The sequence below is a fragment of the Simochromis diagramma genome, unplaced genomic scaffold (assembly GCF_900408965.1).
Source record: "Simochromis diagramma unplaced genomic scaffold, fSimDia1.1 OVJJ01000501.1, whole genome shotgun sequence".
NCBI classification, from domain to species: Eukaryota; Metazoa; Chordata; class Actinopteri; order Cichliformes; family Cichlidae; genus Simochromis; species Simochromis diagramma.
In genome coordinates, this window is record NW_024387320.1 from 5,139,557 (window position 1) to 5,254,029 (window position 114,473).

Consider the following 114,473-nt stretch of genomic DNA (forward strand, 5'->3'; position numbering starts at 1 on the left):
CAGAAGAGCGCCAAGAAAAATCTAAAAAGGGAATCTAAGAATTTGAGATGTGCGCCTCCGGGGGCTGTTTGTGCTTCACCTCAAGAAGACAGAGCCAATTTATGCTCAGTCCAGCTTATTTCCATACAGTATATTGCTTGAATTGGGCTTATTTCCATTTGGTCGCGGGCGGGGTGTAGGGTGGGTGAGGACAATTTCTTCCCCTGCAGATTAAATACATTTGGAAGCTGCTCCTTGTATGAATATTCCTTGTATATTTATGCAGTAGAGACAAAATGACAGAATACATTGAGAAAATAGACAATCAAAGTATAATCAAATGTAATGCATGCACTGAATAAAATATGCATGACAAATTGGCTTTGGAGAACACAGAGCAGGCAGGTCCTCTGAACCTTAGCACAAAAGCTCATTGAAATTCCTTTCATTATGACCGTGGAGCTACAGCGAAACAGAAAATGAGAGGGACAGACAGAGAAAGATGAGTATAATGATTTCTGATTATAGAGGCAGAAGAGTCCTTGCATCCCACTGTACCCAGAAATATCATTACACAGTATTATGCAATTTAACAGATGGAGAACAAAAAACCCCCCCCAAAAAAACCCGACGTAACACGTGGGGAGCATTTAGTTATTTTTATTTACATTGTTATGTTTGCCTAATCAGTGTGACGTATATTCTTTACATAGAAACCTGCTTATGTGTGCAATACTCCATCACTGAAAACTTGAGACAAATGCAAATGACATTTTGCAGTATTTTAGTAATCTTAATTACAAATAAAAAGGCACATAGACATGATACCAATACCTTGGCTGATACAGATTTTTATAACACAATAGTTGGTGGGAAAAGAAGCGTGAAAATGAGGAGGATGATCCTGCAGGATTTTCTCTCAGTATCTAAGCAAAGTTTAGAAACAAAAAGGACTTTCATCTGGAATCTGGTAGACAGTTAATAGCTCGACTAGTTTTGCGGCTAAAACGTTTAAAAACTCCGGCGCATGCAGAACCCTTACACTCTGTACAATTGTGCTGCTTAATAGGATATAAACACAAAAGCTGATAACTACTTTGCAAGCGTCCCTCCCTCCCTTAATCACACACTGTAAAAACAAATATGATTCTCATCAAGGTATCGCCTGGGGTTTTAACAGAATCATAAACAGCGATACGTCCCAACCAAGTGTCCCGGTTAATTGCAATGGCTTCAATGTTCACTTTAAAATTCAAGGGTTGTTGTCGGAAGTAGTCTCTTCATCAATCTGCTGGAGTACAGTCACGTCACATAGATGTTGGTTGACCAGCTAAAAGAAGAGGAAAAAAAAGCGACCGATTATGGGAGGAAGGCGAGAACAACACCACCCACTGATGATCAGCTCGAGAAAGTACTCACTTTTGACTCGCATGTAGCAGGAGTTACAGTAGAGCTGCTTGTTTCGTATTCTGACTTCAGCCCCGGCTTCTGATCCTCCAAGGTCAGACTTACAGTCGATGCACTGAGGAAGTTTGGGAAGGAGAAGAATTGAGGAATGAATCAGTAAACATGACCAAAGGAGGAGTGATGAGGACAGACAAATCTAGGCCGTGATTCAAAGGAGAAGGATGAGAATCAAGAGATGAAGGCTGACACAGTGGATTAACTTTCAGATAAAGGTCACCGCAGCTCCCAGAAGAAACAACAACAACTAGATTAGGCTGCTGATAAAAAAAAAAAGCAAAGGGAATAGTTGATCTTGCAGGATTTAGTTTCTTTTTCTCAATAAAGGGATCAGGGGATTGACATTCACCAGGATTCACCAGGTTAGTAAAACAAACTAAAGAGCCTGAGGCGATCAAGTTAGTTTTTGAGGATCGGCGGCCGATGTGCTCCGCGGCTGACCGGAGTCCAGCTCTCACCTTAAAGCAACCCAAATGATAACAGAGCCCAAGGGACTCGATGATCATGGCTGCTCCCTTTCCCAGCGGGGTTTCACAGAACGTACAGATTTTCTTTCCACTCACTGACCTGAATTACAGAACGCACAGCTGTCATTTCAGAGCCAAGCACACATACATGACACATGTATGAATGCACACATATATGCACATACACACATACAAAACACACGCCAACACTGGTTCAAACCAGGGTTAGACAGACGGACACTTTGGCAAGCTGGCAAATGTTAACCTGTTGAAACAGCACTGCTGAAATGACAAAGGCTCATTAAAACAGTGTCATTTAGTGTCACACGCAAAATACTGTTTATGGCAACAAAAATGACACGAGGGAAACACTTATGAATTTTTATAAAGGTTGGGAAACTCGGGTGTTAGGAAGTGAACAAGCTTCTTTAAGATAACCTTCAGGCAACCTTTGGACTTTCTTTGTCTCTCAGGTGTTTGGACATGATCGCTGACAAACTTTCGTGTAATCCACAAAAACATGGCTAAACTTAAACTAGCATTTGCTGTATTCCACACATAAGTTAAAGTGAATTATGCTACTGTGTGATCTATAAAAAAGCACATCAAAAGAAACATTACATCATAAAAGGAGTGACATAAAGGAAAAAGAGAAATACCCTTTGCCACCACTTTTGCACGGCTGAGTAGCAACGCCTTAAATACCGCAACCCAGATGTACCAGTGAGTTGTTAGAGGCGGCATTAAGCAAAGCTTCATTTCTGGTTTTACCTGCTGTGCTGCTGAGGAGCGTCTGCCTCAGCCGTGGGTTCTGGAGAGTTGATGGGTGAAGGAGAAGAGGGTGAAGGTGAAGGGGAAGGCGACTGCCTGGACCAAGGGACCAAATGGGATCCTGCCCCACTTCGGAGTGAGCCCATGGAATAGGAAGAAGGCAGAGTGGAAGCGGAACCATACCGCTGAGCCCGCGGCCCCCCACCATAAAAGGATGTGCTGCCAGAAAGGGAAGAGTGAGGCCGAAAGTAGTTTTGGGCAAAAGAACCGCTTCGGGGTTTCGATGACGAACGCCAGGAGTTGTATGAGGTGTCCAAGTTGTCAAGAGAATCGCCTCTGCAAAGCCAACCCAAGCCACACCCTATGTTAGCCAGTTAGAAAAAGCAGTCGAACCTTCTGACTGACAACTTAACTTTTACACCCAACTCAAAAAAACAGGACATTGGTAACAGAAAAGAGCCAACCACCACCATCGCACCAAAGTTAATGAGGTATTACTGTACCTGCGCATAGGTGGCAGGTCCCTCTCCTTGTTGGTGGAAGTGTCGGGAGAACGCTGGCGGATCCAGCTGTTGTCCGTCAGCAATGACGTCTTCTTTTTCATCTCATTGAGGATCTGCTGCCGCTCCAGCTCAGCCTGAGATGCAGGCTGCTGGTCCTTCTTCTCAGCGGCTCCGCTTGAGGTCACTGCCAGGTGGGAGGACAGACAGATGAAACATTATGGATGGAAAAAAAAAATCATAACTGGTGATCGGCGGAGGAACAAAATTAATAGTCGTGGGGCAGACAGAATTAGATGAGGATGATATAAGTATCTGTTTTCCACAGTCTGGCTTGATGAGACAAGATATGACTAAATTACGGATGAAAAAGTCCTTGATCTGAAAGAAAACATGCTGTAATCAATAAGTTAAATTGCTTTTGCTGCATGTCATTTTCTGGCCACGTGGCTGATTGGTTCGTCATTTGTCTGGTCAGCTGCAAATCAAACATCTGTAGGTTTAGAGTTAGAGTTAACGAAATGTCTCGATTGACTGATCGGCTGATCGTAACGGGAGTTTCACATTAAAACGACGAGAAACGGCGCTTTAGGGGGCTAAAATCCACCTCTCTCCGGCTCTCTGTATCTCATGGCATGGAGGATGTTCCTGCGCTCCAGCTCCAGCTCAGATGCAGCCTTCTGACTTTGGTAAACTCTGTCATGTGCCTTCTTCAGCTGCTCTTCCAGCAGCCGCTGAGCCATGCCCCCCGGGGGTACATGCACACCTACAGCAGGGTACAACCCACACAGGTATACATCTGTGCAACAAAATGTGTACGTGGAGTCATTTAAAACACCCTCTCCCACCTCCACAACCACCACAACACACACACACACACACACACACACACACACACACACACACACACACACACACACAAAGCCCCTAATGAATGAAGAAGGCTGACCTTTTCTCTGAGGTCTGTCCTCTTCGTCGAGCTGAGGGGATGATTTGGATTTTGTCCTGTCGAACAAAATTCAAAACATACATGAACAACACTACTTTTCAGTTCTAGCAGATGTTTCACTTTTGTGTACAAGTGTGAGGGAATTCATGTCTTTTTCTATGGATCATAGTTATATGTCAGATGGTATAATATAGAAGGCGATAAGTGTCACAGCATGTCAGCTGGTAATGTAGCATTCATCTTAAAACTTTGTGTATTTTTCCTTTTTCCCTCCGACTCCTGCACTCTCTGCCTCCCCTCTACCTTGTATCCCTTTTGACCTTCTTTCCCGCTTCCCACGAATCCTATAATAATAAATACAGTATAAATAATTAAATGGTTCCATTTGTGTGGGCGTTCAGGAATTCAGGATTACAGTTCTCGCTTTGTGAGAAGCAGAACAGACACATTGCAAATGATTTAACAAATGAGTTCACAGATTACAGATTATATAGATTCTTTCTTTAGTTGCTAGATGTTTGATTTTGTTGCATGCACTGCTTGACTTCAAATCCCCCACGAGGTCAAATCTGTGCTTGTTTTTATTCCTGGTCCTTAATGTCTAGTTTATTCCATCCTTGGTAAAAATCCTGGTGGATTTGCAATTGTTCTTAGGATCACTATCCTGTTTGAATGTCCCCACTCAGGTTCAGCTTCAGTTTTAGGGACATATGCCCTCACATTATCTTCAACCACTCTAATATGACTGTGGCTACACAACTCTGCCTTTGATTTGTCTCTGCAGTGCAACATTTAGCTGTTCACTGGGAAACTGTGAATTTTGTACCAATTTCCTTTCTGCACAGCAAAGTTTTTTTCCTCTCATATCTCTGATACAAGTTTAATACGAGCACCAGTTGTAAATATTTTCTTTAAAATATTTTAACTGTTTGGTTAATTTGAAGATAAACTCTCAAAGGCACCCATTTTCTTTTTTAAAATAAAGGCCTCAGAAGGATCACACAACACTAGCCACTAAAAGTCTGTCAATCATTTAAAAGGACTGAACCTCTTCTGATTTTATGGATTTAATTTTGTTATAAATGTAGCGGTTTGATTACTTTCTCCATATCATCTTTCCGTACTGTTTCGGAAAGGACAAAATGTTTGCTGGTCTAACAATGTAAAAATCTAGAGCTGAAAATGATTTGGGGCTAATCACCCAATAATGACAACTGTAAATAATCTACTTTGTAAAGGTTTCTAATCAAACTATATTGTTGTTGTAAGAAGAAGCATTTGTTTTGTGCATATAAAACTGCATAAATATGTACATACTTTATTGTATGTTTATTCTATTTGTATATTTATAGGCATGTTTCATTATAATTTGGTATAGCTTATATTTCTACTGGATCTCATAAATAGACTTTTTTTTTTAAATAACTGTTTTATTGGCATCTGTTGTGGACAGCAAAGAAAGATTTTGATTGTACAGGCAAACCTGGACTTGTTGTAGCTGCAGTTTTTGTTTGGAAAAGTTACTGCCCCTATAAAGAGATATTTTTAAATTCTATATATATATTGTTGGTGATATAGCCACCTACGCTCATGAGTTCCACAGACTGTTGATAAATCCAATCCAATATAATCTGTCTTAATTAATTATGTGTGTATGCATCTCATGCATGCTAAATAAGGATAGTCAACTAAGTATTCAACACATTAAACTGCAGTTATTGTAGAGCAATGATGTCAAAAGCATGTTGCAGAGAAAGCATGGTTAACAGGTTATAAACAGGGAGAGGTCCAGCTGCTCTCGCTCTCTCGTACTAACCTGTCTGCATAGGTGAGTGAAGGCTGGGCATAAGGAAAGCCGTGGGAGCTAGTGGCCCTTTGGTGAAAGGCATTGTGTGCAGAGAGGTGGGATGATGAGTACCACACAAAGGAGGGATAAAGCACATGCAAACACATTAGTTGCACATGTTAATGCACAGACAGTAAAGCTGGTTAAATGTGTTATTATCAGCATGATGGTGAGTCAAGGAATACAAAAGACATGTGAGTTTGAGTATTCAGGGCAGCACAGGATTAGGAGTGGCTCTACTGACCACTGCTGCTGCTGCTCAAAGGCTCTCTCCTTCTCTCTGCGCTGCAGCTCTTCTGCCTCCAGCAACCTCCTCTCGTCCTCCCTTCTCTTCCTTTCCTCCTGCTCCTGCCTTTCCTTCCTCATCCTCTGCTCCTGGAGACGCAGCAGTTCTCGCTCCTCCTCTTCCCTCTTCCTCTTCTCCTCTGCCTGCCTTTGGCGCTCCTGCTCCTCCTTCCTCTTTCGCTCTTCTTCTTCCCACAGTAGAGATGTGGGCTGGTTGACGGGAGATAGTGGTGAGTGTGGGCCGGTGCTGCTGTTGCTGTGGTTGTTCACCTCCAGGCTCCCAAGCTACCAGAGACAAGAGACGAAAAGGGACGAGAAGAGGAAGCTTTTTGAGCACCAAGTAATTTAATCTTAATTAGCATCCAGGAGGAACTGCGACAACGATGGAGAAACTCCTCACATCCCCCGAGGTGGCGAGGTTTTAGAAATTATATTGTAGAGGGGAGTTTTTGTTGCAAACCTATTAGTTGGAAAGATTTCAGCCACTGCAGTAAATATATGTACTGTGTGAGCATTCACATGACTAGACACTGCTCTACTCTCCCTTTCCATTTCTAAAAGGTCACATACAAGAGAGCGTGCCCACATACTCCATGCATAATTATAGCAATTTTAGATCAAAGCTCTTTGGATACATTTAGATAAATTAGTGCCATGAGTCACAACTTACTGCCACCATTAAATACTCTCCAGCTGATTTATCAGCTCATAATTAATACAAAACAAAACACTTTTGTTACCTGTTTGGGGACCGTGCTTGTAGAAATTGCCTGCTGAGCCTTGAGCCACTCTTCCTGCAGCTTTTCCTGATCACGCTTATATTTCTCCTAAAAAAAAAAAAATGAAGGTGAGGTCAAAGGTCATCTCATTTAATCCAGCCAGACATACAAAGCTCTTTCTAAAACAACACATGAAACTTCTATTCATAACAGATTCCTTATGTAATTTTAAAAAAGAATAATTAGGTATTGTGGCTGTTATATTGTTCAGATGATTTCTCAGCTCACTTACGTGTTATCTAACTATTCTACACATTCTAGGGAAACCTGCCCAGAGCAGGAAGTCCTGCTGGAAGATCATGAAATCAGGCTGCTTAACCAACAGGGAACAAGCCTGCCAGCATTAAAAATCCTTCCCGGCTGCAACGGCACTCTGCATAACCACCTTTGATCTCCATCCAGAAATAGGCCCCCAGAAAAATGTTTTGACATGATTCTCCTACACTAAAGTTGGATACTCGGCGCACACTTAGAAGCTCGAGTGCTGTCTCCTTCTGTTCTGAGCCTGTTAAGAGCAGATGTAATTGAGGATTTCCTAGCATGTCAGTAACTTCTAATTGTCAGATGGGGCGTTTAAAGACAGTCAGTTCACATTAAATGGGTCAAGATTTGGCTTCATTCTGGTTTGTTTTTTTAAATTAAGGTTTCTTCCCCCCCCCACTAACCCTCAACTGGATAAGTGGATATCCCCACCCCATCTGTAATTACAGTGAGTGTAGTTCAACTCATAATGTGTTGTGGACACATGATAGTTTGTCACTTGGGTTGTAACCTCTGACGGGGGGGTTTTACCTTATGGAAGCCAGTTTTAAACATCTGGGGACAGTTTTGTACCTTCATGTAATGATGCAGGTGTTTATTGGCTTACTTTTTGATTATTTTTTTTTACCTTTTTGATGCCACTCCATTTCTTAGTCTGAATAAATATTTAAAACATATAAAAGGTACATATCAGTGCCTGTGAGGTCCTGAAATTAGCCCTTAGTCATTAGGGGGTGCATTTGTGTAGACTGTAAGAAAAAACACTTTCACTGCAGTGCTGTTTCTCACAGTGCAAGATAAGAAAGATATGAAATCATCATCTTCTTTCAGTTGCTCCCTTTAGAGTTTGCTACAGCAGCTCATGCTCCTCCATCCTCCTCTGTCACACCAACCTGCATGTCCTCCTTCACTGCATCCATAAAACTTCTGTGTCCTTCCTCTTCTTTTTTTCCCTTTCCTGCCTAGCAGCTCTATATTCAACATCTTTTGCCCAATATATCCACTATCCCTCCTCTGCACATGTCCAAATCATCTCAGCCTTGCCTCTCTAATTTTGTCACCAAACCGCTCAGCCTCAGCTGTCCCTCTCACTTCTAATCCTGTCCCTCCTGGTCACTCTCAATGAGAATCTTATCATCAACTCCTCCTCCACCTCCTGCTGCACCTCATGCAGTAATCCATGCTTTACTGCTCCGTGTGAGGGAAATTTTCTTATTCGTTTCTCTTTTACACCTTTGGACGCCTACTAGGAGTAACCCTGCTTTCTCTTTTACGAAATTAGTGATTTCTTTGATATTTCAGGCTGGCTTCCAGACCAAAATGACTGGCTGTGAATCAGAAGTTAATGACAGTGATTTCTGCCTGTACATACTAGTCTTTTTTGATACATACTGAGGTGCAAAAACTCATCAATAAGGGTAAAGGGGAGGTTTTCAAATGTCATCTTTATGGGGGATCTAGACTGTTGTAGTCTGAAGAAATAAACTGACAGTGTTGTGTGCTTGAACTCAACATTACTAAATATACAAGAGTACACCTTCACATACCTGTAGGAGGCGCTCTTGTTCCTTCTGCCACTTCTCTTGTCTTTTCCGCTCCTCTTCTGGGTCAAAAGACCAGCGACTGGAGGGAGTGATTACGGGAACGGGTATCTGAAGGCAAAAAAGGAAACCACACATAGCAAATTTACCTCGCAGTTGTACAAAACTATCGCTGAACTTTGTTGCTTTGAAGTCCGCCTGCTTGTGCCATATAGATGTGATGATACTTAAATAATAATCTCTTAAACACCCAGTACTTATCTGCTCTTGTTTCACAACATTTCTACATGCTCCTGAAGGTGAGATGAAACTGCAAATATGCACTTGCACTGCACCGTCTGTACTTTATTTATTCTATTTTCTTATCTGGTTTCAAAGCTACACAAAAAAAGGTTCCCTATAATCACTGTTGAGTCACTAAAATGCTAAAAGACTGAAAAAGATGTGTGAACCTGGCTCTAAAGTGAACTACAAATGCAGTCAATGTGAGAGGCTTAACAGCAGCTCTGGGCTTTGTAATTACTGCAGTATCTGCTTTCAAAGATGTTGTCATACTAGAAGAGCAAACATAAGAGACAAAAACCGGCCTTTATGCACTGACACTACTCACATCTGGCACTGCGGGCTCTGATCCTCCTCCTAGAACAAGAAAGACAATCATTCAGTCGATATCTCCAGGCAGGCACAGGCAGAGCAGTGAAACATAATGTAAAAATACACAAGCGAGCCCTCAAGACATGTAACACAACAGCGCCAAGTTGACGGGCTTATTTAAGTTTCAACTTGATCTTTTAGTCAGGTAGCAGTCAATCAATGCAAATGACAATTGATGTTTTCAGAAAAAGCCCCCCAGCAGCAACGGTCAAATTTCACCCACTAAGGCTTATTGATTCTCTCAATTCAAGCTCACCCACTTGTTAACATTTGGATTGGATGCAGGCCCAATAGTTCTGAATGGGAAAATCAATAAACTGATTGTGATGACAAAAAAGATCAAACCAGAAAAAAGAAACACAAAGAAACCAGCAGCATGCACACAAGCAGAGAGGGGTCTGTCTCAAAGGCCAACAGATGCTTCGAAATATGCATGCCAAGAGTGCTTTTAACTTGCAGCAAAGTGAAAAGTGTAACCATGTGTTAAGCCTGGACACCATCCCAAAATACCACAAAGCACAGCAGGATTCAAAGGTTTGTGTTTGTGGTTGGTATGCTGGAACCGTGTCTGAAATGCTGTCAAACTTAAGGGGAAATGCGTCATGTCACAGATTATTTTTATTTTATCTGCAGGAGGTCTTTGAGTAGAACCTCCTTAAAAATAACATCAATCTTTCTGGGTTTGAGCAGCATGTCAGGGTCCCTGGGCTGTACCAAGTGAATGTGAGGAGGTCAATGCACACACAGCCCTGTTTACCACAGAGGTAGACCAGCGCACTGACACTGGACCCTGAGCCACCTGAAGGAGGGAGGGGGCACAGCATAAAGGTTAAGCTCTGGCACCAGACGAGAGAACATGAGACAACAGAGCCATCGAAAAATCAAAGTCACGAGGCTGCCATTGATACGAAAACATGCAAAAAGTCCTCGAATAATCTGAGAAATCCAGAGAGACAAAAGCATAGAGAATCCAGCCACCAGGTTACATAGAAAGCACAATAAATACGAAGAACTGTCCTACATCTCTTCGCTCAGCCTTCCTTGTTTTTTTGTTTTTTTTACCTTGTTCAAAAAACTCTGACCTCCGCTTTAAGTTTTTCAAAGATATGGGTTCTGACTCTACATGAGAGATGGAAAACAGAATGCAACAAAAACATTAGAAATAAGTTAAACCTGACCTAACAGCACATACTGATCATGTCATTCTGATAAAGTCTATTACAACCAAAAAAGTTGGGACACTATGTAAAATGTAAATAAAGACAGAATGCATTCATAACAGAGCATGGAAAACATATCAAATGTTTAAACTAAGAAAATTGACACTTTTAAAAAAGGCTCATTTTGAGTATGATGGAAGCAACACATCTTAAAAAGTCAGGACATGGCCATATAAATATTTGGGAACTGAGGAGACAGGTTGTTGGACTTCTCTAGCTGCTCAACAGTCCTGAGTCTTTTTGTTGTTGATGTGTTTTTCATTTTCATGATGCTCCAAATGTCTTCAGTGGTGAAAGGTCTGAACTGCAGGCCAGCTGAGGGCCGGACTCTTCTACTATAAAACCACACTGTTGTAATAGCTGCAAATATGTGGGTTAGCATCTTTTTGTAGAAATATGCAAGGCTTTCCCTGAAAAATCCATTGTCTGACTCTTAAGCTGTTGCTCTAAAACCTGGATATACTTTTTGGCAGATGTACAAGCTACCAGTTCCATAAGCAATAATCCACTCCCACACCATCAGAACTGAGCGCTGATACCAAGCCACGTGGTCCTTCTTCTCTTTAAACTCAAGGACACAGCATCCATGTTTTCCAACAGGAATTTCAAAGTTCGATTTGCCTGACCGGGGGAAAGTTTTCCACTTTGCATCAGTCCATTTTAAACAAACTTACATGAAATCGTTCCACAATTTGTAGACAGTTTTTCATCTTTACTGCCAAGAAGCTCTGCCTCTCTAAGATCCTCTTTCCATACCCTGTCAGGTCACTAATCTGTTGCTGTAAAATCTGGTTAGCTGAAATTTTTGTTGTGTGTTGATGTGTTGTTATCATCAAATTTAAGATCTACTATCTTTTTTCTTAAAATGGGACATTTTCTCAGTTAAAACATTTGATATACTTACTGTGTTGTACTGTGAATAAAATACGGTTTTATGAGACTAGCAACTCATTCCAGTGTGTTTTTTCACATTTTACACAGCATCTCAACTCTTTTGGAGCTGTACAAACTAATGTGAAAAACAAGACAAAGTCAAACCAGCAACTCCTACTGATGTATTTTTGTATTCAGTCCAGAAATAATCAAGATCAATTTCATAACCTTTCTGACTGTGCGCTCTGCTCTTTACCTTTTTTCCTCATGGTCACCGGCTCCTCTCGGAAACCTCCATTAACTCCGTTTGAAGCCACTTCCTGCAGGGAGACATCGTGGGGTGCACACTCATTAAAAAGCCACTAGGCTGGGGAACAATACAGAAATAAAGGCTGATCAAGTCTGAGTCAGTCAAGGTGATTCTGAGTCACTTACGCTAACGGGATGAGCCGGGGTCTCTTTGAACGTCAGCGTTTCTGCTGGAGTGTTTGAAGTGAAATCCAGGCTGGAGCTGATTGTGCTTTTTTCTTGGGAACCTACAAGCATTGGATGATCCGTACTGGTCAGATTGATGGTCTTATGGCTTTTAAATGGCAGGGAAGGTTGAACTCTGTCCCAGTCTGCGCGCAGACAATGTAACAGCATAAAAATATGATGTGTTTGCACATAAACCATGGGTTTTGTGCAGGTTTTTTTGTTTTTTTTCTTGTTGCCAGGCTTCTATATATGTGAACATATACAACGTCTGCATAAAGAAAGCTATAAAGCAAGGGGATAAGCGCGCTGTTATGCTGTTATTATAGAGTGCAGCAGGGGGAGACAGAGTAACCCCCTTCCCCAGCCATGCAGCCCATTAAAGCCCCCATTAACACAAACACCGTTTCTAATAGGCTCACAACCACTGGACACCACTAATTAACTAATATTGTGAGTTAGTTAAAGTTAGCAATACTGTGTGAACTAATGTGACACTGATAGTCCAGAATAACGTAAACCTGTAACAGTAACACTGAAAACACCACACACTTATAGGCCTGTAGATCTGAGCTGGGTTAGTTCTCTAGAAGGAAAAACACTGGGGTGGAATAGCGAGCAGAAAGAAGAAATAACTACATAAGGGGGGAAGAGGGAAGCAATTAAACAAAAAAAATCCCACAGAAATCAAAACAATAACAGTCTTTCTTCACCAGATGAGCAAAGATAACTCACAAGTCCTTCATCATTTAGCCTGTCATGAGCTCATTTATGGATGAATTCACAACAGGCTACAGACCAATTTAGAGTGTCAAAACTGTTTAGCAACCCAAGCAGCATAAGCAGTGCTCCCAGTCCAGGAATGCAGCCCTCAAAAACTTTTCACTTTCCTTCTCTGGCTGTCACGCAAGCAAAAACAGGCAGGGTTCAGACTACTCACTGTTCTGCCCATGACGCCTTATATCCATGACTAGACTGCCCTCCTGCAGAGCCTCATCCATGTGGGACTTCCACTCTGTGTAGCTCATGTCTGCCACCTTGTGCCCGTTCACCGTCAGCACCTTGTCTCCAGTCTGAAGCTGGCACATCTCAGCCGGGCTGCCTACAGTGGGCACAGGTCAGAGTCATAAGCTGAAATTTTACTTGATTCCACACTTGTTTTGACCATCATAATTCCCACTTGTGTTTCTTATATAAAACTGCGAATGTAATGTCACTAAAACTGACTTTTGGAAGACAAGATTTCATCCCACCTGTTTTATCCCCCTACAAAAAAAGCTCACAGTTAAACAATTCAATGTTATATGAGCAATATTCTTCCCAGTTAACATGTAACATGTAAATGTAGGTACACACTATCTATTTTGTCTGACAGATAAAAGCTACAGAGTCATACTTACTCTTCACTCCATATAAAACATGCCTGTATTTTCAGTAGAAGTCCTGGAGACACATTCCAGCTTCATGAAGATCATAATGTCAAATTTTAGTTAAAAGTGTTTTATGGACTGCTTGAACTGCATTTTTTTAATAAACATCTTACTTTATCTACGCTTTTTTACTTTATGTCCTTTCTCTTTTTTATTTCATGTCCTTGCTCTGCATCAAAACAGTGGATGTGGTCGTTGCCATGGAAACCATAAACCTTTTCTTTGATTACTTTTTGTATAGTTTTTGTATTATCTGTTCTTTTGATCATCAATGGGTTGATTGCTGATTTTGTATTTGTTTCTTAAAAACTTTACCATAGGACTGGAGAGAAAAATGCGTCAACATGCTAACACTGACACATTTACAAGTGTAAGCGGTAATAAGAATAAAATGAAAGATCAAGCGCTACGCCATACAGAGTCTGCAGATACAGTGAAATAAGCTGTAAGCAGGTATGACAAGGCTACATTCGTGTATTGCTTTGGGCTGTTTGTATTACTTTACTAATTTATTTGGCATGCTGTGATGTGCAGGTGGGGAATCTCAGTAGAAGGAGAGGCTCAGACCCAGCAGATCTGACCCAGATAGAAGCTGCCCTACATACAGTGAGTCAGGCATCGCCACTGCAATGGACTCAAAAACCTGCTGACAACTAACCGACCGTGGCTGACAGATAACTGTAACAGAGCCGGAGCGCTGGTTGTCAATATTACCACTGTACTGTATCTGTGAACAGATCAGTCAGTTCTAGTGAGAGTGAGAAACTTGCATTGTGTGTCTGATCTATTTTCTTCGGGGCCTATTTACTGCGAATGCTGTCAGTTTGGCTGACTTTCACACATTATGTTGGATGGTGGAAAAAAAACATATTACTTATGTAATACAAATCCTTAAAAAAAAAAGTATTCCTGTGAAGCGCTACCTGGCTGGATAGATGTGACACAAGCTCCTGTTGAGTCCCAGGCTGCCTGGAAACCGAAATCTCTGCTGCTGTTGGGCTTCTGGTTCAGGCTGATCCGCATCTCACAGTAGTTCTCCTAGAAACCAGACAACACAGGTGAGTAGAGGTGAACTTTAAGAGTACAAATGTGGGCTGACTTCCATTTGCTCTGGAGATGCTTGTCAGGGTTGGCCTGCTTTGGCAGGGAAGCCTTTCATTAGTCATTTATGGCTGTTGAATAAATGCCAACCTGTTACTATACTTTAGCTACTACACTACTCCTAATGAGCTCATGCATTAAGTTTTACTGACTACTTACCACAAAGCTAAAGATACACTAATAACACTGTGAAAATTAAAAAAATTCACTAAAAGAAATGTGTTCAGTTTTTTTCATTGTAACCAACAGAAAACAAAAAAAGCTTTACTGCTTTGTCAGCAGGAGGAGATTCGAGTACCTGGCTGGTTTCTTTGGCTGGAGCAGGAGGTTCACTCTTGACCTGTGGAGGTACAGGTGTGACGCTCTGAGCAGAGTTGACGCTATTCCCTGTAGTCGCCTCTTCCTCCTCCTCTTCACTGCTGTGTGCTGAGCTAGACTGAGCTTCGTCCTCAGAGGTCATGAACTGATGGTACCGGCTCGGCACTGATGACTTCTTAGAAACATCGACGTTGCCATTGACACGCTTGTGTGAGTCGTCTGTCTGTGCGGGCTGCATGTAGAGTGGCAAAGAACACAGCCGTTAAGGCTCAATTACAACAAAGTGTAAAATGAACTTTAACAGCAAAGGGCTTCTGATTACAAAATGATAGAATTTACTCTAAAAAAGCTGGTAATTATGTTACCAGCTATTTTTTAAAACATGTGTTAAACAGTTTCCTGACGAGTAACTAGTAATGAATGTGGAATAGTCTGAAAATAGCAGCTCTGGTAGTGGAGTTAGCATAATAAAACCACCAGCTTCATCCATTATTCACACTGTAATCAGATATGACTCCTGGGCAATACTGATGTAGTGAAAACAAATTACCTGCCAAACATTTCTTACTTCCAAACAAACACATCCTGCCCTCTTGATGTTCTTGTGCTGTGCTGGTAGTTTACTTGTAAAACTATCTAGTACTCACGGTAAAGCCTCGGGGAAGAGATGTGATGCGTGAGGGCTGGCTTCCAAAGGGCCTTGGTGTGACAACTGAAGTTAGACGTGCGCTATCCGATCTCTGGTAGGTCTTGGGCAGGGAGGAAGAAACCCGAGACACCGCGGGAGGCTTGGGTTCCATTGAGCTGGGCTGTGCTTGTGTGTGCAAAGGACCAGAAGAGGGGGGCTTCACCTCAGTCTGTGTGCCAGACAATGCGGGGCTTGGCTCAGGCACCTTTGGTAGGGAGCTAGAAGAGGAGACAACAGTTGGGGCCTCCTGCTTCTTGGCTGTGCTGGCGCGCTCTGAGTCTGTACTCCTCTGCAAAGGTACAGCTGCTGGAGACGGGGAGCGGTTGAATGAGCTGTAGTTGTTCGGAGTGATGGTGTTCGTGATGGAGCTGCTTAGTGCGGGACTGTCCACGACTTCAAGTGAAGTGGGAGGGGAAGCAGCCCTGCCGGTAGCTGGGGAAGCGATGGGAGGTTCTTTGTCATTCACAGAGGGCTTGGGGGGTTCATAGGAAAATTGGGAAGTGTCAATTGTGTAGCTTCGGCTAGGAAGAGCTCGGGTACGTGGGGCAATGACGGGTTTTTCAAATACGTTGTCGTCGTCGTCGTCTAAAAAAGAGAGAGATCCAAGACGGCTGCCAACGCTGCTCTTTCTTTTACCTTCTCTGTGGAGCGAACAGACGAAGAGAAGGGAGGACATGAGAGGCAAATAGGTACAAATTGGACTAGATGAATGAAATTAACGATGAATGTGGGGGCATGGAGTGTTAACGAGGACAGCAGAAAGCGGAGCACGGGCAGAAAATAAGAGGGCAAGAACGATGTGCACTTAAATAAAATGACCGGCACGTTCTAAGCCATGATTGAATAACACTTTCACAGTGAATCAGTGCACAATTACGGTCTCCTCATTCACTCTTGCCCAAATAATCATATAGTCTCTCTTAATTACAGACACTTTTTCATGTGGTTACCTTAGCAAATGGTTCCCCTCTGATGGTGAAAGGGTATAAAAGAGGAATAAATGTAGTGAGTGTTCCTTTTTTAGGAAAACCAGAATCACCAGAAATTAAAAGTAGAAAAACAAATACAGCAGTAAGTCTGTTGGACCTGTGTGTTTTTCCTCACCTCTCCTCTTGCATCTCCTTGAAGGTCTTAGACCTTTTCTCACCGCCGTAAGTAATCTGCTCTATCTTCTCCCTTTCCTCCTTCTTCTTTACTATATCAGAGTTGACACTGCGACGTCGGCTCTTCCAGTCGCTCAGGGCCTGCAGTGCAAAGAAGAAGCCCTCATCACCTCATGCAACATATCTCAAAAAGTCAATTTATAAGTACTGCAGATAAAGCAGACTGATTGTGTGCGCAGAGCTAAGTGTACAACTGAGGACAGTGAAATTGAGAAGGAGGGAGAAAAAGATGTGAAAAAAGAGAAAGGGCTCCATTTGAAGGTGTTCTATTTGTGTGCTTTAGGCTCCTCCCGGCTCACTTCCCCTGTGTATTGGGGGCTGTGTGACCCAAATGCTGCTTTAAGACTCCATTATTTTGCTATGACACCACACTAGCCCAGTCCTGTAGTGTATATGTGTATAACTTTTTATTACTATTAACTTTTTATTGCTAAGAATGAACATGCACAATGGATCAGCAGTGTTTAAATTTACTGCAGCACTGCCATTTGGAGCTTACTTTCCATTTTCACTGTAACTTGAGAGTTAATTTCAGAGTTAATCGACTAAGTCTTCCTTACATCATTCCTTCATTTCACATTATTTCTACTTTTTTCGTGCATGTAGTGATTCTTGCAACAATTTTTAATGATGCAGGTCCATAGCCAGAGGGCAGTGCTGCTCTAGTTAACATCTGAACACCTACAATTTCAATCCAAACTGTTCTTTTTTCCACCCTGCAGCTATCCAACACACCAAAGCACCTGCTCCCCTGTTCGCCTAGTAGCACACATGGATCTCACAGATCTGTGTGACTCATCTTTCGCCTCATCTGCGCTGCAACCAAACTTCTTTCTGCCCAAGCAGGCATGTCTTGAATCATATAACAATCCTCAAATATCAGTGCACATTGTACTCACATCCTGCCACTTATCCTCGCTCTGTTTAACCTTCTCACGATACTTCTGCAGCTCTTCGTAGCGAACCTGCCGGATGACCGCGGGGTCGACGTGCACATCACTTGTTGATTTACTCCTGCGGGGGGGAAAAGCAGATCAAGCAGACTTTTTTTTTTTTTCAAAGATCAAAAGGCATCAGAAGTTTAGCTGACAGGTGGAAATCCACTCCGCATATGCATGCACAGTCCTGTGTATTTCCATCCTGTTAAATAAGCTGTAGATACAAACACATAACGAAGACACTGCAGTTCCACTGGGTACCTGCCATTAATATTTTTGGTATCTGCAGTAACTTGTTAGTATTCAAACACAGCACACCAGCTGACCACCAAACCTTGAGGGTGATATAAGCTCAGGTTAGTAACAGTCTTTCCCATCATGCAAAAGAAAAAAGTCTTTAAAGCCCCACCTTATGGAGGAATAACTTAAATAACTTCACCTACCTGTAAAGTTTTACATACAGTGTGTCATAACTCTCACTGGGACACACTGCAGTTTAGGCATGGACCCACTACTATTATATGTAAGCTGTGTCAAAAGAGCTTTGTGGAGCAAAGCCCACCTCCCCCCACCTCACCCTGAACTTGGCTCTGAGCCGTGAAACAGTCAATGTTGTGTGTCAGCGTTTAGCAGCTAGAGAGTGAGAACAGCAGCACAAAAAGCAGGAGGCAGCAGCGTGCGACCATAAGAGGGCAGAGCAAATGCAAACGTGCCACTTTTTTTGTTTTGTTTTTAGAAACTCACCCGTCTGTACCCTCTTGGCGCTCTCTAGGAAACCAGAAAAAAAGCCACAGACAACAAAGTCACATTTCTACCGACTGCAGTTTGACAGTGAGTCAGTGAGCGCTTTGGTCAAGAGCTTGAGACCAATTAGAAGCTATTACACACCAGCTCGTTCACAGCTAAGAGGGCTTCAAATGTATAGAGGGCCAACTGGGACATGACTCTGCTTGTTTTTGTTGTTAATATCAAGAGGATTAGAGTTACACTAGGCTGAGGAAGCGTGTAGACGTGTACCTTTCCCTAAACAAGGCTGCTTTCTGCAGACCCCAAATCCATCCATCCAAATGGGCTTAATTCAGGTTAAACGGTTGCTGTGTGTGTGCTTTTGTGTGTCCGCTCATGTGCAAACAGTACAGTGAAGATTTGTGTTCAAGTTACTATGGGCATGAGTCACATCGTCTTTCAGAGCTGTGAGGAATTTCTATAGTGCTTCTTGTTGGCACAACAGACACGACTATATTTAATTTGTTGGACTGATGCAGTCAGAGTGTTGGGGATGTTATGTTTGGATACTTCTCAGCATTCAACCTTTCCACCCTTTCTGCTGCTCTCTGAGTTTCACGGACCTGTATAAAGTTCCTTGTGCTGAGTAAAAGCAACACTATGCTCAGGTCAGGTTGGACTTTAAATTCCCATATTGCACTTTTCTACTCTGCTTGAGCACTCGCGGGTTTAAAAAAAGAATCAGCGCAGTTACTCACAAGTTGCTTTTTCCTTTTATTAAGCATGAATGTTTTAATTCCCATATGTAGGTAAACTGTCAGATAAGAAAAGATGAAAGGCAGATTTCTTTTCAGGGCTGTTTCGCAAATGATACACTAAATCATTATGGTTTTAAAAAAAATCAATGCATCACAACTCAAAATACACAATCTTGGTTGGTTTATTGTGCAGGTAATGTCTCAGTCATTACACGCCATGAGTTTGAGAAGTAAAATTGACCACATCAAGCACTCAACTCTGAGGGAACAACAAACATTTAGAACAAGTTCTAAGCTGCTGTTGTGGTTAATTTCACCACATTTTCTTCACTCTTACTTTGAAATACCCATGTCTGATCAAGAAACAAGCATTTAACTGTGTAAAACTCGCCTCGCTGACTGTGAAGGACTTTAAATCAAATCTCAGCCAGAACAGAACAATTCAGTATCAAACAAAAATTACTGAAAGTCTGAAATGGCACAGAAACAACAAGACAAACATGCAGGAAAAAAAGTCTACAGCCACTCTTACGTCAATCTTTTTTTTCCTTTACAGCTTCAGAGCAGCTAGCCTTTCCACCAAAAGCCTTTTCTTATGTCTTAACTGACTAGCTTCCCTGATTGCCTGCCACTTCTGCAGGTCCTCTTTGCTACAGGAAGCAGGCACTGAAGGGGTTTTCTGACTGGCTGATGAAGCAGAGCTCTGGCTCTGATCAGAACAGATTCTGAACTTTCGAATTAGCATGTCATCCGTTTCAGGACGGGCCTCCTTATCAACTTCATTCAGGTTCGGTATTGCTGCTTTATGAGTCAGGGGACATGGGGGGCAGAGGAGTCTGGACTTGAGGTCAGGAGGCAGTGCCCAAGGCTCTGGGATGGGCATCGGGGCATAGTTGTCAGGTGCTCCTGAGAGTGGTCGCTGTTGCTGTGCCTGCTGGGTTTTCTCCCTACGAAACACCACATCGTCCTGCTCAATGTCTGGGAACTCAGTTTCCTCGGCGCCTCCACGAACGGGTTTCTGGGTGACAATGTTGAGCTGCGGCTCAGAGGTGCAGCGGCGATGTCTGCAAGTCAGCAGAGTCTTCAGTTTAGCCAAGTTTGTGTTGGACTGGAAGGCAAGGGTTCGCCTGGCAAACATGTCATCATTCTCCAAGTCCGGGCAAATACTTTCATAATCAATGGGGTCCGGGGGCTCCCGGGGGTCTTGGCGCCCCAGGAGCATCCACTTCTCCCCTTTCACCAGTCTGGGACCTGAGGTGGGGTCCACAGGGGCAAACACCAGTGGGGGGGTCTCTAAGAGAGGGGACTTGGGATGCTGTGGAGGAGTGTGTGGTTGAACATGAGGACTGCAGAGTAGGCAGAAGGAGAGAAAAGGACAGAGAGGTGGTGAGTGCATGCGTGTGAACCGGATCAAAGAGCAAGAAAAGGAGGAAAAGATACAACAAGCAGCCACAGTGGTGACATTTGATTCAAACAGAAGTTGATCAAATGTGGATTTTACAATCACACTGTTAGGAAATCAAACTGCAATGCTGCTTTCTACAAAAAACAAAAAGGAAAAAGGAAAAAGGAAAAAGTCTAGGCTTGAATAGGCTGTAATATAAATAGATTAATATTGACACAGCCTATTTCCACTAAGGTCAAAGGAAGCAAACTACATTATAAAGCATGTTAGGGCTGCTCCCGTCGCCTGAGGATACATTTTATCATTAGTATTATTTTCCAGGAGCTCGTCAGAAACAGAGCCCCAACAGGAGTCAGTTATATTTTCTTATAAAAATCTGGATGCTTTAAAATATTCCAGCATCATCACAATCATGCAGCTGTATCGACCTTTTCCCCACAACAAGGGTGGTGTGAGCTGAAGCCTCGTGTGTGCGGGTATGAGAGGGAGATGGGCCAGAGGGAGAGGGGGCGGAGGAGAGCCAGGGGCTGATGTCACAGTCTGAGTCATCTGACGAAGAGCCTGACTTCTTATGGCTACAGCCGACGAAAGAAGAAAGGACAGAGGAAGACAAAAGGTGGATGAAATTAGAGAAGAAACAACGGTAGGAAAAGTTAAAGGAAATATAGGCTGGAATCTGGAAAACAGTGAACCACAGAATCACAGATTTCTAATCTGAAAGGTTAGATTGGCATGCAGTTATTTAAGGTCAGCAAAATCAAGCTATAGATAGGAAGAAAGAAAGGATTGTGTATATATGAGTATAAATGTATGCCCTCACACACCTGAAGCCTTGTATCTTCTTGTACCAGGGTCTCCTCTGAGAGCCCAGTTTGATCTTCTGAATGTGAATGTCTTCTTCTGGTGTCCAGAATTTGGGTAAGAACTTGTCATAAGATACACTACTTGTAGGCAGAGGTTTGATACCCATCTTACGGGCATAGAGATCATCTTGGACAGGGTCAGCATAGCCCACCTCATCATCCTCATCCTCAGAGTTGTCATATATCTCCCTGAACAGGCTGTCAGTGGACACGCCTCGGCGGTGGTCCACCCTCACTGAACCGTGCCGGGGGGGTTGCATTTCCCCTCTGCTGATGCCGCTGCTGCTCAAGAGAGACAGCCAACCACAAGTGTCAAAACCTTATTTTTTGGCACACAGGTCACACCAAAAAAAAAAAAAGGAGTATATTTGTCCATCACAACAACCGCAAATGAAATGACGCAAGGAATATCAAACCAATGCAAGCTCAACGTCAAGCTGGGAGGTAAAAATTGATTTGTGGAGTTGTCCTGCCAACTCAAATCACTCCTCCAAGCTGAAAAGAAGCAAATGAGGGCATGCTAAATCTTTAAAAACGCAAAGCTCCTTGAACAAAAGCACCAAACTGAAGACTGCAAAATTGTTAGAGGCAGCACACTATGACAAAAAGCCACTGCTCATGGTTACAACTAACCATGCAAACTGAGGGTAAGAAAAGCATTCTTGTTTGCTTTTATCAAGCAGGCACATCAAAGTCACGCCATTGCTTCATGTTCTCTGACCTGAGGCAGGCCACGTTTTGTTGAGGGACAACAGTGGGAGTTATAGTGACCTTGGGCAAGGTGTCCCCCCTGCTTCCAGCCACCCGTCCCCCAACCTGAGGACTGATGGGTACGGCGAAGTTGGTGGGAGGAGCAGGGGAGGGGCTGTGGAAGCGCCTACTGGCCAGGTCATCCAGAACGAGATCGGGGTCCGGTCGGTCTGTGTCTGAGTCACTGCCACTTTCATACTCGCGGGCCCACTGGAGATGCACGTCAGAGAAGGCACTCTGGGATACTTGACTGTCTCCGTAGCAGCCAGGGGACACCCTTATTTCACCAAGGCAGTCATTCCACAACAAAAATGAGAGACAACACCGTCGGCCATTCATAGACAACACAGCGATGAGAAAGGAGAAACAAAGAGCTACCGAGTAAACTTCAAGCCTTTGAAGCACGAACATGGAGTCAAGATATCTTTTGTTATAATAACCAAAAAGTAAGAAGAATAAAAAACAGCTCACATGAGAAAAAGCACCTTCAAACAGAACAATGTGCATGGATTGTTGTGCTACCTGGTGAGAGAGCTTTCATCCTCTGCGAAACTGCTGCTGGCCCAGCTGCGCCGGTTGTCCTCATTACGTTCGGCCCGTTTCTTCCTTAGTGGAGCAGGCACGTAGCCAGAAGCTTTGTCTTTAGTGGGCAGGAACTGGTTAAACTGCGTGGTGGTTTTCGGTGCGACGACTGCCGACCGGCGGTAGCTGAGATTGTCCTTGTTCTCGGTCATCTTGAAGACAGAGTCTGCCTCGGTATCGCTACAACAACCTGGACCATGAAAGAGGAAAAACAGGTGTAAGGACTGGGGAAGAAAGTGGGAGAACAGAGAAAAGAGCGAGAGGAGTATATTGTGTGTTTTGGCGTGACTTTGGATGAGTAACAGAGGGGTGCAGGGTGTGGGGACAGAGGCCTCCTCATTTACAGGCCGGTGTGGACGGCTGTGGAATGTCTCACTGACCTCCACTGTGCATGGAGGAACTGCTCTGAGATCATCAGCCAGCAGTTTCCCCTTCTTTAAGTCAATATCATCACATGTTGGTATTCACTTTCAAAAGCATACCACTAGGTGGCAATAGGCATTTGTTTTCACAAATGGGTGTCAACTCTGTGGTTCTGAGGCAGTGTGTCTTCCCTGTTCACAAATATTTGAGTTTCTACACAGATGAGCTGGATTATAAATATTCAAGCAGAGAGACAATTTGAGAACAAACAAGCGAAAAGCGTGAGAACCACTCTCTAATGTCACGCTGTGTCCTGACAAATAATCAGCTTTAGGAAGATAAAAAGAAAGACGAAATTTGTCACCAAGATGTGGATGGAAATGAAATGATGTCTCCTACCCTCGCTGCTGCCTTTAAGAGTGGTGTCAGATGAGATGCTGTGGGGTCGGGAACCCAACGAATCCAAGCTGTCCAGGGAGTCGTCCCTCCTGTGTCTACCACCACCACCTCCTCCTCCTCCTCTCAGATGGGAGAGCTCCTCTCGCTCAGAGTACCAATTGTCTCCAAAACCGCTGTCTCGGACGTTGCTGCTTTTCTGACTGGAAGAATCCTGCAGAGCCTTTCACACACACACAAAAACATTCAGATAATAGGGTGCCAATTACAATATTTATCTCCACTGTGTGTGTGGTGAGATCTCCCAGGTAGAGAGTGAGTGGTCTGTTTTGTCTGGCCTCTCATTCTCGCAGACAAAGTTACTATAAGCATACGCTTCCATACCATATATAAAGGAGTGCCATTTAAATGGGATAACTTCACTGTTTTCTCTTCTCTCCCATCTTTGTCAAAATAAACAGTGTCACGATTCGCACGCCCTCGACGGCTGTGTTTACTGCGTGAAAAGAATGTCATCGCACATAAACGCATAAGCAAGCCCCAGACGAGCAAAAACTTGTCAACCACTTTAAAGAGAAAATGATTTTCACATCTGTAATCTTCCAAATCCTACCAGACAATGCGAGTCCGCAAAGCAAACTCAGCCTAACCCTGCGCTACTGAACTTGGATTATCGTGGCTAAACGTACAAAATACGCTGCATCCCACTGCTATTACTGAAAATCGGTGGAGTTGGTTGAATCACAGAGGTCTTGCACACCAACCTATAAATCTATGTGAAAGCAAAGCGCCAAATTCAACACTGGCACAGGCACGGGGTGGAAACGAGGCTTCTTCAAGAAAAGACGTGGCTATTTTCACTTGCAAAACTATGCGAACAGCATGTTGTAAACAACATTAAAATAGTTGAGTCAAGGGATCGGGTCTTTTATGACTCTACGTAGCTTTGGTTTTCGTGGCTAGCACACTGCGTCCCCCTCGGCCTATTGCTGTCATTCTTCTGCCTCATAGTCTTCATACCAGGGAGGATACAGTAACAAGACAGCGGCTATAGAAGAGGATTTCTAGTCCTGCCATTTATGCTGTCCACAAGGAAATTCAGCTCGTGTTTCATGAATGAGATAGAGAGAACACACTTCTGGGAATTTACCTTGTATAGTGCTGTGCCCAATAAACCCTCAAATGCCTTGAAGTTCAAGTAAGGTCCATCATAGAAGCAGTCACACTGAGCTCTTCTACCTAACCAGTAAATGGTGATCAATACCTGGAAAGAGAAAACAAAAGAGATTATACCTTCATTATTTTTATGAGAAACCTATATCTATACATCAGGTTATCACTACAGCTTTACCTGTACAAATGTCAGAGATCAATGTGCTGTGCAGTGCTAAAGCAGTCGATTGTTATGATAGTTGCAGCCCTGCTTTGATGAGGGTCAGATCACCTAGAGCCATGCTCTAATTTCCAGGCTCATCCAGAATACTCTGTTGTTGTTTGTCTGTGCATTTATATGCTGGACAGGAGACTGGTGCGCTAAGGCAAACAGTAAACCAACAAAGCTATACCCCATTACACATGATACTGTTTAAAGTGGCGTGTCAGCGCTTTGGTTTTTTATGTCAGAAAGTTATCACGGTTGGTGTTGACTTTTTTTTTTTTACATAAAAAGGGGCAAACATCCTCTAGTGAACATGTATACATTCTTAATGAATTTAAAATTTTAAAGTTATGAGGTGATCATTTGTCATTTTTTTCCTCAGTTTATTCTGTAGATGCAAATAAATTGCAGTAGCTATAAAAAAAATAAAATAAGGTGCAGGAGAGGTTTATCTATCTCCTTGCATGACCCTCATTAAAGGAGGTTAAGTGTAGGAGGTTATGGCATTCTTGTGATCTGTGGAGTTAAGACTTTAAATGTCTAATCAATACATTCAAATTGTGAATCTGTGAAGCATTATCACGCGAGTCTCTCAGTTTCTTCCTCCTTTGTCTAACCTTCCAAAAATATGAGCAATAAAGCTCTATGTGGCATTATCTTTGCATTGGAATAAATATTTATAATGACAAACTATTATGGGATTCTATAAGCCAGTTGTAAAATATCTGAAAATGAATAAAATATATAAAATAATAAAAAAATAAAAAAAACACTCACATTTTTCAGCCTCCTGCTGGTCTCTTGATCCCTGGGAGAAAAACAGAAGCAGAACTTAGAGGTTCATGTGTACGAGAGAAGATGAAAGTAAAAAAAAACAAAAAAAAAAACACAGAGCATCGTTGTTGAGTTTATGTGTCGGGTAGTGAAAGAGCTGGAAACTGAGAGCACAATCCAGACTATTGCCAGCCTCGCTCTCACACAAAAGGCGGTGAGAAAAACAAACACATATTTGTGGGGGGAAAAGCCATGAAGAAAAATGTTGAGGCTTAACAATCCGTGTCACATCTGAGCACCTAATTTCAAGCTAATCGCAACATCTGAGCAATTGCGCTATCATTTAGTTAAACTTTAGGGACATAAATGGGTTCTTGGTCACGATGTGGAATAAAGATAAGCCCAGCAGCTGCTAATTTATCACCAAACAAGGCTCTGTTTAATATTTCACTCATATTTCTGGGGATTCAGAGTCAAACTGTGTCAGTAAGCCAACTTTCCCAGGAAACTGGAAGCTCCTGTGAAACCAAACAAAACTCACAGTCTCAAACTGCAGCCTATTACCCTTGGTAGTCTGTGTACTTGTCACCTATCATGACCTTAATGTCTGTCTTGAGATGTTGGCAAACAGAAATGCATCATAAACAGTAACCATAATGATTTCACGAGAAGATTTACAGTCTGCTTTACATCTCCTGTTCACGTTGCACATTTCTGCATCTTTGTAATACCACAGGCAAACACACCTCTGTCTAACAATGAGAACTTGGATTACAGCGAGACTTTTTCCATGCATGCCATGCATGCAATGTAACCAATAAACCTGCCAAGACAATGATGATGCTGTACATCAGTACCTAAAACCAGAAATGTTTAGGCTTCTATGGGTTTGCTGGGTTCAGATAAAGGAAACAAAGCAAGGACGGATATTTGAATCCATATTTTTCAGGCCAAAGGACAGAAAGGAACAACTGAATTGCTCAGTAGAGAAATAAGAGCTAAAAATAAACATGTAAATGCTGTTCTGAAGTACACTGCAGAGTACAGAGATACTGAGAGAAAATACTGTACTTTTTATTATTGTACTCTGAATGTATTTAATATATTTGGTTATTCTTAAGATTTTACATTGAAAACATTTTTTACAACAAAAGCACCGTGTAGGACTTAAACAGGTAGTTTCCAAACAAGCCAATGTCAGATGTTGCATATTTATCTGAGTGACCTCCCCCTTTTCATGGAATCAGATATACTGAATGAACTGTTCAAGAGTAAATACCCAGTAACTTATGAAATTACTAAAAAAAAAAAAACCACTTTCTGTCAAGTTCATCATCATAAACTTTCAATTTCTTCCTCTGAAAGAGACCCATGAACTATAGTACCACACTGCATGTGGAAGAAGTAGCTCCGCTTGTGCTCTACAAACACCTTTTTATTTAACGGCTATTTAATTCCATTCAATTCAGTTTTACTTATATAGCACCAATTCTCATCAATAGTCGCCTTTATATTGTAAGGTAAAGACTATAATATTCGAATATTAGACTCTATAATATTAGAAAGAAACTCTCACAATTACACGATGCCTATGAGCAAGCATTTGGCAACAGTGGAAAGGAAAAAAAAAATCCCCTTTATGCACTTTGTCTAACATTCATGCACCCACTCACACTCCAGTTTATGGATCGGGATCAGTTCAGTGTTCCCACGTGTCAGCAATTAAACCACTGATGATCTGATTAGTAGATGACGTGCTTTACCTTCTTGAGTTGTAGCTTGTGGCTAGTGCAGTAGTTAACCCACTTGCCTTACATGCATATGAGCAAGACTAGGAGGAGAAAGTTTCCTGAAGTCACAAGCTGGTATACTCCTCACACTCCCTAGTTTATGTCAGGAATGGCATATGGTGTAAAACTCTGTATTTATTATGATAAACAGTATGTTGCTGACAATGCTTCTGTACTTCTGCTCGAGTATTTTTCCACTGCCGCCGGTACTTTTACCTATCTAAAGGTTCTAACACTTCTTTCACCACAGACAGCTGGATGGGAAGCTGATCAACTTTCCCACTAGCATGCGTCATCTCACACCAGGGGTTTCCAAAATGCTGATTTGCCAACACTGCAAACTGAAATGGACATTTACCAGTTTGGAACACTGAGAAATATTTATGGCCCCAGTAAAAGAGATGGATAAAAAAATGCCCTTGTGTGGCTTGGAACATGGGCACAAAGTCTAAGATTATAGCAGCGGCAGCCAGGTCCAAAAAAGTGGGCGTTGTATACCAAAACTACCAGCATTTCTCGTAATGCCCATTTATACATGAGCAGAGAAGATAAAATGGGGCTATTTCTAGTTCTCTGGAGCCTCGGGATTTTGCTGTAGCTTGTTAGAATCAGCTGAGTACTCATATGATTGAGCACGGACACTGCTGGAGTCTGATGCACACCAGTTCTACACAGAAAGTACAAGCTAGGAAAAAGATACTCTAAAGTAGTATAATCAGTTTATTGTGATTTATTAGGTTTCAAGGGGGGAAAAAAACAAACATTTGTGTTTTATGCTTCTTTTTTATATGTATCGTGGCTGCTAAAATATATGCAAGTGTCTTCTTGTGTGTCAAAAGAGGTAAAAAGAGGTTATTCAGGAAGTCATATAGGATTGGTTTATGGTCCTATGAAAAACTATACATGCTATACAGTGCGCAAACAAAGCTCTGACAGGAAACCATCAAGCTTGACAAAATTATAAGACAGTCTTATCATTCACAAGTGTTATTTGCTACATGTTTACACAGACTTTTGCACCACCACACTTTTGGGCAAGGCAAAGAACACGTAACGACCAATCCCTCATCACTTCAGACGGCGTTCTTTAAACTTGCGCCGCACACAAGTACCCAAGACAACACGTAAGCAAGTCAGCAACGTCTACTACACAGCCATTGGAAAGATAAACACAAGCCTCTACCACTACCTCCAAATCAAAATTAGTTTTTCCCCAACAAGACGTTTTTATTTACATGGCACAGTTTCAGCTATTACTATCAGCTACTTTAATTTGACCTAAAGGAGTCGAATAGTAAGTGCTGCCAAAATTGAGAAAAAGGAGACAAAAGGGCAGAAAGAAGTCAGATAAACTGAAGAAACACAAACGAATATTCAAATGTTACACAAATAACTTCCTAAGAGAGAGCAAAGGAAATTATCTAATTCAATCACTTCCCTGTGTTGTCACAGAGGCAGAACGATAGACTAAGTAGATAATAATAAAATCTACAGATAAATGTATTCCAACCTGTATCTGTCTCTAGTATCAGTCTGTTTACAGCCAATAACGACATCAAACCAGCTCGACCTCTCAAACCAAACACCAAAGCTAAATTAGTGGGTGTGAAAGCGCAATCAGAGAGCATACCTCTGCAATGAAGATTACTTGCTCAGCCGCAATCCATAAATCCACATGTAACAGCATTCATCTATGTTCTTTGAGATTTAAATACAGACCCAGACAATCCCCAGCAGTACCCCCCCAAAAAAGAAAAAAAGACAGACACAAGGAGAGTTAAAATAGAGGAATCAGCTGTGGGTGAAACAGTGTCAGACATCATTGTGTCGTACTTATCAGGCACACTGCAGCCTTTGTGAGCGAGGAAACAGGGTGAGGCTGGTATTTCTCTCTCCAAGTTAACTACAGGGCACAAATATAACCCTTGTGTTGCCCTTTTACAGCCAGGGCTGTGTCAGTGATGTAGAAACTTTATTGGCCTCTCAGCATCATCGCTCGTTTGGTTTCCCAATCTGCCCACGGTTCACGCAACGCTGTGACAAACAGTGATGGCATTGCCATATATTATACTATGGAACCAGAAGGTGCAGTTCCAGCTCGCTGAACCACACCCGAAACAACAACACACAGGGCACTGCGTCTGACTCCTTTGCCCCGAGTTCCAAACATTCAGATTTTCACAGTGAGCTTCAAAGTACTACCACAGTACACACAGAATGGGGTACAATACACACTGGTGGTGAAGAAATTCTGATAACAAGCTATGTAATCTGTACACATTTCTCTGGGAAACAACACTTTCCTTCAAATATGTGGTTTCTTATGCCATTGCATAAGAAAATACACACAGAGGTCACAATGCTTATTGATTATTTAGAAGAAGCTATTAACATTCCTCAGAGGACAATGCACCTGTCAATCTTGTGCAGTTGTTTTCTCTCTTTTTTTGGGTTGCAGAGCAGTCAATAATTTGCTTAATCAAACAGTGGAAAACAAATGAGACTTTGGACCCCTCTCTGTGGGGGACTTGTTCTGTCAGTTACTGGAAGTCACAGAGCAAAGCGATCACAACAGCGAGAGCAATTTGCAAATTCCACTATAAACGTTGTGCATTCAGAAAGCACTTAAATACATGTAGGCTAGCAAAGGCATCATCATAAAACTATGGTTTATGGACAGGCTGAAACTCATTGAACAATCTCTAAATCCTTAGGGCCTTATAAAACGGATTTAAATAAATTTTCATTTTAAGTTCAATTTAAACAAAAATCAACAAACAACTTTTTTCTTATTTTAAAAAATCCTAACTTTTGAGTGAAAAAACCCCTCTAAGCCAAGCTTATATATTTGAAGCAAGTTATTTTCTGCTGGTTATGTTTGGGACATGTACACAACCGCGTCGTAGCAATGCTGCTGAATTTCTATATCGGATCTAATAGTCCACAGGATGTAGCTAATTTTGAATAGTGCGCTTTTGGAGGGAATGATTAATCCTCAGCCTCATCCTGTGGACAGTTGATAGCTGGTCATAAATAGATGTGAATCACAGTTTGCGATCATGAATCAGATTCAGTCTGGTACTACGTGCTTAAGAAACAGTAACTTGGCTTCGGTTTAACATGTGGACGATTCGAGGCAGGACACTGTCCCCTCTTATCTTTCAGTATCTGTATCACAACAGTTTGTGATGCCTATTAACATTTTTTGACATTGTGTTTGTGACTGATAAAAGTCATTGTCATAAAAAAGGTTTCATAACACAATGCAATACAGCACTGAACGTGCTAGAACCAGTACTACAATTGCAAAGCTCAAAGGTCAGGCCAAACATCCAATACGCTTTTATGGTGATCGTAATGCGGGCGGGCACGAATTAAATAAAGCCTTCCTTGTGTGCGGCGTCATGCAAACTGTCACTGTGCCTTGTTAATAACTGTATTTTAAGCACCTTACATCTATTTGTCAAACTGGATGCAGAGGACATTTCAGCCTAGACGACTGATCAGCAAAAACACGTTGCAGAGAATTTCTTGGTCTGCTAACAAATAGAAAACTCGATTTGTCATTTCAGTTTCGTTTTATATATCAGTCAGTTCATTCTGCTTCATCTTTCTGCTGCAAAACATTTCAGGTAACTAATGCAAAATGTGAAAGTTTAAATCTAAATGGCAAAAAAATTTAAAAATAAACGTCCGGTTTATCTGCAAGTGAAAGCAACACAGAGCAACCAAGAGACAGAATAACAACCTAATTGCTGCTGAACAGCAAAAAACAGTGAAGCTGAGCGAAGCACCTGTCAGACTGGGTTTAAGGGAGTGGAGGTTGGACAAACACCAGGGGTAAAGACAGCTGATAGAGACAACTTTCTCTCCCTCTGTGTGTGTGTGTGTGTGTGTGTGAGCTCTCAGTGCCTCATTTGCTTAGCCTCTGATAAGCACCAGCACCATAAAGCCATTGGCTGCTTGTATGCAGCCTTGTTTGGGAAGATATCCTCATGTTACTCCCGGTGCGCGCTCTCTCTCTTTGTAAGTCAGAAATGCTGCAAGCGAAATTTTTACCCAGCAGGCCAAATTTTATTCCTTCTTGCATAAAAAGAATTCTGGGCATAATTAAAACCTGCTGAATTTAAGAGCAGGAATGACTCGTGCACTCAAGAATGTGTAACTGAATATATACAAACACAAACACACGCAGGTGTACTATGAAGACCACAAGCAGGGGGAGGCTGCAAACTATAAAAAGCTCCTTTACTGGTGTCCTGATACCATTCCAATCAGTCCTGCTTCTCAAAGTGACCCCAGATGCTAAAAATAGGATAGCGAGAACAGTCTTACAAAACCCCAGCACGCAGATGGACAAGGCGGCAAAGAGCTGAGCTCAAGTATACTCTAAGAAGTATACTTTTTTTTATATGTCTGCGTGACAGAGTCAGCTGCTAATATGCTAGAGTGACTTTTAGTCAGCTATCACAGCATGAGTATCGTTTCTCCAGCTTGTTACTGTCGCACGAAATTTACCACCAGCATCATGGGAAAAGTTATGTAATGAAGGAAGTGACTGAGAGCATGGCGTAAGACGTATCACAGAATTATCTTTATGAGAGTGACAGGCAAAGATATCTTAAGGCAGCTTGTTCTCTGGTGTAGAGGTGAGGGTGTGTCTTCATAAAAGGTAGGCAGATTTGTTTGTTTAAAGCCCATATATCACTTTACAGTACACCTGTCTGCATGTATGCCTTTTTGATTTACGTGGTTTCGACAATAGCTGTCAGCGGTGGCGAAAAACCGCTTAGGTGAATTATGGGAAAAATGCAACATCTCGAAGGAACACCCCAAATTAAGGGCTACTTTGTCTTTACATTAAGTGAAACACAAAGAGGTGAAGCCCCTCTGAATATACATGCTGCATTTTTACACCTTCACCATGGATTATTTTGTCACCCAAAGTGATGTATTTGCTAATAAGGGCTTATCTGCGTCAAGCTTAACGACCTGCAGGTATTGCTGTTAAAGCACTTTTTTAAATGCTTGCGCAGCACAGAGAGGGTGCCACAGGGGATGGACAGTACGCCGAGCCCTGCCTCGCTTCCCCCTGAAGGCACACCTGTGCGAAAGATGAACAGGTTGTTCAACATACCGCGCGCTTCTCTGGCGGGGCATTCAACTGACACAAAAGCAACTGTGTGAAAAAACTAATAAACACAGCAGCAGGGTACTGATAATGCGCGAGGCTTCTCTTTAATTAACAATCGCAACGATGAGTCTTTAAAATCTATACCCTGCACCAGTAAGTGCTCAGTTACTGTCACGACTAGGATTTTGCAACCGGAATCATGACATTTGTATTGAATGGAAATTAATTTGACCTGATACTTTACAATCAGATTACACATTCTTACTACTGTGTTGTTGTTTTTTTTTATCAACAGTTGGATCTCCCACACTTTAAAGAAACTCATGTACCTCGGCAGGTGTATAACAGCAGGAGAAAATATGTACTGAAAATAGAGTTGACCTTTTTTTAACAGCAGCTTGAATCGTGGCTCACATGAGAACCCATGTCCCTTACAGTATCTGTGAAAGCTACAATTAATCATTCAGCCTCTCTGTGGGAGATTAAGTTGATTCAATCAAGGAACACGAGTGGGTCTCGGCTTTTGTCTCTTGCATGATTGCATCACAGGTCTGTGAATGATGAGTACAGGCATCAAAGTGTTTGTGCCAATGCTCTGAAAGCTTAAAACTTACTTGACTGTGACTCTTGAGGACAAGTCTTGAAGATCTCCCGGGTGAAAGAGCTGCGCTTCCTTTAGTCCAAGCTTCCCACAGGCCTTGAGGAAGACGTTAAGGTTGTCCTGGGTAAAGAACAAAGCAGGGATGAGGTCTGTCCACCTTTAGAGGCAAAGAATAATCACTCAGGAATTCAGTGGCAGGGACACAACCTACAAGTGATTGCTTCCAAAGTTCATGTCACAGAGCAGAAGTGGATTGGGAGGAGCATGTGCGTAGCAAATAAGAAGTGACCCATGGCAGGACACAAACACACATGCAGTGGGTGGGGGGAGGAGGCAGCCTGACAAGAGCTGAGTGACAGCAGCAGAGCCACCTGTGGGTTGCGTTAGGGTAGGGAAAACAGCCAAACCAGGAAGAATGACATCAGAGGTTTGCACAAGTCCCACCCAGCCAGGAGCTGGAGAGCAAAAGTGACGCACGCGGCAGCACGCTGCCTGTTGCACTCTTTTCTCACACCCTGAAACTGTCCCCTCCCCTCTGTGCCAAGCCCTTTATTCGAGAATACCTGTGGAATCTGTGGGGTGGTGGTGTATTTTTGAGACATTAGGTTGCTATGAAACCTTAAGTCGGGTGACAGAAACGGATAAATATTTCCCTGAAGCGATTCTTCAGAGGACATGGGAGTGGAAGGACTGCTTTGTTTTTTGTTTTCCCCCGTACATTGTGTCAATCACTTTACGGTTTGCGTGTACGTACACAATTTGGACAGGTGTGTGGGCATGATGCAGGAAAGCAAAAATACATTTTGCTCCAAACATATACACACACAACTCAGACATTTCAAGCAAATCAACCACACAAGCACCATTCTTTTCCGGTCTCATGACTTTTCCAGTTGTAATCCCAACTGTCCTGTTTGTAAGGCTGCACTTCCCATTGGGACAGCACTGCTTATGAGAGCTTTCATGTAATCATACATGGTTTATACATGGGCTGAAATAATTAAGGGGTAGCTAGTTCTATATTTAAATGGCAAACATGCTTATTAGCAAATGGAGGAAGAGAGTTCGCCTCCCAGTGGATGTGAGCTAACAGTTTTGCCTGTCCCTCTGCAGTACTTTGATGGGCTTTATAGGCTACAACCATTACAAGTCATACATCAGCACTTCACCTACTGTATGCAAGAGGTACAGAATAGCACAATCTCCCAGACTGAGATATCGTGACGAATACGACTGAGTAACTCAGGAGATAACACTGATTCTGGCTGCTTAAAGGGACAGATAGGGCCTTTGGTGCTTTTTATCTTCCATCTACATTGATTAAGTGTGAGTTGATCACTACTTGAGATTTAAGCTATTGTGATGTCGTCTTTCTGTTGAATATAATGCAATCAGATGGCGCTTGCCTTGGACCACTCATAGGGCCAAAAACTATTTTTTGAAAACTCTGCAGCAATGTCTGTTTTCAAGAAGAAAAAAAAATGCACAGGCCTTGTTGAATGTCATGTCATTTTGTGTTACTAATTGGTACAACATGTACCTTTCAGAAAAAACAAAGCATACTTTTAGCTGCTTTAATTTGCCTCACTAGGGTGAGGCAAACAACAAGACAGCTTTCAAGTACAGGCACTCTGAATGTTAGATTGGAATTTTAGACTTGCATTACAAATTATGTTTAAAGACGAGACAATAAATATGGTTTAAAGGAAGTGTAACACAGCCCAGATCATGTTTTCAACAGTGAAGTGAGGAATTGTTAATATTTTATTTGTTTCCCTGGAAAATGTCTAATTCGGTTAAAGTTTGAGAAGTATCATGGTGTTTTTTCAAATGCAGCAAATATCTGCAGTGGCATGAATTATGAAACACAGCTTTATTCATCATACAACCTGGTAACCCATCAGCCCATCCAAAGCCTCCTAAAAAGTGACTGGACAATAAAACTAAGCCTACGAACAGACTACAGATGGAAACCAGAATGTTTATGCAAACAACAATTTTGTTGCATATATGAACATATTCATATGTAAAATCTCTTTAGAGAAATTATTCAGCGATAACTGAGTCTGTTAGCATGATCCCTTTACTTAGCCTTAATTAACTAAAGTGGCATCCAAAACTAACTATAGAAGGAACTGAGTTTGTAATCTGTGTGCATTATCTAAATAGTGACTATATTTGTTATAATAAGTTAACTGGTAATGTTATTCAGTACTTTATATGCTAAACTGTTAACGTGCAGATCTCATAACATATATCCCACTCAATCCCAGAAAATGGGATTAAGGCAAATAAAATTCTAGTTCTATATCTTTTGGTATGTTAATTAACTACAAAGAGCATTATGAACAAACTAAAAGCCCCCGCTCCCCCAATAGATCAGTCCCAGAACATGCAGAGATAATGATGTTGAAGGAATTTTATGCTGACTTGTGCCTGCATATAATCCTGCTAAATATGCTGTACCCATCCAGCAGCCTCTAATCCTCTCATGCAAACTCAAGGATCCTGATTTAAGCACTTCGCTCCAAGAAACGGAAAGCTTCTTCATCCCTTCTGGTCACATTATGGCCACGCCATTTCTTTCACTGCTCTCTTTGTCTACAATAATTCCCCTCAACTGACCCCTTCCAGTGCTTTAAAGAACAAGGAAAGTTATGATTAAAATATCAGGCTACACAGTTTCAAAACCTGTGACAATAAACCAAGAGGAGATTGAATACTTGAAATACCGTCTCTCCTCAAACGGGCTCAATAAAGGGCCCACACGTCTCAAAAGTCGGATCCAGTCATAACATGCACGCATACAACGCAAACACAGTAACAAAACATGGTCAAATACCGTTCATTGCACAGACAATTACACATTTAGATGAGTAAAGACACCCTAAAGGCCACTGAAACTGTTTATCCTCTCCATCCTCCCCCAACTACCTCAACTCACCAAGGAGTTGGTGTGTGCTGGAGCAGCCACTGACATGCCAATTACGGTGTATTTATGGTCTGCACTTTAGTGGGCAGATGGAGTCATCCTTAACTCCCTCCCTCTGGCTTTGCCCCAGTGGGCCTCAGATCCAGGCCCACATTCGTGCAGTTCGCTGCCCAACCACACAACTGCCGCCTTCCTGCTAAGCACTGGTAAAAGCAGAACCAGGCCTGAACTGGGCTTCCATGGCCCAAACCCACATCTCACTCAGCAACAGTCAGAGGAGTTTGCTGACATGAGAAACATTCCCCTGGACACAAGTGAAAGCAAAGAATAGGCCAGAGACTGGAGCCAATGTTGCTAAATATTCTGCAAAACTGGAGATTTACTGTTTTTTTTCTCTCTCCTTCGTTCCTTCTTTGGTCTTTTTTGCTCTGCCCAAACTTGAGGCTGGTATTGATTTAGAGTACTGACAATCCCACAGATAGCAAATCTCAAACCCCACTTATAAGTCTAAAAGTTGAAAATACTCATATTTGAGTGGTAATGAGGCACGTTTGCAAGGAACAAAATGATTCAAATCATGCTGTATCTACTCTGCAAAATGAAAAAAGAAACAAAAGAAAAACAGTGTTACTCTTGCTCTTTGTCCACTGCTTCTGGCTTTTCTTCCAGATCTATATTTCTAAGTTGTGTAACAGAAGACGAATGGGCAAACACAGAAATGTTCAGAAAATAGCAAACTTCCAACTAAAAAACAACCCCCCTCCACCACCACCACCACCACCAACAACACCACCAAAGACCACACTTATTACTATTAAAAGAGACGCGAGATAGGGGGAAAAAGTGAGAGTACTTGGAGAGGAAATATATTCTCGCATCAGTGAGACTGAGTAATGTTCGTCTGGAGAACTTTCCACTTTTCTCCATGTGGTTGGCAGTCACTGATAGCCTCGAGCCAACCAGAAGCCTTCACGTTTGCGAGAGAATTTATGATCAGGTGGTTTCAGGTTTATGTCCAGGTCTCGGAAATACCACACAAATGCTTCAGATGGAGGAGAAACTTATTACCTCAGCAGGTGCCCGGCCAGCTCTGTCAGTAGTAGTCCAAAAAAAACTGGCAGGAAATTTGATTTACGTCAAAATGCCTATATGATGGCGCATGTTTGTTGTTTACAGACTGCTTATTTCACTGCTAACTTGTCACCGTCTTGTCAGCAGAGCCCATAGACACACATGAACTCACTCTGCTCCAGCTAGGGTTGGGATTCTCTATAATTCCACTAGACAGCTGGTCCCAATTACTCCCACAACAGAGAGATGCTGAGGGATGGGTTTAAGGTAGGTTTTTAAACCTACCCTAGAAGTTGTTTGCAGACACTCCCAAAACATCCATGTTAGCTAAACCAGCCAGGCCCAAAAGATCTCAGCTGAAATGTGACAACAGTACCAGGCCGACTGATTCAAAAACAGGTATTTAGCACAGACTGTACCAAAGATTGGTATAACCAAAGACACAAGCCACTGGCTTACTATTTTTGTCTTTGAAAATGGACCTGGGCCCTGTACTACAAAGCAAGTTAAACAAACCCAGGATATCTTTCCATGATCTGGCTTCACTTACCGTAACATCAGCAATGAAGCTAAGTGATCACACTTCTTTCCGAGCTTTCTTCCAGGAATGGTGATGTCATTTTGGTCAGTAGGTGGAGATTTTATACCTGCTGATCTCTGATCTCGAACATAACCTGCTGCAGAGCAGGTAAGGCCCGAAGGATAACTTGCGATGTTGGTGCACCCCGGTAAGAGGTCAGTCATCTTCATTCTACTAACAATCTATTTTGAACCTTGAAATTACCTGGATAAGCCCAAATCCTACTTTATAGTGCAGGTATATCTGGACAAAACGCCAATATTTAATGCTAATGTCAATTTGGTTTTTAAGGGACGTCCATATTTCTCCTTAATACTAAATTTGATGCAAAGATTGAATTTACATCTTAATGCAACTGAAACAGATGAGTTTTCTAAAAATGTATCCTCTGTCGTGTCGTCACGAGGGACGAAATTAGCCATAGAGACAACAGATGTTTTTGTACCACTCTAAAGACATGTTTATTTCTGTTGCAACTTTAAACTTGAGGGTTTGTGGGGATTGACTGACTCTTGGAGCCAGCGTCACATGGCCGTTAAAGGAACTACAGCTTCTTGAACTTCAGCGTTCAGTTTTTCTGCTCTGCAGGTTGCCGCTTGGTTTTAAACCCCAAATCTGGCCCCGTCTAACATTCTATCACTCAATCAAAACTGTAATCATCATGCCAACACAAAGACCTTTTGTCTGTAATGGTTTTGATTGAACACAGCCTTCAGCACGGCCGTCCCCGTATTTAGGATGCAACCAAATGAACCGGCGGCATTTCAACCAGCTTCACGTTCATTGAACTTAATAGCATGGAAGGATACGTGGAGCGACAAGTCACTGAGCAAACACTCTGCTGCTGCCTGCTACACCTCACACTGCTCCACCCCATCTAAGACACCCACTACTATCTCTACAATAGAAATTATCCCCCCCAAAAAAATGCAATAACGAGAGACAAAACTATGATCAAAATAAAGATGAGCTCTTATTGTATTTAAAGGATATGTCTGAGTACAGCTTTTAAATACAATAAGATTGAGACTAAACAATAAGGAGAAAAAACTTACCAGTCCAGCAATAGGAGTAGGCAGTCTGTTAACCCTCTTGACAACACCAGGCTTGATCTTGTTAATCAGTCTGTGAGCAAAAGAGAGGGAGAGGACGAGGGGAAGGGAGACGGTGAGTGAAAGGAGTTGGTTATTGGCTAGCCTGCTTTAACTGCGAGGGAACGAATAAAATGTGTTGCAAAGTCTTAGTGTTGTGTGTTTACGACTTTGTTTAATGGTAGCCACCTGGCTTCAGTTTAGCAAATCGCCACTGCTGCAACCGTGATGTAAACACACCAGGCACACTGCTCCTAAAATATACCCTCCAACACTGAAACAACCCCAAACAAACCTTGAATCAGCCTCAGAAAACAGTAAGTAAGATAGTTGGTGGATTTCTGGTGTTAACCAAACACCCAAGGCAGAAAAAAAACAAACAGCTTGACCAACTGGACTAAAGGCTTCATAAGATGACCATAGTTTATTGTGCCTCAGAGATCTGGTCGGAAAAAAAAAGAACTACCACACAGTAAAAATATTCTGTTAGAGGTATTTACAAGTCATGCTTCCCGTTTAAAAAGTCTTCCTTTCGCGGTTTAAATTATAGAATATTTTGCAATCAAATATACTCAAAGTACAAGGACTGCAGACTGCAACTAAATCCTATATTCATTACTACTTAATATAAAGATCATATGCTTTATATACCAGGGAGCTACATTAACATGACTGACAGGTCAACTCAGGAATACTGAGCATCTATCTTAAATTCAGTTTTCAGCTAGAAAACCTTGGGATTTATATGGATGCTACTTTGACAGGTGCACTCCCCAAAGGCAGTGGTCTCCCCCAGCTCTGTTATAACCATGCTGCACAAACTGCTGAGAACCTCTACCAAGAGCAAAGGGTGTTTACCAGATCTCCAAACTTCCAAGCTGACTGTTCATTCGAATTATTAGCAAACATCCCAGTGCCAGAGAGTAAGAGACACCCACAGATGATCCATGTGGGGGTAAGCATGAAACTATGCAATACTGTGCAGTTGGTTTTTATTATTCTGCATGACTGATTAATAAAAATCCCTATAAAACGTAATCCAAAGCAATAAAAAGGTGTGACTACAACCCCCACTGCTTGATTAAAGAAAAACAACATATTAAAAGCTCAACATGAGGCAAAATAATTTGTTTACTCTGCGGGCTGGGAGCGGATGGACTGGTATAAGGCTTAGCATGGGCTCACAATAGATGTAAAGAAAGAATGCAAAGGGCCATTTGGGTTCACATTACTCATTTAGCATGAAACAATGGAACGTTACGAGATAACACACACTTTAAGTGAAGTAGGATATAAACATGTCTGCGATCCACGCAAAACATTCTTTTCCAAGCGAGAAACTCCGATAACCAAAACACAATGGGAAGGGAGGCAGCGTTGCTAGGTGAAAGCGATTTTAATCTGTCTTCCTCTTCCTTGTGTTGAGAAAACACAGACAGCCCGTGAGTGAGAGTGTCCGTGTAGTTCTCTGACCTCAGGCAAACAGACGAGTCAGGATCAAATCAGCAGAATGAACGGCTTCTTCTCTGAACCAATGCCAATAGAGTGTGGAAGATTCTGCATGGCCTGCTGGTAATTACGGCTTCCTGCTGATCCGAGCAAATCACATCAGTGATGTGCCCATTTAGCAGTGCTGCCCACAAGCAGACACATGAAGGGACATGAGGCTAGCCCTCACACACAGAGCCCTAATCTGAGAAAAAGCCACAAACCCACAACTCTAAGAAGAGCAGTTAGCGAATGAACACACAAGACAGTCCCGGACAGATAAATTTGTTCCTCCAACTCATCAAAAATGTATGTACCCGTCAATGTACCCATGCTAATGAGAAAGCGGGGTGCCCTGATTCTCCAGTGCGGTTTCAGCTGGAGCTCTTTCCATTCACTACACAGCTTCTCACACAGCTCTCATTAAAGTAACGATGGCGCTCTGCCCGATCCACAGATCTGTAACATCTGTCAAACACACAACACAGCTCCTATTGAAATAGATCACATTTCATATTCTCAAACAAGACCACAGGGGAAAGAGCTGACAAAGAAAACATCAAATAACTACATAATAGAGTCACTATTGTGCTGTCTCAAAACACAGGCTCACTTCATGTGACTAACAAACAAACAGTGACCCAGCAGGGGGTCTGCCTGGGAAACATCAGTAACACTTACGTCGGTGCGCAGACCTGAAGGAGAGCGGAGGGATTCCTTATGAATGAGTGGCTTACGAGAGGTGCCTGGGAAAAGCAGAGTACTTACTCACACAGAAGAACGCCATTCTCCAGCGCAGATCGGAAGTCCTTGCTCCCAAATTTTTTCTTCGTTACTGCCTGGGGAAAAAAAAGAGGAAAAAAAGTGATACAAAAAAAAAAAAAAAAAACACAACATAACAGAGCAATCAGGGTTGGATGAGGAGAGGAGGCGGGAGGTGAGGGGGGGGGGGGTGTTATATGTGTGAAATAGGGTGGAGAGCCTGGAGAAGAAAGGTAGGATGTTGAGAACAGTAGCAGAGGAAGTCAGAGGTATTTCCTCTCGAGTTCCTACGCTGTCTCTGCGGGGAGAGAGCCGTGCACAGTTCTTCAGGTATTCCTCAGGAGCTCACAAGTACCTCATGTCTTCTCACTTTAATGCCAAAAGCTGCTGGTAAACCGGAGAGCTGTGCTAAAACTGTGCTGGAGTCAGACTGCCTGAACCACAAAGCTATGGCAGCATCTGGAGTACGGGAGGAACACAGCACTTTGTTATAGCCTCATGCCTTTCCCATGATCTAAAACCACCGCTGCAGGAACACCAAGAGCCATTACGCAGACAAACACACCGCACGCATGTCGTGCAGCCTTATGCATTTAAACTCATGCACATTTGCATCCTTGATTTTAAACATAACACTAATTATATTTTGTATCTGCTTGTTGTAGCTTTTCATTAATGCATTCTGAACTTCCAATAATAGCTTTTTTATGTTACTAACCAGTCTAAGTTTGTCAGACTAACACACCAGTCAGTACCTGTGATTGTATCCGGCTCCTGTATCCAGTTATCTTTGAAAGCAGAGCAGCTCTGCACAATCCTTTACAGTCAATATGTTATAACCCCAATTCTACATGGTTCATTTGCTGTGTAAAATGTAAATAAAAACAGAATGCAATGAATGCCATTTTAATAAAATCACATTTTATTCACAACAACATATCAAATATTTTTAACGGAGATGTACCATTTTAAGAGAAATACTAACTCATTTTAAATTGAATGGCAGCAACATGTCTTAAAAAAAGTTGGGACAGGGCCACGTTTACCACTATGTAGCATCCGCTTTTCTTTTATCAACAGTCTGTAAACATCTGGGAACCGAGGAAACCAGATGCTGAACTTTTAGGAGAGGAATGTTGTCCCATTATTGTCTGACACAGGATTCTAGCCGTTCAAGAGCCCTGGATCTTCCTGGATCTGGTGCTCTAAATGTTTTCAGTTGGTGAAACGTCTGCACTGCAGGCAGGCCAGTGCAGCACCTGGACTCTTCTACTATGAAGCCATACTGCTGTAATAGATGTAGTATGCAGTTTACCATTGTCTTGTTGAAATATGCAAGGTTTCTATGTTTCTATTTACTTTTTGCACAGCATCCCAACCTTTCTGGTATCAGGATTGTGGAATTTTCTTTTTTTTTTTTTTTTTTTTTAATTTGCATGTACATCAAAACACATTAGACAATTATACATGTATTCATAGAACTTTTGCAATGTGGTAAGTGCACTGCAGGACAAGTAAAAACAACTGGACAAAAATATCCTCCTCTATTTTCCAAAGCAGAAAGGACTTTTTAAATTAAGTGTTTCTTTGCCAGTGGCCTAACGTTCCTCATAGTATTTTTTTTTTTTTACTGTGGGAGCATGCACACTGTAAAACACTTTTTTTTAAAGAGGTCTTGAGCAATAGTTTCCAGGCTTTCTAAAATAACCTGAGAAACACATCTGACCCTTCAGATGATCCATCTACTTTTCACTGAATCCTCATCAGAACTGGTTTCAATGGAAGGCCAAAGTTCAAGAAGCCAAATTGTAAAATAGAATTAAACCAAGTCTGTTTTTGCCTTATATACGGTATTTCCATGTAAGTTTGGACGTGCTTTGATAAATTGCTACAGCTATTTACATTTTTCCAGCAAAATATAAAGAAACGGAGGCTGATTCAAGACCTTTGCACATTACTGTAACTTAAATCACCAAGAGGGAGGGTGAGCTGACACATTGAACTACAAGAATAATACTGGTGGGTGCAGCTGGCATGAGCCAAAACATAAATGCACGCACTCTCACAGAAAGCAAAAACACGTTGGACGAGTCTCGCTGACTGATTGATCAGATGTTCCTTGTTCCAAGTCTTTTGTCTGACTTCCTTTGTCCCACAGAAAGGAACAAAAGCTGGGACAATTACTACCATAGTTAAGTACAGGCAAACATTTTTAGGATGACAGGAGAAACAGAAACAATTATAGAGACTGGCTGGATGCCACTATTATTCCTTGCCAACAGATTGTGCTACACCCCAAAACACACCCTAGGTAAGCTGAGATGCCCAAAGCCTCAAATACCCATCATTCCAAAAGTATTAGACCATGGTGTAATAGATGAATAAAGATTAAGGTTCTCACACTAGTAGGAGGAAGCCATTCTGCATATGTGATTGTGCTGCTGTTTGGGAAATACATGTTTTGTTTACATAATACACTGAGATCTTGGCCTGCTCCTCTTTCATTGACCAAAATACAATCAGAACCAGACACTGAGAACACGAAACCAGAACGCAGATATGCAAAGCTACAGACATGTAGACACAAACACAAAATCACACGGAGAGCAAACAACCCCTACAGCAGACAGAGAGCAGTCAGCCAGCTGCTGCAGTTGGCATATGAAATCCTGACCCCTACTGTTCTATACACACAGCTGGGATTTGCATGCATGCAAACAAACACTACATGTGGGAACATTATCGGAAGTATGATTCCATCTAATTCGGGTCTTTCCTAAAAGTGTCCCTTTATTTATTTTTCTTTAAACGTTCTTTTCAGAGTTCTATCGGCTAATCAACCAACAAAATGATTCCAATAATAACTTCAAGTCTAAAAATGGGAGCCGACCTGGAATTAACACAAAGCTGGAAGCATTGGCATAATTCTATCCTCTACAGTCATCATTAGAGGTATTAACTGCACTTAGATCCAGTCCTGCTGTGCCCTCCCTCTCCTGTTCAACCTGCCATGTGGGATAAAAACTCTAATCTGCACCAACATACTGCCGCTCTGATTTAACAGGGAGGTTTAAGCCGGAGCAGGCATTTCAAAAACAGCTTGCCTTCATGCGCACCCACCTTCACCTTCCAGCTTCCACCAAAATGTGACCAAAGTTTACTCTGGGCTGTGGAAGGGTCCTGTGAAATTCATTATTATTAATGGAGTCAACCATTATCTGTGGTAGAGGCCAAATATTCAGAGACTCTGCATCCATGACCGCAGTTATTGTTTATTCATGCAGGGCAGTGAGGCAACTCTGTATTCAAGGTTTGTGCGGATGCAGCCCCTCTCGCCACTAATTGTTCCTGAAATTCTTTGTTTCTTCTGCAGCACATTGAGGTATGGGTCATCAGAGGGAAACTGGGACCATATCCAAATATTTCAAGGTTTGGACTCAAGGGAAAGACACTACTGTGGAAGCACTTAGTAATAACACCATCAGCATCCTGGAATAATAGGAGTACATCAACATGTAACTGCAAGGGAATGTTGTCTTGCTTGAGGGCTGGTCTCACATGAGTACGTCTGAAAGCATGCGGCCTCGTTTCTAATTGGTTTCTGTCAAAACAGTCAAAACCCCGAGTGAGGCTACAGCGAAGTGACTAATCATCAATTGCACAACACAGCTTTTGGTATGAAAAACAACACAGCAGCATAGGTCACGGGGAGGGGGGATTCATTCAAACTTGGCAACATTGAAAAAAAAAAATTTGTAGAAAAGGTAATGACCCTACATAACACTTATATAAGGAAAAGTTTGCACACAAAAAGTCAAGGAAAATCTGTCGTAGCATGTTGTGTGGAATAGCTGGCATCAGATAGCATTTCATAACCTTCTTATTTTACTTATTTTATGTGGATGGCTGCAAAATGTCTCAAACCCCACATGGAATAAAAGCATATCTAATAATATTCCTTTCTGGATTTGTTAATTGTGAAATTCTTTCCAAATCAGTCTTTGTATGAAATAATTGAGGAAAGCATTTGAATAGATACTTCTTTTCCAAAAATGTGTCCTTTTTTATCCATTGCATTTATAATTGTAACATTTTGCAATATTATATTTAGCTGGCTAACAAAACCCACACCCCAATGACCTCAACTTGGAAAACTTGCTCTACTATAAGAGAGATTTTTCAAACTTTTGCTGCACTTAACAAAAACATTTACAGAAAATAAACAGGTGATTAAAAGGTAAATAACAATCAAACCCCTCCTACACTCACCAGACGCTGCTAGGTACACTTTGCTAATTCTTGGTTGAACCTCTTTGGCTTCAGAACTGCTGCAATGTGGTTGCAGGCCACAGTTGGTACTAAAGGCCCAAGGTGTGACAAGAAAATAATGATGGATTGCATTTATATATATTTATATAGCGCTTTTCGAGACCCTCAATGCGCTTTACAATTCCACTATTCATTCACTCTCGCATTCACACACTGGTGGAGGCAAGCTACAGCTGTAGCCACAGCTGCCCTGGGGCAGACTGACAGAAGCGAGGCTGCCATATCGCGCCATCAGCCCCTCTGACCATCACCAGTAGGCGGTAGGGGAAGTGTCTTGCCCAAGGACACAATGACTGAGACAGAGAGAGCTTTGGATCGAACCGGCAACCTTCCGGTTACAAGATGAGCTTCCCAGTATACTAACACCATCACCAGCTTGAACTGTTGATATGAGGCAGGGTTATGTTTTCATATTGTTTACAACAAATTCTGATCCTCCAAACTAAATGTTGCTGAGGAAGTTGAGAATCATCAGACCAGGCAACGGTTTTCCAGTCTTCACTTGTCTTCCAATTTTGGTGAGTCTGTGTAAACTGTAGCTTCAGCTTTCTGTTCTTAAATGAGAGAAGTGGCACCTGGTGTGATCTGCTGCTGTTGCAGCTCGTGTGTTTAAAGGCTCTATGTGTCGTGCACTTCTGCGTCGCCTGGTTGTAACAACTGGCTATTTGAGTTCCTGTTGGCTTCCTATCAGCTTGAAGCGGTATTGCCATATCCTCCTGCCTCTTCCTGGATCCTTTCTTTCTTTTGGACCATTCTCTGTAACCCTAGAGATAGTTGTGCAGGAAGATCCCAGTTTATTATCATTTTCTAAAATATTCCAGCCCTTCTGGCACCAGCAACCATGCCACACTCAAAGTCACTTAAATCACCTTCCTCCCCCATTCTGATGCTTATCATATCTGCAAGAAAAACAATGCACTAAGTTGCTGCCATGTGGCTGATTAGAGGTTTGAACTAACAAGCAGTTGAACAGGTGTACCTAACAAAGTGGCCAGTGAGTGCATGTGGAAAATCTCCAGAAAAGTAGAATTAAGTTACATTGCTTACACAAGTTACTATGGTAGATGGGACAAGAAACTATAAAGGGCTTAGTTTTGGTTCAGTATTACACAACTGTAACCAGATAAGTAACAAAACTTCACAATATCTGCAGTATTATGTTACCTTTGACCTTTTGCTTTGTTCCACTTTGTTTTTTTGAGAAACACAATGCAGCATTTTTTATACTAACCACACACACACAAACACACAAACACATAGCATTGAGAGTTGGAATGTTATACAGAATAAAGACTGGGATGTTAACATGAGCTTCACATGGACCAATAACTACTGGGAAACCCCACCTAGAACTGTTCTGAGAGCAGGCTCTTTGAAAAATTCAGTCTTATTAATGACAACGTAAACAAAAGAGGTGGCGGAAAAGATGCTGCCATGTGTCGGACATCTTTGCTTGCTTCGGCACCGTTAGTGAAACACAGATCTAAGACTTAATGATTTTATTATATTACTAATTGCCAAGTTATTATTCATAGCGGATTGTTTATTGTCGGACCAGCCATATACATGATCTTCTGACCTGTAAATATAAACACAGCCACTTCTTCTCAATTGTCCCACCAATCACACTTGAAGCCTTTCTATTTAATTAACAAGGACCTCCATTATTCCACTGGGCCCTGTGGTTGTAGGACGCATCGCCCTGCGCTGACAGCCTGCCAGCTTCGAGGGGGCTATGTTCACAGCCATGGAAGCTAATGCAGGAATGTGTCCATGTGACAGGCTCCAGACCATTTAGTCTAGTTTTTAACAACACCACCAACCTCGCCACGCACACATGCCTCTGTTTAAAGTGCTGTGAAGCCAAGCAGCTTGTTAATCATTCAGTGGCTGAATCCAAGAAGTGAGGGGGGATCTCTTTGAAGAGAAACCTTTCCTCTCTGATGGTACTAAGTAGCTGATTGTTCTTGTATTGCAGAAAAGTTCTTAGTCTTATTCTTTCAAAAATATTACCCCCATTGCCTTCACCCATTTGTTCAGCTTTCTGCTCACCCTCCCTAAAGTCCCTCCCTGCAGACCATCATGCCCCCACCTCACTCCACGAGCAAAGCCACTACAATGGGCCAGTGTGCAAGTGTGAGAGACACTGATGTCACATTGAAAGCATTCAGATTCACCCTCATGAAATAAGAACAATATTTGTTTAGTTAGGGCCATGCAGCAGTTTCATGCAGCCCTGCTGGGAAGAGAATTTGCAAGATGAGGACACATAATTTCACCCGCTTGTTATGAGAATAGGGAAAAAAAGCGCCAGTCTGGCGCGAGTTGGAGTGGAAACTTTAGAGAATATGACATTTTAGGAATGAAATGGAACAGCTGGAGTTTTTTTTCTATTGGCAGCTATTTTAAAATTTGAAGGCTACCACAAGAGAGGGGGAAATTACTGTAAAACACTTTTTCAGCTTCAGAAAGGAACCCTCTTGTCAAAACCTCTATTGTATATTGCTCACTTTCAGAATTGGTCATAATCATAATATGCAGCACGAAATATGAATGCTTGGATTCATTGCTAACATGTAATTTTGTATAAGCACCATAAACCCAAAATCTCAGTCATTTGTTATGAATCGGAGTTAATCCACAGTTACATAATAGCTTGGATCAGTCATAGAAGATTTTCCTAATTGCTCTTTTGGGTTTTTCTCTCTACCTGCAGCAACTGGAGCCTCGAAGGCAAAGGTAAATGAAAAAAAAAAAACAGGTCTAGGCAAGATCTGACATCAGAAGCATCAGCCAGCAACAGTGATGACTGGGGTCAGACCCACCTACCTGTTCTGTGAAGAGAAAAGAGATAAGTGCTAAGAATTGTGTGATTCATCTTTCAAAAGAGAAGATTGATGGCCGGGTAACTTGAGACGTGAGGTCAAAAGGTGACACATGCCTGTATGGATCTTTCAGTCAGGGCTATTATCATTTGGAACTTGGGTGCTGGCGGTTAAAGCAGTTCACAGTCATAAAGCATTTCTCAAGCATGTATGTATTGGAAGGTCAAACTCCGCCAAAAACATAACTATAAAATTAAAAAGATATACAAATAACAGATCTTTTTCACTAGCAACTGACAGTCCTTAACTTTTACTTATAGACTGCCTTACCTGTTAATTCTGCTGAGGACAGCAAAGAAAAGAAAAGAAGTAAAGAAAGTTCTGAAATATATATATATATATATATATATATATATATATATATATATATATATATATATATATAAACATGTTTTTACTCACCTCAATCCATCTCTGCGCCTCCGAGTAGGCTTCCTCGCAGCTGACTGAAGACTGCTCACGCCACTCCATCATAAGAACTTATTATCCGAGCTTCACCGGCGGGTAAAGTCCTAGCAGCCCGCATATAAAAGGTCCACATAAATGTGAGCCAACTCAAGCAAGAAAACTCGATCAACCTACATAAAAGTGCACACAGGTGAACTCTCAGTCATTCATCAAATATGCCTCCTATTGTTCTTTCCCACCTGCTCATCCGTAAATGAATGCAAGGTGTAACAGTGTGCATCATCTTGCGACTGCTTACCTTTTCTTTCATCCGACACACCTGTGCTTTGTGTCCTTTTGGCAGCGGGTTTACACACTCCACCTTTTTTACGCAGCGATTGAGTGTTTGAAGACGCGCTGAGCGCACCTCTTGCAGCACTCACACGAAAGACAGTTTTTCACCTCAAGTTTTAGAGCTGCATGAGTTAGAGTCTGCAGCGGGAGTGTCTCCAAACCCGGGTCCGGGGACCACCCACAGGTCCTTGAGCGGATTCCAGTTGAAACACACGGTTGAATTCGCTGTTAGCCCCCCAAGAAAGGTATTTGGACTCCTGGTTTGGGCCAGATGCACGTTAGTGTAAGTGTATACTGAGGTAAGCCACTAAATTCTGTCGGACTACAAATATCCTGAAAGAAAATGTGAGGTCGGTTGACGTCTGGTCTCCAAACACAAAAATGTTGCGGAAAAAAAACTTTGAGTCTATGGATAAAACTTATGTAATTGCAGGCGTTCGGCGCTACCTTTAAAATAACGTTCTTTTCCTGCACCACCGCCAAGCGGTGATCAAGGGGTATTCCAAGACCTGAGCACATGCTTTACTCGAGGGTTTCAAACTTCATTGCGAAACAACAGCATGCCGATCCATTAAAATGAGTGGGATTTGGTTTGCAACTTTTAGAACAACTTACTGATTACATTTCAATCAACTGGGCTTTTTTTGTTTTTGGAACTTGTAGGGAAGAGGCTATGTGCTACAACATTATCTGCAGTTCTGTGAAAAATGAAGCATGAGTCAGTAGCTTGTAGAACCACCTTTAGTAGCAATAATTTGATGTGATCAGTTTCTGTATAATTCATTGGAGTTCTCCCCACTCTCCTTTACAACCATGTAGAATATTTGGTATAAAAGAAATTTCATGGTCAATTCAATGACTTGGAAAATACCAGGTCCTATAGCAAAACAAGTCCTCCATCACCGTGCTGACAGTTTGTATGAGGCATCTGCTGATGTGCTGTTTGGTTTTCAAGAAATATCGGGTTATTTTGGTCTCATATGTCCAAAAAACACTGTTCCAAGTCTTGTGTTTTGTTCAGGTGTAAATCATTCTGCCATGCTCATTTTAGAGATATGAGACATCTTTATCTCCTGGAAACCCTTTCAAGCAACCAATATTTGTTCAGTCTTTTTTTAATCATACTGTCACAGTTAAACATATAGGTAGTGGGTTTATTGCATTTTCTCTAAGCATTGCACAGCCTAACCTTGAGGTGAATTTACTGGAATGTCCACTTCTGGGAAGATTGTGGTATTGTGTTAACACATACCTAAATTCTCCAGACCAGGAAACTGCCAAAACTTCTGCATTTATAAAGACACTCATTCATTTATTATTATAAATGAATAAGTGCATTTGATTAGCAGCACCTGGCTGCTATGTACCCTTTTGACCCCTATGGAAGTTTTAAGTGGTTACTTTGCTTTTCAATGGACTTTATGGAGTCCTGTAAAAACTCCTTTTTTCAGGATGAAGGTAAAAAGCTAATGGTTTTGCAACAGGAAAAAGTATCCACAAAAGAAGAGCTTAATAAATTTTTCATTTATTTGACATTTCTTATTACAAAAATCTAGGCATCTTCCACACAGATTTACAGCTGTATAGTCTGCGTGTTTAGTGAGCCTCACTTCAACATCATTACTGCATCCAACAACATTGGGCCTATTTTTCCCCCTCAAAGCTATGAATGAAATAGCTTGCAAATGTGTTTCTTCAGCTTGTGTTGAGCATGTGATTAGACATCTCATTTAAAACAAATCACTACATACAGTATGTGTCATTGAAGTCTGAGTAAAAAAGTTAACTTTCTTCAGTGATGTAGAAATTTTTAACATTTCCTTCTTCACTAAAAGGCCAAAAATTAAGTAAACAAACCGTAGTGCAATGTCGAGACCATACAGCTAATACCTGTATGACATTTAGAGATGTCAGCAGAGGCGAGCTGGAAAATTCAGATCTCAGTGAGAAACGCCTTTATTGACAAGCAGCACTCTGTTTGCTTTAGAATTAATTTAACAACTATGTAGAACACAAGGGGAAATTACTTTACAAGGATATCCCTGACATTTTATTTTCTTCACACATCGACTTGCTATAGCATTTTGAAAGAAAAATTAAATAAAGTCAGCACTTCAGAATGTTTGGCAGTAATGTTGTCTTTGTTTTCTAGAGTCAGAGAAAAACAGTAGTTTCCTCAGTATGAATCTTTGGAGAGGGCAATGATGGTGAAACGAACCTCCTGAGGGTCGCGAGCCATAAAGACTTTGCAAACCTCTATAGCATCCTAGAAAAAGGAAGACAATGATTGAATGTAGGCAAGCTTATGGCAGTATTATTAAGACCATCTCAGTTTTATTTGGTTGTCTCACCTCAAGGAAAGTATCCTCTGAGGTTTTTCCATGGGCAATAGGGAAAGGCTTACGGCCATCTAGGTATTGGAAGAAAAAGTTAATCATGTAGGTTTAACAAAAATGTGCTTCCAGTCTTCTAGTACTAAATGTTGTAATGACCATCAACAATGTGACAAATTCTACCAAATATTTTCTATAAGCACACTTTTGCTTTGTGGCTAACTCACCCAGTTCATATAAGTGCCCTCCAACATTCACAAAAGCTATAAAATGCAGATTCACTTTCTCGTCTAAACTTGGGGCCTACAACAGACAAGAAGCAAATGTTAAAGTGCATTAAGTTCAACACAAAGCATGCAAAAAAAAAAAAAAAAAAAAAACTTGAGACAACACAGAGTTAAAAATCAAAAAGACACCTCAGTCTGTCCTTCCTGCGCACTGGATTCATGTGTAACACGTATACTCTGGAAGAGAAAACAGGAAAACAGGCTGAATGTTTCCTGTTGTATATTTCAGGGTCATTTGAATGGTGCACATTTTTGCATTGATCTTGTTACAGTTTCCTTTTTCCTGGTTGGTGAAAGAATTTTTTATGACTTTGTACTATTACATTGCAAAAGCAGTAGCAAGCACAAGTATGACAATGCCCTCTTGTGACAAGTTGGTTACACAATTCTTAGTACTGTCCTTCACATGTAATGAAAACTTTGTCACCCTGTTCTTAATAAAGATACTTTTCCAACCTCGTCTTTTTCCAGGAAGGTTGCCCTTTCCTCCGGGGTCATTTTAGATGTTTGTTCAAGAAATTTCTTAAGAGGAGAATCAGGTTCTGAAAGAAAGAAAAACACTTAATAGAACCTAAAAAAACTGACTTAAAGCAAACACAAAATTAGATTTATACTCAGTGACGTCTTTATTAGGTACACCTGTATAATGGAGTGAAATGAGATAATGAGAGAAGTCAACTTCAACATGCCCATAAACTCAACAACCACTCTGATACGCACGGCTGTTCAATTGCTCATTAACACAAATATTTAAGCAGCAACTCAGTGCATTTAACCATGCAGACATGGTCAGGACAACCTGCTGAAGTTCAAACAACGCATCAGAACAAATGTGACATGGCTGCTGTTGAGGTTTTCACAGACTGCTGATCTATTAGGATTTTCAAAGAAAACCATCTCTAGGGTTTACAGAGATCACATGGTAAGGTCAGAATTTGTTGTAAACAACATAAGAGAATGGATCCATCCAAGCTGGTGATGTAATGGTGTGGGTGATATAACCTTGGCACTCTTTGTACCAACTATGTATCATTTAAACACCACAGCTACCTGATTATTGTTGCTAACCATGCCCATCCCTTAATGACTACAATGTGCCCATCTTCTGATTGCTGCTTTCAGCAGGATAACAGACCATGTCACGAGGCTCAAATCATCAAACATGTCAATGAATTAACTGTACTCAAATGACATCAATGACAATGACATCAGTCACCAGGTCTCAATCCGATAGTGAACATTTAGAACGGGAGACTGGTTTAATGGATATACCACTGACAAATGTGCAACAACTGTTTGATGCCATCATGTCAACATGGATCAAAATAGCTGAGGAATGTTTCCAGCAACTTTTTGAATCTGTGCTATAAAGAATTAAGTCATTTCCAAAGGCAAAATGGATCCAATCTGGCACTAGCAAGATACCTAATAAAGTAGCTGCTGAATGGATTTTGACACTGACATACAGGTGTATAAGTTGTTATAGGTTTTGTACCAAGGTCATTTGGTTTATTATTTGGGCACGCTGCATAGTGTTGATGGTGTTTCTAATATTCTGCCGCTCTTATGCATGTAACAGGCACCTAGCAACACCAACTTCACTGATATACACGCATAGGGTCTTGCACATTAGTTCATCAAAAACCAAACAAGATAGATGGCTATAGAAAAAAAAAAAAAACTGTTTAAATAAAGCTAAATGATCATTAAAGTAACCTCAATAAAAAATATAATGAAAACTCACCAAATTCCAGATGTGCCTGGTTGTTTGCCACAGCGTGAATTAATCCTATTGTTCCACAAGCGTTTCCAATAGTTTGCTTAATGAAGTAGACGTCTGGAGAAACCTGAGGCTGATCTTTGAGCTTCTCCTCCTCTTCTTGTTTAAATGCCTCATACTAGACAGACATGACAGATGAGAGAAAATCTGTTTAACAGTGTTTCCTAACCAGATGTAAAGTTGACATATGGATAATGAAAATACGTGACTTATAAATAACAGGTACCTTCTCTGTCACTGGAAAGAGGAGTAGCACCGCACACACTGGTCTTGGTACCATGCTGAGAAGCTCCGGATCCAATCCATACACATCCCCAAACTGCCAGGTTGGCTTCATACCCAGACAGCTAACAAACTACACACAAGCGGAGTGCAAATTCATGCAGATCAAAATAAACTTAGACATTTTAAATCTAAAATAAATACAATAGCTGGCTCCTAATTACCATCTGAAAATTAGATTTCTACCTAAAAGGTGAGGATATGTTTCTGTAACATTCGACTTTTGACAATTCAATGTAATTTAACTGGTATAGAATTAAATATTATGCCACTGTATGTCAGGAATTTAAACTTGAAAACTAAAACTGTTAATAGAATAGCAAAATAATAAGAAGCACTTTTTACAGTAACACCGTTTTCAGGAAAGTATGTTTTGACACTTTGTGGAGAAAATACAAATTTCCTTCATTATTTATTTCAACCAAACACTCAATTGCTAAATGACGCCTTCTGCAGCTAAAACAGTCACTCAATCAGTCTACCAGCAAAAAACTAAAATAAAAAGTGATAAATAAAAAAAGAGCTGCCTTCATGAAGTGTATAATGTTTAATATTTGGTGAAAAATTATTTAGAAGGATGATGATTCGTGCTTGGAGGATGCAGTTGCGATTATGTTTGATGTTTGTATTAAACAAGTGTTAAAAACAATTTAAAAATAGTTTTTTGGTTAACCCCTCACCTCCCCCAAACAAACAAACAAACTACAGTATCCTACAATATCAGAGTTCACTCAAAATCTCGACTACAAACCGGTAATCCATTACTATATCATCTGCGTCTATGCGCCCAAAATTTGATTTATTTTCAAATTCACGCCCACTTTTGAGTAGTTACACACTTGAACGACATTAATTAATCTGTATCAATAAAACACTATTTAATTTATGCTACATAATACTCTTAGCTGTAGGAACCTGTGCAATAAAGTGTAACGTAATCATCTAGTGTGCGTCCTGCGAATGACATCAAACACACCGCACTATCTGCAGACTGAAACAGCTGGAAAGTTGGATGAAAAGTATGAGGAAAATGACTGAACGTCTTAAAATTAGAAGCAGGGCAAGTTGACAAAACTTTAAATTTTATCAGATTTCTTCACTCTTGTTTCCTGTCAGTCTGTTTACATGACATTATTACATCATATTATGCCTTGAACCTTTTAACAATAACATTAGGTGCAACACCGCTGCTGAGCAGGCCTTGCATCTCTCCGAACCGGTTTGGTTATTTGCTTTGACTACTCTATCGTGTTTTACGGAAAATATAAAAAGAAAACACTTACTTTAGTCATGACCTGAAATGAGAAGACACAAATGGAAAACGTTAATGAAAATGTTGTTGGGTTAGCAAAGCGGCGACAACGGCTTTAGCTTTTGTTCTCTCTGATAGCTTCAAGTTAGCTGCCTCTCACATGTTTGAGAATGAATAACTTCGATAAAACAACATGTTCTGAAGGAAACCAGGAAAACATACTTCTGGGTTTGACTCAAGAGGCAGCCAACGTGGGGAATCCATTTTGAAGCACAGCTAAGTGATGTTTTCCCGTTAGAGTAGCGCTGAGTCCGATTTACAATCAAATCTGTTTGACAGCTGCGATTCGCTTCCGCGTCTGGAGGGCGCACGTTGACATGTATGTGATCCGCGGGGGTGACTTGACTTTATCAATAAACCATAACTACCCAAAGAAAATGCCCAAAAGACTTGATAAGGCATGCGACATATATGGATGCATTAACATGTTTATTATAAATCGTTTAAATATGATTCTGTATACACAAAATGAACATTAAATTATGGTAATCCCACCATCTTCAGCCTCGGTGGTCTATTCCAGGGCTATGGGCGGAGCTTAGATAAAGGCATTTTTGCACTCATGGATGGACGATGTTTAAGTATATTCCCCGATATACCATCTAACTGACATAATATGACTCTGGTCATTGTTTTTCTTAATGATCTAACCACCATAATAATATTAATAAAAATAATGAACAACAAGAACCACACTCAATTAAATTATTTCATTTTTAAATTATTAATCTAAGTGTTATTTTTACCAGTAGGGGGCGTTGTTGGCCATAAATTCAATCGCTAAAGAAAACTACAACAAAACCGGATAAATAACAGAAAGAACAAAAATATTTTTCTTTGTGTGGTTATAGTTAGTCAACAAGGTTTCATAACATACCTTTCAATATTGATTCATAACACTTTGGTGGTATACCTTCATCGTCTTATTTTTTGTGAATTATGCCAAAACTGAAACCATCATGTGAGGAAAACAATTGTTTGTTGGATGTATTTCTAGATTTTGTTAAGTAGGTAGTAAGTTTTTATTAATGTATATTATTGTTGTATTATTGTTTTTATTAGTAGTATTTTATTCAGTAATCTTTTGCTAAAGAGTTTAACTGACTGTAATTACATGGTAATGACTGTGTGTTATAAGCTTAGTGGTCTGATGATGTATTTTTGTTTCTCTCTGACCCTATACTTTCTCCTAGTCCCCCATCTGAACTATTTGGCAGGGATTCAAAACAGCTGTTCATTGACCTCGAGAGTGCTGAAGAGGCTTATTGAACTTAAGGGGATCAATAAATCAGAGACCTAGGCAGCAAATCATCAAGACATCATGATTAAACTGGTGAGTGTGTAAGAATTCGGTCTGTTGAAGCTTTCAACCCTTTAGTTTGATTTATTGATATTGTACTAAGAAATACAATACTCTGCAAAAAAGCCTTGAGCCACCACTTACTTTTTCATATTTTGCTTCCAATGAGCCAGACTTTGGTGTATTTTTTAAGTGCTTTTGAGCCATAGTTCTCCAAGCTTTTTTTTGGACATGGGCTGCTTTATGAATTATTTTCAGTCCAGTCCTTGTACACTGACCATTTTCAGAGGAGTGATGGTTTGTTAAGCCACTTAAACAGATTCATTTTTTGTTGTTGTACATATACAATGACAATAAAGCACTATTCTATCCACCACCAGATGAACAGTATCTGAAAGTCATGTCCTTAATAAATAGGAAAAAAATCCAGAGAAGACTTGACATAGGACCTGGGAGATGCATTTAGCCCTTCAGTTGATCCATCTACTGTTTGCAGATCCCTCATGAGAAATGATCTCAGAGAAAGAGTGGCTGTCAAAAACAATTTATAAGAAAGAGAATCAGAGAGAAAAGACAGAGGGATACCAAACTACACAAGAATGGCACAGAGTGGCAACAGGTCTTATAAGGTGATGAATCCTAATTTGAACTGCTGTGTTCAAATCTTTGTCGTTATGTATGGATGAGGTCAAGAGAGAGGCATCAATACCCACACTGTGAGGTTAAAACATTATAGTTTGGGTCTGCCTTTCATCAACTGGTGATGGGAATATTGTCAAAATCGATGAAATTATGAACACAGAAAAGTACCATCAGATTTTACATTACACTCTGGAAAGCATCTGACTGCCACCAGCTTAATTGTTTTGCATGACCATGATCCTGAATACACTGCCACTGCAGTAAAAGTGTACCTGGATAGAAAAACATACAAATGACCACTATCAGTCATAGACTAGCCCCTGTAGCGCCCAGACCTCAACATTATTGAAGCAGTGTAGGTACACCTTGGCAACATGCAAAGCCTAAAGAACTATTCCTACAGACTACTTTAAGAAATGACAAGAAAATGCATGTAACAGAAGTGATTATACCAAATATTGAATTTCAGATGTGGTAGAATTGTGCATAGCTGTTCAAAACTTCAAAGACTTTTCTCATGAGTTCATTGAAATAAGTTCATTTTAACTTTTGTACTCAAATGAATTAATTAATTCTTAATGGATAAACTTCAGTAGAATAGTACTGAAGACAACTGGATATTTATTAGGGTGTTCAGTTAAAAAAAATGAGCAAACATGTTTTTAATAGGCTATTTTGCAGGGGGGGAGAGGAGGACAGAAATCTGTCGCAGATATACAATTATATTGACGATAAATCAGAGATTTAACCTAGCAGAGCTTTAAATTAGACCAGCCACTTTGACAGATTTTTTTTTTTTTTTACCACTTATCTAGTTCTCTTGAAATCAGTGATTGAGGACTAGAAATAATATTGATTGGTCATTTCCCCAAATAAAATCCTGACCATTTAGAGTCAATGAGCCACCTCTCCGGCTGACTCTGCAAAAGACTAGAACAATAAATATCTGCTACAGCAGATGGCGCTATGCACCGTTTAAAGTGATTTTCTATAAGCTAATAAAACCAAAGAAGAAGACTTTTTTTTTTTTTTTTTTTTTAAGGAAGGAGCATTAGTGAACAGAATTGACGTAGAATAGCTGGTTAGTTGATCTAAGAAGCCGATTTATTCATAACTACTATTTTTTGTAAATAATACAATAATTACGTTAAACGTTTTCTGAAATTTCCAAGGCAATCTGTTCGGTGGTCAAATTTAGCGAGAAAGTCGCTAATTTGGCTGCGCTAATACTGTGGTCAAACCCAGAGCCTGAGAGAGGATGCCAGCAGCAGAGGAGTCATATGGTGGGTTCGCATTACTCCACTTCAGTAGAATGTTGTTTAAATGGCAATTAAGAAGAATAGATTAGGCTTTCACCCAGGAAATATGTGCTAATTTAGCCACTGCATAGCATTAACTTAACACCGTTGTAACCACAGAGACTTCCTGTCGCTGTCTTTCCCCCACTTATATTTGACTCCAGCATCTGACTCCTAATGCTTAAAAGCCCTTAACCCCTTTTTAATGAATGCTACTTTAACATACATGCAGAAATACACAAATGTTTACAGCTCAATAATAAAGCCAAAATAAGATGTTTTAAAAGCTAAATGAACCTTGCCCTCTTGTATTAGTTATTACATGTATTATTATTATTTTTTTTATCCTTGTTTACCCACTGTTATTTGACAAATCACTATGCAAGGTTCTTCAGGTAAGGCCTATACTATATACTATCTTATTTACTATATTTATTTCCGGGTTACATAATTTAATTCATCATGCTATTGCAGTTGTGATTGCCTGCTCTTGGGAAAAGAAAGAAAACAAAAAGTATTAAGAAGACACAAGTACTATCATTAGACTCCCATGATGCCTGTGACTGCATTAAAAAGAAGTATGGAAAACCTTGTGATAAATAAATTGTTTCACTTCTGTATTCAAGGCGTCAACAAAGTTGTGGACAACATATGCAGGATTTCTCCAGATCTGTTAGCAGATGTGGTGAGTGTATCTGTCCTTGGTTGTGTATGTTACTATACGGGTGGAAAAAAGTGGCAGCTAGGAAAACAGAGTAGACTTAAATAGTATTTACAGTGACAGCTGCAGACAACCCTCCTTCTGCAACTCTCCCCATTTCCGTTCTGGGTCTTTCCCATTACTTGAGCATCACGTACAGCTACTTGTAAATATAAGTCTTTTATTTAAATTGTTTTGGGGCTGTTTCATTAGTTTCACTGCCACAGGCTCAGACTGGATTATGAAACTCCGATAACTTAAACAGTTGTGCAACTTCAAAACACTGCCTTTATAACTCGCTACTGGAGGATGTTATTGTTAACCAAAATAGCGCTCATTTCAGGGCTATTAGCAACCACTGTGCACAAGTACCATAGGATGTGGTGTAGCTGTGGAGGCTATGCTGCAGTTCTGATAGCTAATCTTCAATAATCTCCACAGTGTCAGCACGTACTGACTTATCTTCAAGGGCAGAAGAGAGGAGTAGATTCAGCTGAAATTTCTGATGTGAGTCACCCTTTCTTTAGAATACATTTGACTTATAATAACCTATCCTCCCAAATTCCTCTTTTGAGACCTTTTCTGGGGTTTTTTTTGTTTGTTTTTTTTGTGGGCAGAGATTTCAGAGAGCCGAAGTGAGACTTGATCATGAAGCTCTGCAGGACATGATCAGATTTCTCTTGCTAACATTCCGGTATTTTCCCCACATTTCTTTTAGATTTTTTATAAAGTATGTAGTTTCTGAATTTGATAACTGTGCCTTCCATGTTCCATACATTTGTTTCTTACATAGCACACGTAAAAAGGCCAAATTATACATAAAGTAGGATGTTGTCCTACTATAGGCTGTGATAGTAGTGGGGTTTTTTGCTAGGTCAGCTGGAAAGAGCAACATCTCTGGGGATGAACTTGTGTCAAAGCTGGAAGAAGGCTCTACCAAGTGGACCAAAGCTTCCCTTCAGGTCTTGCATAAGTTGTGGAGTGAACATGGTGTGTCAGTCCACACTCAACAAGAGGCCCAGGCCATGCTCAGCATCGGTCAGGTTTGTCCAAGTTTAATGAAATAAAGTATATATATTCTGCCCCCCCTGAACATATAACTTCTCGTTTTCTCCTCTTCTCTTTCAAAACTGATGGAACTTTGTTTTGCCTTAGTTGGTGGACATGCAGTGGAAGCTTGGCATGGCAGTGAGCTCAGACACCTGTCGATCTCTCAACTCCCCATTTGTGTGTCTGCTGCTGAAGATTGTTGAGCCTTCAGGACAAATCTGTCAGAGGTCTTTTGAGATGACCATCCCACAGTTCCAGGTTTTGTATTTTTTTTTTTCATGTGAGTGTAGTGTTGTTGGTGTTATTTATTCATGATATTTTATCCCTCTCCTACTTCTTCTTTCTGCAGAACTTCTACAAACAGTTCAAGGAGATGGCAGCTGTTATGGAGACTGTATGATTGTTAGCACACCTAAGTGCTTGTTACAGTTATACCAGGTTTATGTGCAACTAACGGAAGAAACTTTGACATAAGTGTTTATTTGCTGGTTGTCTCGAAACACCAACTCTCAGTTTTGTGCTTGTATTTTTCCACAGATTGCGTAACCTCCAACTTGATAATACTTTTAGGATGTCTAGCCTTGGGTTAGCTTAGAGTTATGCATTATATATTTAAAATGCTAAGCCAGCAAAATCTGACTAATATATGTGTTGCCAAATGTGTGTGATGTGATTCAGTCTGTAATAAATTTCAGTTTGCCTGTGAGTGTGTATGTTTACACCAAAAATACCCCCCACCCCAGAAATGAAAACAATACAGTGACCTAATCTGTTATATTTTTGTCAGGGGTAGGAGACTGTAGTAGCGCACCATACAGCAAATTACATACTAATATATATTCAAATAATATTACATGTAATATTGATTTGTCTTTTTGTAGAGCATGTGATGTAAAATGGTCCAACTTTTTAATTGTTGCGGTTGTCTTAGAAGTCCGTAACACATTTTTGCCACTACTTTACTTTGACTCTACAGCTCAAAGGGAAATAATGTCTGTAACTAAGGCTTTTAAAAATAGATTCAGTGGTTAATTTTCTCACTAATATTTTACCTGTTTTTGGAAGCCTGCAAAATACAACAATTTAATACATTTTACAAAAGTAAATTTATGCAAACCATAGCAAATCAAGATCAAATAGATGCTCTTAAAATGAACACATCATTACTGGTTATTAGTTACACCTTTTTAGTACTGGTTAGACCACTGGTTAGACCACCTTTTCCCTTAGGAATGTTGAATCCATTCCTCATGGCATGGATTCAACAAGGTGCTGGAAATATTCCCTAGTGATTTCGGTCCATGTTAGCATCACACAGTTGCTGCAGATTTGCCAGCTGTGTATCCATGAGGCCAACTTCCTGTCCACCACATTCCAAGGGTGCTTTATTAGATTGTGATCTGGTGACTTGTGGAGGCCATTTGAGTGCAGTGAACCCACTGACATGTTCAAGAAACCAGTTTGAGATGGTTTGAACTTAATGACATGTCACGTTGTCTTGCTGGAATCAGCCATCAGAAGAGGCATACACTGTTGTCATAAAGGGATGGACATGGTTACAGTACAATACTCGGGTTGGTTAAGGTGCTTAAATGATATTCAGTTGGTACTAAAGGGCCTCAAGTATACAAAAAAATATTACCCACATCATTGCAACACCAACACCAACTTGAATCCGTGATACAAAGCAGGATGAATCCATACCTTCATGTTGTTTATCCCAAATTCTGACCCCACCATCTCAATGTAAAAGCAGAAATCCATGTGAATTGTAGGCTCAGTTTCCTGATCTTAGCTGACAAGCGTGGCACCTGGTGTGGTCTTCTGCTCAGAGTTTTTCTTCTACATACCTGGGTTGTAATGAGTTGTTATTTAAGTAACTGTTGCCTTCCTATCAAGCTTGATTAGATATTTGTATTAACAAGCAGATGAACAGGTGTACCTTGAAAATTGTAAACGTGCACAGCAGCTTCATCTTCCATCCCTCCTAATAATCTCATGACCCATGAGATTCTTCAGGTGACCAGCTATTTGTGGACCGATGGGTGGGCATAAACAATCGAACAGCTTCTGATAACGTTTGTAGAGAGTGAGAACTTTTACATTTTTAAAAAAACTATTTTGAATAATTAAGCATTTTAGACTGCTGCTTCAGTCAGTATGAACACCCACCATTGCAGTGGTGCAGTAAGTAATAATTGGAGTTAAGAATTAATTGTTATTTGAATGAATATTTCAACTTTTACAAGTGAGCCATTACACACTTCTTATTAGTAGACAATGAAATCCTACAAACTGGTTCAAGAACTCACAAAAAAGAAATAAAACTTACATTTTGGTATGCTTTTATGGTAAAGTAGTAGTTTTAGAAGTAACGTTTGATCCCTGGGCCTTCAAAGATACTATAAAATGATTATGCAGTCCTTAGATTTCAAGATATTTCAAGATAATTTAACTCTGACGCACTGCAGTCTATGGATTCTGAATGTTATTTGCAATCGAATCCAATTAAAGTACAACTTTAACTTTATACCAACTGACAATGGTATTCAGTGAGGATCCGGGATCAGCTGTGTATCTATTCTGCACGCATCTACATTTAAAGTAGGTACACACCATCAGCGCGGGGGTTGTTTGGTTGTAGAGCTCCTGGCTACCGCTTCATTGGTGAGTTTATATATGGCTAAGGTACTATTTTGGGGATAGGCGGACTGCTTGGATATTATAGCGTTAAGTTGAGGGGAAGTCTTCCTGTGCATAAAGCACCACATATGATTATGAGTGTCGAGTAGTGGTGGGACTGAGATTAACCTACTTGTGAACAGCCGGGACTCACTTTGCTTAGCAAGAAAAAAAATTGCACATGTTATCGAAACATAATATTTTGCAAAGGGCTTGTTTTTACAACCCCTGGTTCAACCTGATGGAGGCGGTTGGCAGGTAGAATTACAACCAACGGGAGCTGGAACCAAGGGCACTTGTGCCACGGGGGGCTGAAAACACATCTCACGGTGCCACGAAGAAAGAACATTTCCAGGTAAAACTTAATGTACTGTGGAGAAAGGCGGAGCCTCGTCCTGTCACGTTTCGCACAGCGGCTCTGCGCTGCCCACTCCTCCAGCACATGGGATGGATGGGCGGTTCGTCACAGGCGCGCAGCCGCTCCGCCTCCGAGGCGTTGTGGAAGGAAGGATCACTGACGGGAGACTGCGCCGCAAGACGATAAACAAGCATCAGTGTCTGTATTTTATTGTTCATCTGCAGAGAGAAATCGCAACGGTGGCAAAGAAGCGTTTGTGCACTAGGATTTCAGGACCGGGACGTTGGAAATGCGCCGCCCTGCGTGCGCATTCGGAGACAACGTCCAACGCGTCAAAGAAATCAGATTTCTCTGGGTGACTTGTGTTTACACGGGAGTCAACTAAAGCCACGTTTTTGGCAAGCTATCTTGGTTGGGACAGTATAGTACAGGGGTGTTTAACGCTTGGTTCTCCGCCTAAGCAAACGGTGGAGCGGAGCAGGGAGTAAAACAGCGAATAGACAGCACTCGAAGTTCTTTTTTTTTTTAATCCTTGAGGGAAAAACTGAACATCATGGAGAGTTGCAGCTGATCGAAAGGGCGAGCACATGTTGGAGGTTTGTTTGAGCGCTGCGTAAACTTTGTGTATGGATGTGGACATGGAAAGTGTTGCAAACTAAACACAACTACAGCTAGCCTCGGTGGCAAGAGGGAAAGATATATTGATAGTGTTTTATTTTTGTTTTGGGGTTGTTGTTTTTTTGGAAGTAGGATTTGCTCTGTGTTGTTGTCATCGAGTTTCGGGCGAAAAGTCTGCTGGGTCAACATGGAGAGTCACGACGAGAAGGAGAAGTCGGACAAGAGGTTCGCCCTCACTTACATCGGCTGGTCCCTGCTGGACAGGCGGACCACCCTACCCATGCTGCCGTGGCTGGTGGCCGAGATCCGCAGGCGGTGCGAGAAAGGCGACTGCGGCCCTGTGATGCAGCCCAGGGAAGTTCATCTGGTCCTCTGCCCCCCCTTCATCCGATGTGTCCCCACCACCAGCAACAACTCCTCAGTGTTCATATTCGAGCACAAAGCACAGCTCATATCTCGCTTCATTCACAACAGCAATGACCTCACCTATTTTGCCTATCTCCTGCGGGGCCAGCCCGACAACCCCGAGTCCGAGATGTCCTGTCACGTCTTTAAGGCCTGCGACCCCAACCAGGTAGGCCTGCTCCTCTCTGCACAGCACAGTTTTCAATACCATGAGCATGAATGGACCAAAACTCAGGCCAAAAAAAGTAACGTGGTGATCCATTAGGAACACACAAACACACTTATAAAAAAGCTTTAAATAATTTTTTTTTTTTACACCTAAGAAGACCTGAAGCAAGTATCCAAATCAAACGTCCTGAGTATATGTGACTAAATTAAATATGATGTCATGGTGAGGCAAACTATTTTTTTAAGGGTGGACTGATCCTGTCATTAGCTGTAAACTCAAAAACAATGGGATGTCCAACTAAGCCTGAAGTGAAATGTCTCCAAGGTGAAAGCTGTATAATTTAATCTCAGCCTCGCACAATATTTGATCAGTCGTTGGTCAAAATGTGTTTGTTTTGGGATTAAGTATTTAGGCCACTAGATGGTGGGCATGACAAACCCAGTACTGTGTTTTGTTTTGTTTTTTGGTTTTTTTTTTTGGTTTTTTTTTTGGTCAAAGTTAATCCATCCCTGGCCTTTCCCTGAGCTTAAGTACAGTGGCCCTGAAGCTCAGTGCAACGGAGCTTAAGAAATGACATATGGTTTCACCAATTTTGCACCACGAAGGGAAAATGATAGCTGAAAGCTCCCATTATAGAGTGGCATTTTCTGTCTTTGTGTCGGTTTATCCCTTTTGCAGCGTCATGTGTCAGACTGGAGAAGATGGGACTGTGTTTCCTGAAGTTGCAGTGCTCGGCGCTCGCGGGGCCGCTGTAGATCTGACATGTGTCTGGTGTCTGTGGTGTGACAACAACTGAATACAATATTGAGTCAGCACATTCACTTGCCGATCAGCATGCCACTCTTGAGTAATAACTGAAATAAACAGCCAGAAATCAGGAACGTGGGAGTCTGTGATTAAATATATATTTGTAGTAATCCTTTCTGCTCTTTTCTGAAAAGCAGTTCATAGCATATTTTTTTAGGAAGTTGCTGCACTCAATAGCCTACCCTAGTGTTTATCTGAGTTATCTTTTCTCTGATTTGGTGGTAGAGAATGTTATTTATACAAGATTCTTAAACAAACGCAGTTTAATCTTGGTGCCACCTCAATTCCTAATTCCATGCAACCCATTCTGAAGTCTAACATCCCTACTCATGCTAATCCTGTTTTCCCACTGACTCAGGAAATGTGCACCAGTAATGTTCACAAACACATATCTAGTTATGCTCACATTTTGCATTGATCTCAAGTGTGCCCGTGCCGTATCGTGTTTCCTGTGCAGGGGGCTGAGCACAATGTTTGTGTGTTAGTGAAAACTGAGGAGCAGAAGCGCCAGCAAGCTTAAGGCGTGCACACTTTCGAGGTCTCTGGCCTCTCTGCTAATGCCCGAATGTGTGTGCAGCAGTGAGAAAAGTATCTTGGAAGTACCTCATTCATCACTATTACGCAACGAGAACTGGTTTGGCAACCAGCAAGCCCAAGCAACGTGTGCAAGGTGGACCATGTGGAATGCATGGCTAATTCTACCAGTACTCTGTTGCCATGTACAACACCCTGTTGCGGCAACTGCTAGCAGTCTGTTTGTTCCATTTTCCATACATAAACAGCATTTATTGCGAGCATTCTTACTACCACGTTGTGCGTTTTCTCTTTTTTTCCAAACTGACTTTGAAGACACAAAAAATATTGCTTTATTTTTGGTTGGCAGGAATGGTTTCACATCTATTTTTAGTTGTAGAAATGACAGGCCTTCCTTGTGTAAGGAGATTTGGCATCTATCAAAATGATGAGAAAGGTTATAATGAAAAGACGCTCTTGATGTCTTCAAGAGCACTGCAACTTATTAGATCCTTTTGGATTTAAGAAATAAAACGGTAAAGGAATAGCCCTGAATATGCAGTTTGCCTACAAACGTGACATCTCTCATGTATGTGTTTCAAATGTCATCGTGCTAAAAATCAGGTTTGACCTCCTGGACTTGAAATGCAGCCTCGGTCCTCACGCGTTCACTGTTAGGGTTAACAAGACTCACATTAACATGCCATGGATAATATTTTGCTAAAGCATCAAAGGGAAGATTTGGACACAAGTTAAACTTTTTTTTCAGTTGAAGTGGGAGATGTTTACTTGACTTGTCTGTGAGACTGATAGGCACACATTCAGCACAGTCTCCAGTCAACACCACTGTGCTATTATCAAGCCAGCAACACACACTCAAGGCCTGCACAGCATAAACCACAGACCCCTGCATCATTTTTTTTAACCTCTGCTCTGACTTGGAACAGTACCACTGTGGAATCACTCACTGGGTAACCTGTTGTCTCTGCTGTGGGTGATGTTCATTTTCAGTCACAGTGGCACACACTGTTAAACTAAAATAGGAAAAGCCATTGTCTACCATTCAGCTTTACAAACCGTGCAGAGCTTGTTTTTTCATCTATTATATCAAGTGACTTTCCCTTTTGTGCCAAAGACAGGAATTGAAAAGCTTTTTTTCTTATATTACGTGCACCTGTTGCCCAGAGAAGGAAAAGTGGCCCAGTGTCTGTCTGTTAATGTGACCAGATTTCTGAGGCCACATATTTGTAACCGGTTATCATGATATTCTGTGCACAGTTAACAATGAAAGGGAAACTGTCTGCAGTCACTGATATGTTGTTACATGTCAGATAAGCATAACAAGCAGCTTTGAATACTTGAGTTCTTGGATTAACTTTATAAAAATGTATATTATTAGCAAGCTGCTTGTCTGGTAATTTGGTGTGACAGATAAGTCACCGGATCAAATACAGTCATGTGAAAAAGTGAGTTTTGACAGGACAGGCAGCCAGGTGCACAGTCGGGACCCCACCAAATTCACCCCAAGGTCACCCCATGCAACGCTCAGAGAGAATGCAGAAAAACCCAAGATCTACATATAAGACTGTAATTAGAGAAAATACTGAACAAGTATGGCTGATTTGGAAGAATATGAACACCTCTTACCAACTGTCACGCATGGTGGTGGAGGGGTGATGATCTGGGCTCGCTTTGCAGCTAAAGGCCCTGGGCGCCTTGCAGTCACAATGAACTCCTCTCTATACCAAAGTATTATGGAGTGAAATGTGAGGCCATCTGTCTGACAGCTAAAGCTTGGCTGAAAATTGGGTCATGCAACAAGACAATGATCCCAACCACAGCAGCGAATCTATAACAGAATGGTTGAAAAACAAGAATAAAGGTGTTGCAATGACCCAGTCAAAGTCCAGACCTCAGGTTGATTGAAATTCTGTGGCATGGACGTTTAGAGAGCTGTGCATAAATAAATGCCTGCAAACCTCATTGAACTGAAGCAAAGTTTTAGATGGCAAGCCAAAATTCCTCTGCTGTCATGCAAAAGACTGATAAAGTCATACAAGACAGAAAATTATTACTTCAAGTTGTTGCTGCGAAAATGATAGTGTGTACTTAGTTTTTCACAGGGCTGCATAAAACTCCATGAAAAGTTTCTTTTGCACATGGCTGTGAGTTCCCTCCTAAGTTTCAGTCAAATTAGAGCATAAACAAAGTGAAAAACAGTCTCTCCATAGTTGTTTTATTACCAGGATCTATGTTTACATATACACTTGTATTGGCACAAAAAAAAACAGACGTTTTACTGACGCATTACAATTTCCAGTTGTGACATCTTGTCACTGTGGCAGTAAAGATATCATAAGGAATTTTTGTTTGTTTGTTTGCTTGCTTGTTGTTGTGGTCAAATATGAATTTTGTTCAACTTACATTTGTCCTCAGCCACATGGAAAAGCACAGGCTACAGTGAGGTCAAACTTTAAATGTCAAGTGGCATCAGAACATCCTTGCAGAGCCAGAGCCACACAAAGACGGATATTTGGCCTTAAAGCAACTCCATAAATTGATGTTTATGATGTTAATAAGCTACAGTTTGTTTGTTTTTTCTGTCTTTCTATTCAATTTGGGCAACTTTCTAAGAACTTGCATCGCATGCTTTTAACTTAAAAGCATGCGATCTTTGATTGCTTCTGGTCTGACGTGGGGTATTACGTTTCATCTCTCGCTTGCTTTCTGTTTCCATTCTTATCTTTTTATTGACACAGTGATAACTTGTGCACCTCCAAAAGAGCCTAATTAGGCCTAATCACAGATATTGTGGCCGAACGTGAGACTCCGCAGCTTCTCAGCGGTCTGGCTTATTGCTGCCGATAATAGCAGCAGAGCAATGTGCCATCTACTGTAAGATCTGATGTTATTAGGGGCTTTTGAAGAGCGCTTGGACATGATGGGAGCTATGCACTGAGAGTACTCAGGACTCTAGCAGCTCAGAGGGCACTATTCCCGTGTTTGTTTTCACCTAAGCTCTAAAGCTCTGCTCTGCTACTGGTGTTTATAGAGAAGCATTGCTTCACAACCGCCGTCGCTTATATTGTTTAATGAAGCCAGCCTGTGATCACTGAATGTTACGCTAGTTTAAAGAACCGCTTTAGTGGGAAGAGGACGCTGGCTTTCCTTTATTTCCTCAACAGCTTTTCTGCCTGCCTGTCTGTGCATGTCTCCCTTCAAGAAGCGAGCACCTTTGCCGACTCTGTATTGGGTAGATAAGGAATAATTGATCGCACGGAGTGGCGCTTCGGCATCATCTTACTCATGTATAATAAAGCAGCTCCTTTTAATGTTTAGACAAACCTGTCTCTTTTTTTCCCCCTCCCTTTGTGACAAAGTGTTGTGGTGGCCAGCTGTAGTTCTCAGCCAACGAGACCTTTTGATTACCTCGACCTCGTAGTGTCAACACTGTCTTTTCCAATGAAGAATGCACTTTCCCACAAAATGTAGCCATCAAGATCCCATGTGTGGTTTATTTTTCATCCCTTGTAAGTTATTACAGCATGTTTTCATTTATTCACAACCCGCGTTTACAGAGAGCGCAGATATTTGTTTCTGAAGCTTAAAATGATCACCGCGATATTATTTTATCCTGAAAAGAAGTCAGCCAACAGTTTGAAAATCATTCACAGTTTCTGGAGTGTGGGATTAGGACTGAGCATCACCCCCACCCCAGCCACTTCCACTTTTCCTCATCTCAAGGCAACGCTCTGTCACCAGCCAGGAAAAGCGCAAGGCCTTGAGGGGGGAGGTGGGAAAGCAGGCGCTTAGAAAGTGGGACTTTAAAATAGCCCCAGTAGCAGACGTGCATTTGATCTCATTGCCTTTTATGAAAATCAGACACGGGCTTTGTCAGGATGTTTGAGTTCATTCACAGCTTTTCTTTTCCTGTTTGCCTGCCCTCCCCTCTCTGCGCTCTGTTGTTCTGGTCACACCTCTGAAGTAAGCGCCATGTACTTTGCTATACAACTTCCCTCTCCAGTCCACATTAGAAATATATTTGTTCAACTGCCTGTATCCAGCTCTTATCTGATCTGATGTGTGCAGTCTGTGGAGCTGCTGTTTGTTTTAGCCCTCACTGTTGTCTTAAACACAGTATTTGGCTGACCTTGACTGCAGCATTAGTTCCAGGCACTCTGCTTCTTTTAGGGAGCTTTAGCGTCGAGGCTTTCAGTCAGTTGTTTGCTGCCAAAATTTTAGTGCAGCGGTGATTCATTGCTCTCTGACTCCACTGCTATTGTTCGGTCCCCATTGTAAAAGTATTCAAAGCCTAAATTATGGTGGGGTGTTTTTTTGTCTTTGCCTGTTGTTTTTTTTTTTTTTTTTTTTTTAAATCTTTGACTTGTTATCAAAGCAAGCTGTTATCAAGCTTTGATGACACTAACACACTAGCTGCCTGCTAATGTTTAAGTGCCACAGTGTAGCAGCAATAGGCTTATTGACCTTCAAGTCTCGAGTTTCCCCCAGCCTTCTGTTTTCTATTCATTGCTGTAGAGAGTGGGTGTTCCCCATGGCTGCACGCCTACCTCTGACACCACTGTAGCTTTTGGTCCGTCTATTGTTAACCAGTTTTTGTTCAAATCTTATGCTCTTTTCAAGTTATTTAAATTTCAAGTCTAAATATGGTTTTATTTTATTTATGTCTTAACATGCATAACCAAAACAACAGTATTGATATGATTCCACGTAATTTTTTTACTGTTAATTTCTTACTTCCTTAGTTTTTATTTGTCATTTTGAGAATGACATGAAGCATTATTCATGTTCATATTTTACAGAACCTGACGAAAAGTTAGAAATTGCGTTGTTTTAGATTTTAGGGTTATGTTATACTCGTGCTCTTTCAATGTCTGCGAAGCTGGTGTTCCCCTCGACCTCCCTTAGTCTTTTTGTCATGGTTTTTCTTTGTTCATGTCTTCCTGTTCATCACATCCTTTCATTCCACTTGCCTCGCTTACAGGTCCCTGAGGTAATTAGTAACATTCGCCAAGTGTCCAAAACTGCGCTTAAGGAAGATGCCAAACCCAAACAGGAAACCGACGAGGCCTTCTACAACTCCCAGAAGTTTGAAGTGCTTTACTGTGGCAAGGTAGGAATCGGTGCATATGCCTTTAGAATGGAGTGTTTTTAAGATAACAAGGGGCTTCGATGAATGCTGTTGGTGTTGCAAAAATCCCAGGTGACGGTCGGATACAAGAAGGCTCCATCCACGCTCGTCGATGATTGCATCGACAAGTTTCGCCAGCACGAGATTGAGCGCAAACGCGTTCGACTCCTCAACGGTCAACGAGGATCCACGGAGAGCCCCCCTGTGGAGTTTCTCATGGGAGGTGAAGGAGACCCGCTCTCCTCTGCTCTGAATGAGACTATGGAAGACCCCAGAGGTCCTGGAGGGGAGGACGTGACCTCAGGTGGGGATGAACGCTTCAAACTAATTTATGATTAGAACAAGTTTTATTGAAATGATGTATGTGTGCACAGCAACAACCAGTAACTTGAAGGCTGGTCAGGTTCACATGTCCCACATTGTTGTAAGTAAATGCTGCTACTGTCAGTTTTGCAAGGACACAAAAGCTGATTTGCAACTCAAAATCAAGTTTAAACACAAGGAGACAAAGAGCGACTTTATAGACGTGTCTGTTCTGCACCCAAAATGACAACATTTGCTTGCATAATTTAGCTTCAGCCAAATAATGATTATAATGTTTCTTCTATTGGTTGGTTTACAGTGCTCACTTTGACTCAGTGTGGATTATTCTGTTTGTGCACCTCCTTGTATTACACTGTGTTCGCTGTTATGTTGACAGGCTAGTGTTCCAAATGGAAAACAGCAAGTTGCACGCTTACTTTTCACAAAATATGGCAGCCATCCACATTTATGTAATTATCAAGTTGCTGGCTATACAAGCAAAAATAGGAACTAGACTTAAAAAAAACTGTAATAAAGATAAAATATTTATAGGAAATATCCTTGGGTTTAGTATCTGTTAGTTTGGTAAAAACATGATTATAACTGAGACATTGATGGATGTGTTTATTGGAACTCTAAATGTATGCTTTCAAAAATTTCTGTGTTTTTATGGTAATACATGCGGTTGCTGAGTTTCCTAAAAAGACTAAAACTAAAACTGAAACTAACAAAAACTAAGCTGAACCAAGAAAATCAAGTGAAACTAAACTGAATTACAAACAAGATGAAAATGAAATTAAAATAAAAACTAAGTAAAAAATACACAATTATAATAACTCTGTTATTATCACTTTATGTTCATCAGGAGGCAAGTAAACCATTTACTAAAAACAAGAGGTCAATAGAAAAATCCAGGTTAATTTAATGACTCAGTCAAACTGGGTAATCCTGTGTACTTGGTAGAACAGCACTGGAGTATATCCATTAGATCAATAGCGACTAAAGGTTCTAGTGATGTAATTTTCTAAACTTAGGTGTGAGTTCATGTTTGATGTGTCTGATCCAGGTAAAGGTATTCTCAGCAGCGGCAGTCAGAGCAACCTACGAGGAGCGTTCCCCGAGTCCATCCAGGAGGACTCGGGATTCGAGGAGCCCCAGGAGTTTCGGACACGCTGCAGCAGCATGGTGGGGAGTCTGCAGAGGAAGCCGGGAGAAGGCATCGTCATGGTTTCCACACGCCGCCGTCACGCTAGCGCACCAAATCACGTTCAGCCTTCGGATGCAGACAAAAACCGCACTATGCTCTTTCAGGTAGGAGAAGTTGAACGGAGTAAAGGGCTGTGCTGTACTGCTAATGTGTTGGTGTCACAGTGAGAGCGCTTCTCTTCTCTTTGTCCAAATGACTGTTCAAGTTCTTTCCTTCGGTTCGATGCAGAACACTTATCAAAATAACAGTGTTCTCACATGAAAATCTTTGTCTAGTATGGAGAGAAGTGACTGACCTGGGCCCTGAAGGCATCATTTATATCTTAATAAATAATTTGCAGTGAGCTTAAAGGGATGTCCACCTTACGTGTATGTGCACGCAGTGTACAGTTGGGCTGACTGGGTGTCTTATTTTGCATTGTTTTGGATTTACTCCACTCTAAACATACCCTTTTCAATAATATGGATGGCTTTTTTTAAGCTCCTCATGCCAAACCATAATTTGTGTTGTAAAACTTGATTCCATCTGTTACACCAGAAAACCAAATGGTCGCTGGCCTCAGCGCTGTTTGTCACGGAGGCCTCCTTTGCATAGACTCTCACTGCTGAGGTTAACACCACCGCAAATCATTTTTATGTGCACGTGGCTGGCAGCTATAATGTGTAGACCAGCTTGGCCTGGTGTAACTGTTCCAGTTAATAAGGCCGTAACTCCTGTGGTATTAAAAAAAATAATAAAAACTGACTTCACCACTGCTCCTGTGATAACACACGGTCGCTGCTTCATGAGAAACATGTGCGCCGCACTGTGAGCCAGCTGCCATTCCTCACGCACCATGCCTGTTTCCTCATGAAGCTAATTTTAAAAACTAGAGCACCACGCTCGATGTGATACTGTACGTAGCAGTCAATTATGAGGAAAAATCATTAGCGGAGACTCGCTGACCCTGATTTTAAAGCGCACGTGAGCGTGTTTTATCTCTGTTGCCGATCGGGTCCCAGAATAATTATAGTCCTAGTCATAAAATGCTTAACATCACAGGAGATCCCAGTGTGTTTACACACATGCTCTCCCATCCGTGTTGTTTTGTGAGAACTTTTCATGCATCTATTACATGTTTTTGCTTCACTCTGTGTGACCGTGTTCTCTCGTGTTTCATAGGTTGGACGTTTTGAAGTAAACCTTATAAGTCCTGACAGTAAAACTGTGGTCCTGGAGAAGAACTTCAAGGATATCTCATCGTGCTGTCAGGTTGGTGTATATTTACTTGTAATGTTTACGCTGAAAAGGTCTCTCTTGTGTCTCTGCTGCAGCCCTAGCAACTGGAATCTAATCACAGAGAGCCTTTGCTCATCTTTACACAAGAGCAGACCTTTAGTGTTTATTCCTTAATTTAGTGGCAGATCTTTGTCAGTAATGTAAGAATACACTTCTTTTCACCTTTTGTTGGTTGTTTAGTAATTAAATATGATATAATTAAATCATCATTATGGTGTTGTGCTATAAAGTTCCACAGCTATCCCAGGCCTCTGAGGCTAGTTTGTCGTTTGCTCCCATCCCCAGGGTATCAAACACACTGACCATTTTGGATTCATCTGTCGGCACCACTCAGAGTCTGGTCCCAGTCAGTATGTGTGCTACATTTTCCAGTGTGCCAGTGAATCCCTGGTGAGTCACAGGAATTATGTAAATAAAATGAAATTCTTAAGTGCATGTGGCAAACATCTCTTTCTTTGTGCGTGTTCATTCGCCTGTGCGTGTCAGGTGGACGAGGTGATGCTGACCCTGAAGCAGGCCTTCAGTACAGCAGCCGCCTTACAAAGCAACAAGACTCAGATCCAGCTATGCGAAGCCTGCCCCATGCATGACCTGCACAAGCTCTGCGAGAGGATTGAAGGTAGGTCATGTCACCTGCATCAGACATCCGGCACTTCTCTCGGCTTTGACTCATGAATATATTGATGTTTCTCAGAGTTAAAGCAAGTTAAAGAGTACAGCTTATTTCATCTTCTCTGTTTCCAGGTCTCTACCCACCTAGAGCAAAGTTATCCATCCAGAAATATCTCTCCCAGCTGACCGACAATGAGCAAGCTGAGATTTTTGAGCGAGTTCAGGTCTGGCAATACAGGTGACACTTTGATACAAACATGTTATTTCTTACAGCTGTTGATTCACACTTGAGTGTTTGTGCATTCATTTCTGCAGAGACTGAAGCCTGCGTCAGACCAGGAGGAGAATGAGCTTGTGATTCTTCATCTGAGACAGCTCTGTGAAACCAAACAAAAGTCCCACCTCCACATTGGAGAGGCCCCTAAGGTAAGTGCACGAGAAAGCTCACGGTCCAGAAATAATTTCCAGCAAAGTGGTGTTTCTGTTGAATAGAGAATCGACACTTGGCGACATCACAGTTGTCGATCGATTTGTTGGTTTTACTCTAAATTTCATTTTGAAAAGCAAAAACAAACAGACAGGCTGGATCCTTAAAATGTTTCTAGTGGTCCTTAACATGAAATCTGAGAAACGTCAATTCAGACCCCTGATGGTTCTGAAAATCGCTTGCATGAAATGGCATAAAATCTGAATTTCTCAGACCGTATCCTAAGGTTTTGTTTTGGACTTTGTGTTGATAAAGGAATTGTGTAGAAATATTGATGGTAAAAGAACTCCTTAGCTGCTGTCTTAAATGTAAAGCTTGTTGCTTTGTATAGATGTAGATGTCCCTCTCCCTGAGACCTACAATGAACCGCTGTTTACATTCCGTGAGTTGCTGAGAGGGGAAACACGACATTTAAAGTATGAGAGGATTGTGGATAATTGCTTTGGAATGATATACCCTGAGCGATCTGCATGCTAAATATTATCAATCGTAGCGCAGGTCTCCAGCAGCAGCACCACTTCTTTTAAAGCAGTTAGCAGCTATTGGCTGTTTCTTGCAGGCTTTATCACAGGATCTGCAACTGTATTCGTACAGTGAACCTGTTTTGGTTTATAATTAAATTCATTGAAGTCTTGTTAATTAAATCTTTTTCTTTTGCGGTCTAACAGAATGCAGCAAACAGCTCAGCAGCAGGAGATGGCGCAGCCACCGGCAGTCGCTTCAAGCTCGACATTTTTAAGAATAAAGCGCGTTCATCCCTCACTAGCTCTCTGGAGAATATCTTTGCAAGGGTGGGTCTTTTTAAACATGTTTCCTTTTCTGCCACTGCCTTATCTTCCCCATTTCCTGCCGTTATATTATTATAACCATTTACTCATTTCCCCCAGTTTATCCCTGTCTTTTATGTCTTCGCAACAGACAGAAAGTAGAGCCGCCATGATGTTTACCTCTTACTAGTCTTCTAGGTTTCTGTTTCTGTGTCACTGTCATCACAGGGATTTGGATTGACCCATATCTGCCAGTGAGACAGCAGAATAATTCCTTAGCAGAGGCGTCCAGGAGAACTCTGCTGCCATCTGTTATTATCTTAGAGACTTAGCTGAACAATAATGCTGTTAGCCAGCGAGGAAACGTTTTCCCTTTGTTTCTTTCTGCTTCACTCTTAATCTAATCGCTGTTTCTTTTCGTCAGAAACAATTGTGTAAAAAAAAAAAAAAAGAAAGAGTGTTTTTACTTTTTTTAAAAAATGTTTTTTTTTTATATTTACCCACTTGTGTTTTTATAACTTTTGTACAATCATCTCTGTCACCAGGGTGCCAGTCGAATGCGCGGCCGCTTGGGAAGCATGAGCAGTTTTGAAAGAGTAAGTGTCCTTGAGGATGAACATGAGAATTCCCAGAGCTTCAGTCGGGGGACTCTGAGACTTCTCACTCTTACCCCGTGGCATCTAAAAGCATGCTATATTCCAACTGTGTCCTCGGGAAAGGGGCAGGTCGATAAGAATACTTTCACTTTCATCAGTGTCAGTAGGTGGATCTGCCAACAGTCCTCCTCGCATGAGGAGAAACGATTTTGTGCTGCGTTTTTTCCCACATAGTTTTATGATGAAGCTTGCACTGACAAAAAGGCAGAACAGTACAAGAAGGAACGTGTGTACAGAGCTGCTAGTGAGCCGTTTAAGGTTGTTGGCTCCCTTGTGGTTACTGCTGTGCAGAATGTGGAGTGAGAGCGTGATATGGTCCCTCTGACTCCTCATCAGTCATGATGGGTTTAGCAGTACGCTGCTACGATGAACAAGTAAACGAGCAAATTAACCAATTGAGTGCCAGGCACCCAATTTACAATCTAAAGGCTAGGTTAGGCTAAACCAAACCCAACATAAAGTTGTGGCTGGTGTAGCAATTATTTTATAATTCTATACTTAGAATTAATTAAAGAGGTTTTTAGCTTCTTTGAAATGCAGCAAAAGCATTTGTAACTAAAATGCCGATGCAGCACAGGGATGCTGGATTTTTTGCATGGGTTTTTTTTGTTTTTGTTTGTTTGTTTTTTGTTTTTTACCGTGCATTGTGTTCTGCATCCTGATTGGCTATAGACCATTGTCAATCAATCTCGTGCCGTGTCTTCTGTACAGTACAGAATGCGTCCAGCTTGTCAAATTTACATAAATCTTCAATCGCTAGCAGTGCTGCACTGTATGTTTGTAAGTTTTCTAATCACCAAACACAAATATGTCGACAAAACATCTTGCACTTTGGTTTCATTCTATAATACTGGACTTAATTTTCTACGAAGGTTAGAACTTGGAGAGTGTTTAAACAAGAGAGATTAGTGTGAAAATGTTCATGCCTGTCTGAGAAAAGTGTATAAAGTGTGTAGTGAGGGGTTTTACAGCCTTAAAACATCTATAATAATTGTAAAAAAATAACGTTGGCTACTTTGTGGATTTCACTTATCACGGGCTATTTTTAGAACGCAACTCCCGTGATAAACGAGGAACCACTGTATTGTTATATAACACATCATAAAGCACATGCTGTAGAATATTGTGCAAATGTCTCGAGCCGTCCTTCATTTTTCATATTTTCTTAGGAAAATGGGAAATCACCATAGTGATTCAGTGAAACATACAATGAAAGTACAGCATATAAGGCAAAAACAGAGACTGTACAATTCTAATAAGCTTGAAAGGCAATATTTGGTGTTGTATCATGATTTTAATTTGGTATTATTACAACGGCCTCTACAGTCACAAACCTGCTGGAGACCTGCAAACAGACTTTAAAGGGTTAAAACTACAGAAAAGAAGTGTTACTTGTTTTACTGAGGCCGCAAAAGTAGGAAATACTCTCTCCTTGTAGCAGATGTGTGACTTTTTTCACCGGATGTGTTAATACTGTCATATCAGATTTATTGAGAATACTAACCGCCAAGTAAGGACGATTATTAATACCAGTCTTCAAATGGCAGCTCCAAGTGTCTGGGAATTTATTAAGCTATTATTTCTCTTTCTTTTATCTATGATTAGCCGCACTGGCTATTGCTGGTTTTAACAAATGTAAGTGATCATTTATCATGGAGTGACATATATCATTTTAATTTATGAGGTTCAAGTAAAGGTTTCTGCCATTGAGATGTCTTTAAAAAGTCAGGAAAAAGTTGCTTTGATTGGGATTAAATGAGTAAGTAGTCTCGTGGGGATTCTGTCAGGATGTGATGAGCTGGTGAAAAGGAAATCCCACTCAGGATGTCCAGTTACGCATCTGCTGAGCCACGTGTGGCCTGGATTTGTCTTCTCGGCCCTGACGTAAGAGAGATTACTGCAAAAGTCTCTGATTTGAGTAAAATTCTATCATCAGTTTTTCCTAAAATTAACAACAGCATCAGGTTGTTAGATGACATCATCGTCTAGCGTGATTTGCAAACAGACCTCTTTCCAGTCTATAATGTCATCAGCTGTAGCCCTCAATTTTTTTAATGTCATCAGCTGTAGCTGATGACATAAAAAAAAAAAAAAAAAAAAAAAGCGCATTGAAAGCAGCAGCATGACCTAACCCTGATCTTAAATAGGGAGGTCTCTAAAAGCATGATGGAAGGAGATAGGAGGGCTTTCGTGTACAGTTGCGTGTCATCGAGGTCCTCCCCTCCAATGGTGTGTGATGTTGTGAGTCACAGGACACTGGCCATTAGAATACAATAGATGTGGGAGTTGTGCCACCAGACATGAGGCAGCACGGAGTGATAGCGTGGAGTATAAAGTTGAACCATGGACTGAGGCTTGCTGTGGGTTGAATAGGTGAGTGTGAGATTGAGTGTTTAACTTGGCTGTGAGCTGTGTCGTGTGGTTTAACTTCCAGTGAAACATGGACTGATTTTTCACTTTTTGACTTTTGCCTTCTGTCACTGACTTTTGGTTTGATTGTATGATCCACAGAAATTGAAGCCATTCATAAAAAAATGTATGTGTATGCATATATATATATATATATAAAATGTCATTAAATATGCATCACTGGAAAACAGTGAAGTCATAAATATGACTGACTGCTTCCCACCTTACACATTCTGTCCTCTTCAGCAGGATGAGGAATCTCCTGGTCACTCCCCCCCAGGTTCCCCTCCTGCCTTCCCGGACGAAGACCCGGAAGCTGGCTTTCAGTTTCGTCGGCGCGCTCACACCTTCAGCCATCCACCTGTGAAAAAACGCATCTCCTTCGACGGCCAATTGCCAATACAGAACAAACCGACTCCACTTCGCAGACAGCAATCCGTTAACCCAGAGTTGCTGCAAAGCAGGTGAATATAAGCTAGTTTACAGTTAATCACCCTCTGCAGTTTTAAAGAAGGGTTCTGCGTCTGTTTGGTGATATTTGCAGGAGTTAAAAATTTGTTCCTTTTTGCAGTTATACAGATCCCCTCCCTTTCCGCCTTTGCTGGATTGAGCTTTTGTGTTTTGTTTGAAGATATGGCTAATGCTAACTTAATCATTAGAACTGGTTGCTTTTCTTTTAATCGCGTCAACAGTGTGTGTGCACAGACATTGTAATCTATTTGCAGCACTTTGATCAGTCTATAATCTCTTCACCTTCTGCCCCGCTGTCCTCGAACAATAGCATCACAAGTTTCCTGTCACTGTTTTGATCCCTCATAAGCTCCCCACTTGTTTTTTTTTTTTCCCTTATTCATTTCTGTGCTTGGACCGAAAGCTCTTTGTTTTGTGTAATGTTTTTCTTTATTTGTGGGCATTTCATGTTTGGCCCGCCCAGTCCCGTGGCTGTTTCAAGAACACGCAGTGTTTCGGAGAGCGAGTCCTCCTCCTCCTCCTTCAGCCTCCCCTCCTCCTTCACTGCTCCCACTTTCCTGAAAAGCTTTTACCAGGGCTCACTGGGTTCCCTGAGCTCCCTTCCAGACAGTGGGAGCCTCAAGAGGTGAGAGGGGGGTGCTCAGGCAACCCCCCTTGCTTAGACTGAAATGCACCCCATACCGGGGACTTCATCAGGAATGAGATGGGTGGGAGGGACAGGCTGTTCTTTGCTGGCAGTAGCAGTATTCCCATTGGCTGTCAACACCTTTTTAACACCCAGCTTTATTGCCCTGTATCTCTTTTTCTGTATATCCAAAGCAAATTTGTCTTAGGATAAAATTCTTTTTCATTTTTTTCCACGCCATGTATGCAGCTGGAGCCATCCTCTTCCTGTTTCTCTCAGCAGGGGATGCTGATGCATCCCTCCCTTGTTGCATTTGCATGTGCATTGCAAGCTTTTTGCTTTAATAACTGTGTCTCACAGCTTTAACCTTCATCCTTCCTGACTGGTGCAAGAGTTGCTACTCTAACTCGGCATGCTAATAAGATTCCCTGATACGTTTATGTTCAGCAGTTGCTATTAATGGTTAGCTTCACAAATAAGCAAATATAGTATGTTTGATACCTGATGGTGCAGCAGTAGGAGCAAGTTTTTGAGCACAGCTTACAATGATGATGAATGAGAAGTTTAAATGACACAGCACTGGAGACACTTGATCTAAATACTCCAACGTGCTCGCAGCCTAGTTTGCTTTGTTGATTGCACTGTATGACAACTTTGCCCCTTAGGGACTTGGCGAGCATGAAAACATAGCAAGAGGTAGCAGGTCAGGGGAAGAGTTTTAATCTGTTAAAGAGACAGTGTTATATGTGTAGAACAATTGTTTTCTCAGTGCCATTTGTTTCAATCCAAGGTCACTTCCTGTTTTTCACTGCCCACGTGATCCGACGGGCTCTTGTGTGCTAAACAAGCTCGCCAGCTGTTTAAGCGACACTGAGCGAGAAGCGAAAAAGCTCTGTTCTTGTGCAGACTAAAGAATGCAATCTGCACTTTCAAAGGAACTGAATTAAAATTTGCTTAAATTTTCACAACCCACTTTTGCTCTTGCAAGGCTGGTAATTGTACGCTTGTGTAGAAAACCTCTGTTGACATGGATGAGAAATGGGACGTTCGGTATTCAGTTCAGCAGCACCAGCCAAGCTTGCAACAATGTTCATCACGGTCAGCTTTTACCGGCATTTATTTGCTGAGTTGGAAGGAAAACATTTGCTACGAGGTGGGGAAGTTTTTCAGTTCTGATTTTTCATTTCCACTTACTAAACCAACTTCTTTTTCAGCAGATGAACACACTTGCATGCACCTCAGCTGTGGCCGATGTTTCTCTTTTACATGCTGACTTTGCTGTTTTATTAACATTTACACTGGGAAGGAGTTAGTGGCTGGCGCAGTATGTTGAAGTTTCATCTTGACTATTTTTTTATCAGTCCAGAGAGCTTGTATTATTTTACCACCATTGTGTGTATGTGTGCTTATGTTTGTGTGTCTGCATTTGTAAAAGTGTGCTGAAAAGAGAGTCTGTGTAAGCTGACACCTGACTCGTTTGTCAGGTGTCACTGACGCTGCTGTTTTCTCTCGTAGCAATGGCGAAGGCAGGAAGAGGACTCTGTCTGGCTGTAGCAGTGACTCGTTCAGCGGGGGTCTCCCTCTGAGCCCACGCAGGGTCTCCTGGAGACAGAAGATCTTTCTGAGAGTCGCATCGCCAATGAACAAGCCATCTGCATCCATGCCGCACACAGGTCTGGCAACTCGATCCTTGTAAGAGTTCAAGAAACACAATGTAAAAGCTTTGTATAATCCACAGATCTACTAGAAGGCAGATCGAATCTTCTTCTAAGAAATGACAGTACCTCAAACAGATTTTTAAATTCCAGGCTTATACGCAAAGACTGAGGGTTGAAAAAGAGCAAAGGGAGAACAAGTAGCTTTATACCATTGTTTTTCCCCCATGAATAAGTCTCTAACAAGGTTTTTGACCAAGCAGCATTGCAAAATTGTATCATGATTTTTATTTACGACTGATTTAGTCATATATAGTTAGAATATTTTCTGACTGAAGCCAGAAAAAACAGTTTCATTTTTTTGACTGCTTTCCTGAGTTTTGTCTCCAATTTTGAAAGTCAAACATCTGTCTCTAAGAAGTGATTCTGTTTCTTTTGTCCTTCTGTTCAGTTAAAATTGGTCTGGGTTTATTGGAGCTCCCTGCTGTGTTTTTGCTGCATTGATGGGAGCAGTGAGACTGTTAATACACTGTAAAACCAAAGCAGATCAGAAGCTAGAGCAGTCTGAATGCCTGTGTGCAGCTGCAGAGCTGAGTGCTAACAATCTGTGAACTACCACTGCAGAAAGCCCATTTTTATTTTCTAGCATTCATTGTTCCAAAAGCTTTGACTTAACAATATATTTTCTATATTTACCATGTGTTGGATGTTGTGTTTCAGACGACTCCGAAAACAGGGAGTTGTTGCCTCTCTCCCCTCGTGCCTCATCTCTGGACCCTTTGGGTCAGCTGCTGCCCCAGGCAGGCGACCCTGGGTCAGAGAAGAAGTCAAAGAGGACGGCAGCTGACTACCGGGCTCTCTGGAGGACAGCTATCCACCAGCAGATCCTCCTGCTGCGCATGGAGAAGGAGAATCAGAGACTTGAAGGTGAGTCTAACTAGTTAATTCTACACAAAGTATAGTGAACTTGAGTGGAGCCTGGTACTATGACTGATATTGATATTACCGCAAAAGACTTCAAAGTGTATATAAGTATTTTTTCCCTTCAGTAACTGTTAGTATCTATAACTTGAAAGCTTGGATATCATTGTTAAGTTATATTAAGCTAGGAAGATATTTATTACAGTAATAATTTAAACTCCTGTCTCTTTACTTCACCTGTCATCTAAACTTTACACTCATCCCTTACCCCGTACTCCAATCTTTAAAGTCTTGTCATTCCCAACTGAAGCTTTATGATCATGGACAGAGATAAAGGAGCTGAGGTTAGCAACTCGTTAAGCTCTTTCATGTTTTGTTTATTTTCAGAAGTCTGGTAACGCCATACTGGTTTTGGGACACTTGAGCAAAGCTACATTTAGTTTTGGTTTTGCAGCACTTTCAGATAGACAAACTTCTGTAGAAGCGGTAGTGTAGCTTACAGTGAAGTCTTGCAATTTTCCTTTATAAAAAGACTGAAATAATAGCACCAGTAGTGCTACTGTGAATTGTCCAGATGCAGCTTTGCAAACCTAAGGAAACAAATGGCTAAAAAATGACATCAAGTGGGTTATTTTGGGGGCTTTTGGGGCTTTATTTTTATTTTTTTTTAGCATGTTATTTTTGGCGATTGGGAACAGCTATCTTATTATAAAAAGATAATCTTTAATGAAGTTACCCTTTAAAATGCTAAAGAAAAGACCTAAGATCATAATATTTTGTAAATGCCCAGATCAAACCATGGACCTAATAAATATGTTGCTTCCAGTGACAGACAGGAGAAGTACTATGTGTCGCTTTTATATTCTGAACACCAACACATCTCTTTCCCTTTGTTTGCTACTATGACATCAATGCTGGTCTGAGGACCTAACTGTGAATAACTATTTAATAGAAGGTAAGCAACATAAAAGGAGAATTTGGAATAAAAATAAAAGCAGATATGTTTTTGCATGCGTCTGGTGGCTGGTTATTGTACCATTCGATTCAGCTTTTTTTTTTTTTTGCGTGCATGGTGACCATACTTTATGATTTCTGTTATCTTTTGTGCTCCCATTATGCTGTTGTAAGTTTCTCCATGCCTATTGTGGCTTGCGTTTATGTGAAAAGGGTTTCCATGTTATCCAGTGATTAAAGGTTGAAGCCGCGATGCTTTGTATCCACGCTTTCTCTGGAACATGAAATCTTTTAATTGTCATTATTCTTTGCTACAAATCCAAAGTTATAGGGGCTTATTTCAAAGTTGTTGGCCTTTAGTCTCGTTTTTTTTTCTTTTTCTGAAAACAGAGTCTTTAATGGACTTTAATGTATTAAATATGAGTCGGTCGCTTTTTATACTGATATATATATATATATATATTCATATACATTCTGTTGCAGCGAGCCGAGATGAGCTGCACATCCGCAAGATGAAGCTTAACTACCAAGAAGTGAGCGAGTGCTCCAAAGATGCACAGGCTTTGTGGGAGAGAAAACTGACAGCCCCGGGCAGAACAACGGTCCCACAAGACAAGGAAGAAATGTATCGTGCCCTCTGCCAAGGTGAGAGGCACTAAAAAAAGAAAAAAAGAAAACCGTATCACCAGTGGCATGTAAACAGCGCTATAAATAAATCTGAAACTCCCCACAGGACAACAAACATTGTAAGTTAACATTGTTTCTTTTATTTCTGTTGTGGTTCTTTGTGTGCAGGAGTTCCAAAGAGCAGACGCGGGGAAGTCTGGTTGCTTCTTTCCCATCAGCACCGGCTGCGTCACAGACTCCCGCCACGTCAGCTAGCCCCGGATACCCACTACCATGACCTCCTCAAGCAGCTCACCGCACAGCAGCATGCCATTCTGGTCGATTTAGGTGTGCACAGGACCACAAAAACCCACGAATTTCATCAAAGATACAGATACAATCTATGCATGTAGAAATGTTTCTGTGTCTATGTGAAAAAGAAAGTACACCCCATGATTCAGTTTGTAGACTCTCCTTTAACATGTATAAGTTTGTCAATTTTTCACGTTATGGTGGAGGTATTTTGGCCTACTTTTCTTTGCAACATTGCTTCACTTCATTGGGGTTTTCAGGCATTTGTTTATGAACAATCTGGTGTAAGATCCAGATTTGACTGTGTGCTTGTGATCATCGCCCTGTTGCATGACTCAGTTTTGACCTCACATTTGACTGTAGAATACTTTGTTTGGCTGCAAGGTGCCCAGGTCCTGTGGCTAAAAAACGATCCCAAATCATCACCCCTCACAGCATATTGTGCTGATATGCTGTGTTTGGTTTTTGCCAAATGTGGTGCTGTGCATTATGGCCAAAGGACAAAGGACTGCAGAAGTCTGGGAAACCTTTCAAAACAAGCTGCAATACTTTCTACATTCTTTTTCTGATTGTAATGAACTCGAGCATTTAACATGCTAACTGAGGCCTGTAAGATTTGAGACTAAGCTCTCAGGTGTTTTACAGCTTCTTTGAGCATTATATAGTCTGACCTTTTGGTGAATTTGCTGGTACGTCCACTCCTGGGAAGATTGTGGTATTGTGTTAACACACACCTGAAAGCTCCAGACCAGCAAACTGATATAAACATCTGATATATATATTAATTAGCTTCTGGCTGCTACAGAACCTCTGAATTCCAATGAGAACAGTAAGGTTATGCAGGAATGCACAGAGAAACTTCCTTTTTCACATGACACACGCTGTATCTGTTTATGATTATATATGTTGAGGAAGGCCGGAAATCTGAAGATGGCCTCAGCTGGTCCTTCAGCAAAGGCGACTGTTTTCAGAGCTGTCACTTCAGTATTGTTGCTCGTAGTTTAATGTGTTAACCAGAAAACAAAAATTCCTGGTTATTTTTCTCACATTTACTCTCGCTATCTGTCTCTCTGATTAGGCCGGACCTTCCCCACCCACCAGTACTTCTCAGCCCAGCTTGGCGCTGGACAGCTCTCCCTTTACAACCTCCTGAAAGCTTACTCTCTGCTGGATACAGAGGTACATACTGTAATCCCCACAGTGGCTCACTTTAAGGCCTGTACTGTAATGATTGTTGTGAAATTTGCAATAACCCCCTTTTTAAACATTTTTTTAAAATTCTTGTGCTGCACAGGTTGGCTACTGCCAGGGTATCAGCTTTGTGGCTGGAGTTCTGCTCCTCCACATGGGTGAAGAGCAGGCCTTTGACATGCTGAAGTTTCTCATGTATGACCTCGGCATAAGGCGGCAGTACAGACCCGACATGGTCTCTCTGCAGGTCAGTGGGTGGAATGAACAACTTATTCTGTCACAATGTCCAGTGTTTGTGTTCATTATGTATTGCAGGAATATTTGCAAATGTTAAGCTCCAGTGCCACCGCTGACTGTAGAAACAATGCTGTGCACAATAACACATGCAAATGTCCATTGCCAAAGGTGGCGTTCAGTTTAAACAAATTCCAATCTATTCGAAACAGTTATACAGTAACAAATGCTTGTTACTGCATAACTGCTATAATGCTGTAAACATTCACTTTTAGCTGTTACTTACTGCTGCACGAACCCTTGTGTGGGTTTTATTAGCTACCAAGAGCAAACAGCAGTTAAGTGTCTCCACCTCTTAGTCAAACCACTCCTGCTCTGTATCTGTTAAACATCATCTGACCTCGCTGCAGTTACAGCATCAGCAGGCGTGGTAATATTTAATCCGCTTCAGGTAACTGCTGAGCCAGGTCTCTCTTCCCTGCAGGGTTTACACTTTTAATCCAAAGTTTTTAAAGTCAGGAGGAGTTTCGTCTGTTTTCTCTGCACAGTGGCTCAGTTTGAGGGAGCTAAAGGTATTACTTGCTTTCTTTTTAACTGTCAGGAAATTGTAAAACTTGATAACTGTCTAATTTTAGCCTGAGCTAACTTCTGCTTCCTTTTTCTATTGGTTGTGCTTTTGACTAACGTGTTGTTAAAGAGCACAGATCATCAAATGTCTGGCTGTGACGCATGTCTGAGCAAGTCTATGAAATAATAATACTTAAAGGGCTCTGTGTTTGGATAAAAGTTGGCTTGCCAGCTTGTGATTCCTGGATTGCTCTGTGACATTCTGTTAACAAGTCCTGACATACCAGTTCGACGCAGCATGTTTTGACCTGCTTCTGTGTTTATGTGTGTGTGCAGATTCAGATGTACCAGCTCACCAGGCTGTTGCACGACTATCACCGTGAGCTGTACAACCACTTTGAGGAGCACGAGATCTGCCCGAGCCTCTACGCCGCGCCGTGGTTCCTCACGCTCTTTGCCTCGCAATTCCCACTCGGCTTTGTGTCCCGCATCTTTGGTATATACATATCTTTGATACTTTTTCTTTTTAGATTAATGGTTTGTTTGCTCACATGCAAAAATGGATATGATAATTTAATTGTCTGCTAAGCCCTACAGCTCGAGGAAAAACACCGTAAATCACTACTGGTTTATGTATTGCCTGTTTTTCAGATTTTTTGTTTGTCGAGGGATCTGAGGTGATTTTTAAAGTGGCCCTCTGTCTGCTGGGCAGCCATGAGGGGGAGATAGTTGAGTGTGACAGCTTTGAGAGCATTGTGGACTATCTGAAAACGACACTCCCCGCCCTCAGCCACACACAGATGGAGCAGACCATTGCTAAGGTACACAAACTGCCTTTTTTTTTTTTTTTTTTTTTTTTTTACAGTGCCAGATTATTAAACAAACAGTAACACTTGGAAGTGCATCCTGGCCCAAATTTGATACTAGTGAAAGCTCAAAGCTCAAATCCTTACAACATCCATCAACCACTAAATAACTGAAATTCATGGTTGGTGTCAAAGAATGCACTTTGTTCCCTAGCGACTTGTGGTTGCCAGGGGGTCGGTGACCAGTCTCTTGGCCTGTGTCAGTAAGGCTTCAGAATATGCTTTTACCTCAGAAAGGTGCCCACGTGATTTGAAGCTGTTTGTAAGATCACTTTCGTCTTTTTGTGGCTATTTGTTGATGAACTCTCCATGCAGGTGCATTTCCATTGACCTTAATGTTTTGGTACCAGAGTGTTGTACGATAACGAGCTGTCTTTCAGTGGCATCTATCTATCTGTTGATGGCCAGGTAATGGAGATGGACATCTCAAAGCAGCTGCAAGCATACGAAGTGGAGTACCACGTTCTACAAGATGAGATGTTAGAATCTGGACCACTGCCTGATGACTCTGAGCGGCTTGACAAGCTGGAGAAGACAAATGCGCAGTTGAAGAAGCAAAATATGGAGCTGCTGGAAAAACTTCAGGTAAGGAAGTGAAGGTTCAAACCTCTATGAGACCCCAGCCCCACCCACTCCCCTGCCGGGTGTTACTTAATTTTGACGTGACTATGATATAATTGAGGTAAACATTTTAACCCAGTGTCACTGTGTGGAGACAATTTTGAAGCCAGTAGTAGTACCTAAAACTACCTATAGATGGCACTAAAACACAAGTTAAAAACACAGTACCAATGTTTGTAAGACAAAGGGACTAAATGCTGCATGCTCTGCAGATATCGCTTCACTAATGTTTAAAGTAGAACCAGTAAAGTCACACCTGATGGTCTTCATATAAATACACGTTAAAGAAATATTTATTTACTGTCCCATCTGTCTCGTCTGAGTCACACCTATGGTGTTGGAAATCTGCTCGTACAACATTTAACAAGTGCTTGTGATTCTGTAAGAAATAAAATCATATTTGATTTGCACTTTTAAAAAGGTCACGTGCTATCGTGTGACTACAAGTTACAAATTCTTCCTTTTTAGACTTTTAGTTTAGTTCTGAGATTTTGTAACTGTATTTTGTAACCTATATTATTTTCACCTCCTGTTTAAATGTTAGTCTATACATTGTACTCTGTGTGCTCTAACATACAATGTATGTGTCCTCCAGGCTGCGCGGCAAAAGATTCAGACTCTGGAGACGAGCATGGAGAACTTCCTTTCTCGGGAGAGCAAAATGAAGCACATGATTCGCTCTCTGGAGCAGGAGAGGGCAGCTTACCAGAGAACCATTGAACGCATGCGCTCGTGCCTTCCTCCTGACGCCTTGACAGATGTAGAGATGACCCAGATCAAAACAGGGCCCAACGGGAAAGCCAAAACAGCAGCCAAAAAGCCCTGATGGCAACCAGGGTGCCGGCTGCTGTGGGCCAGACGCACAGGCAGATACCGAAATGAACAAATGAAGACTGTTTTGTGGAAAGCTGCTGAGTTCCACCGCATTGTTGTAATGCTGTACAAGAGCTGTACACCATTTTTTTTTTTCTTTTCTAAATGTGTTTTGTCTGAAGTGGAGACGCGCAGACTGTATAGGGAAATATCTATGTGATATTTGTCAGAAGATAATAGCGTAGTGGGAGGAGAGTTTCATCTGTATTAGCAAACAGACCGTTCCCATAGTGCATTGGAGCCACTGTTCGTCTCATCCATTTCACTGCCAGTTTGAAGGTGAGATCAAGATGCACACCATCCTTCACTTCTGAGATTTTTTTGGTGAGAGTGAGAAACGGATCTGCTCCTGCAATTTTTTTTGTTTGTTCTTTGAGCACTACCTTCATTCTCAGCAACACTACAAAAGTAGTGAACAGAAGGTGCCTATTGGCAAATAATCTTTTGGACCTCAGGGTCAACTTATAGCCATTACCAGTGTCTTTGATCTTGGAGTGAAGATCTCGTTGTTTTTGATATCTTCAAACTTGTGTCTGCGATGGACGCGCAGCCTCAGGCTATTGATGTTGCTTTGTTACTTCTGTTTAATTCACTTGAAATTTTTGTGAATGTAATTTCTCTCCAAAGATCACGGTGAAAATGTGTCGTTCCCCACCTCGCCCACCTACAGAGACATCTGAGCACACATCTGCCATATTAGGCTTTAAACTTCTGCGGATACGTATATAGTATCATGTTTATCTCTTGGCATCGCCTCACTGCCTTCACGTGAGAGAGCTTTAGTACTTGCACTTGCTACTTTTAAGGAGGAAGTGTTTCTTCCAAAGCTCAGGCAGGATGTGTGGTTGTCTGCCTTTTCAGTTTCCTGTGTGACTGACCGCGGTGTCGCCTTCTTTTAGCACAAAGATCAGACACTGAGACAGAGTTCACACTCCCCGGGTGCCGAACAACAGACCAAGGTGGAGGAGTGATCTGAATGTACATCACATGGTTCTCTCAGAGAAGAAAAAAGTCTGTATGCGATTTTTTTTCTCTTTTGTTTTGTGTGTAACAGTTGAATGCAGGTAGCTAGTCCTGTAGATCTAACACACAGTGGCAGTTGCTTTGCTGGTTGTCACACGTCAGCATGTTTGCATTAAAACTCAAGTGTTTAGGTGAGCAGAGCAGCAGTAAAGGAGAAAACTTGAAGACACTTGAGTGTTCTATTCACTGGTAGGGAGTCTCTCCTAATACAGGGTAATATATACAGTATATAGGCACACACAAACACACACTGTGATGTGAACTGCCTGGCTGTAAGGACAGACGGTTTTATGAGTTCAGCGAGTGTCCCTGGCTCCCTTTTCAGTTTTGTTTTAGCCCACCCCTGTGTCTGACTCACCATCACTGGTTCTGATTGAAAGCAAAGCAGTCTTGGGCTTGACTTCACTTTGAGAAAACGCCCTTCCGTTTAAACCAAGGTGATGTCTATCAAAGGGAGGGGAAAAAAGTACCCACTAACAGTGTCTATCACTCTTTCCGTCCTTGGTGACAAGTTGCGATGACACATTTGTCTGTTTCACTTTTTATTTTTAAATGTCAGTACATGTGGGCATGTTCTGTGGCAGACAATGCAGTGTGTTGATGTTAGGAATCCTTTACCCAGAGCACAGCAGCTGTTCCACGCAAGGCTGACGAATCGAGCCCGATCGTCTCGGTCAGGGTGGGAATTTGTCTCGTAATTGATGCGATTTTGTTCAAATTCAGGCCAAACTTTTCATACTTTATGGAGAAATGGCCACATCTTTACAGCAGGGATTTTCTAAATAGTTAAGAAAGGAAAACATATCAAACGACAAATTGTTAAACATCCATTCTTCACCACTCCCCTGCCTCTTTTTGCCTGTGTTTTGCTTAACTACAGAATTTGTGAATCTTAGAAATAGGTCACCGAACCAAAGATGTGATTGTTTTCCAAAAGCAAATTCATTCAATCAAAATGAAGTGACATCTGTTTGCAATCTTTTGGTTTTTACTATGACAAGAACTCCAACAGTTACCAAATATTGGTAATTTAAAAACACAAAAAAGGTGCATTTTTTTTCCCATCATGTTCATTTTTTGTGCCAAAGATGGCCTTTGTTTCTTTTATTCAGAGTTATGATAAAAGCTTCTTTTTGATATCTAATGTAAAGCACGTTCAGGTGCTGAGTCTTGACTTCTACAATAATGTGTGCATCACTGTGTTTTAACAAAAGACTGTCAACACGAGGGCTACCGAGAGGCAAAGAAACTGTCATGAATTCTTCAATAAACCTCACCTTGCCTTTTTTTTTTTTCTTTTTTTCTGTCTACTCATGTCCGAATCTCTTTCTTGCCCAGTAAGCTCTCATAAAGAAATCATGTTCCTTTAGCAATCCGAGTGTAGGATGTAGCCTGGAGCCCAAATGTCTTTGTGTGTAGACGTATTATTGCGTAAAAGGCCAAGGTAAGCTTCGACAGTTTTAGAGAATCTATTTAAAGACCTTTCAGGAGTTGTTCTTTTGTTAACGCCTTGGGCGAAGAGAACTACAGTTCTGCAGTGGGGTGAACAATCCACACTGAAATTGTGGTCCTGCAAAGAAACGTTCAGCCTAGTGTGCATTTCTGAATTAGCTATAGTGTAGTGAATGAAATGAGAAACATTTTTAATGCAGGCGAACATTGAATGAATTGGAGATATCTCTTTTGTATACTAAGCTGGTTTGATTAAACCCATTTATTTTAAATTACTGAGTACCAACCAGGTACAGGTTAGCAACTCTACAACATGTTGGCTTAAATTGGAGAAATGGGTCTGTGTACTAATTAGCCTCAGGGAAGCCACAGAACACTCTGTGTGTGCAGGTTACAGTTATGAAATACAGTTTTATGGAACTGAAAAACAAAGTAAAAGGGAAAGACATAGCCAGATGCTTATAATCAATACCCCTTATCGATTATTAGCAATGTGAAGGTCTATAAATATAGTTGAATATAAATGCTTTCCTTGTGCAGTGCTCAAAGAAACTGCAAAACGTGCACAAGCTTTATCAGAGATTCTCGAAACCTCAGTTGATGTTGAATGTTAAAGTTCATGATGACACAATTACAATTGTTTGGAATGATTTTGAACATTTCTACTCTTAGAAATAAAGAACATGGCAGTACAACTTAAGGTTGCAAAGTTGCATCTGAACAAACCACAAGGCTTCTGGTACGATGTTCGGGCAGATGAGATCAAAGTGGAGATGTTTTTCCATGAAGTACAGCACCATGTTTTGTGAAAACAAAACACAGCATGTCAGCACAAACTCCTCAAGCACGGTGGTGGAGTCGCGATGACTTGAGCTTGTTTTGCAGCCACAGCACCAGTGCACCGCGCAGTCACTGATTTGACAATGAAGTCCTTTGTATACCAAAGGATTCTAGAGTTAAATGTGAAGCCATTTGCCTCACGACTAAAACTTGGCTGAAAAGTGGGCCGTGCGACAAGACGATGAGCCCAACTACATCAGTGAATCTACAACAGGATGATTAAAAAGAAGAATCGAGGTATTGGGACGGTCCAGATCTCAGTCTAACTGAAATGTTGTGATGTGACCCTAAGAGGGCTGGGTGTAAACAAATGCTAGCAACCCTCAATGAACTGACGCAATGTTGTAAAGAAGAGTCGTCCAAAATTCCTCCGTGATGATGTGAGACACTGCAAGTTATTGCTGCTTAATGTGATTTTCCAAGCTACTGAATCATGGGCTATACTCAGTTTTCCGACTTTATTTTTACGTAACTAGCATAAAAATGTTTGCCGAAATGTTTCTGAAAGACTAGTTCCAAATCACTTCCAATAAACATGTTTGGAACTGGAGCGATGGGACACTGGAGTTCCTGTAACAGATAAAATGCTGGTAACCACTGATGTAGACGCCTTCTTAGCTCTTTGTCTAATGCGTAGTTTATGAATAAAACCCACAGGGAGCAAGTGCTCTATGAGCCAAGGAGGGGCTTTGAAAGATAGCAGCCACAAGGACCAGTCATTGTTTTCCTAGGAGGGTCTTACCCAGAAAGGACTGTGGAGTGTTGCTCTGATCAGCCTCTGCCAAGCCTGGAGCTTGTCACACATAAGACACACAAATGACCGCCAACCAGGAGCCTATCACACACTAAACAAAAGGGGCCACATTCCTTGTGTATTCCCACACGAGGACACATCCTGCAGCAGGCGAAGAGAGGGATACTGGGAGTCCACAGGGGATTGGCCCAGAATGACACTTCCTCTGCCGAAGGTCTTATCAGCTCTATTTGTGTTTTCTCTCTCTCTCTGTCTTCACTATCTTCATCCTTCAATCCATCTCTACCTCCCACTCTGCTTCCCACTCTCCTCATCCCTCCCATTGGATTTGTGAGGCTTGATCTGCAGCTTTGGTGTAATTTCTGCTGTACTGTAGAGCCTATGGGAAAAAATATCCAGCAATGCAGATGCTCAGGCAGGTAGTTATTGCAATGTACGGCTGATGCAAAAATCACAAGTGGTTGGTACTCGAAACAAAACAACCATACGACACAGAACTATTGTTCTAGCCCTCTAGAAGACATTTGAGTGTGCGTTCGAATAGCAGTAGAACACGATCACAGGAAAAGGGGGTGAAAATGAAAAGACAGTATGAGCTAGATGCATTGAAGGAGTGAAGGGGTATAAGAGAGTGGAGGAGGTGGAGGAAGGAGGTTAGAAAGGGTCCTTCTGCCTTATATGGGAATTTACTGCTCTGCTTGTGGCGCAGTCTAAAAGCTGGAGCTGTTTCTGTAGAAAACATAGAGCAAGAGTCATTGGTGCAAAGTAGAACAGTCATAAAATATCTATGCTGAAGCTCAACTTTAACTTTGCTGCATGGTTATCCATAAATCACATCAATATCCTATTCATATCAGTCAGGCAAAAAAACATACAAAACAAACAAACTTTACAACACTGCAGGAGTGCTGTTAAAAAGCTTGCTTGAGTGGCACAGGAATTGTTGATACAGACTGGGAACTAGTAAATTTGGAGGATAGAGATTGGGAATGACGGGGGAAGATTTTGGGGATATGGAGAGAAACAGCTGGAGGGGTGGGAGAGAGACTCAGGTGGGCTCAGTCAAGTCCAGAGAGAGGAGTTGGCTCCCTAGAGAACAGGAACACACACAGACTCACAGACGTGAACACATTTCGCAGTGTTTCATAGTTCAGCTGTGCCTTGATTCCTCTCCCCATCTTTCCCCCGATTTCCCCACTTTGCAGACACACCGGCTGTTCCGACTCTTTGAAAGCTCCTTCCTTCTCTAAAGCTATGAAATAAACCCTTCCATATAACAACCTGAATTCCAATCAGCTATCCACATTGTACAGGCATGCACATGAGTGCACCTAGACACACAGCACTACCACAATGACATGTTTTAGTTAGCACTGTGACAGATTTGCTTCCTACAGAGTGCTTTCTCTCCCTCTGTACCTGTCATGGATGTAGCTGCCAGAGGGGGTGATGGTACCCGGCCAGAGCCAGGAACGACAGACGGAATAGTGAATAGGGCAATAATGAAGCTGCAGCAGAAACACAGAACTAAACACTCACCCTCACACACACACATACACACACACACACACGCTCTTATTCCCTTGGCTAGTCCATTCCATTCCTTTGGTTCCTTCCACTGAGTGCAGGTAGATACACAAATACTGCCTGGAGAATCTTGCGATTAATGACACGCTTGTCATATCTAAACCCTTTTCATCTTTTTTTTCTGACAAGAGCCACTCTTCCTCTCCTTACTTTCTCTCGGCCTGGCAGACACACTATCAAAAAATCCCTACGGCCAACTGCAGCACATGCTGGGGGAATAACGCCTGGCTTACCTGAGCCAATGGTTCATTCATCTGTGGAGCCTCTGGAGGCCTGAAAAACACACACAGCATCCTCGGACGCAAGGCAATCACAGATTTATATGTATGTACACACACACACATACGAGCACTTTAAACTGCAACAGACGTGCAGGCCTAGCCCATGCCCATGCCCACTCCCTTATTCCCTTTTGGCCATTGCTCTGAACCCACAAACATTTAGAAAACAAGGCTAACAACGACGTGAAGCTCACGCACCATAAGTAACACGTCTGAAGATTTTAGTAGGGCTCTTTTCCACACAACAAATGGGACTTAAGTCCCAGGTGACTGAAATGATCAGAGGAGAGACTTTGCGCCTGAGCCCCTTCTAATCACATTATCCAGTGGCTGTGCCTGGCCCACATCACCCCAGCAATGATTAAGACAAACACAAGCAAGAGAGGAGGAGAAATAGACAGCGAGAGACACAATGAGACTGCAGGCAGGCAAGAAGGTGGGGGTGGTCAGACAGACAAGGAGTGAGTCAGACAGGCAGATATCCTCCTACATGTTGGTCCATCAAATAAAAGAGCAGATAATATGTGAGGATCAAGTTCTGCAGAGGCGATCCTTGAGCTTCCTGTGTTCTGGGTTAAGCCCTGTAAGACCTGGGCGTACGGCATCAGCGATAAGGGACTGGGTGTGACACAAGGCATGGAGAAGCGTGCCTGACATCATGTTGTGTTTATAAGAACATCCTCTTCGCGAGGCCACAAAGGGCACAAACAAAGAGACGAGGTGGTGGGTAGGGTGTTCGCATGTGTGACTCAGAGCACTCTGGACACTTTCTGACATCATCCTTTGGAAGCCCAATCAAAGCAGAGAGGGTTGTCCAAGAAGAGGCTGCCAATAACAATGAAGTGTTCACAAGAAGCGCCTTTCTAAACTACGCTTGCCTGGGAATTGTTCAAGAAAGTCAACAAGTTCAACACATAGATTATTTGCTATCACTGTTCTTTTCTCCCTTGGTCGCTGTTATTTTCTTACACTAAGCCACCCAGCTGTTGCTGCTAGCTCAGACCCACACACTGGGTTTTTTATTATGCCGATCTGACATCGCTGAAGTTGGGAGGGGAGACAGCTGTACTCGTGTGGCCCTGGGCGCACCCGTCATTAGTGCCAGCCTTGCTTCACTCTTCCTCCATCTCCCTCCCTTGTTCCAGACCTTTCTCCTCCTCTCCTACGTTGTTTCTAAAACAACACCACCACCACCACCACCACCACACCCTTTCGGAATATTTCCCGACCCCATCTCTGCCAGTCTTCCCACCTGTCCGTCCATCCTAACAAGACGCTGCAGCCCTCTCACACATCCTCACCTCCCCGCTTTCTCCCTCGAAGATGACAGAAAACAACCTGCATTGTGTTGGTTAAAGGCTGAGTGCTGTGTGGTTGCCACTCAAGATTTTCTTGAATAGATAATTTTCAAATTGATTCAGGCTGGGCTCACATCTAATGGTCTGTGTGGGCTCTAATGTGAACAGGAGATAATCAACACCCTGTGTTTTGGAGCTGTTTTGTCAGTCATTTATATTTCTGTGACTGTCTCTTTCTGCCTTCTCGTGTCTTCATTTTCTCTCTCTCTCAGGAGCTTATCATCTCACACTGCCGATTTCTACCAATTCTTTTCCACCTATACCTCACTATCACTTTCTCTCATGCTATCTGAGATGCTTAGAGGTTGATTTCCCAGTGTGTGTCATTAACCTTTTCTCTTTTCTCTGGGTTAAACCCAGGGAGCACTGTTTGAGAAGACTTGGGGAGCATGCTGCTCTCGTTCAAGTGGAATGGAGGTTTCATCAGTGATGATAACTACATCCTTATTAGCCTGTAAACTGAAAGCACTTCTGTCTCTTATCATATAACACTTTCCCCTCTCATATAACTTTAATTTTACGTGTTTCCGAGAGGTGTCAACAAAAATTACTCAACACGATACCATTCTCACCTCCTTGTATTTTGCCGTGTGACATAACAGCATGGGGCAGGAGGGTGGGGGCAGGAACGCACATGCCGGATGCACTCAGATGATATAACCTAGTACAGTTCTTGATAAGATGTTTTAAGCCTCCGGGGTAGAGAAAGATCATCATTGTGCATACAATAAAGTCTGTCATCTTCCTCTAACAGTGTGTCTAATCACCATGAGTGAGGTGTAATTAATGTTTCACTCGTGCGCTGTGTATGTGCAGTTGAGGACCGTGGGTGAGAGGATGTAGTGTGCGGTCTCTCTAACAAGCTCCCACTCACCCCAGTGGAGGCAGGCAGGGAAGGCTGGAGTGACTGCGAGGCTGTTAGAGCAAGTGGGTTGCGTTGGACGTGTCCATGTCTGTGTGTCTGCGCGAATGTGTGCGAGTGTGCCTGTCGGTGAGTGTGTGTTGGTGTGTGAAAAAGAGTGCATGTGTGTCCTTTTGTGTGTGCTGTACTGGGATGTGGAAATTGAATGGAGCCTTTCAGTTCTACTGCTCGTCTCCTCGGGGGTGAGAGACTGGTTGCCATGGTTATCCTGGAATCCTGCCGCTAATGGGTGGGAGTTTGTGTAGCTCTGGCAACCTGGCCTGTCTAGGTTGGAGTACGTGTGCGTGCGTGCATGCATGTGTGTGTGTGAGTGAGAGAGAGAGAGAGAGAGAGAGGGAGAGAGTGCAGGGGGGTGTGGTTGGGTGGAGGCAACATTCTAGGACACAGGAGGTCACACATGTGAGAACACACGCTTTCATTCCTGTGTGCCCCTGGATGGACAAACACAGGCTGGTCATGCATACATGCACTTTATGCCTAAACTGTAGATGCTAAATATTTACTCTACTCCACTTGTAGTGCAGTTTGTTGTAGATTTAACAGGTGGCAGGAAGGCTGGCACCAACTGATGCTGTTTTTTTTTTTAATGTAAATCTCTAAACAGGAAATTATAAAATCTCCTACTGTTTTTTGAAACTTAATATATTAGGAATCAATTGGGAGCAAACACTGAGCTCTTAAATTCTAAATTTAGATACCCATATTTCTAATGCAGATAAATGTAACACAACTGATCACACCTGACTTCAGTCCTATATAACAGCTCTGATCAAGCATATGGTCACCTCTTTAGACAGCTCCTCCTTCATACCGACTCATCAAAACATACTTGAAATACAAAAAATATCAAATAAACCTCCTCGTGTGCCCACAAACTCTAGTGCGACTCTGAAGTAAGAGCCGCACTAGAGTAACACAGTGCTGCTGGATGTCACCGTTTTACAGTGAATATAATGTGTCTCCAGACGGCTGTCCACCACTGCAAAAATCTTTGATTTGCTCACCCCACAAGCATGGTGGATCATGATGAAATTATCTTCTTCTTTTACAACATTATTGCATGTGTAAAACATAATGCAGAGAAACAGTAAAACCCCGCTCCTCTTGTCATCCCCATCATCATCCTTTTACCCTCAGGCGAGTGGCACTCTTGACTGGGCACAGAGACCCCACTGAACAGGAACACTGTGGAGAGTGGATAATGAGAAACTCCACACAGAGTAGATTAGTGTAGGCAAAAAGATTCACTGTCACTATGTGCTTCTATTCCTGCACAGTTCCAGATATGATTGTAAATGCTAGTTCACAATAAGTTCCATCTCCCAAATACAGCGCGTGCACGTATCGGTACATGCTAATTGGGTTACATTATTCATACTGCATTGTGAATTTGACACAGAGCACTTGGATGGCAGTGAGGCAATTGTGCACAAATAATACACCCATGATATGCAATGTGACCAGATAACCCTGGTTTTCCTATTCCCAGTGTTCTAGTAGGAAGGGATCAGTCTCTACTAGTCACACAGATGTCTTGGCTCCTGCTACTCTTGGAGGACTGATCCATACGCTGCATGAACCCCTGTGGATTTAAAGGAACTTGGCTGAGGAATTTTCTCTCTTCCATTCCAGTCATTATATATGGCCGATTCACCGTAGCCTGGAAACATTAGGAAAAATGTTTCTTTTGTATGTCATCCAACAAGCATAAAAATAGAAAATAAAGGCCAAAGCAGTATTGTGATTATGATCACACACGATACTTTGAGCATGTGTTCTGGATGACAGACCTGGAGCCCGAGGACAAAATCATCTGTCAGGAAACTCGCTGCTGACAAGGTCGAAGTGGTTTGATCCTTTTTTTCCCTCCTCTTTTTCATGTTTCACAAAAAGCAGCAAGCAGAGGCTCAAGAATGTGGGCTGGACTTGTGGTCAAACCCAGAAGTTCATGGGGGGTAGAAAAACCTTGTGGATCCGCCCCTTGCTCCTTAGCCTAGATTTATACTGAACGGTTACATAATTCAACAAACACCTCCAACTCTGTTGCCAGGGTCCAGCCGTAAGCCATCTAACACTCAGACTACAACATGGTCAGCACTTTAAGTTGTGTTATGACTAACTAATCACAGTTACTGGAAAAAACTGCAATTACATGTTTTGGCTGATGAATTCTGGTTTCATATTCACACTGTAGAAAATGGGACTGGAAGTATATTTCTTGCTTTCAGTCTCTCGTCTCTGTTCACTTTTAGATGACCATTGAACGTTCTTTGTGTTTGCCTTACTGAGTGAGTATCTTATCATCTTATGTAATGCATTCCTTACCACTGTGCAGCAACAACGGCAGGCACTGAACAGTGACAGTAAATGTAATAGATTTTCAGTGTTACAGAACACATCCACATGTACTTTGTAGCTTTCCGACTCTAAAATCCCAGGATCCTTTTAAACAGGTCGCCTTAATAGTTTCCTCTACTCATTTAGTTTGGATGTTCCCTTCTCCCTTCCCCAGTGCTTTATCCTTTTTTGATATTTCCACTCACTAGCCCAGACAGCCTCAGCCTTGACTCAGGGCCACCCAATGCTCTCACTGTCCAACTATTTAACTAACCACAGCGAAACAGCTTTAATTTCAGCTTGCTGCTCAGCCTGTCTGAATGCAAGATCGCTTGGGGGTCTTTCTGGAAAGCCGTGGTATGGGGTCCAACAGGCCAGGCAGGCAAACAAGGGAGAACAACAGCTCTGTGCAGTTAGACTCCAGAGACACATAATGTCAGTCAGAGCAGGCTACCTCAGGAGAAATTCAGTGTGCTGCGCTTTTAAATGCTTCTCTCCACCTCTGGCCAATACCCACAAAGGTGAGAGTTAATCAATAGCCAGCAGTCAGCAACTGGGTTGAAAAACATATTTAGCTATCTCTCCTCATCAGATCATTTTGGTTTCCTTGTTTTTGCACCAAATATATGCAAACTAGAATGGGGAAAACTGGGTCTGTTCTGAGGACATATAATAACACACCATTAGTGTCAGTCTCAGTTCACTTATCACATTTTACCCATCATACTGTAGTGTTTGGACATGGTGCAATGGCCAGGACCAAGAGTGTTGACAAAATACCTTTTTTTTTAAATTTAAAAAGAAAACAAAACTTATTTACAAAGAAAAATATCCTCACAAATATCCTACTTTCTCACCAGTACATAAATATGTAGCTAGAGCTCCCGAGCATCATTTAGCATAAGTCAGCATAAAGATGGGAAAAAGAGGAGAAACAAAGGGCATGGCTCTTCCAAAGGTAGCCACATTCACCAACCAGCTCCTCAGTTTTCACAGGACCAGTAACTTTCTGAAGTATTTGTTGGTTGCTTGGCAACTGGTGCTTACCAAGAAGTGATTTGGCACTCTTGCTCATAATCTCCATTAACAAATCTCTACATATGAAAATTCATCGTCTGCACCAAAGGGAAAACAATTCCAGTATGGAAGGTTGTCTGGTTTCCGTCACTTTTCAGCAGACTTTGGTTGCATGCAGGTTGACTGTCAATAGAGGAATTGCTTTTGACAGCATACAACCTTGAACCACTGGCTATGGTCTGACGATGATTTCACTTTTATTAGATTGGTTTAAATTTTAAAGATTGGCCAGGAGACTGAACAGGAAGGCTTGGCCTAGATATCTGTTGGCTGCACCTGAAGCACATAAAATTAGCAATTGGACCCAGAAGCACATAGTCAGTAGACTGGCCAATGGGTTTCTCAGTTATACTGCTGTTGACTCCAGCTGGTAGCCATCAGTTGTGCACTTATCATTCAAACTTGAATGATCACTTCTATTAAACTATAAGAAAATATTTTATATTTTATTTTCCCATTTATCCAACCATCCATCCATTTTATCCAGACACTGGGCTAGAGCCCATCCAAGCTGACATGTAGCAAAAGGTCTAGATAACCTGGACAAGTTGCCATCACATCACAAGGCCTGGATTCCAGTGTAAATTTACAAGTATAAACAAACAGAAAGAAAAATCAATCTTTTGGATTAGTATAGACACTGTTTTTAAAGCACATCTGATCACTTCTTGGGCTGCCCTGCAAAAATCTGCCACACAGTAACAAGTGTTCTCATCTCTCATCACACAAGTTGCTGATTAACATGTTATTGTAAAAGTAACCACATTAAAAATAATGGCTAGGAAAGTTTTTAAATATTCCAAATTGTAAAAATGGGAAAAAAGGAAAAAAAAACTTATATATATAAAATACAAGGAATCAGTCGTCCAGCAAAGGTGGATGTGTGTGTATATTTTTGCTGACACAGTAGACTTTGGATTTGTCTGGATGAAGGGGAATACATTTATTGGTTTTGAGGAGTGAGGGCCCACACCAGCCACCCTAGGGTCTTGTTATCCTCTCCTCTGCCTGTGCTCTTGGGGCGACTTTAATGAACACTCCCGTTCCAGGCCTCTTCTGGCTCCAGTCAGGCTATCTACAGGGCTGCCCCCCCTTTCCCCCGCCCCCCGACTGGCTATACAAGCAAAGAAGGTCCTTCTACAACATGGAGCAATGGTAAGATGGAGACAGTAAGTAGGCTAGGTGATCGAACTGAATAATTGATGTGCAGAGTTCACATAGGAACACCTCAAGACTTGGTGTGAACACACACTAGCCACCATAGTGTATGCACTGGTACAGATTTGAGGGGAAAAGTGCTAAGACGACGTATGAGTTAAAACTTTTTACTCTTAACTTCTTTATACACCTTTAAAAAAATTGTTTCTTTTCATTAGTAAAAATCAAATCAGCTCTGAGTTCATGAGAGACTATAAATGGAAATAGACAACAAGTAATTCATTCTTGCTGTGTCAACTGATAAAAGACACCAAGTATTTTAAATGTGTGCTACTGATAAGGCCAAGCAATACATGCTGGAATAACTCCAATTACCTCATGGGGAATGATAGCTGACTGTGTAAAACTAGCAAAGAAACATGAGATAGAAACAAGAAGTGCAGAAATGTTTCCACTCAACATCTCCATCTTTTGATGAAAAAGAGAACCAAAAGCTATTTTACAAGTGTTCTCAGTCAAAGTTGTGTACATTGTAGCTGCACGGAGGCTTCATTTATGAAGCCGAGTGACAGATGAAACACCAGCTGTCAGTAAATCTGATGTTGGAATCTTTCAAATCATCCAAAAATTTGTGGAACCAAAATACGAATTAAAGACGCATGTTGATGTAATTGAATCCTTGCCATCGTTAATGGAATGCACACAGACTTTTTCTTTTTTTGGGGGGAACATCTTAATTTTTGACAGCGAGCTCAACATTTCATCACATGTGTTCATCACAGTCCAAAGACAAACACTGTGCTGAAATTCTCTTTCTCAATATAAAACCACACAAGGCATCCTTAGATTAGAAATGTGTGTAACTGAGAGAAATGACATGAAGTGTTAAAGTGACTTCCTAATGCTACAGAGACATGATTTAGTGGTTCTTCTCTTATCCTCAGAAGATATATTGAATAATCCCACAATGTGACTACTCACCTAAAAGCAGCCTAAATGCTTTAAAAGCAGAAGTTTTGGCTGTTTGTTGGTCTAGAGCATTCAGGTGTGTGTTGAAACAATACCATAATCTTCCCAGGAGTGGACCACCCAGCAAATTCATCCCAAGGTCAGCTAGCAAGTTAAATGTTAAAGTTTTCAACAGTGCAATTAGAAGTAGACTGAACAAATGTAGCTTGTTTGGAGGTTTACCAGGAGAAAGTCTCTTCTCTCTAAAAAGAACATGGCAGCATGGCTTCGGTTTGTTAAACTGAATCTAAACAATCCACAAAACTTAATTAGAAACAAACAATCCCACTAAAATTTAGCCAGATGAGAGCAAAGTGAAGGTCTTTGGCTGTAACACACAGCACCACATTTAATGAAAACCAAACTCAGCATATCAGCATAAACACCTCATACCTCATACTGATCACTTTGACTTATTGCTGCTTGATGTGTACTTTCTTTTTCACATCACTGTATGTTATTTTACAATGTGTGCAGAAGCCAAAAGGATTCAAGCTATATTAAAATGATCAAGTGAAAGTGACATCTTCAGAGCTGAGAGTCAGCTATTTTCACATTTTGAACATTGCTGAATTGAAGGCTTTTGTGAATTGTCATGAAGTATTTTTACTTTACAATCTCAGATGCTAAAAGCCTAAATGAAATCAAGTGTTAAATGGGATCATCTCTTTAGCAGAAAGAGAAAATATGAGTCATACAGGAGGGTAGGCAATTATTCTCATTACAACCATTTTGTTTCACCAGCGTATATTCCTTTTAAAATTCCAACCTCTGTAATGAAGTGATACTTTTAACAGGTTTTATAGTCTGCATGGAACAAAACAGTAAGACTAAAGAAGGAAGATGTATCTATGATGCACGTTTTGTGGACCATCTTCAGTACAACAGCAGACCTGTTTTGAATCCATCAGTATTCAGTAGTTGTGTCTGGGTGTGGTCACATCATCTGACCACTGCTGCTGTTGTATAAATTTTCCTTCACATCTTGCCTCGTTGGCACAAGGTTAAGGAAAAGTGATTAGGAAAGAAAACAGGATGCAATATACACTTTTTTTTTCTTTTTTTTTTTTGCTTTTACCGACAATGAAGTCAAAATAACAAACAAAAAATCAGGGGCTCAAAATCAAATAAGATAGTGTAAACTGTGTATATGTGTGTTTGTATGTCTCCAAGGAGACAGACCTAACTGAAAGCTGCTCCTATTTTAACTGACTTTCCTGAAAGCCTTGAAAAAGCCCAGATATTGCGTGGCTATGTTAAGGGAAATATTTTGCTGCAGTCCACTGACTTTTCAATTGTAGCTGGCCTTCCTTGCATAGCAAGTCAAATGGGTATTTCAGCATGTAAACAACCCCACTAGTTGCTTAAGAACCGCATCCCTTTATTTTATAAAAAGAAAGAAAAAAAAGATGCATCCTGAACGTGGGATGCCTGCACTCTTTAGGAGCTATTATTGTAACCAGACTACGAATAATAAGGAGACTTTCGGTTATCACGGAGTTTGGAAGTGTTTTTCCAATCTGAAGAGACACAGCATATGTTTCTGGTTTTTCGTGCCTTAAAAGAGGCTGGTGTCCATTTAACTTTGCATAAGTTTTTGTCAGACTTCAGTGTGCCAAAAAAACTGGCATAATGATAATGGAACTCCACTCAAGAAAGCAAGTGTCACTTCTGTGAGTCCCATGTGGGTCACTAGCTAGCATTAGCTACTACTGGAATGATATAGCTGAAAAGTGTATAAAATGGACTCAACTGCAGTTAGTCAATGAGTCCTGTTGTATGTTTGGTAGGAGTCCTAAAAGCACTAGTGAGTCTTGTCTGTCCTATTTTTAGGGCAAGGTGCCAGTACAGTGTGTCTGCAGACGTACGTGTATGTCTTCAAAAAACGGAGGACGGCTCGGAAAACTAACACTTCTGGAATGCCCCCTGCAGAGTGAGGACTTCAGGGTTGGATGTGTGTTTATGGGAGGGTTTTGGCAGGAAGAGGCAGGGACCCTGTCCAGAATAACGGAACAGCAGTGGAATGCGGTGCAGCGGGGAATATCCTGAGTCAAACACAAGGCAAACCCTGAGGTCTGAGGAGGAGCGCTTTGTGGCAAGACTTTTATAAACTGTGTTTTTATATTAAGACAGATGACACTAAGCGCACTATTCATTTGAGTGGCTGACAACACAACATGGATGCCTGCAATCGGCTTTTTCATTTTACACCACAACTAAATTAGAAGACCATGTCCCATGGAATATCTTTCAAACCTGTGACTCATTCACTGAAAATCTCTATCCAAATGTGAGAGCCTCAACTGTGGCGGTGTTGAAGTCACAGTGAATATGAAGTGTTAGTATTTCTCTCCAGGCTGTGCATTAGGCCGGATGCCACGCACCTTCGCCCACATGCCTCCCACAACCCAGCACCCGTATATAGAGGGCAGAATCTGAGCCCAAGCTGCAAGCAGGCAGATAAAGACAATCTCATTGATGTAGGAGCATCTCACTGGTAAAAAGAGACATCTCTGACACAACCCTGCCTGCGTTACCCTTGCTACAGAATCAGATTAAGTACCGCAAAAAATATTGTGCTGAGGCTTGAAGGCGGAGAGTCAGCTTTTACTTACATCTTAAGCAGTTATGGTGGATCTGTGTATGTGAATATGTGCGCGCACATCCCTATAAACCTGGTGGTTGCAGGGAAATACCTTTAACTGAAACACCGACAAGCAGCTCAATCCATCAGTTCCTTCAGGAGCCACGTCTGCGCCATGTAATGACATAAATAATCACTGTGGAGCCCATGAATGACATGTTCCACCCACAATGCAACCCGCAAACTGCATATCTTATCGCTTTATGGCATTTATTTTCTTACAAGAAAGCACGGGAATTTACAAAGAAAGTTAAAGTGTAAACCTGAACACATCCTTTGGTGATTCAAGGAGCATTTATTTCAGTCGTTTAAAACAAAATATATCATCTGTATAATCCACACAATAAATCTGCACAACCCACAGTACACCACTGTTATGCTGTCTCTTACACTAAACCTGCTCTCAGTAATATTTCACCTGCTTTGTCTGTTTTTATCATTACGAGGAAGATTTGTACGGCGTGAAATCATACGAGCTATGGCTGGACTTGCTTGGTTTGCTTTCCGCACACCCCCAACTCTCTTCTCACCCTCCTGGTCTGTTTCCTCTCACTCTCTTTGTTTTTGCCGTTTTCTCTTACTCTGTCTCTCTGCCAGACCTTTGCTTTACACTCCCTCTTCTTGCTCACCTCCTCCCTGAAACCAACTCCTTGGCAACCAGTTGCAGCGTCTCCCAGAAAGGTAGACAGCCTCTCCGTGGTGCCACAGCAACCCAATGCAACATCAGACAGCGAGGCATGCTGCATTATTAACCAGAAACAGCCGAGAGGGGCTGGAGAGGAGCAGATAGCGGGCAGGAGAGACAGAATGAGAGGGAGTGCGTTACAAGTCCCGCACTGCTGGTTGTTGCAGTGTAAACTCAAGAGGAGCAACAACACTTCAACCTTTGACCTGCCATGCATGACCACATTAGCAGAGAGTAACACATATGCAGACAGTGGAAGTGAGAGTGAAACAGAGAGAGAGACAGAGAAAGAGAAATTACAGAGCGGTTACATTCAGCCAAATCCACAGGGGAATCAATAAGGAACATCTGGATCTGGGGTGGACAGGGTGGCTTTGTTTGCAGGGAGTACGCTATCTTGACACCTCACCCAGATTCTCCCTGGGTTTCTACACAGGAGGAGGCAGGGAGGTGAGGAGATATTGCTGGGGGTGTGATCGTACAAGAAAAGGTGTTTGCTTTTCTGCAAGAAAAATGTTTCTGTTCTAAGGCTAAAGATCTACCACGAGTGCTCCTTCTATTGTATTAGTGAGAGAATTGATTCAGTCTAAATTTTCATATAAAAACGTCTGACTGCTTTCAATTTTCAACCTAGACCCTACAATAAAATAAGGTTTGAACCTCTGAATAAAGTGAGGTCTCTCGGTGAGGCCATCACAATAGACTGCATAATTGAGGGTCAAATGTCACATGTTGTAGTGCTATTGCAAACCCCACAGACAAGATATCTTTCAAAAGGAAACCCATCCGTCTATCTATCCTCTTTTCCTTATTTGCAATTCAGGGTCATAGTTGGGCAGGACACTTTCCTGATGTCACAGGGTGAGAGTCGGGGTACATCCTGGACAGGTCACTAACACATCCATTTAGAATGACCAGTTAACCTAACACCATACATGTCTTTGGACTGTGGGAGGATGCTGGTGCATATGAAAACAATATGCAAACACAGAAAGCCCCCAGTCTGTGACTTTTATCTACCTCAGAAAAACTAGCATACAAAAGTAGCAATGATTTAGATATGAAGGAGCTGCAAAACACAGGGAATAACTTTCAATTAACACTTCTAGTATCAAATCAAATAACAGTATGTAATTATTAGACACACAAATCCCAAGGAATTTGGGGCCAGTGGAGATCTTTGACCCTAGTTGCCCACTCTACATAATCCATCTATGGAAGAGACCCACAAATATCCAACAGGGTAAAGACATCACAGATGAGAAAATACTCTGCTCAGACAGACTGTCAAAGTTTAAAAAATTATTCTGAATTATTCTGCCGTTATTTTGAAAAGGAGAAAAAAACTGTTAAAGCCAAGAAAATAAAGTGGATGTGAGGACACAAATGGCAAATACATAACTCAATAAAACCATTTGCATGCTTATTTTTTGACCACAGATGGTTAATATGTTTAAGTGTATGTTTCAGTAAAGGTCTGAATAAAAATAAAAGAGCGGCTGAAAGGATTTCTACATTGAATTAGCAGGGATATTCATGCAGTATCCTTGACTGTGCTGAACTAGGTAGCTTCACAGAATCACGGCGACAAAAGAGACACATCCTCTATTCTTCATCAGGTATTTGAGTCTCTCAGCCAGCCCCACACCATGTTCCTAGAGATTGAATACGGTCGCCGCAGTCTGCTCCACACTTTGAACAAGAGGAAAATACACACAAATGTTGAAATGGAGAGACAGACAGAGCGCGCACAAATAAAGGCTGGGGAGCGAGGACTGAAACTGAAAAAAAAGTGGAGGAGATGAGAGAGGCTGAAGTGGAGAGAGAGAGACAGGGGGAAACAGAAAGAGTTGGAGGAAGGTTTAGTCAGAGGGGGGGAAGCGCGAGGGGAGGAGAGGAGAGGTAATGAGGCCAGTGACTGGCTTTACACCTCGTCTCTGTGGAAACTAATTGGGAGAGAGCTGGAGGGCACTAATTTGAGCACTCTGCTGGGTAAATGTAGTGCAACGAACTATGAAGGGTAAATCAATGTACTACCTCTCCCTACACCTCGCTTTCTCTCTTTCTCTACCTCGCACCAAGTCACCCACCCCCATTATTGTTTCCTAATAAAAATTCCATTGACTTCAACTATGCTTGTGGGTATAAAGGTATTGACCTGGGTAGATATCATGCGTGCTGATGAGGTACAGAGAGGGTTTCAGCAAGTGAGCTGAGAAAAAGAAATAATGAAATCATCACGATGCGAGATCTCAGTTGAGCACAACTGTGGCGTTAACATGTGGCATTGTTTTTACTGTACTTACTACGAGGTTAGTACTGTATGAACAACAGTGCACTCCCATGAGCCTGAAGATATGTTTTCTTCCCACAGTGACAGAGTATCACTGGGAGTGGGGGGCAGTGATAGAGGCAACAATGCTACTTGGAAAGTATTGTGTGCAGCATGTGTGTGTGTTCTCTCCCAGGGAGGCATGGCGTCTGATGGGAGAAAAGGAAACAGAATGTATAGTTACCCCCTGTAGAGAGCCCAAGGGTGGTTGAACAAGGAGCCAGAATTTGGGAGGTCTTAGGGGGAATTATCCTCACCCCCAGGCTTGGAGATGTAGCGAGCTTTTCAGCATCCCATAAGAAGAGGGAGCCCTGTTCTCATCGACAAACACAGTAAGATTCAGCAATGGAATAAAAAAGGAAGCAAAGCCATAGCAGTGTGCTTTAATAAATTTATGTGCTTCATAGCTTGGGTAATTATCAGATACAATAGTTGTTCGTGCAGCAGTCGACGTCAGTTTATTTTCTGGAAATCTAAAATTAAAAGGGCAAAAAAAAGTTGCCGCCTCTGAGAGCGGTCGCGCTATGCCGAGTGACAATGTGCGTTTGCCTAACTCCACCTTACACTGTAGTACTTGGAGGATGCTGATTTGCTCCGTTCAGCACCATCTGCCCCCTCTCTCGGCGACAGTGCCTTGCAGCTCGGCCCCCTGGGAAATAGCTGTGGATAAGTTATTCAATTAGAGGGGCATTATTGGCCCGCTCTCTCAGAGGACAGAGCTGATGATGCTGTGATTATACCGCTCTGCATTCCTTTATGGCTGTGTGCGAGTGCGCGCGCGTGTTTTCACAGAGACACTCCCACACACACACGTAAACACACGCTCTTTTTCCATGTGAGCTTCTGAGTATATGTGCGTAGCTGCAAATCAACAAATAATGTTTATAGGGTGAATGGATGTGGAGAGGAGGTGGGGGTTAAAAATAGGGGTCTGTCAGATACGCTTGGGTGATTTTAAATGAGCTCGTCTAAGTTTGAATTGAAATACACACACACAAACAGAAATACACACTCATACAACACATATGGGTTGACCACACATGATCTCAGAGAGGATGGAGATGTGCCCCTTTTGAGTGACTAATCAGTGTGAGATGGAGAGTCTTAACAGCGCTCACTGTCTCTCAATTATTGGTTTATTTTTCAAATGCATTGCAGAAAAGATCTAGGTTGTGACAGATGCATTTCTATACAATTACTTGTCACTGTGAGCTACCACTTGACTGTGGATTTTCAGAGTTTTCGCGGTGGAGTCGGGAGATTTCTTTTGTCATCTGAACTATGGTCACAAAACGAGACCGTCTCAGACAAAGAAATGGAAGGAGATACTTCTCAGCATTCAAGCACGGAGGGACCAACACTGAAATCCAAACACATTGCCTCTCTGCGGACCAGTGAGGTGGTCTTTAAAGTGCTGCCATGATGGGCTTGCCCTATCTGCCCAGCGCAGACCCACAGATGCCCTCCCGAGGGGACGGGCTAGAGGGGAGCAGGGCAGTGGGCCTGGAGCCTCATCTGCTCTGCCCAGAATACAAATAGGTCAGTGTGCGGTAGGAAAGGAGGGGCTCAGGGACACACACACACACACAGACTGACCATGAACAAGAAGGGGTCTTGCCAGCTGAATTCCTCCATTGGCCATGATGGGAAGGGCCATCTGGTGTCAATGCGGAGAAGTCAAGCAAGCTTATGAATGTGCACACATTCACGGCCACACACACACAGAAGACATGACTTTGTTTTATGGACAAGAGATTCGTGGCTGAACCTGAACATCATGTCAGTGACCTCTTCTACTAGTGCTGGTGTGGACACATAAATTAAGCAGGAGGCCGTGTGTTGTTAGACTAGCATAATTTCCACTGGTTAGGCAACTTTTGAAATGATGTAATGTAAACCAAACAAAGTACCACTGTGACCAGGGTAAATTTCAGGTTATTGTCTTGCTGTTGTTAGTATGTATCATCACTGTATTATTCCCCAAAACACACCTTTGAAACCCAGAGTTTACTTTAAAGGGTACGCCTAATTCCCCGTTTTGACCCCCTTTTTATGATTGCAGCTTAATTCAATTTTGCAGTGAGCTTTCAGATTTCTCCTGTTTTGGAAATTCCTGGAAGTAAGAAAAACCTTAGCTGAGGTAAAAATAGACATTGTTTGACTATGATGTAATCCTGTGGCTGCATTCAAAAATTCTTCTCTCTGCTGTTAGTGCAAGCTCAACATATCGCTGAAAAGGGAAACTGATTTATTTTGGCTTAATATCAAAACCATGGCCTGATGAGGGGAGGCTTGCACAGAGTAAATCAAGTAGAAAATAAGCAGGGTTGAATTATTTTCAAAAGCCAGCATGCTATTAAGCCAGGGCAGACCCGTGGCAGCAGCTCATGAAAAGAAAACATTTCTGGCTTTTCCATCATACAATTCCTTGTTCTTAATATCAGCACCTCTTAGTAGGTACATAAACTTTCAGAAGGACACCGAGAGTTTTATATTGGCTTGATGCATGTCCTTCTAGGTGTTACATGAAGAAATATGTAAGACCTGCAGTATAGTATACCTGCCAAGAGGGATGTATGATCAAATCTGCTCATGCACTCTGTTCTAATGTTTTAGGTGCTAAACTACAAGTTACAGAGACGCATCTGGAAATGAACCTTTGAAATCACATAAACAGAAAGCTCGTAACGAGGAACTGATTTGTCTCCCAGACATTTACATCCTCTCACCACGAAGCTGCAATTGAAATTATTACAACTCGAGCCTCCTCGCGTGCACTTGCATTAGCAAGGTAGGTTCTGTACCATGGCTTGCAAATATCTCAAGCATCCTTGTCTACACCCACCACAGTCTTATGTCTGGAAAAAAGAAATCATTTGTTGTGCAGCAATCTGCCTCTTTTTGATTAACACCCCCATTCTACTTCCTTGGCGTGCCCCCGCCTCACCTCTCTTTCTTCCACCCTCTCTCTCTATGCACATCCTTCTCTATGATTATTTAAACGGGTGCCAGAAAAACACTGTGACCCGTCTAATTTGGGCTGTGAGAGAGCGCAGAGAGGAGAGAGAGGGGCCCTGCGATTCTCCACACTCCCTTTTACCGAGCGGGGAAGTGGCGGGTGAGAGAGAAACTGTTGCCATGGCTACCTGCTGGCAGCTTCTGTCCTTGTGTTTGGAGAGCACTGGCTGTTCCCTCTCTATCCAAACCCTGGGAGGGAGGAGAGGGGAAGAAGGTGAGGGGGGACGGAGGTGATGGGTGTAAGGAGGTGAGGTGGGGGATGTCTGTGGTGGGGGGGTGGAGTGGGGGTCCAGCTGCCAAAGGGGGAACAGCACAAGGTCTCGTCAAAATCAGAGGGCTGCTGGCTGGAAAAAGAGCAACAAAAGAGCAATACTGAGGGCTCTGGTGGCTGATCAGCCCCAGCTAGTTACATACACACGCACCAGTGTTGATGACAGGGTTGACAGCAGTGGGGGGATGTGGAAGAGTGGCAGTGAACAACTGCTTCAGTGCTTCCATACAACGTAGGTGTCTCCACTGCTCTATGATGAGGCTAATCTTTCATCTGTCTTCTACTTAAAACTCACTTTACAAGTCTAGTAAAGTGCCGAAGTAATGCATTTAACCCTTCCACTGATGCATTTGATGTTAATTACACTGTAGCAAATTGCCACATTTTTTCCTGTAAAAATTTGCAGTGACCTGTGTAAAGGTACATCAGTCCAAAAAAAGGGGAAAAATAACTTTTTAATTGTGACCATATTCTCCCATATTAACTTCTCTTAACAGGTTCCCTGTTAATTCCACAATTGAATTTAAAATCCTTTTCATCACATCACATCATGTGACCCTGAATCTTCCCTGAGTTACACTGCAATAGGTCTAGGCTGCTGGGGGCTTCCTATGATCCACTGAGTGTTTCCTCTTCACTCATCTTTCTCACTCACTATGTGTTTGTACACCACTCTACATTGAATCATTAGTTATTATTAATTTCTGGCTCTCTTCCACAGTGTGTCTCTATCCTATCTTTCTCCCCTGAACCCCAACCAGTCGCTGCACATGGCAGTCACCCACTGAGGTTGGTTTTGCAGAAGGTTTCTTCGTGTTTTTCTTTCCCACTGTCGCCAAAGCACTTCCTCATAGGGGGTCATCTGGTTGTTGGGATTTTCTCTGTTTTCTCTGTATTATACAGGATCATTACTTTTTTTCTGTTGTTGTGATTTGATTTGATTTGAACTGAATTGGATTTAACTAGCGTTCAAGACCCAGACTTTTCTGGAAACACTCCCTAAGTACTAGCAAAGCAGTTGTGAAATGCAAACTGGGAATCAAAATTGTGCCTCAGCGCAGTAACCAACAGAGTTTAAAAGGTGAAACTTTTACTTTAAAAGTATGTTTAATAAGTAAGTTTGAATTCTGACTATAGTTGTACCATTAACTTCTCTTAGCTGGTTCCCCATCTTATATTAAAAGCAGTGTGGCGAATGTTTGCAGAGAAGTTGGAGTGTTCCATGCAAAGTAAGGCTGGCAATCTGCCAGCAACAAAAGCAATGGCAATGAGTTTTTTTTTGCCAAGTGGTCAGGGAGTAAACATTTTTCCCACAGGGTCATTGACCAGTCTCTAGGTCTCTACACCCTTAGAGACTGATCAATGACCTGGGTTTTAATAATCATTTTCCCAGCAACTGTCACCAACCACTTGCCAATGAGTCTGGGAATATGCATTTTTTCTTCACAACCAGTGTTGCTAGAGCGGTATCTAGGACTGTGTGTCTACGCTGTTATCATGACTGTGATTCCCTTTCGCCCGTGTGGCCTTGATCTTGGTACTGCAGCTTTCTTCCACAGTTTAAAGACATATGTTTGGTTGTCAGGTGATTGTCAATTGCAAGTGGGTGTAATGAGCACTCTGTGAATAGCTTTCCCCAAGTCATGCGGGACAGATTCTGATGATCAAAATAAATCAATCAGTCCTGGTTTCTTTCTTTCTTTCTTTTTATTGCTTTGTTTGAAAAATACATCATCTAATATAGTCCAATCATTTTTATAGTAATGTAAAGATATTTTTCAATACTTAGTTGATAACTTTTTACCAGGGTTAGTGCTGTAAGTTTTCAACAGTGTATATATATTACTTGCTGAACTTCTTATTTGTGCATCGGTGAGTCAAATTCAAATTTCAAATTCAAATTCAAATTTTATTTGTCACGTACACAGGTACGTGAGTCAGGTATTCAGGATGGCTTGAGTATCACAGACTCCACCCTGGTTCTAGCCACCCAGTAAGACGATCCAGGTAAGTGATAGCTGTGGAATGGACATAATACAGAGCTTGCAGTTTTAAAACACACAGGTCTCCTTGTTACTTTCCTAGCTAACCTTTCATTCTCTTAAGTTCAGTAGATATAGTTACTTTGTCAACGAATCTAAACTATTTCCTTGTTTTTGTAGCTATAGTTTCTTTTGTTTTATCTTATTTGCAGGGTAAAAAAAATTCTCTTCTACTTCCTTGAATGTGTTCCTGTCAACTCGTACTTGTGTGTTCCTCAGGATCTGCTTGTATTGGTGTTAAAGTTCATTCTAGGGGTGCTTGTGTGTGCAAGCATTGCGGTTGCTATTAGACACAGTGTTCTGAAACCCCGGTGGCCATGCTGATGAAGCTTCCCCCTCCCTGCCCCCTGCCACTGCCACCCCCACCCACCCACTGGCAGGCAGCTGACCTTGGCAGGGCCTGACAGAGAACTGGCCTGGAGGGGGATCCACGGAGCTCCACGCCAGCCCACTGAGCCAGCCCACTCAGTCTGTGCAGGTGTACGGTCGCCTGGAAAAACACACACACACATGCATAAGACCCAGACCAAGTGAGGCCCTTGAGCAAGCAGATGTCCTAACACTCTGTTTCTCTGTTACCTTTCTTCTGGATTTATCATTTTCACTGTCATTTTCCTTGTATTTCTGGTTTATTGTCCTTTTGTTTTTTGGTTTGTCACTGGTACTCATTTTCTCCTTACTCTTCCTTTCTGTAACACTATCTTACCTTCTTTACCATGCTTGCAGGATCCTTTCCACTTGCTGCAATAGCAAATACTGAAATGAATGCTACTTATTATTTTCCAGTTGTGGGCCTTATTTGGAATCATTTCTGATTTCTTGTGTATCTTTTCTGACAAAATAAAAAGCAAACCATTGTCACAGAACATGCAGTTGAACATGCTTTGAATGAACTTATTAACTAGCTAACAATAGATGCACATGAACGCACGATAATTTACTCCTTATAACACTCTTCATCAGTGATTGCAATCAAGCTCCTGGATCAATGCATTTAAGAGCTTGGGGGTGGAGTTCCCAGTGCAGGCATAAACCTTGGCCACGCACTGATGCACAGTACTGTACATACTCTCGAGTTATACGCACTGCATCCACTCCCACATCTAACCTCTTAGTTGGCATCATTCTGTGTTTAAATTCAGCAATCTTTTGAAACAAGTCAGAGAAATTACACTGGTGCTTTGAAAAACCTCTTATAGCTAAAATACAGAGAAGACAACTTAAAAATGCCCCAAACAGCCTTTTTTGGTTGTTGTTGTTTTTTTTATAACAATAATTCAAACA

General features: G+C 41.7%; 5 protein-coding genes across 18 annotated transcripts; 2 read left to right on the forward strand and 3 right to left on the reverse strand.

Moving 5' to 3' along the window:
- Window positions 1–623: 623 nt before the first annotated feature.
- Window positions 624–49,560, reverse strand: LOC120717614 (LIM domain only protein 7-like). 9 transcript variants are annotated; one of them, XM_040005761.1, is made up of 31 exons: window positions 49,066–49,560; window positions 48,762–48,871; window positions 41,152–41,222; window positions 38,860–38,929; window positions 33,235–33,341; window positions 25,700–25,730; window positions 24,695–24,808; window positions 23,548–23,767; window positions 22,726–22,975; window positions 18,446–18,469; window positions 17,663–17,777; window positions 16,705–16,844; window positions 15,560–16,241; window positions 14,893–15,144; window positions 14,417–14,531; window positions 13,004–13,165; window positions 12,025–12,209; window positions 11,846–11,909; window positions 10,559–10,615; window positions 9,453–9,481; window positions 8,849–8,953; window positions 7,002–7,088; window positions 6,221–6,546; window positions 5,947–6,003; window positions 4,131–4,186; window positions 3,789–3,947; window positions 3,185–3,368; window positions 2,682–3,017; window positions 1,902–2,010; window positions 1,399–1,501; window positions 624–1,309 (listed from the first exon to the last, which is right to left on the reverse strand). In XM_040005761.1, the coding sequence occupies exons 2-31, from the start codon at window positions 48,831–48,833 to the stop codon at window positions 1,287–1,289; spliced, it is 4,305 nt and encodes a 1,434-aa protein (XP_039861695.1). In that variant the 5' UTR covers window positions 48,834–48,871; window positions 49,066–49,560; the 3' UTR covers window positions 624–1,286. The 9 variants fall into 9 exon arrangements, with proteins under 9 accessions (XP_039861695.1, XP_039861700.1, XP_039861694.1 ...); XM_040005766.1 differs by having other exon boundaries at window positions 12,025–12,125; window positions 48,762–48,937; XM_040005760.1 differs by having other exon boundaries at window positions 48,762–48,937.
- Window positions 19,322–22,132, reverse strand: LOC120717627 (LIM domain only protein 7-like). The gene is made up of 3 exons (XM_040005804.1): window positions 21,415–22,132; window positions 21,019–21,165; window positions 19,322–20,531 (listed from the first exon to the last, which is right to left on the reverse strand). The coding sequence occupies exons 1-3, from the start codon at window positions 21,711–21,713 to the stop codon at window positions 19,736–19,738; spliced, it is 1,242 nt and encodes a 413-aa protein (XP_039861738.1). The 5' UTR covers window positions 21,714–22,132; the 3' UTR covers window positions 19,322–19,735.
- Window positions 49,561–50,603: 1,043 nt separating the features above from the next.
- Window positions 50,604–55,398, reverse strand: uchl3 (ubiquitin carboxyl-terminal esterase L3 (ubiquitin thiolesterase)). The gene is made up of 9 exons (XM_040005825.1): window positions 55,257–55,398; window positions 55,066–55,077; window positions 53,727–53,855; window positions 53,465–53,618; window positions 52,177–52,262; window positions 51,850–51,897; window positions 51,661–51,736; window positions 51,452–51,510; window positions 50,604–51,366 (listed from the first exon to the last, which is right to left on the reverse strand). Exons 1-9 carry the CDS (start codon window positions 55,296–55,298, stop codon window positions 51,277–51,279), a joined length of 696 nt encoding a protein of 231 aa, XP_039861759.1. The 5' UTR covers window positions 55,299–55,398; the 3' UTR covers window positions 50,604–51,276.
- A 2,663-nt stretch (window positions 55,399–58,061) lies between these two features.
- commd6 (COMM domain containing 6) lies at window positions 58,062–60,790 on the forward strand. Of its 3 annotated transcripts, XM_040005827.1 has the most exons (7): window positions 58,062–58,319; window positions 58,961–59,019; window positions 59,476–59,541; window positions 59,652–59,728; window positions 59,909–60,077; window positions 60,190–60,342; window positions 60,434–60,790. In XM_040005827.1, the coding sequence occupies exons 1-7, from the start codon at window positions 58,295–58,297 to the stop codon at window positions 60,482–60,484; spliced, it is 600 nt and encodes a 199-aa protein (XP_039861761.1). In that variant the 5' UTR covers window positions 58,062–58,294; the 3' UTR covers window positions 60,485–60,790. The 3 variants fall into 3 exon arrangements, with proteins under 3 accessions (XP_039861761.1, XP_039861762.1, XP_039861763.1); XM_040005828.1 differs by lacking the exons at window positions 59,476–59,541; window positions 59,652–59,728 and having other exon boundaries at window positions 58,063–58,319; XM_040005829.1 differs by lacking the exons at window positions 58,062–58,319; window positions 58,961–59,019; window positions 59,652–59,728.
- A 2,418-nt stretch (window positions 60,791–63,208) lies between these two features.
- On the forward strand, window positions 63,209–90,711 carry tbc1d4 (TBC1 domain family, member 4). Of its 4 annotated transcripts, XM_040005780.1 has the most exons (24): window positions 63,209–63,720; window positions 63,875–64,316; window positions 70,639–70,767; window positions 70,858–71,089; window positions 72,155–72,399; window positions 73,457–73,546; window positions 73,859–73,963; window positions 74,060–74,192; window positions 74,318–74,409; window positions 74,501–74,611; window positions 75,341–75,463; window positions 75,985–76,035; window positions 78,751–78,968; window positions 79,439–79,600; window positions 81,116–81,273; window positions 81,976–82,182; window positions 83,614–83,775; window positions 83,926–84,084; window positions 85,127–85,227; window positions 85,343–85,486; window positions 86,377–86,536; window positions 86,692–86,861; window positions 87,315–87,491; window positions 88,123–90,711. In XM_040005780.1, exons 2-24 carry the CDS (start codon window positions 63,930–63,932, stop codon window positions 88,351–88,353), a joined length of 3,747 nt encoding a protein of 1,248 aa, XP_039861714.1. In that variant the 5' UTR covers window positions 63,209–63,720; window positions 63,875–63,929; the 3' UTR covers window positions 88,354–90,711. The 4 variants fall into 4 exon arrangements, with proteins under 4 accessions (XP_039861714.1, XP_039861715.1, XP_039861716.1 ...); XM_040005781.1 differs by having other exon boundaries at window positions 63,209–64,316; window positions 78,754–78,968; XM_040005782.1 differs by lacking the exon at window positions 79,439–79,600 and having other exon boundaries at window positions 63,212–64,316.
- Window positions 90,712–114,473: the final 23,762 nt, after the last annotated feature.

What these genes read in the sequence shown, in the direction of transcription:
- uchl3 (XM_040005825.1), bottom strand. Translation starts at nt 55,298, where the DNA reads ATGGATTCCCCACGTTGGCTGCCTCTTGAGTCAAACCCAGAA. An exon ending in CGCAGGAAGGACAGACTGAG is followed by an intron (nt 51,737 to 51,849) that starts GTGTCTTTTTGA and finishes TGTCTGTTGTAG; the next exon opens with GCCCCAAGTTTAGACGAGAA. An exon ending in AGGGCACTTATATGAACTGG is followed by an intron (nt 51,511 to 51,660) that starts GTGAGTTAGCCA and finishes TCCAATACCTAG; the next exon opens with ATGGCCGTAAGCCTTTCCCT.
- tbc1d4 (XM_040005780.1), top strand. Translation starts at nt 63,930, where the DNA reads ATGGAGAGTCACGACGAGAAGGAGAAGTCGGACAAGAGGTTCGCCCTC. An exon ending in GCATGAGCAGTTTTGAAAGA is followed by an intron (nt 76,036 to 78,750) that starts GTAAGTGTCCTT and finishes TGTCCTCTTCAG; the next exon opens with CAGGATGAGGAATCTCCTGG. An exon ending in CCGACATGGTCTCTCTGCAG is followed by an intron (nt 85,487 to 86,376) that starts GTCAGTGGGTGG and finishes GTGTGTGTGCAG; the next exon opens with ATTCAGATGTACCAGCTCAC.
- commd6 (XM_040005827.1), top strand. Translation starts at nt 58,295, where the DNA reads ATGCCAGCAGCAGAGGAGTCATATG. An exon ending in CCATGCTCAGCATCGGTCAG is followed by an intron (nt 60,078 to 60,189) that starts GTTTGTCCAAGT and finishes GTTTTGCCTTAG; the next exon opens with TTGGTGGACATGCAGTGGAA. An exon ending in TGACCATCCCACAGTTCCAG is followed by an intron (nt 60,343 to 60,433) that starts GTTTTGTATTTT and finishes TTCTTTCTGCAG; the next exon opens with AACTTCTACAAACAGTTCAA.
- LOC120717627 (XM_040005804.1), bottom strand. Translation starts at nt 21,713, where the DNA reads ATGCAACCCCCCCGGCACGGTTCAGTGAGGGTGGACCACCGCCGAGGC. An exon ending in AAGAAGATACAAGGCTTCAG is followed by an intron (nt 21,166 to 21,414) that starts GTGTGTGAGGGC and finishes CGTCGGCTGTAG; the next exon opens with CCATAAGAAGTCAGGCTCTT. An exon ending in ACCCTTGTTGTGGGGAAAAG is followed by an intron (nt 20,532 to 21,018) that starts GTCGATACAGCT and finishes CCTACTCTGCAG; the next exon opens with TCCTCATGTTCAACCACACA.
- LOC120717614 (XM_040005761.1), bottom strand. Translation starts at nt 48,833, where the DNA reads ATGATGGAGTGGCGTGAGCAGTCTTCAGTCAGCTGCGAGGAAGCCTAC. An exon ending in AAGGCGTCATGGGCAGAACA is followed by an intron (nt 12,210 to 13,003) that starts GTGAGTAGTCTG and finishes GTCTGCGCGCAG; the next exon opens with ACTGGGACAGAGTTCAACCT. An exon ending in CCCCGGCTCATCCCGTTAGC is followed by an intron (nt 11,910 to 12,024) that starts GTAAGTGACTCA and finishes GTCTCCCTGCAG; the next exon opens with GAAGTGGCTTCAAACGGAGT.